Raw genomic sequence first — 123,011 nt, 5'->3', positions numbered from 1 at the left:
ATTTATATATTATTATTTTTAATCCTAGAAATAATGAGCTTATTTAAAATCTCATTAATAAAAAAATTTATTTTTATTTAGAAAAATATAGTAACTTATATAGAAATACGTTATTACATTAACATCATTGACTTCGATTAAAAACTAAGGACAAATAAAGTTTCAATCAAAGAATATTGATAGTTAAATAACGTATCTTAAGTCTCCTCTAATTTTATTAACCGAGAATAAATTGGTCAAGATACCTTCCTATAATATAAATATATAAGTACATGCGTAATATTTAACAGAAATAAATATGCCAATTTATGTACCTGACAGTTTTAACATATAGAAAACGATGTTTAATCATTGTACCAAATTGCCAAATAATGGCAACTCTCGTGCCAAATGGGGAAGAAAAAAAAATTGTCAATAATTGCTCTGGGGTGCCCTAAATCGGCATTACCAACGTAAACGAATGATAATGAAATATGCCTTCATTGCTCAAGAATACCAATTATGATTAGGACATAGATAAAAATAAAGAGAAAATCATAACAATAGTTCTTTATTTTTAATCTAATTGGAACAATGATCATTCAATTAAAAATTCGTGATCATTGATCTCTTAACTCGTAAAAATGTGCAACTATGGTTCTTTTTGCTAATTACGTTAGAACTTCCATCAAAATGAGTTATGTTAGAAGAATTATTGCTACAATTAGATTAAAGTTGAAAGATCATTACTTCAATTGGATTACAGTTGAAAGGCTATTGCTACAATTTTCTCATTTGGTTTTTCATGTTTGCCCCTTGATTTAGCATCACGCGTGGCACATGACTTATTTTGACAGAAGTTCTAACAAAATTGATGAAAATGATCATAGCTGCATGGACAGGCAGAGCCAAGTATAAGGCTCCCTAGGTTATAGAAGGGAGAGTTTTGATTCTTTAACCTTTAAAATATTAATTTTTGGATTTTTTTATGATTTTTAATTGTCAAATTTCACTTGGTGAATAATTTTTTTGAATCTTAAAGCTGTTTTAAGGAAAATAAAAGTTAATAAATGTTAAATAAACTTATCACGTTAACCAATATTATAATTTAATAGTAATAAGTTAAAACTTCTATACCATAAATAGTTCCTTAGTTTATTCACTTGAGAGTTTTGAATGCTAGAGCCTAGAAGCTCATAAAACATAGTATAAATTTATCGCTTCAAATTATTACTTTCAAGTTTGCCATTTAGTACTCCGGTCTAATGATATTCATCTTCACTGGTGAGTGAGAGGTTTTAGGTTCGATTCTTGCTAAAGATGAATTTGAACTACATTGTTATTAGCCCATGGTGAGGCTTAGCCCACTTCTGCACCCTCTTAGTGTAAACAATATCGTTTGTTTAAAAAAAAAATTATTACTTTTAGGTTTACAATTATATAACTTTATATAGGCAAAAATAGATTAAAAATTATTTGGTAGTAATAATTTTAGCTTAACCCACCCACTGAATAATTGATGGCTACGTCATTAGCTACACAGTTTGACAGCTTAAGGGACCAATAGTCCAAAATTTTAGTTGAAAAACCATTGCTGATTTACTTATTAAATTAAAGTTGAGGGACCATTAATTTAATTTTCTCAAACTAATGTTGTAGAGAGAAGTTTTATCTAATTAATATTTATGGTTGGTTTTATTGCGTTAATGATATACTTTCCAAAACAAGTGCTTCTTACATATGTAATTTCAAATAAGCTAATATTTCTTAGGAAAATTATCAGAAATGACTCATTTTCTTAATTTTGAGATCAAAATATGATTTTTCGCTTATGCACACAATATACACACCGCGTGCACCACAATATGACTAAAATAGAATTTTTCCTATAATTAAAAATAACCTAATTGTTCTCGTAGATCGGAGATTTATTTTGTTCTCGTATATAAATGAGTTATTTTGCCCAGCCCAATCATCATTTTCTGCTTGTTCGAAAACCCTTCTCTGGAACCTATACCCCCAAATCTACAATTTCACAACCGTGAGGGGAACCAAATGGGGTCCCTTCGAATTAGAGGATTGCAAATGGGGTCCCTTCGAACAATAGTTGTTGTAGGTTCGTCAAGAAGGAATCTGTGCGGGTCGTGATGGACACACGAATCTGGGCCAGGACTTCAAACTGGCAAGACGCAATCGGTGCGATGTGTTGTAGAATTTTGGGTTTTGTCAGGCAGCAGCAGGTACAGTTTGATACGGTTTTTGGGTTCGTGTGCACGTGATGCAGCAGCGGATCTTGGTGGGCGGATGATGGGATCGTTGGTGAATTCAGGTTAGCAAGCTGTTCGGTGAGGGCGCTGCACAACTGGCTGCGCGGTTGGTGATTGTCGGTGGATTCTGAGTCAGCAACGATAGTGTCGTTGGCTGGTTCGACGATGTGGGGCACAACTGGCAGCACAGTTGGTGATTCCCGATTCTGCCAATAGCATGGTTCTGTTTATTTATTTATTTATTTTTCTAACCTAGGCCTTGATACCAAAAAGATAATACTTTGAATGATATATTTATTTTTCTGAGGAAGAGGTATAATATATAATTTTAATCCTAACTAAATTTAGAAGAACGATTACAGAAGATTACAAAGAAATTTATTCCAAATTACATGAAATCTATCATAAACTAGGAAATCCTAAATTATAGGAAACTATACAAGTCCACATGCGCAACCCCATTTGGGTCTTACTGGTGCGTAGCATCTCGAATCATCATTCCGAGCGTAGTTCATTACTGTGCCTCTACTAGCCGCCGGCACTTTTCTGCTCTCCTCCGCTTTATGGATGGCAATTCCTAGTTTTGAATGGTGAGCTTCTCATCTTCATTTTCTCCCCTCAATTGATTCACTTCATCATCCAAGTCCAGGCAACCCTATTTGAAGACTGAGGGTGGTGGGGGTGGGGTTTTATTTTTTATTTTTATTTTTTGTCATATTAATTGTGTTAGTTCAATGGCCATCTATTTGACAAAATCACATTGTTTGATTTTGTTAATTCTGGTTTTTTTTTATTTGTTTTTTTTTTATGTGGGTTTTTATTTCTTGTGTCTTCTTCCTCTTTCTGCTCCCTCTCTTGATCTAAATATACAAATACTAAAATAGGATTTGGGTTTGGCTGCAATTAAAAGAAAAAAAACGTATTAAAGTTTAGTTGGCTTTTGGAAAAAAAGAGAAATTTGAGGGAAAAGATAGAAATCAGAATGGAAAGAAGAAGAGAGAAGGATATGGACGAAATTGTTTCGCGAACTCGTGTGCTCTCTTCTTATTAAGCTTGCTTATACTCTATATGTACACGACATGCACATGGTATGCTCATGGATCTGAGCTCAACTTAGAAACCCAAAGCTCACCGCTCTCTCTCGATGTCCCTCTCTTCCAAATTAGAAAAACGATATAATATTCTGTGAGTCTTTACAATTTATATGTGGGGTTTTAGTCATTTCGGTTTTAAGTATGCATGGAGTGTGTATTGCCGGTTTGTCCTATTTTGATCCAAAAAATAAGAAAATAGGTCATTTCTGATAATTTCCCTATTTCTTATTGGAATGTCTTATAAGCCGGAAAATAAAGAGCTTTTAATAGTAGAGTTATCTTACAAATTGCCTTTTCTGGTATAAGTAATAACAGGCGTTTCATAGGCAAAGCATTATGAATGTTTAAAAAGAAACAAAGAAAAAAAAAGAGAGATCAACATGTGGTTTTGTCACGGCAGCCTATTATTTTGAGGAATGAGAAGATTCATAGAGGTATTTCAACCTTTCTTTGTCACTTGTGTAATTCACGAGCGTTAGGAATCAAAATTAGGACATGTTGTGTATAGTATGAGTCTGAAATTTGTTCCCAACTACTGAATCATCATGTGCTGGTTGAACTATTGAGTGTTGGATTTACAGCTCTGGTTCGTCTAATTTGTCAATGTAATCTCATTTATAGCTAACTAATACTTAGTGGTAGGTAGCTAACAAAAAACAAAATAAGTGGTGGTCCAAAAGCCTAATCAACTCAAGTGAAGTGAAGTAGGACGGTTTGTAAGATAGTGCCCAAATTAATTTCTTCCTCTAAACTTGTGTTCTTGAAAAATATATGTCAAGCCATAATCTCGAAGTACGTCTAGGATCGACAAGTGACGTTAGAAAGTACCTATTTAACAACGTAATAACTTTTCTTTTAATTCATGCTTGCATCTAACATCTTTGTTAGACTGCCTACGTGTCCTAAGACAAAATCAAGTTATTCGTAGTTCAATATTTAGTTTTATTTTGTCTTTCTAGAAATAATTATGCGCTTACCAATATTCACCAACTAACTATATTTATTCATGACTTTTACTTGAACTTGGACTAACTTGAATACCTTTTTTTTTTCTTCCTAAGAAGGTGAACGATTTTTGTGGAAGAAGAAACAACGTACAACTTAGGAGAATAGGATGTATAATGGTTCTTGATAAACTTTGTCGAGGATTTCAACCCAAACGAAGAGAAAAATAGTGTCCCGCCTGAAATCGAAGACCCAAACGATCCTCCAAAAGTACAATCAAGTAAGGACAACATATTACTATCTTCCATGAGCGCATCCAAGATTGAGTCCGGTGGTTCCTCGAACCAAGTCTTCTCCATGGCACACCCCAATCCCGCACGAGCAAGGCGATGCGCGACGTGATTAGCTTCGCAACGAACGTGAGATAATTTGGACTGAGGAAAATACTGCAAAAAGTTACGAATGTCATTGATAACGTGTCACATGTCAGAGCAATCCTCCTCATGTCTTTGTAAAGCAGCCACAGCTAGCTGTGCAAGCATCCCCTCCAAAAATGAACTTTGCACCTCCTGGAAACTTATCTCGACAGAGAGTTACATCCCTTCTTGCTGCTAACAGTTCAACGAGCAACGGAGAGGCTACCAGCTCGAGTTGTCCCGCCAGGCCTGCAATGAAAATCCCATCGTTATCCCTGATGACCACACCAACTCCTCGTTTTGATCTTTCATCCCACGCGCCGTCAAAATTACTTTGAGCCATCCGTCACAAGGAGCAACCCATCGCGTCCGTTGAGCCCAACCAACCAATAGAATAAAATATTCCTTATGGGGTCCCATTGAGCCTAAACAACCAATAGAATTCTCCGGCAATAGATATAATTTTACGAAAATACCCTTACGTTAGCGACCTGTACAAGTTTCATTTTAAGTCCAACTTATTTTCGTTTGGGCCTAGTCGTTCGTAATAGCGAATACTATAATTCTATATTTAAAGTCATCTCCAACCGATGGTGTTATGTTTAGCCCCCGTCTAGATTACAGCCCTTCAAGAAATTATTTTGTAATGAATAGTGTCAGACCATATTTACATACGATCTCCAACCGAATGAGGCTATTTTTTAACCCCCTCAATAATTTATTATTTTAAGTTTGTTCTTTAATTTTATTCGTTAATGCTAAATGTTGTTTTAAGTTTTATGTTGTTTAAGTTTCATATTATTAAATATTTTAATTTTACTTGTATGTTAACAACTTAGACATTAAAATGAGGTAAGATAGTATGAAAGGGTGAAAAGGATGTTGAAATGACTTAGGTATTTATAGGAAAAAATTATAATTTTTAAATTTTTTTTCTTACATTTCGTCTTAAAATTAAAAAAAAAAAAAAAAAAGCTGCACGACATTAGCTAGCAGCACAGCTGGCCCCAACTTTCATGGCTAGTTGGCTATGTTTGGCTAGGCCTCTGGCCATTTCGCTATATTATGGTCTGGCGGGTCCCAAAATTTTTTGGCCCAACCTTACATTGAAGATGAGTTTCGCATCAAAATGAGATATATTTTAACTTTAACCAGCTTGGTTGGAGATAGCCTAATAAATATATCAAATATGTCATGACTACTAAGTCAACATATCCCACCAGGGGCATTTTTCTCATTTTAGATTTCAGGAGTAAAATTAGGTGCGGGATGTAACAGTATATGTGATGTATATCAAATTTCTTTTCATTTAATGCTATGCTTTACCCTATCTCCCCATGTCGGTTTTGTGTTGTTTGTTGTACAAACAAATATTAATAAGAAGGATTCAACTTGAGACCTCAAGTACAGTGATAAATTTCTTTTAACCAACTGAGGCCTACGTCAAATAAGAAAAAGCCTACGAAGGGCCTATATCAAGAAAGAAAAAACCAATAGTAAAAACAAAACAAGAAAAATTATTATAAATTTATCCTATCATTTATAAAAAATAAAAATAGTAAAAACAAACCTAAGAAAAAGCATTTATCTATCATGGAAAATGCATTGGTACAAAATCATTTTACCACACTATTTATATATGTTGTTTGAGCACAATGATAACGTTAGTGTGTGAAATAATTAGTTGTTAAAAGGAGAGGAATCAATGAAAATTGAACTCACATCATAATGTATCAACATAATTATTTTCCGTCACTACGATAAAATGTCATATGTACTATATGTATGTGTTAATATATGATGAACTGAAAATGTCCCAAGTACACTAATTAAAAGTGAGGGTTTTCATGAACTCTTTGTTATCTCACAATTTAACATTAATTATCGTGCTAACATTGTGCAAAAAATGAGATGGCAGAGAGTACGAAAAGTCCCACTTTTGAGAAAGTCATGTCAGCCGTTTATATTGTTATGTTATAAAATGAATTTAAGCATGGAATTTTATATTATGAACTTTTGCATGTAATTTGTTTTTGGTAATAATTAACTAAGAACAGTACTATCCGCATACTCTTTTTTATATTCTACACAATCTTGTCCTTGATATTTTTTAATTTATTCGATCTGACATTAAAAATCGAGAAAATTTTGTAAAAGATAAAAATGGTATGTGAATAGCACCGTCAATTAGATAAAATTTTTCCGTTATTATGTATTCGAAGTATGGATGCATTTTTGCTCACCTACATTAACTTTGGTGTATGCTCACCATACATCTTATTAGTTGCCATGTGTCCCATCTTCTAACCCTAGTAAACTTGTTAATTAATATATTTTTTTTTTAATTTTTAAAACTAAATTAAACGTGATTAAATATATAAACTCAACCCCATAAGCTTTTCAACTTCCCCAACCAGCCAACCCCCACCCACCCTTTCAATCTTCTTGTTCAGAAGCCATTGCGAATTAGCCATCTCTGTCGTCCGCCCTCCGCCCTCCGCCCTCCACCCTCCGCCCTCCGCCATCCCTCTTATTCCACTGTAACTCTAATTTATTTTATAAAGAAAACTCAACAATGTCCTCGCCAAGAAAATATATCCCAAATCGCAAAAAAATTCAAATTTGTATGTGCACAGAAATGTCCTCGCCAAGAAAGAGAAAGGGATGGTTCTTTAGGTGAGGCTGCTATCGAATTTCATGGCTGCAATGGTGCAGCCGTCGTAGTTGTCTCCGACTGTTGTTGTATGGGCTTCGATTATTGAGTCGACGATCATATAGTCACAGTGGAAGAAAAGGTAAAAACAATGTTCTCATCATCATCATCGAATCTTTGGCCGTGGGTGGGTGTTCATGGGGTTGCTGGGTGGAGAAGTTGAAACGCTGGAGGGGTTTGGATTTTTTATTTTTAATGCTTAAAATTAGTTTCAAAAATTGAAAAAGATAGATTTAATTAACAAGTTTACTAGGATTAAAAACAGGACACATGACAGCTAATAAGGTGTGTGGTAAGCATACACTAAAATTAATGTGAGTGGGCAAAAATGCACACGCCATCATCAAGGCTTTCATGGCCTTAATTGTCATGTATTAACTATTAATTAAATAAATCACACTTTATGAACACGTGATCTTGTGGAGGCTAATCACTAGTATTTTTATTGATAGAAAATGAAATAATCAACTAGTAATCGCTCCAATTAGTAACACACGATCTAATAAAAAAATGTTTGATCAAACAAGTAACGTTATTAGTCTAATAATCTTTGATCAAATAGCATTAAGAAAAGTTCCTATATCAAGTGGGAATTTAGCTAAGCAGGTTGAGATTGATACTTAATTCCGGCCCGACAAGATTTTATCGAGCCTGTAGTAAATGCATCATATCATCATACACACCTATTCATTTTGCTATTTTAACGAATATCCTACCTTCTTCTATTAAAATATATGATTTGTTTTGAATGTTAGTCTACTTGCATGTTATACGTTTGTGAAATCTTTTGTTAAAAGACATTTTTCCGCTAAATTTTCTCTTACTTTGTTTCTTGACTTGGTTGTTAAGTTTACTTGAGAATCTTTCATTTATAAATGAAAATTGTTATTGGCACTCAAAATTCCTCATTCTACACTCCCAACTTTCTATATTTAGAAACAAAAATACACTTGTGAGGAGTGTAGAATGACATTTTTGAAGTGTCAATAACACTTCCCTTATAAATTTAGGTCTTTTAATGTTGCAACTTGCGATGCTTTCCTAAAATAGTTTGTTTGAAGCCCCAACTCATTTCATGCCGAAACTATAATTCAAGCCAAAACAAGCATATATTTATTTATATATCTATTGAATCAAGAGTTGCTCCTTGGGTCCTAGGCAATCTATTTGTTTTAAGCTACCAAATTGGGTATATAGTTTTAGGAATTGAGATCCATTCTAGACAACTGTGTCTGGAGTCGATGAATTCAGAGACTCAGTTCTCATTGGTTTATTCCATTGTCCTACCTCACTTAAATCGAAAGTCTGGACCTCTCCTTCGATCTCTTTAACGGTCCGGATCTCTAGATTCTTGAACTCTGAATATAGAGATCTGAAGAGGATCCTATCTCTAGTTTTGGTAGCCAAGGGTGAATTGGTCAAGATACATATATATAATACATCATTTTATAGGGATAAATTTGCCAATTTTTGCATGAACTGTTGTAAGAGTTGGAAAACAATATGTAATCATTGTATCCAATTTGCCAAATGGGGAGTAAAAAATTGTCAATAATTGCTCTTGTAGTGGCCTAAGTCAGCAATACCAACGTAAAGGGATGATAATAAAATATGCTCTCATTGCTCAGATTACCACTTATGTTGTTGTTGTTTTTTTTTTTTTTTTTGGACAAGTGATATTATATACGCTAAGAAGAGGGGATGAGTTTAACCTCACAATGAGTTAATAATAATGCGGTTCAAACTCGCCTTTGGCGAGAATCGAACATAAGACCTCTCACTTACAAGTGAAGAGTATTGCCACTAGACTGTAGTACTAAGTAGCGATTGTCACTTATGTTTAAAACTTGAGAAAAGTAAATTTTCGATATAAAAATGTTTTTTTTTTCAATTAATATTTATGACTATTTTTATTGCTTCTCTCGTGAAGAATACTTTGGAACATAATTGTTTCTTTCATTAGTAATCTCAAATGAGCTCGCATTTCTCGTTGGATGTCTTATAAGGAGTTGCATAGGCAACTCTGTTTGAGCTATTGTATTGACTGTTGGATTAACAGTTTTGCTAATTACTCCAATTTTTTCTTGCCCTTTTATATCTCACTGAAAGCACAAAAACCCTAACTCTCCTTGCCGTCGACTCCTACTACTTTGGGTGGAGATCCGTGGCAAAACCCCCTTCCAGTCTTCCTTACCAACCCCAACTTCTCCTCCTTCTCTGTTACCCTTTTAGTTTATGCCCGACTTTTTTACTTTGGCCTTTATTTATTTATTTTTTTGTTGTTAGAAAAATATGGTCTAATTGTTATACTAAATTGCATAAAAAATCAAGAAATAATTCATGCAGTTGTATATATATATCACAATAATACATGGAGTAACCAATGTTAAATGAACATGATATAATGGATTAGAAAAACCTAGAAAATATTGTCGAGGCACATGTTGGACACTTTGTCCTTAAGACAAGTTTACGTCCCACTACGGTGCTCATGGTTGATCGTCGCATATCTCCCAAGATACAATGATCGCATCCTTGTAATAGTAGCACTCCAAATCACAAGCTCCATGAACCACAATTGTGTTGAAAACTCTCTCATATGGACTCAATGTGACTCTAATATTTAGTAATTATGTAAAACAATGAAAAGTTCTTTTGGTGATTATAGGGGGCTTCCATATTCATAGAATGTGAGATATATCTTTAGAAAGCATGTGACTATTCATGACGAGTCAAAAGTCGCAACACTTCATTTAAGCAGACATATCTTTATACCAAAATGCTCCGCTTCTAATTTTCATTCAATTTATAAATTTAATATAATAATAATATTATTAAATTTTCCAACATTTTTTAGCTTTGTCTAAATTCTCTTGAGCTTGTCTCAAATTTGGACTTTCATGCCTCTCCCATGCTCTTGTTGCTTTCCGTCGCAAGTCTTCAACTTCAACCACCAACCTCTGTTACCCGGCTCTCATGTTGCTTCTCCTCAGCGGTGTGCTTGGTGTTTGGTGGTTGTTAAATACTATTAGCACTATTTTAGTAAGATTAAGGAATGCCTTTTGCATGAGTGACCCGCTCATCACCATCTTTCATTCATCCAGTTGTTTCGTAGGTTCTTCTTCTTAGTGGTGGTGGCATCTTTGCGATGGAGGCACAATTGGTTGAGGCAAAATAGTACTCCAGATCTAGATTGTTCTTGCTATGGGCCGGCTACTTGTGAGACTTTCCCTAAATTTTCTTTATTTTAGGTTTGCTTGTACTTAGTTACTTTGAACTGCCTTTTAGGCCTTCTGTATCTTGTACTATCTTTATGGGAATAAATTTTATTTATTTCGACAAATAAAAAAAGGACTAACAGTGTTGCTTCGTCTAATTGGTCATGTAATCTTATTTAGTAAGGGAAATGTTATTGGCACTTCAAAAATCTCATTCTACACTTCTCACAAGTGTATTTTTCTTTCCAAATATAGGAAGTTTGGAGTGTAGAATGAGATTTTTAGAGTACCAATAACAATTCCCACTTGTAATACCCCGTATAAATATATATGTGTGTGTGTGTGTGTGTGTGTGTGTGTGTGTGTGTGTGTGTGTGTGGGTGATTATTTCTACGTAATGATTTAATTTGATTTATTTTTGTGCAAAAACCTACTTTCGATATGTGAAATAGTTTCAATGTAAAATCTTTTTTTTGATACAAATTATTTCAAAAACTAGCTAGTAGTATTTCATGTTCATATGTAATTAGAGATATTTTTAGTTTGAGTTGGAGAAGGGGATTATGATGAGTTTGGCTAGATTTTTCTCACAAAGGCTAAGTGGCATTTGGCAACCATTAGATAATAAAGAGGAGTTAATCCCTACTCTAGATAGGTTAAGGTGGAAGTTGGTAATTAATAGAAGCTAATAATTAGGGTGTGGAGGTGGGAAGCCTTTGGCTTATACGTGTGGCTAGGTGTTGAGTTTGGTTTGATATTTTTACCAAGTAGGAGTGAGTTAGCAAGTTGAGTTAATGTAGAGAGATCACTCACCCCTAAACATTGGAGAGGTGTGAGTCTATATAGAGCCATAGCTAGGTATGTGTATGTATTGGCATGCATGTGGCAATATGTTGTTGTTTTAAAGTGCTTACTCACTAGCCTAGGGGAATTTCAATTAATTGTTTATATTCTCTCTTCAATGCTTCAATCTATCATTCCAAATTTTCCAATGAGGTGAGAACGGGTGGGATGCATATTCCTTAGAGATGAACGTGGCCTTGGATGCTTGTATCCACCTTGCATAATATTGATTAACTTCACACATACCACTTTGCCATTTGAACACATATTAGAGCTAAGGTTTTGCTTAACATTTGTTGTCTGTCTATTGGACCACATTTCATTGTTAATGATGAGAACAACACTTGATGACTTGGTATTGGAACACATATCATGGAACTACATTTGATGACTTGCTATCGGAACACATGTGCCATGAATCATGATGAAAAGAAGCAAAACAAGGTCAATCTATACGTATAGAGCTTCAAAGAGAGGGAATTCAAGGGAAGGAACACAAACGCTCATTATATAAAGGAGGAGGAGAGAGCACGGAGAGAAGGAAGAAAAAGAGAGCAACAATTGTCCTTCTCATATCATTGTTTTTTTAATATTTTGTCAAGGCTTCTTAGCCATTGTCATGTATTCATAAATCCTCATTACCTAGTACAATACAAATACAAACACAACCCTAGTGGACGTAGCCAAATTGGTGAACCACTTAAATCTTGTGTGTTTATGTGTTTACATTTTGAGATCAACTCCATAAGAAGCACTTCCACCAAACTATCAAAAATCTCCATTTATTTTCACTTGAGAATGATGTACAAGAGTGTGAGACAAATCCCAGAGAAATACATGAAACCTTACCCAACAAATCTCCACCAAACTCCATCTATCAAAAAAAGATATCCAAAACTAGAAATTCGTCCAGCCTATTTAACAGATCAAAACACCATCATTCATAGATTATATTATAATACTTTCTTCATGAGAGTTGTTCATCTGTCTCTCTACCATGATATATCCAAATTTCAAAAAAATCCAACAGTGTGATCGTTGAATATGTTTGAAATACCAACTCAGTCTCTAATCTCGCAGAAAACTGGACAGCCATGTTATGAGTACCAAAACCCCATTTTTTGTCGCTCCGATCAAAACATTTCCTTCACAAAAGCTGTTCTTTATCATCTGATCTATAACATATCCAAAAACCACGACAATCCAATCTATGTGCTGATTTGTATCCCAGTTTGAACAACTGATGTTTGGTTGAGAATTTCAGCTATATTAAAGAAGAGGAAGGGGAAGTGGTAAAGGAAGGAAGAAAACGAGAAGGAGGAAATGAAATTGAAACAATAAAATGAGGAAATGGTAACATATTGCTTATCATTTACATTAAAGATTATTCTTTTGTTAATATTATGATTATATTACTCTTGTTACTAATCAATTTGATTTATGTGGAAGCTTGTAGGTTTGTTAGATCACATGTGAGTATTGATATCTATGTGAACATGACATATACATATGCATTGCAAAGCAAGAAAAAGAGTTGTGTTGAGTTTGTAAAGTGTTTGCGTTGTGAGGATATTCAAGGACTGAAGTTTGCCTTGAATATAAAATAATGAAATCTTGTATATGTCAGGCATAGGGTGCAGGGCTTGAGTATACAAATTGGTTGATTATAAAAATAATGAAATCTTGTATATGTCAGGCGTAGGGTGCAGGGCTTGAATATACAATTGGGTGTAGGGGGAAGTGCCTATTTAATAAAGTGGAAATTGAGAGTTTAATTACAAAAATTGGGTTTAAGGGATGAACAGGAGTTAACTCATATTCTAACGTACTCAGAGTCAAGTGGTATAAGCATGGTATGAGACGTGCAGGTTTGGGTGCCTTAGATAGGCATTGACGGGATTAGAAGGGAGTGAGTACATTCATCCATTTTATTTGCATATGTTCCATGCATCTCATGGCATACATTTTATGTATTTGCTAGAGCTACTCATTTCAAATATTATTTTAGTTGGTAGTTTTGTTATGAATTAATTTGTGCACTATAGTTATTCCGCTACATATTTTAAAAATTTATATGCAAGATTTTGTTGATGTATGGTGTAATTGTTATAATTTTATTTTATTTTCCACTATATATTGGTTGTAAAATATATTTCTATAGCCAAGATATGGCTCACATCATCTCGTGAATAGTCTTTATTCATTGGTCGGGGCGTGACATAACTAATACTTAGTGGTAGGTAGCTAACAAATAAAAAAAAAAAAAACTAATGAAAATGGTTTGAAAACTTTGAGTTTTAATGATAAAGATAAAATAAATGGTAAAGTGAATAGTATCAGGATTGACTTTTTAGTGGAAAAATGTGGGTTTTCGTTAAAATAAACAGTACCGGGAGCATTTCGTTAAAGTTTCCATAAAAAAATGCCTACTAAGGCCCACATCAAGAAAGAAAAAACCAATAGAAAAATATTAAAACTAACAGAAATTGTCACATCCGGACCCGGGTTCCACCAAATCCCGGGCTCACTTCACCGTAACACGATATTGTCCGCTTTGGGTCCCCAAGCACACCTTCACGGTTTTGTTTCTGGGAACTCACACAAGAACTTCACAGTGGATCACCCATCATGGGAGTGCTCCCGTGCGAACTCGCTTAACTTCAGAGTTCCAATGAAACCCGAAGCCAGTGAGCTCCCAAAAGGCCTCGTGTTAGGTAACGATGAAAATATACATATAAGGCTTATAGAATCCACTCCCCTTAGGGGTCCGACGTTCTCGTCGGCACACTTCCGGGCAGGGATTGATTCTGATACCAAATTGACACATCCCAGCCTAGGATGTGGTGGGGGCCTGGGCCGGGATGTGTCAGAAATCAAACTTCAAACCTCAAGTTCGGTGAAATTATTTTACCAATGGAGGCTTACATCAAATAAGAAGGAAAGGGATCCTCTGGATCCCTTCCACCAAATTCACCAAGTCTGGGGATTCGGGCCGTTGAAATTTGATCCAACGACTACAGTTATTATAACTTTTAAATAGGCCCCCTGTTTGTAGCCGTTGGATCAAATTTCAACAGTTTGGATATCCAGACTTGATGGATTTGGTGGAAGGGATCCGGAGTGAATTCCTTTCCAAATAAGAAAATGCCTACTAAGGCCCACATCAAGAAAGAAACCAATAGTAAAATCAAACAAACAAAAAACAATTTGGCTACACTATTATATATGTTTTTAGTCCGTTGACAATGTTGGTAGGTTAAATAATTAGTTATCAAGGGAAGGAAAATCAAAGGGAAATATAATTGAATTTGCACCAGAATGCATAAACATGATTATTTTTGTTTGCTGTAATAAAACGTCATCTGCATCATATATATATTTGTTAATTGAGTATGAAAAATACAATAAGTACAGTAATTGAGTAGATAAAGTAAGCAAATTTTCTATTATAATTGTTCACACGTGCATAGATAATTGTGACCTCCATTAGTCATTCCATATATTCATAATTTCGTACCAATGAATTGTTGTGAGTTTTAACGCACATTACAACATGTGAATATATGTTGTTGACAAAATTCAATGCATGAATTAATTGTCATTTATATTGAATTGAGGTTGTACAACAGAAAGCAGAATATTCAAAATCATTTGAAATTCTCATATGTTTTACTATAGACTCCATAAAAAGCATTTTACTAGCTTAAGTTATCCACTCACACCCGGACAACTATGATACAATAATTTTTCATGAGATTCACATCATTCAACCTTCGTGAGTTAAAACGGATAACGTAATAAGTTGTTAAGATAATTCAACCCCTTAACTAGTAAGTCGTTTATATCAAATCTAGAATGCACAAGAAAAACATAAACATAAAAATTCAAGAATATCATAAAAAATTCTAATATCTAGAATTAGGGCTACGGACCCTACCTCTACAAGTAAATCTCCCACATTAAACTGGGTCTATTTTCCTCACTACCTCTCCCAAAGCTTCAAGAAAATTTTCAAAATACTGAAAACACAAATTAATAAATTACGTGTAATAATATAATCAATGAAATTTTTTTTCAACCAATTATATTATTAAAATTAATGAATCGTATGGCATTTCCGCACGCTGAAATCTCTACAAAATCCCAATGACAACTCAATCCTTAGTCAAAAAGTAAACGCGCACACACATGTCTCTTACTCTCTCATCCAGTCATGCCCTTTCTTTCCTGTCACTTTCTCTCTCTATGTTCTTACCCTTTTTGCCCTTTTCCTTTCTTTCCCAGCAAAACAACACACAAATCCAAATCCGTATCTCCCAAGGTTCTCCTTGTACAAGCCGAAGCCCCACAATAAATTTCCCAAGTCCTTCCCACACCAATATATTTTTTATTTTCGATTTTATTATAAGTACCTCCTCCTCCTCCTATCATTTGAGCTGCCTCTCTCTCTTCTCTCACACCAAACCAAAGTCTCTCTCTCAATACACCAAAATACACCCAATAAAACACTCTCTTTCTCTCTCTCTCCCCTCTCTCTCCTCTCTCTCTCTCTCGGCTAAACAGAACATGAGCGGCGGTGGGGAGACTAGGGTTTCAATCCCAGACAATGTAAAGCTCACGATCCAGAACATAAGGGATATGACCGGGAAGCAGCATAGCGACGATGAAATCTACGCCGTGCTCAGGGAGTGCTCTATGGATCCCAACGAGACCGCGCAAAAGCTCCTGTATTTAGGTAAAGGAGGCTATTTTTCGGCATGGGTTTTGTGTTTACATTAGATTTTATGCCGATGGGTTTCTGGGTTCTGTGTTTTTGGCGCTGATTTTTATTGGGTTTGTTTTGTTTTTTGTCCTGTGATCGATGGGTTCTTTTGGGTTTTGATTTTTCTTTTATGGGTTCGTCTCTGTTTTCGGAGAACATCGAAGATACAAATAGAAAATTAAAAAATAATTTCTTCAAATTTATGAAGGGGAAGAGCGTTTACAAAGTCGAAAAGAAGCTTCCTTTGTTGTTTTTGTTGTTTGGTTCTGTTTGGCTGCTGAGGAACTGGGTGGGGTGGGAGTGTGTTTAAAGTTTGTGTTTTTATGCTAGTTTGTGCACTGAAGATTTGAAATTGACCCTAGAAATGTAAAAACATGAAATTTAGCTTTCCCCTTTACAAGGATTGGTAAAATTTAATGAGAATCGTACTAGCTATGTTATTTTGTTTGCAGAATGTTTATTTGTCAAGAAAATTGTTGTCAAGGTGCAAGATAACTTCTTGTTATGTCTATGTTTTTACATTGATCATCTGGAATGTTCTCATAATGCTGGTGCTTTTTTTTGGCTCATCTGAATGCTCCTGTCATTCTGGTTCTCATGGGTTTGAATTCATTAATTGGTTTATTTTATATCTTAATCTTGCATAGTAGTTGTGTGAAGTATAGATTTTCGAGTAAGATGTGGTATTATTTGTCACATAATTCACCTCGATTTTGATAGGACATTTATATTGGTGAACTCATATCTGTGATAGTAAATTGGTTACTTATGTCGATATTACACGTGTTTCCTGAAATAATTTTGTGGTGACAAGTTACTACATAACTGAGACCTTTGTTATATGATTACTAGTTTGCATTTAAATCATCCTTGTGTTTGGTGTAAGCGATTGAAATGTTTGGGATTCATGATTAGCTTGGGCCACATAAATCTTTAGGGAATTTGACATGGTATCTACATGTATGAGTTGATTGCTCCTTTAGTTATCTTACGGCATATTGTCCGAGTCGGATTGCTCCTTTAGTTGTCTTACTGCATATTTATATCTTTAGGGAATTTGACTTGGTATCTACATGTATGAGTTGGGTTGCTCCTTTAGTTGTCTTACTGCATATTGTGTGAGTTGGATTGCTCCTTTAGTTGTCTTACTGCAGATTGCCTGAGTAGGATCATTCCTTTAGTTGTCTTACTGTCTACAGATTGCCTTGTCGATCTCTACTTGTGTCCTTCCTCATCATTGTTTTGTAGACATTGTCATGCGTAACACTCGTGCTTCACACACAAGACACCTACCGAATGTTACTTAACTCCTGAACTAATTAGCATATTGTTTGTGTTGGCAGATACCTTTCATGAGGTCAAAAGCAGAAAAGATCGGAGAAAGGAGGTAAATATCTTGTGTTCTTCTATGAGGATATATACATCCAGTTATGCATGCTTATTTGTTAATGCTGTTTTAGCATGGTAAAGGTTATTATGTTTCTATCGTCTTTTCATTTGTGCGCACATGCACCATCTTAAGCTAGCTAGGCTGGTTTATAGTAAGAGCTGTTACTGTTACAGAACTCGAAGGGCAGAGCATCTGAAGATTCTAAAATGCCACCAGGCACACAGAAGCGAGTGTCTAGGGGTGGTGGCCAAGGGAATTATTCTTCAAACTTTTCTTCTGGTAAACTTTTGCTCTGTTTAACATGTATATATTTTCTGTGTAATATCTTGCTATCTAGATTTTGTGATGATATTGTTGTTGATTTGGATTTCTGCTTTATCTTTGATGTAACTTCTTGTTTTACAAATGAACTTTCAGATGCCTCTGGTGGGAGGAATTATTCTGCTCGGAGGGAAAATGGGGCCAATAACTTTGCAGATAGAGGTCCCATGTCCTCTCCTGTTAAGCCAGTTCAGAAAACAAAAAATACTGCTGCAGCTCCAGGCACAAAGTAAGCTTTTCTCAATTTTGTATACCATGCTTTTTTAATCTTTGAGGAATTCTTTTGTGTCCTAACCATAACCTTAATCCTACTGCATGCTTGAGAAGAATATTAGGTCTTATTTTTCCTCTTAATTTATGATTTATATTTCTCCATACAGAGCTTCAACTGGCGCACCGAATGGGCTAAAGAACCTACCAAATGGGAGCTCTACTCATGGTGGCTCCCCCAAATCCCCTATGGGTGTTGACAACAATGTTCGTGAAGGATTTGCAGCTATAGTTGCAAAGAAGTCAGGGGCTGCAGCACCTTTTCCTGCTGTGGGAGCATCTACACCGACCTTTGGTTCACTGGATGATGAAAAGTTTGTGTCAATACCTAACCAGCTTCCAGTTTCTGCCCCACTAGACTCTGCTTCAACCGTTCCCTCTGCTTCAGATCCTGCTATGTCAAATCATACTCAAGGATCCAAAAATGGTTCTGGTAATGCTGTTGGTTTGGAGTTGTCCAAGAGTGAAAAAACCACTCCAAGCTCTGTTAATTCTGTGCAAAATGGAAAGACTTCAATTGATTCCAAGGTGGCTGAAAACAATGGGGATATTAAGCCTTCACAACCCAATTTACCATCAAATCAAGGTCTTTCCATGGCCCTGATGCCTTATAATAGTGATACGCAGTCGCAAATGCCTTCTAATGGTGATAAACAGTCGCAAAATCCTTCTTTTCCTGCCAAAGGTATTTTAACATGTTAGTCAGCTGATTTTGTCTTGATGCTCTCACATGTGCTGCATTCATTGAAAGTCATTCATCATGTATGCCCTACCAATGCTTGCATAAGGCCCCAGACACTCTCGATTGGTTTTTTGGCCCCCTCTATCTATAGCATCAATTTACCTTGGACAGAAGGAAATTTTTTTCAGACTTGAGAGTTTCAATCATAATTAGTATCCTTGCATGTGCTGTATCGGCAAGGTTTAACATGTGTTATTGCTATCCTTGTGTGTGTGCTCAGTAAATGTTGTCACAATTATTGCTATGCTCGTTATGTTTATTATCTGTTTGGTATCCTTATTGGAATTTGGTGCTTAGCATCTTTCATTACTTTTGTTAGCAGGTTTGTTCACGTATCTTATGTTTCTTAAACAGTGGACTTACCGGAGGTTGCAACAAATGCCGTTGAAGCTACTCCTCAACTGCCTCGTGACTTGAGAATCTCAGTTGCAAAACATGTTACTTTTCCAAATCATATCCAAGTGCCTGAAGCTTTGAAAAATGTATTGACCTTTGGAAGTATCGATGCTCCTTTTGGAGTGAGAGTAGACTCTGATAAGGGTACTGGTGGTGATAATTTCTCAATGGGTGCTGTTGAGTCTTCCCAGGATACTGATGATACTGCTAAAGAACCTTCTCTTAGGTTGGTGATTTTTGCTTCTGTATATGTCTGTTTTGGCTTGTTTGATATATGATTTATGTGCTTTTCTCTTCTGCTTAATGATAATTGATAAGAGAACATAAGTTCTACTTTTTATCTAAATATATTGATCATGGTTTATCTTCCATAGCATAAATTATTTATATTTACCTATAACAGGACCCTTTCTAAACTGTGGAATTATTTTCTTAAAAATTTTTACTCATCTGGCTTTTTTTTTTGGATGCAGCAATGATATTGTATCCTCTCGTGTTCAAGGAGATTACTCTGAAAATCCAGTGTCTTTAGCTAATGTGCTTGAAAAATTACCACCGTTGGATAATGTATCTTCAAGTACAAACTCAAAAGTTGATCTGCCGAAGCAGGAATTGCAGTTGCCACCAGAAGGTTACCAGAAGCCAACCGCTTTAAATGCCCCGAGCTATAATCTGGGTATCTTTCCGTCGATGCTGGGGAGCCAGCTTTTACAAGTGGAAGGACACAATAATCCGGCACATGAAACACCCCGCCTTCCGAGCTTTGTTGTAAGTAACGACTAAGAGTAAATTTGTACTTGAAGTGCAACTTTCCAGTTCCTTTTGTTGTTGTTATTGTATGTTTCTGATCTGTGTAATTCATATTGTAGGGTGGCAATCCTACCACTGTGCCTAGCCCGAACTCAACTCCACCACTGCCAAGCGCGGCAGCTGTCTCTCAGCAGTCCATTCCTATGTACAGGCAGACTTATCCCCCTAATTTCTACCCATATGGCCACTATCTCCCTCCATATTATATGCCACATATGCAGCAGTTCTTAAGTCACAACGGCGGCTTTGCTCAGCCTTCAACTGGGAATGTATTTCTACCACAGCCGTCACCACCAGGGGCAGCTGCTTCTGGGGTTAAGTATTCTCTTTCGCATCTCAAGCCTGGTACCAATGCTGGACATCCGACTCAATACAGTTTTCAATCTGGTGGTCCATTTATCACCACCGCTGGCGGTTATGCTTCAGGCCCAACAGTTACATCTGGAAACTCGGTTGGTAATGAGGATCGTGGAGCATCTCAACTGAAGGAAAATCATGTCTACACAACTGGACAGCCGGTTGGTCTCTGATTCCATATCTTTATTTGAAGTTTTTAATTTCCTTGCATGCTAACAAAGCTTGAATGAATCTAGGTGGGGTGTTGTCTGTATGAATTATATTGGACCAATCATCATATTACTTATTCCCCCGTCCTCTCTTAATGTTTTCGCAGACAGAAGGCTCAGCTGTTTGGATACCTGCTCCAGGACAAGATATGTCCGGCTTGCAGATGAGTTCCATGTACAACCTTACTCAGGGGCCTCGCCTCACTTTCTCACCTATGCAGGCTGGTCACGGTGGCATGCCTGGGATGTATCCACCGGGGCAAACAATTACTTCTCCGACATTTCTGCAACAACAGTCTCCAGCTGTTGCGGGAGCTGCTGAAACGATAGGGCCCCAGTCCGCTCCTTATCACCAGGCTCAGCATACGCAGACAAACTGGAATTAGGTACCTTTACATTTGGCAAACAATTCATCTTCCGAGGATCAAGTTAAACTGGGTATATCTGACAAGTGGCATGTTTTGAGTGTATATATGAAATGCTGCCCAGAAGTTTTTGGAATATCATCATGACCATCTGAAGTTGAAAGAAGATAGGTTTCATCGTCTTTTTCGTCTTTCTCGTCTTTTTCTTAGCCTTTTTTTGTTTTTTTGTTTTCAATTTTAATTCAAAAAGTAAAATTTGATGGGAAAATTCGAGTCTTTAGCTTGTGGAACTTAGTAAATGTTGTAGGGAAAACTGAGGAGGATGATAGAGTTTAGAGTTGGGTGGGATGTACCCATTTTTCCTTTCTGATTGTCTCACCTGTATATTATTATGATAGCGAGAAAATGTCGAATTATACGATTGTAATTGGTATATTGAGAATTGGCTTCTCTGTTTACTTTCATCTTACAATCGTCTTTCGCTTTACAACGTCGAATTTTCGTGAGTGAATACCTAAGTAACTCTGAAAGGTGTGATTAGTTTCTTGTAACTCAATTAGCAATGGTTATGTGTGGAATGTGATTCCGGACCTTTGATTCCACCGGTTTTGGTAAACACAAGAGTGACGTGAAATATGAATGACTCCCATCCCCTTGTGTAAATGTGCCCTCTGAAACTAGAGAATGTCCCTTTTCTCCGGGGAGTCCGATTCTCTTCCTCTCAAATTCTCTCCCCTTGAGTTCCCTCCCTCCTCTCTTTTGTTTATTCTTTATAAAGAAGTTAACACAAGATGTTAAATCGTAACCGTATAATTAGGAAGAGATTGAAAGGGATAAAATCTTACTCCCTTCACCATTCCCCAACCCTGGCGGGTCCATCTCTTTCATAATTATACAGTCTATTGTATTTTCTTTAACCTGGTTAGAAAAAATGTTTCAACAACGTTTGAAGTGGTTCTTGCAAGAAGCATTTCATGTACTTTTTCTAAGGTTAACTTGCATTTTTACTTAGGATTGGTTTAAAATGTATTTTCTTTAAAAGCGTTTTAAGTCATTTAAAAACACGTTTACGAACGAGTTATTGTTCAATGATCCACCAAGTCCAACCACATGACGCCCTTATTGAAAGTCTCTCATTCCTTGTGCAAAAATTTCAATCCTCCACACACACTAACCATCTAAATGTCCTTCCATTTAAGTCTTGTGACCGGAAAAGTCTGCACATTACACAGCCGTGGCGGCCGCTTTGCTGTGGAGGCGCTGAAAAAGTACCAAGGAAGCAGATGAGGTGTAAGCCTCTGTTAACCTCATTTCTTTTGGCACATTAACGACGTATCGTTTGGAATGCATTTCTCCCCTACACATTTTATTATTAGAACCGTTCAATTTTTCTATCTTTGTTTAAATCATATTTACGAAAGTTCATTAGAACTGAAATCGTTTAACCATCAAAATGCATCAAATGAATGAAGGTTTATCATCGATGACTAAATGATCTTAGATTCTAATGACGTTTTTTTTTTTCTTTTTTTTGTTAAGGATGATCTTCAAATGAAAATAAGGAAATAAACAATTCCAATTATAAAATTTGTACAACAAAGATACGTTATTTAAAGGAAAGAATATAAATATTAAGAAGTGGATGCAAATATTATCATTAAAAAAATGAGTAAGAGAGAGAGAGAGAGAGACAAGAATACAAAAATGGCTTTGAAACGTCACCAATGAACGTCACAAGAGGCTTTTTTTAACGGAAAAACTAACGAAACTTAACAAAGGAGACATATTAACCACGAGCTGGTGGTCCAATAGTGAATGGCAGATTGCGAGGCTTCCTTCAAACTAAAAATTGGAGGTCTTGGGTTCGAAACCTACTGCTAGTGTGGAAGCCAAGCTTATGGCCAGAGGAAGGCTGAAATGCCTTTGTGAATCTTCCCGGCCATCGGAAATGATGGATAACCGTGACTTACCTTCAGTTGTCATTTAAAAAAAAAAAAAAGAAAAAAAAAAGAAAAACAGAGGAGGCACATTAGCACCAAAGTTTGGTTGATAAATTGAACTTTTTTAAGCACCAAATGTACACATGATCTTTTATCATGTGGTATTTGAGCGAATTTCACTTGGGCACAATAGTGAAAAGGATAACACTTGTGTTCCACTTTGGAGGAACTTGTCTCGTCACTTATAAACGTATGTTAACTATACAAACTTTAAAATCACAATCATTCATATTGTTTAGTATCATTTAAAGATCATACATAAAAAAAATAAAAAAAAAAAGCATTCAATTTGAATATCGTTTAACTATCTGTGCATGTCAAATCAATTAACATTTTTAGTAACAAGTAGTATCCTCACGACAAGTCGGTCATTTGTTTTATGCATATGAATTGTTACAGATCTTTAAATTGAATGATTTTTGCAGATATGATTTTTAGATGATGATTAAAATTATTAACTATTTCTAAGTTGATACGGTAAATATATGTTAATTATAAATGGAGAAATAAGCAAGTTCCCCATGGAGGACACGAGCATTATCCTAGCGAAAATAGATGCCTAAATATTGATAAAATTTTATAAGATCTTAGAACACAAAAAGTAAAAATTTCACTAGAACTTTCAATCTAATTATACAAAACTTAAGTTTGCAATTCAATTGAAAAAATAAAAATAAAATTAACGTCTCAACTAATAGTGGTCTCTTCTCTTATGTCTTAACCTATGATGGTGTTTATTGTTCCACGGCTTCACCTTGACAATGTAAATCAACGCAATCAGCAGCAACAGCATAATCGTAACGCAATCCACTTGCGGATGTTTTCCCGGTAAGACTCGACGCCTCTCAGCTTCTTCTTCCCGTTGTTCACACCTCTCAGCTCCGTTGCAGGTGTCTTTCTCTGTTTGAGTTCATCGCTCTCGTTTCGTAGCTGCTCGTCCTGGGATTCAACCAACAAAGCCATGTCCAAATACACCTGGTGCAGCTCCTGCAAGTTCTTCTCTATGTGTTTTACGGCGTCGTGCCGCTCTTGGAACTCTTTAAACGTGTCCAGGTCCTGAACCGTGGCCAGGACTTGGCTCCTCATCTCTCTTGCTCCTGGGTCGCCTTCTGCAGAAAGGTTTCCCCTTCTCCTGCATGAATGCATGAAAAATCATTAATTAAGCCACAAATAATAGTTGTGAGTGTGAGTGACAAATTTGAATAATGCTAATTGGACAACAAAATTGACCACTTTCTCTTATAGAGTTAGAGGTGATTCATATCAAAATACAGAAAAATATCATTCGAAAACTCTCTTAAAACATATGTTGAAAATTCAGCCATTATTTGAATTTAGCACACACATATTAAACAGTTAACGCTAGCGAGACCGTGATTTTGAACCACATGATGTGGTTCTTTAAATCATAGTCTTATTTTATTACCACATCATGTAGTTTACAAAACGTAATTTAAAAGATGAACTCCCTAGCATTTTTCATTTAAACGTCTAATTTATTATTTATTATTATAAGCACTACTACTAAAAGGCCAAATTTTATTCATGATGCTTGTGGGGAGACTTTAATTTAAGTCGAAAATTTTAGTTGCTAGACTAGCATTACTCGAAAAATTTCTAGTTTTACGTAATTATAATGGGGTTTTAAAATAAAGGATTTGCCCTTACCGGTAGAGATGAGGCTGTCTAGGGTTTTCTCGTCGGGGTTTTCAGCCGAGACAATGTAGTACATACACTGTACGGCCTCGCGATACTCGGATGATATCTTCTGCCTCATAGCATTGTAGCTGTTCATGGAGGCCACGAGCTTCTCTCGGAGGCAGTTGATAGCAGAGTTCCGAGTCTGGTCCATTACCGAACCGAGTCTGGTCCATTACCGAACCGAGTCTGCAATCTGGCAAGCTGGTCCATTACCGAACCGAGTCTGCAATCTGGCAAGCTATGGTTAGAGCGGTGGAGGGCATCGAGTTGGAGCTTGAGGACTTTAGCCGTCTCCAAAGCGATATAGAAGTATTCATCCATGCGAGATCGGAGGGCCTTGCCGACGTTGGAATTTAGGAGCACCATCTTGCTCTGCTCGTGAGAGGCTTTAAGGTTGACTTGGAGCCGCCGTTGAGCATGTAGTTAGGCTATCTCCAACGGAACGAGGGTCACAGAGCTTCTTTTAGCCCTATAACCTTGCAATAAATTATATTTTAATGAACAGTGATAGACGATAATTTATACCATCATCAACCAAAAGGGTTAAAGGATCATAGGCCAAACATAGGGGAAAATTTTCATTATGATTGAAACACAGGTGGTACACCACATGATTTTATGTAAGTGGTGGGAAATTTTATTTTTTAAGTTATTACCTTTTTAATACACAAATTCCACTGTTTGTATAGTGACACGTAGTGTACCACCTTATTTGCCCGTCACACTGAAAAATATCTCCAAACATAGCCCTTTAACAAAAAACCATCTCCAATTGAGGGGGCTAAAGAGCCATAGGCCAAACATAATTTATTATTTTAATTGAATTAATATGGTTAATTAAATTAAACTACCATATTAAAATAAGGTTTTCAGACATATTTTGAGTGTCACTTGTCGCCAAATAAATAAGCCTCCGGATTTCTTATCTTTATATAATCTCAATAATTTTTTGATAGGATTTCGAGTGACATGTGTCGCTAAATATTAGAATTTCGGACAATATGATTTCGATTTAGGTATTTATAGGAAAAAAAAAAAATTTAGAATTGTTTTTTAAAATTTCCAAAAAATAAAAATATTCAAATTCCAATGGTAACCTGACGGCAGCTAATCGTTGCTAGTTGGCGTCATACTGACGCCATTCAAATGGGCTGAGCTGGAGGGTTGGCAAAATGTCAAGCTTGACATTATGACGTTGGAGGGCTGGCTGGCCTGATTTGGGGGTTTTGGTCTGATGAGGCCCATAAGCCTTTTGACCTAGTCCTCGGTTGGAGACGGTTTCGTGTCCTTCCGAATTATTTTTAGCCCTAGGGGCCTTCGACCGGTCCATTAGAGATGGCCTTAACGGACTGTACATTGGCAAAGAACTTGTTGAGGCTAACTCTATCACCGCGGGTGGTGGACTCGGCAGACGCCATCTCGATCATGTGGTCGTCGTTTGGCTGATGCATGCTTGCTTGCTCAAGACAGAGAAGAACGAGAGAGAGGGACGTGGAATTTGGTTTGAGAAAAGGAGTGGTGGTTAATATATATAGAGAGATGTAACAAAATAGTTTCTTGGAAGTGAAGGCAAAGGACATGTTGCTTATTTCCTCTTCTCAAAACAATTATATGCATGTTTCCTCCTCTCAAAATATAGGTAAGTGTTTACTAGGCATTTCTTATTCTCTCGTACATTTATGTTTGATTCTGATTTTCGATATTGAAATTTCTACCGAATTTGAAGGAATTTGGACTAAGTCATAATTTGTTATAGCGAGTCAACTATAATTTGATATCAAATTAATCATTCATGAAGGTCAAATTTAAGAGCTTTTACTGACAAGTGAGTGAAAAAATTTACTAGCATGGTGGTTACTATTTATATATATGTTACCATACAGGAGAAGAGAATCACGAACCAAAGCAAATTGATATTTATGTACCATGGTTGTGTTTAAAATGCAAATTGGAAGGATTATATCCATGGTTGCTCGAAGGATCTCAAAAGCAAATTGAAGAATGCGAGATGCAAGAAAAAAACGAAGATAACACATTTAAAAGCAAAACCAGTCGCACATAATTAAGAAATGAGTTTTACATGGTTGATAAATCGATGAGCAGAAGAAGAAGAATTACCAGTAAATGTTGTACATCAACTCCTTCGGGTTTTCAATGACCAAAGTTTAATGGATATTTTTTAAATGAGGTCAATGAGGCAGAATAGTGATGGATATTACAAACATCTGTTTCTTGCTACTATATATATAATCTTTGAGCTTCTGAAACTCTGAAACCTGAAGGTTTTTTTATTTCATACATAGTTGCATTTTCTAGGGGGCCATTTTTGAAAAATGGGTACCTAAGAAAGTCAAGGAAGGACGCGATGGCGCTTCAGGTTGGAGGGGGGTGTCGCGGACACTGCGTTCTGAGACTTGGTCTCCATGGTGAGCATCTTGAGAGAAATTTTCCGCAGGTAATCCGACTGGAAAAAAGAGATTTCACACACAACTTTGATTACAACGCTATCGAGTATCCACAATACGTACCAATGAAGTTGAAAAATAAACATAGACATATGCAATATTGGAATGCAACACAATGGAGATTTGAACTCCACAAATTCTGGAAGTACCTGGCTTGAGGCAGCAGCATATATCTTTTCCTCAAACCTTACAGCAATCTTCTCGAGTTCACGTAATCCCTCCTCCCCCTCGAAGGGAAGGTGCCTCTTCAACGTTTCCGTTCTTTGTATGCAATTGATACACTAAGTTAGCGACCATGAATAAGGAATGCAGGCAGATTACTCAGGTAAAATCACAGCGAACAAAGGACCGACCACATTGTCCAAAACGAAAAATATAGGGAAATAAGCACAAATGGAACTCGCTACAAATTTCTAATAGAAAACAGAACTGGGCTACTCTAATTAAACAGACAATAAGCAATATATATACGGAACATGGTTTAGTATTTATGATGCATGGACACGGACTCGGGATACGACACGACATGGGGATGTGTCTAATTAACAAGAAGAATTGTCATTTGAACACAAGGAAATACAATACGACACCTAACAAGACACGACAGGACACGGGGATACGAGGGGATTGTCCATGCATCCTACTTTTATTCTATTTCCTGCGTCTCTTAAAGTTCTATTTCTGCATATTTTCAATGTGTAAGAGGGTTAAATATTTCAGCTAAAAAGAATTAAAAAGATATTCCAGCAGTAAATATTTTTCTCCCCTCAATGAAGTCCATGATTTCTAGACTTTATTTTTCTCATACGTCTTGGGAATAATTCCGTGTGATACAGATCTGGCTGTAATTGACAATTAAATAAGCTACCGACCATGATTAACAAAAAAAAAAAAAAAGTTAAATCACAGTGAACAAAGGACTCGACTAAAGAAACATGTACAAATGTAAATTACAAATTTCTAATAAAAATAGAAGGAGAGGACACAAAGCAGACAATAAACCGTAAAATACAATATATAACAAGCTTTGGAACCCCTTGTATTGTATTTGAAATACTCCAGTGTCTCTCCAAGTTTCTTTTTCGATTAAAACCTCATAACCGATTTTGTTTATATATACTTCCAAAAACCTACTTAAGGATTCAATTCAGCTAAAAAGCAGTACACAGATGATCAATATTCACTCTCTTTTTCAAACAATACTTACATCCTGTGAACAATTCTGCGTCGTGAATCTTGCTGCAATTGGCTTCTCCAATCACCTGCCTCCATTGAAGGTTCTCCACCTTGAGCAGGTCTCTGGTTATTGAGATCCATCAAAACTGACCAACCACACACACCAGCAGACTTGGAAACAAAATTGAACTGGAAAACCCAGATCTAAGAAAATAACAAGTCAACTTATTAATCAACCTGAGGAGTGGATTGATTGGATATTAAGAAAATAATCTAATACACATAAATATGAAAGGGAAGTTGGTTTTCTTACCTTGATCAAGAGACGATGTGATGAAGATTACTTAGAGGATAAGAGTTGCAGACTGATGCAAAGAAAGCTTTAAGGACCAAAGGGCACAAAAAGGTGCACAAAAAAGAAAGTGGGGTGCGAATCAATCTTTTTTTTTTTTTTTTTTTTTTTGGGTTGGTGGATGGTGACTCACATTTTTATTTTATTTTTCGCAGTGCTCTGTGGATCACACATTTGTGGGATGGACAATTCAAATTTCCTTCTCTATCTTTTAATTATATTGGAAGGTTTCGAAGCTGAATATAACAGTCATATTCGTCATGCAACCCATCCATAAAACCGGACTAACTCTAGTGGCTAAATTTCAATATTCTCAATTTCAAATTGTATGAAGTTGTTTAAACTACACTTGTATATATACCAATATTGAAAACTACATTTGGCAGAAGCTTACAGCTCATTCATTCGCGTATCATTTGTTGAAGTTGAAAATTTTGAGTATTCAAATTCTCTACCAGCAATTAATCTTGAACATGTTGAGAAGTTTTAGACACTATCTTTCGCTTGCCATCAACAAGGAAGGGAGGCACCTACAATAAAACACTATCACGCTCAAATTAGTGTTTGTTCAGGATGCTTATTGTAAAATATAGAGTGATGTAATAACTCTCTATCTGACAAGCTCCAAGGCTCTAAACATCCCCTTGATACATTAAATTTTGTTCCTACCACTTACTTACAAGCCTCTAAACATGATCACTGAAAGCAATGGCTAAGGAGTTTCAAGCGTTGTAATCCACAGGAACTTGGTATCTTGTTCCATCTTCACCAAATCAGAATCTGGTAGGATGTAAATGGATCTTTCCTATTAAAAGGAAACCAGATGGCGTGGATAGATACTAAGCTCGATTAGTAGCAAAATGATTTCATCAACAAGAGGGTATTGACTATCAAGAGACTTTCAATCCAGTTGCAATACTTGTAACTATCAGAATACTTTTAACTGTGGCAGTGCAGTTTGATTGGTTTTTGAATTAGTTGGACATTAGTAATGCATTCTTGCATGATACACCCAAGGATGAGGTTTTCATGCAACAAACCCCTGGTTTTATTGGGAAATCGAAGCCCTCTAATGTGTGCAAGCTAAACAAATCTCTGTTTAGCCTAAAGCATGCCCCCAGGGTTTGGTATGATAAGTTGTTTCAAACTTTGATCTCTCTGGGTTTTCACAATTCTCAATTTGATTGTTCTTTGTTTGTTACCTTTGAGCCTACTTTTGTCATTGTACTAGTATATGTTGATGACATACTAGTCACTAGACCTAGTGCTCAAGTCTGCAAGTCTTTCATTCAAAAGCTCAATCCACTTTTTCCAGTCTTACATTATTTCCTGGGTTTGGAGATACACAGAAATTTAGAAGGCATTTTTCTATCTCAACACAAGTATGCAATGGATCTACTTCTCAAGACAAGCATGGATGGAAGTAAACCCTGCACTACACCTCTTGGTACTCAAAAGCTCGATCATAGTGGAACACTACTGTCAAATCCACATGATATAGATCAATTGTTAGGGCATTGCAATATTTGACTTGGACTCGACATGACCTTTCATTTGTTGTTAATCAACTCTGTCAGTTTCTTCACTGTCCTAGAGATACTCATTTTCAATCTGTTAAGAGAGTTTAAGGTTTCTCAAAGGGACTGTTGTGGAAGGACTTTGGTTCAAGAAAAGTTCACTCAATCTCACTGCCTTCTCGGATGCTAATTGGGCAGGATGTGTGTTTGATCGACACTCCACTAGTGGCTACTGTGTTTATCTTGGTAGTAATTTGATTAGCTAGAGTGCAAAGAAGCAAAACATTGTTGTTTGTTCCTCCATTGAAGTTGAATATTGCTCTTTAGCTCACACATCTGCTGAGGTCACCTGGATTTGTAAGATTTTCAAGGATATATGTTTTCCATTATCCAAAGTTTCAGTTCTTTGGTGTGACAATGTGTCTGCAATTTCCCTTGCATCCAATCGAGTATTCCATGCTCGCACTTAGCACGTGGAAATTGACTATCACTATATCAGGGAACTTGTCTTAGCCTATCTTCTCCAAGTTTAGTTTGTTCCCAGTCACCATCAAATTGCAAATATTCACACCAAGTCTTTGTCAAAAGCTTGATTTCAGTTTCTCAGGTCCAACCTTTCACTTGGCTCTCCTCCATTCAACTTGAGGAGGTGTAAAGACACATCATCCTTAGTACAGTCAACAGTGCCAACTAGACTACAAGTCACCAACACAGTCAACAGTTACTTAGCGAAGAAGTTTGTTTGTTGTGACTGTTTTGTAACTAATCATAGATTAAGATTAATTAGTTACATTAGTTGGTAACTAATCTTTATTAACTTTTGTGTATAAATACCCCAATGTAATCAGTTTTTAATCAAATAGAAATACTTTTCTATTAAGGCCCACTTTCCTTCTATTTTCCATGTTTCATATTCCATGAAAGTGTTTGATCAAGCTCCGTTATTCTAACTTCACTCCCTCAAATTAAGAAGCGACTCATTACTTGGGCCATAAATTTTTGCACCCACCACACTGATTTATAATATAATCTTTTGGTTAATTAAATCTAAAGCTGTACTTAATTAGTCTCTTCTGCCTGATCTCCCTCTTCCCTCAAACACAAAAAAAGGGCTAAAAAAGCTTCTTCTTTCGGTTGAGTTTAGACAACGGTTGTGGTATCCTCTCTCTCTCTCGAACACACAAAAATGGTTTTGTAAGCCTGCTGCTTGGTGCTCAGTCTATAGACAACAGTTGTACTACCCTCTACTTCTGATTCTACACTTTATTCGTCGGTAGCTATGGATTTTGATGTCGGTAAGCTTTGCTTCCGCCGATGCTTGCTCAAACTGTCTTGTGACTTTTGCAGGTTAGCAATGTGTAAACAAACTGGTTTGAAAGTGATTTTAAAATGACTGAATGCACATTGATGAGAGCGTTTTTGAAAATCAATCCTTAATAAAAATGCAAGAGAATCCTGAAAACGCTCTAGAAGTGCTATGTGATTCTTGCAAGAAGCACATAAATTCCTTGCAAATGCTCATAAAACCCAGATCCAAATTAAACAAACATAAGGTAGCCCCTTAGCAGTATCACACAAGACTTGAGCAATGATTTGTTCTTCTCAATTATTAGAATCAAATACTTGTTTTTCTCAAATATTAATCAGAAATACACATACGGTAACGGTTTCACAAAAAGGACACTAAACAGACAAGAAAAAGGCATTAAAACACACCAAAAATTTGATTTTAGACTACAGTAGATAGACATCGGGGAAATAAAAATACGATGTTACTTGATGAATTAGGCATCGATTTGTATATATCTAAGTCTCCTTACTTAAAGGCATCAAATATTGAAGGTTTTTGAAACTCGGAAATGTGAAGTTTTATTCATTTATTTCATACATAGTTGCAATTTCTAGGGACTATTTCTTTCAAAATGGGTACCTACGGAAGTCAGGCAAAGACACGACGCCGTTTCAGGTTCAAGTTGGGTGTTGGGGACGCTGCGGTCTGAGACTTGTTCACTATGGTGTGCAACTTGAGAGAAATTTTCTGTAGATAATCCGACTGGAAAAAGCGATCCATACACAACTTAAGTTACGACGCTATCCAGTATCCACATTACAAATAAAGTTGATAAATAAGCATCTATGTAAGTAATAACATTTGCAGTATTGCAAGGCAACACAAATAGGTTTGGATTCCAAGAGTTCTGGAAGTACCTGGCTGAGGGCAACAGTATAGATTTTTTCCTCAAACCTTACAGCAATCCTCTCGAGTTCATGTAGTCCCTCCTCACCAGTAAAGGGAAGGTGCCTCCTCAACACTTCCGTTCTTCATATGCAATACATTCAATACGTTAATGATCATGATCAAGGAATGGAGGCAGAGTTCTCAACAAACAAAAGTTAAAATCACATGAATAAAGGAGAGGACACAAAGCAGACAATAAACCGTAAAATACAATATATAACAAGCTTTGGAACCCCTTGTATTGTATTTGCAATACTCCAGTGTCTCTCCAAGTTTCTTTTTCGATTAAAACCTTATAACCGATTTTGTTTATATATACTTCCAAAAACCTACTTAAGGATTCAATTCAGCTAAAAAGCAGTACACAGATGATCAATATTCACTCTCTTTTTCAAACAATACTTACATCTTGTGAACAATTCTGCGTCGTGAATCTTGCTGCAATTGGCTTCTCCAATCACCTGCCTCCATTGAAGGTTCTCCACCTTGAGCAGGTCTCGGGTTATTGAGATCCATCAAAACTGACCAACCACACACACCAGCAGACTTGGAAACAAAATTGAACTGGAAAACCCAGATCTAAGAAAATAACAAGTCAACTTATTAATCAACCTGAGAAGTGGATCGATTGGATATTAAGAAAATAATCTAATACACATAAATATGAAAGGGAAGTTGGTTTTCTTACCTTGATCAAGAGATGATGTGATCAAGATTACTTAGAGGATAAGAGTTGCAGACTGACGCAAAGAAAGCTTTAAGGACCAAAGGGGACAAAAAGGTGCACAAAAAAGAAAGTGGGGTGCGAATCAATCTTTTTTTTTTTTTTTTTTTTTGGGTTGGTGGATGGTGACTCACATTTTTATTTTATTTTTCGCAGTGCTCTGTGGATCACACATTTGTGGGATGGACAATTCAAATTTCCTTCTCTATCTTTTAATTATATTGGAAGGTTTCGAAGCTGAATATAACAGTCATATTCGTCATGCAACCCATCCATAAAACCGGACTAACTCTAGTGGCTAAATTTCAATATTCTCAATTCAAATTGTATGAAGTTGTTTAAACTACACTTGTATATATACCAATATTGAAAACTACATTTGGCAGAAGCTTACAGCTCATTCATTCGCGTATATTTTGTTGGAGTTGAAAATTTTGAGTATTCAAATTCTCTACCAGCAATTAATCTTGAACATGTTGAGAAGTTTTAGACACTATCTTTCGCTTGCCATCAACAAGGAAGGGAGGCACCTACAATAAAACACTATCACGCTCAAATTAGTGTTTGTTCAGGATGTTTATTGTAAAATATAGAGTGATGTAATAACTCTCTATCTAACAAGCTCCAAGGCTCTAAACATCCGCTTGATACATTAAATTTTGTTCCTACCACTTACTTACAAGCCTCTAAACATGATCACTGAAAGCAATGGCTAAGGAGTTTCAAGTGTTGCAATCCACAGGAACTTGGTATCTTGTTCCATCTTCACCAAATCAGAATCTGGTAGGATGTAAATGGATCTTTCGTATTAAAAGGAAACCAGATGGCGTGGATAGATACTAAGCTCGATTAGTAGCAAAATGATTTCATCAACAAGAGGGTATTGACTGTCAAGAGACTTTCAATCCAGTTGCAAAACTTGTAACTATCAGAATACTTTTAACTTTGGCAGTGCAGTTTGATTGGTTTTTGAATTAGTTGGACATTAGTAATGCATTCTTGCATGATACACCCAAGGATGAGGTTTTCATGCAACAAACCCCTGGTTTTATTGAGAAATCGAAGCCCTCTAATGTGTGCAAGCTAAACAAATCTCTGTATAGCCTAAAGCATGCCCCCAGGGTTTGGTATGATAAGTTGTTTCAAACTTTGATCTCTCTGGGTTTTCACAATTCTCAATTTGATTGCTCTTTGTTTGTTACCTTTGAGCCTACTTTTGTCATTGTACTAGTTTATGTTGATGACATACTAGTCACTGGACCTAGTGCTTAAGTCTGCAAGGCTTTCATTCAAAAGCTCAGTCAACTTTTTCCAGTCTTGCATTATTTCCTGGGTTTGGAGATACACAGAAATTTAGAAGGCATTTTTCTATCTCAACACAAGTATGCAATGGATCTACTTCTCAAGACAAACATGGATGGAAGTAAACCCTGCACTACACCTCTTGGTACTCAAAAGCTCGATCATAGTGGAACACTACTGTCAAATCCACATGATATAGATCAATTGTTAGGGCATTGCAATATTTGACTTGGACTCGACATGACCTTTCATTTGTTGTTAATCAACTCTGTCAGTTTCTTCACTGTCCTAGAGATACTCATTTTCAATCTGTTAAGAGAGTTTAAGGTTTCTCAAAGGGACTGTTGTTGAAGGACTTTGGTTCAAGAAAAGTTCACTCAATCTCACTGCCTTCTCGGATGCTAATTGGGCAGGATGTGTGTTTGATCGACACTCCACTAGTGGCTACTGTGTTTATCTTGGTAGTAATTTGATTAGCTAGAGTGCAAAGAAGCAAAACATTGTTGTTTGTTCCTCCATTGAAGTTGAATATTGCTCTTTAGCTCACACATCTGCTGAGGTCACCTGGATTTGTAAGATTTTCAAGGATATATGTTTTCCATTATCCAAAGTTTCAGTTCTTTGGTGTGACAATGTGTCTGCAATTTCCCTTGCATCCAATCGAGTATTCCATGCTCGCACTTAGCACGTGGAAATTGACTATCACTATATCAGGGAACTTGTCTTAGCCTATCTTCTCCAAGTTTAGTTTGTTCCCAGTCACCATCAAATTGCAAATATTCACACCAAGTCTTTGTCAAAAGCTTGATTTCAGTTTCTCAGGTCCAACCTTTCACTTGGCTCTCCTCCATTCAACTTGAGGAGGTGTAAAGACACATCATCCTTAGTACAGTCAACAGTGCCAACTAGACTACAAGTCACCAACACAGTCAACAGTTACTTAGTGAAGAAGTTTGTTTGTTGTGACTGTTTTGTAACTAATCATAGATTAAGATTAATTAGTTACATTAGTTGGTAACTAATCTTTATTAACTTTTGTGTATAAATACCCCAATGTAATCAGTTTTTAATCAAATAGAAATACTTTTCTATTAAGGCCCACTTTCCTTCTATTTTCCATGTTTCATATTCCATGAAAGTGTTTGATCAAGCTCCGTTATTCTAACTCCACTCCCTCAAATTAAGAAGCGACTCATTACTTGGGCCATAAATTTTTGCACCCACCACACTGATTTATAATATAATCTTTTGGTTAATTAAATCTAAAGCTGTACTTAATTAGTCACTTCTGCCTGATCTCCCTCTTCCCTCAAACACAAAAAAAGGGCTAAAAAAGCTTCTTCTTTCGGTTGAGTTTAGACAACGGTTGTGGTATCCTCTCTCTCTCTCGAACACACAAAAATGGTTTTGTAAGCCTGCTGCTTGGTGCTCAGTCTATAGACAACAGTTGTACTACCCTCTACTTCTGATTCTACACTTTATTCGTTGGTAGCTATGGATTTTGATGTCGGTAAGCTTTGCTTCCGCCGATGCTTGCTCAAACTGTCTTGTGACTTTTGCAGGTTTAGCAATGTGTAAACAAACTGGTTTGAAAGTGCTTTTAAAATGACTGAAAGCACATTGATGAGAGCGTTTTTGGAAATCAATCCTTAGTAAAAATGCAAGAGAATCCTGAAAAAGCTCTAGAAGTGCTATGTGATTCTTGCAGGAAGCACATAACTTCCTTGCAAATGCTCATAAAACCCGGATCCAAATTAAACAAACATAAGGTAGCCCCTTAGCAGTATCACACAAGACTTGAGCAATGATTTGTTCTTCTCAATTATTAGAATCAAATACTTGATTTTCTCAAATATTAATCAGAAATACACATACGGTAACGGTTTCACAAAAAGGACACTAAACAGACAAGAAAAAGGCATTAAGACACACCAAAAATTTGATTTTGGACTACAGTAGATAGACATCGGGAAATAAAATTACGTTGTTACTTGATGAATTAGGCATCGATTTGTATACATCGAAGTCTCCTTACTTAAAGGCATCAAATATTGAAGGTTTTTGAAACTCGGAAATGTGAAGTTTTATTCATTTATTTCATACATAGTTGCAATTTCTAGGGACTATTTCTTTTAAAATGGGTACCTACGGAAGTCAGGCAAAGACACGACGCCGTTTCAGGTTCAAGTTGGGTGTTGGGGACGCTGCGGTCTGAGACTTGTTCTCCATGGTGTGCAACTTGAGAGAAATTTTCCGTAGATAATCCGACTGGAAAAAGCGATTTATACACAACTTAAGTTACGACGCTATCCAGTATCCACATTACAAATAAAGTTGATAAATAAGCATCTATGTAAGTAATAACATTTGCAGTATTGCAAGGCAACACAAATAGGTTTGGATTCCAAGAGTTCTGGAAGTACCAGGCTGACGGCAACAGTATAGATTTTTTCCTCAAACCTTACAGCAATCCTCTCGAGTTCATGTAGTCCCTCCTCACCAGTAAAGGGAAGGTGCCTCCTCAACACTTCCTTTCTTCATATGCAATACAATCAATACGTTAATGATCATGATCAAGGAATGGAGGCAGAGTTCTCAACAAACAAAAGTTAAAATCACATGAATAAAGGACTAAACCTAATTAAGGAATGGAACTCGTTACAAATTTCTAATAAATACAGAACTGGGGTACTCTAAACAGACAAGAAGCAATATACATAACGAGTTTTAGTACCAGTTTTATTTTATTTTACTTCCAGTACGTGTCTCTCGAAGTTTTAGATTTATTAAAACGGTTAAACCAGTTCTGTTTCAGCATGATTTCTGGACTTTCCTTTTCCAACTTACATCTTGGCAATAATTCTGTGTCGTGAATCTGGCTGTAATTGGCTTCTCCAATTGCTTGTGACCATTGAAGTTTCTCCACCTTGAGGCTTGTTTTCCATGGCGAGCATCTTCATAGAAATTTTCCGAAGATAATCCGACTGATAAAAAAGATCCACACAACTTGGATTAGAATCCATCCCCGTACGTATATATCCACAATACAAAAAACTTGGAAAATTAACATTTATGTAAGAAAAACTACATAGGCAATATGTAATGCACCATGAAAAATCATATTTAACCCCAAGAGTTAGGGAAGAACCTGGCTTGAGGCAGCAACATATATCTTTTCCTCGAACCTTGCAGCAATCTTCTCGAGTTCACGTAATCCCTCCTCCCCATTGAAGGGAAGGTGCCTCTTCAATGTTTCCAGTCTGTATATGCAAATGAGCAATATATTCAATAAGTTACTGACCATGATGAACAAACAAAGTTAAATCACGCTGAACAAAGGACTCGACCTAAATTATTCCAAACGAAAATACTGGAAAATATGTACAAATATAACTAGTTACATATTTGCAGTAAAAAATAAAACTCGGGAAGACGATGTATCTGACAATAAGCAGCATATATAACACGATTTGGTACCTCTTGTATCATACTTTCATTACCCAAACAAAAGACTATTGTATTTTCAGTATCTCTCCAAGGAGTACAAAGAATTAACATTCGAAGATTTCCAGATTCTCTTTCTTCTTCTAATGATACTTACATCTTGGCAACAATTCTGTGTCGTGAATCTAGCTGCAATTGGCTCCTCCAATCACCTGTCTCCATTGAAGGTTCTCCACCTTCAGGAGGTCTGGTCTGAATATTGGTATCCATCAAAACTGACCAACCAGACACATTCATCAGACTTATATAAATAAATAAAATTGAATTGGTGAAACCAAATCTAAGAAAAGAAGTGAACTATAAATTAACCTTAGATTTGAATTAACTGAATATTTAGAAAAGAATGTAATGCACATAAACTTGGAACAAAAGTTGGCGTTCATACATGGACCAAGAGATGCGTGGGAGACTGCGGTCTGAGATTTGGTCTCCATGGTGAGCATCTTGAGAGAAATTTTCCGTATATAATCCGACTGGAAAAAGAGATCCCCACATAATCTAGATTACAACTCTATCGAGCATCCACAATACAAATAAACTTGAAAATAAAACATCTATGTCAGTAATGACAACATAAAAAGATTTGAACTCCAAGGGTTCTTGAAGTACCTGACTTGAGGCACCAACATACATATTTTCCTCAAACGTTACAGCAATCCTCTCGATTTCACGTAATCCCTCCGGACCATCAAAGGGAACGTGCCTTTTCATCGTTTCAATTCTTTGTATGCAAAATATTCAATAAGTCACAAACTAAAAGTGTAGGTAAATACGCACGAATGCAACTCGTTACAAATTTCTAATACAAAACAGAATTGGGGTACTCTAGAACAACAAGCAGTATACACAACACGGTTTAGTACCACTTTTTGTTCTCTTTCCAGACTCCCTGAACGAGAGTTAAATATTTCAGCTAAGAAGGAGTAATAAGGATAGTCTGTCCGTAATTTCTAGACGCTTTATTTCTAACATACTGCGTCCCAGCTTTAAACCGTGGGGGTGTATTCAATTGAGATTTGGAGGGATTTTAATTCTTTTAATGAATCTAGCGGTCTTCAATTAGGAATTTAAGTGATTCTCTGAAATTCAATGTGTATTCAATCAGAATTTTACGATAATTTATTAAAATCCTTAGAAATCCGGTGTATTCAATTAGAATTTAAAAAGGTTTATAACATTCCAATTGTATACATTTAGAATTTGATTTTAAAGAATTTGAAAAAGTTGAGGAATTAAAGGGAATTTGAGAGATTTTGTAGCGTATTTTAAGCATCTATAAATATTACCTATCTCTAAGAGATTTTGAGGGAATTGAATCAAAATTTTACATGGAATCTCTACAAATCAATTGAACTCTGTAAAAATCCATTAAAATCACTTTAATTCCCAATTGAATACACTGTATAGTTTGGATTAGTAATATCACTTGTAATAAAAACATACATCTTTGCGACAATTCTATGTCGTGACTCTGACTGTAATTGCGTCCTCCAATCATCACCTGCCTCCATTGGAGGTGCCCCAGCTTGAGCAGGTCTGGTCTGAATATTGGTATTCATCAAAACTGAACAACCAGACACAACCACCAGAATTAAAAAAATAAAATTGAATATGTATTAAGAAGATAAAAAAATGGGAAATTATCACGATTGTTAAGAAAAGAAGTCAACCATAAATCTACTTGAGAACTGGATTAGTTGGGAAGTAAGCAAAAAGTCAATATAAACATGTTCTTACCTTGATCCAGATGATCGAGAGCGATTACTTTGAGGATAAGAGTTGCAGACCAGAAGGAAAGGAAGTTGCGAATAACAAAATTAAGCCGAAGGGGACGAAAATGGCTGACTCAACTTTCCAAGTGTGCTTAACCTTTTTCTCGTGATTACATAATTTACATTTCTGTCCTTTAATTTCTTGACTACCTTTTTTTTTTTTTTTTCCTTTTTTTTTTAATTTAAATGATATTATCTAGGGAGGAAAAGATGAGCTTACTCTCACAACAGGTTAAGCAATAATGTGGTTATGGTTCAAATTCGTTTTTGGCAAAAGTTGAACTTAAGATCTTGCACTTACAAGTAAAGAGGAGGAATATTACTAGACCACAATAATAAATGGCTATTTTCTTAACTCTACTTGAATTCCAATTATTATTTTTATGTCATTCACTTCAAGGCGATTTGTTACAAAAAATTTAGAAAAATATTTAAAATTTGTAACCAACATAAAATTATAGTTACCATTTTAATTTATAATAATTATAAACAAAAATTAATGTGAAATGACTAATATATCCTTAAAATGAGGTTTTCAATTAAAATGAAAATGAGGATAATCTCCCCAACACCACCAAGCCCGTCTCCTTCACCAAAAATAGAGATTAATTCAACTTCTCTTCCCCGGCATTGTCATCTTTCTGCTCTTTTTGATCAGTCATGTCTACATCACCACACTCTGGCACTTGATCCTCGTGGTCTCTATGCTCGAGCTCGTCTACGGGATCGCCGCCATGAAGAAGAGCTATGTGCTGCTCAAGGGGAGGGTTGGGGATGGTGTTCATGCTCGTTTTCGGGTACTTAACTATGTGTGGGGTTATCGCCGATGACACGATAATCCTCGCATCGTGGCACGTTAAAACATTATTGTTAGTCATGACATGACAAGCATCGTAAATTTTTGGTAGAATGCATGTCATGACATGCCATGCATTTTGTCGACAATTCACGAGGCATGTTATGGCATGCCACGATGCGAGGGTTAGCATGTCAAGACGAGTCATTACACGCCACGCATTTTTCTAACACTTTGTCTACTATTTCGGAATAATTTAAAAAAAATCTAGGAAATATATGAAGCGTTCTTACTGGTAATAACCTTTGTAAATATTCAACTAAGACACGTGTTCTTACCGATAAGAACCTCTGTAAATATTTAGCTCAGATAATGTATGTGTTCTTACCAGTAAGAAGCTGTGATAATCAACTCAGATATTGAACGTGTTCTTATCGGTATGAACACGTGCAAAAGTAATGTAACTGGAAGAAAATAACAAAAACAGACTAACCTAAATGTTAAAGCTCCAAACCATTGGAGGACTACAAATATAAGAATGGCGGTTGAGTTATTGAAATCTCACATTGATGGGTGAAAATAAAACAATGGGGTTTAAACATGGTTACCCCGCTCTAACTAATATTAAGGTCTTTTATGGTGAAACCTCACGCCTGATGAATTGGGCAGGTGGTAAAGTTGGAGACAGTATCAGTGTCATTAGAGTGGGCCCCCAGGCTTGTCGATCTAAAAAATTTCAACATGGTATCAGAGTCAAGGTTCGGGCCCGTGCAAGCCAACAACTTGTCACCAAGAAAGAAATAAGCCATGACTCTTAACAGAGAGCCGACCTCTGAGTTCCATTAAAAACAAGTATGGACTCTTAACATAGAGCCGACATCTGAGTTTCAATTACCGATGTGTGAATCTCCACGTGTGAACCACTAAATGGGGTTACACATGAGGGGGAATGTTGGAATTTCACATCAGTGGGTGAAAAGAAAACAATAGGGTTTAAATATGATTACTCCACTCTAACTAATACCGAGGCCTTTTGTGGTAAAACCTCACACCTAACGGATTGGGCAGGTGATGAAGTTGGAGACAGTATCGGTGTCGTCAGAGTGGGCCCCCCGACCTTGAAGTTAGAGACAGTATCTGTGTTGTTAGAGTGGGCTCCCTGGCCTTGTCGATCTAAAAATTTTCAACATGATATCAGAACCCACAATTATTGGCCCGTGCAAGCTAAGGGCTTGTCACCTGGAAGTGTGGGCTTGGAAACAAACTTGGACTCTTAACATAGAGCCGCTATCTGAGTTCTTAAGAGTCACTTCTTGAAACGATTGAAAACAAGTCTGGACTTCTTGGAGCCGACCTCTAAGTTTCAATTGCCAATGTGTGGATCTCCACATGTGAACCACTAAATGGGTTCAATTCCACCACTGCATATTGGATATACTCCACTTTCATTCTCTTATCAATTGCGGTCCAATGACTCAGCCTTCCCAGCCTGGTAAATAAGTTGGGAATCTGATATCTGGCGTAATCTGAGTGTAAATATAAAATGCAGCTAGTGGGAAATGAGTAATTAGCTTTCAAACTCGGTAATTCCTTTAGATGTTGTACTAAAACTAAGAAGATTTACCAATTTTTCCTTTCTGATGTCACACTATTATGATTAGGAAAGAATATTGAACCATAACATGTAACTGTCTACGTAAGAGAATTAGCTTCTCTATTTTATTTTCATTCGACAACTGCAGATCTATGCTGGTGAACTCATGTTCAAAGTGATATCACAAACTTCTGTTGTTCAAGAGTGTAAAAACTCACGTCGAAAACTTGACAGAATAAAATACTACGTACTTATAAATGAATGTTTCCACTACTAATAACCATTGTTGGATTGCCCAAAGTAGTTAAATTTGAGACAATATGAGTGTGACTAGACAACATAAAATATTTGGACTTCCAAGTTCCACTTTTCTTCTATTTCTTCATGTTCTATATGCCATGAAAGTGTTTGATCATGCTCCTTTATTCTAGTTCACTCCCCCAAATTTAGGAAGTGGCTCATTGCTTGAGCCTTAATTTTTGCACCCACATCATTGATTTATAAAATGATCTTTAGTTAATTAAATTAAAACTGTACTTAATTAGTCTCTTCTGCCTGATCTCTCTCTTCCCTCAAACACAGAAAAAAAAAAAAGGGATAAAAAAGCTGATTCTGTCCGTTTTGAGTGTAGACAACTATTGTGGTATTGATGCAGTGTACGGGGAACAAATATATTTAAAGCTTTAGTGATTTCTTATTTCTCAAAACCTTTAATTGTCACCTTCTCTTTTAATTGAGTTGCCTAGTAACTATCCTACTATTACATATTTACCCTACCAATGCTTTGTAATCTCCCTATTTAAAGGGCTCCAAATGTATCCTTGAAGTGGCCAAAATTAAAGTTAATCGAAGAAGAGAGTGACTTTTCCTTTTAAATCAAGTATTAGGCTTGGTGTTAAGCAATCCACGATTAGCAAATGTTGAGCAAATCTATTGCCCCTTATTGAGTGATTCCCAGTTATTTATATAGTCTCCTCGAGGATCCCTTGGCTCTCCTGCGTCAAGTATTCTCTCTCTCAAACACACAAAAATGGTTTTGTAACTTGCCCGCAAATGTGTAAACAGACATTCTGCAGAGGGCTGCAACTTGCCCGTAAATGCTCACAAACCCCGGATCCAAATTAAACAAACATAAGGGAGTCCCTTGGTAGCATAACACAAGAGGCCAAGTCCCGTGGAGAAAATTTTAGTTGTGATGGGAACACAAGTGGTACATCACGCGTTTTAATAGGAGTAATGAGAAATTTTATTTTTTAAGTTATTAACTTTTTAGCACACATAACCCACCATTTATATAGTTACACATGGTGTACCACCCCATGTACCGGTTACAATGAAAAATCTCTCCCGCGACAGGGGCAAAAGTGTTCAAAAATTTATGGAGAGTGATACCAAGGAGAAGCAAAGGTGATAAACAAAATAAATATACAGGAAAGTGTTTACGACAAGTTACTTTTCCTCTCGTACATTCATGTTTGATTCTGATGTCTGAATTAAATAGATAAAAGGAGAAGCAAAAGTAAAAATTGAACGTTTTGATATTGAAATCTACGGGAGTTTGGGTCATAATTTGGTAAGATGAAATTATAATTTAACATTTCTTTTACAAGAACATTGCTAATTGCCCCGGGGGGTTTTGTTTCGGTATTTATACGGAGAAGAATATGTAGCCTGCTATAGAGGCGCGATGATATACGAAGTTAAAAGTTCGATTTTTCAACACACAAACACATGGAGATGTTTAGTTACATTACTAACTTAAGCAGCAGCATTGTAGACGGAAATGATCACATCTCCATGCCTGATGTAGGGTGTGAGGAGGAGGTCTTCGTTGATTTAACATAACGCGGTATACTTTTTTAGACAGCTACTGAAGGAGGAAGCGTTCCCTTTGTGCTTTTATTCCCAGTTTGAAGACGAGTTTTCTAGGCTATGTTGTTCTATCGAAACCACCACCAACCTGCATATGCAACCACTCGGGTGAATTGCCGCGGCTATATTCCCTTCGAGGCTGTGTACTGAAAGCCATTGCAGCATTATCGAATGTTTGTTGACCGAACTGAAATGATAACATTGATCTGTTATGAGAATGGCAGTCCATAAAATAGAGGAATGAATCAACTCCCACCAACACATCAGTATTTTTCGGCTTTTGTTTCTTAACCCAACATAAGATTCACATTCACCAATAACTTGAACTCTTAACTCATGGATTCCTATTGTGATCGATATGGTAGCTTCATCTAGGAGAAATGCGTGCGTGAATGTGAACAGAGTTCTGATGAAAGAGAACGAAACTGTGGTCCAAAATGTTGACAGACATTTTCAAAACACAGAAATCTGGTTTTCCGTCATTAAAATGGACAACGATGGATAACAACACAGACGGGCAACTTCACATAGTCATATTGCTTCGGTTTTACTTTACCGACTTTCAAATAAGACGACTGACATGTACATGTTTAGACTGATGAATTTGATGTGTGCAATAATACACGGCATATGGAAAAAAAGTTGGAAAAAGAAAACAAGAAGGTATTACGACGAAGCACTCAGAGAGAAAAAAAGCGAGGTGAAAGCGATTTTAAACGCTTAACAACTGCATATAACCTATAGACTTACATCTTTAGCAGGAAACGCCTCAATTCCACGGTTCATTCTTGTATTAACTGTAAGATGTGAGTGTCAAGGAGAATGACTTCTAGTTCTCGTTAAACTTGTACCTTAGTTTAAGTTATCAAGTTGAGAAGATTTCGGACTTAATTGGCTGGGATTGAGAGTCCTAACAAACATGCAATTAATCAGATAACCTTATCATGCTTTGACAAGAGTTTATAATGGAATAGGACTGTATTGAACCCTAATCCGTGTAGCAATCCGGGTATCAGTTGATAGGCCTGATACCTAGGATAGTTGGCTATATATTGGGACGTCCCTGCACTCACAGCATCATCTTTTTCCTGAGCAAACCCTATTCTAGCTGGATATAGCTGCTGAGTGTAGAAGACTCTCGATATCCCTTGCGTTGATGTCGAGCACTTCTCCAGGTAAGTCATTCATTGTATTTACGTATGCATGTCATCGTGTATATGTGGTTCTATGCATGCAGTGTTTTAAACTCCAACATTAACTGCTTCAAGCTTCATCGACAGGAACTGCAACATCCCGAACATGGACAGTGCTCGAGCCTAAGTTGCATGTTGAAAAATTCATAGTAAAAATGAAGAACGACTGCAAATTATAAACATATTCATACCTCAACCTGCCGCTGTAGCGATTGGATGTAATTAATTATCTCATCAAGCACAAGTGCTTTTCCGATAACCTGAATCGGATAACTTACCATATCAGCAGTTTTCTACATGTTAATCCAAGGCGGAAACCAACTCGGTAAAAATAAAAACCGAAAAAAATTCCATGAGCGCTATTTCGAACATGCAATTGGTTGTTGACTAGTAGATGAATTTATTAAGAGGATGGCCATACCCTACCTTGTTACAACCAGGGACCAGATCTTGGAGGATTTTCATCCTCTCGCTTATCTTCTCTCTTCTAGCCTGTCCACCACATATTTCCAAATTTTCAGTCAGTATCTATCATTTAATAGCTCAAAAAGATTGTTCGAAAATTCAACCAAAATCGACGACGGTGTTATGTGAACAAAAGAGAATGTTATGGATCATAAGTGCTTGATTCGTGTCCCGTTTCTCAAATTTTAGCCCTTAGTATAAAGTAGCTGACATTAGCAACCTAGAGTTCAATTTCAGGTCTCGTAAATTAGAGTAGTTCATAATATCGCTCGAAAATATTGGACTTGGACAAATGAAGTGAATTACTCTTTCTGCAAGACTGTGGCTATCAGTAGCTTGACCCCTTCTAGCTCGGACATGTATGTAGTCCTGCTTAGGCGGATCAGGCGGCTGAGCGTTTTGCTCCGCCGGCTTGCCTGAACTGGTTTCCACTTCGGCTTTCAGCTCGCGAGTACTCTCATATCTGCAGCGAGATGATGTTTTAAGCCGTTTCGCATCACAATCACTCTGCCAAGACAAAATTTGGAACAAAAATATGCAGATTTAGAAATTGTTCAATTAAAGAAGAGGACTAATTCCAATTACACGTGTAGATATAGAAATTAGAAATTTCAAAGAAAATCACTAATCACAAAGTAAACAGAAATAGTCTGCTATAATTAGCAAAAAGCTAATCAGAGTTTTAAGTAAATAAACAATTGAATTATATATTGAATGAAGAATTATATATTGAATGAAGAAACAATAGAAATACCGCGCCAATATTGCCACTGCTTTTTGGAGACTCGTCGTCGGCCTCGCGCCTTTTTCTCGTGGCACCGCCATGCTTTCTCATCGGATTCGGATCACTACCGGCCAAGACGTCCCGAATCGCACCCGAGACGTCCCCAAACTGCGCGAAACTCTGCGAAAAGTTCGGCCTGCGCAGCCCCAAAGCTCCGCCGGAGTCACCGGCGCTCGCGCCGGTTCCATTCATCGGGAACTCCCACATCTCAGAGAAATTAAACGGCGTCGCATTGGCGTTGGAGAACGAGCACTCGCTTACGAGCGTCGGCGGATCCATGTTCACACTCCGATCCGGTTCAAGTTCGGGTTTGGATTCGGATTAACGTTCGCATTCGCCGGATTCAAATAGTAAGTTCAAATAAATCTCAAAGTCGACGGATGTAGAGAGAGAAAGTGTTTGGTGCTGTGCGTGATCTCCTTGGACAGTGGAGGTTGGTGCGCACTGTGCCTACTGCGTACTGGAGAGTTTTTACTCTTACTTTTCTCTTCCGCCTGCGCCTCTTCCTCCTCACAATTTCACAACACGCAAAGCACTTGGTTTTTTCATCGACAGCGACCTCGGAAGCTGTGAAGCGAAGTCACTTACAAAGAGAGCTTTTCTCGGAGCCTCCAGCGTTTCTCTGTCCCTTTCTTTTCATGCCCTCCGTCCCCCTCCCTTCTCTCTCACTCTTCTTTATGTAAACCTCCTCCTCGCTTCTCCACCGTCCGATCAAAGTACGATCCCAGTCAATCACATTGACGGTGGGGAGACACTTTGGAGCATTAGTCATACGATCACGTGAGATAAGAATTTTTAGGATACAAATACATTGTTTGAGACGGAATACTACTATGACGGTGTACCCAAAGTTGTCCCATCATATGTGATGTTATTCACGTATTAAAATATAAATGGATTACAAGATTATATGTCACTAGCCTATGTCTACTTATTAACATACTTATTAACACGACTATATCAAACGTGAGCCATTGCAATAAAAAAAACTACAAGTACCAACGTAAACGCTCTCGACTACTTGAGTGACAACACTTTTACAACCTATTTATGGTATTACTAAAGAAGATATGTGTTATAACATGAATTAATCGTTAGTATCTTTAACCAAATATTTACATTAGGAATATCCAAATATCGTTAGTGGATGTATGTTTTTAGAGTTTTTATTAATGATAGAGTTCGTAAAATTTGAACATAAAAATTTTCTATAAATATCATAAAGATTTTGGATCACTGGATCTAACGTTCATTTATGAATTTATGTCGTATATTTTAACTAAATGACATCATGTATTTTCCAATTATATACTATAAAACACTCATTATTAATGAGCTTATGAAAAAACTAAAGGTGCATTACGACGACTAAAAACTTTTACGATCACATTTGACAAAAAGAATTAAAAGCTTTTTGATTAAAATTTATAGTAAAATGACTTATGAGCAAATAAAAAAGATCTTAAATTATCTTTTTTTTTTTTTTTTTACAAACAGTAGCTTTAGTGAGTTTAATTGTTGGTTGTCAGACGGAAGAAATTTACAGAGATCAAACTTGCACTAAGATGCATAAACATCATTACTTTTCGTTATTGCAATAAAGAATCATCTAGTCTGCAACCTTAAATTATCAGTTAAGTTGAAAGAAAGTAGGGAGCTTTCCATTCCAATTTATCTCAATCCGTTTGGAATTCTATTCCAAACCAACTTTGACAGAGAATCATTACCCCTGTAGAGGAAAAGAATCAGTGACAGCAATTCTAGCACTCACCAAAAAAAGCTTCGAATTTGGTATACTCCACGTGCAAATATATATACATAGAGATATATAGAGGTGTGCATGAAATATTGGGCAGATGCTTTTTGGGTAAAATAAGATTCCCATTACATGCACATTTCTACTGAGTAAGTGTGCTTGTCTGTTGCTCGAGTATAGGATATAACCTAGGACCACTTCTCAGCAATACTTTCCTTTCCGTGACTAAAATGTATTTCTCACGTGTTAGAAAAAATATCAACAATATCCATTGCATATATGCATGAGAGCATGACTAAGGTAAATCATACATGCGAATGTTGATTATGATCGTTGATGTATGCAGAATTCGTTAAGTATTGACGATGAGGATCACCATTCGAATGCATGGACGACAATCAGGATCAGTTTCTTGCATGCAGTGACGGATGCGTGTTGGGATAAGGTGGTTCTAGGATCACCTAGAGTCCGAGAAATACATTTGAAAGTCTTTTGAAGACCTTTCAAATGTTTGGTACATGTCTTTTTTGTGCCCACCAAGTGTTTGACGAAATGCCTCTTGTATATTGCTTCGACAACACTTGACAAAGTTCTCTCAATAGCACTCATCATATTGCTTCGGCATAGGTCAATATCTTTTAACATGTGCACAACTTGGTTAAGCTGACGATAACAAACACACCAAGTGTTCAACGAAATGCTAATGAATAAATTGAATTTTTTTTTGAAAGTTTCGCGCTCTGTTTCTATCTAAACAACTTGGAACTATAACATTGGGACCTCCCAAAGTTTGAATCCTAGATTTGCCATTGCTTGCATGCATGCATAGAGATTTATTTTTATTTTTATTTTTAATTCCTAAATAAATGTGAGATTTTGAAATAAAATTAGAGGCTTCGAAAAGGCTCTTGTACTCATTAGTACCCCCAAAGAACAATCATAAGGTCGGTCTTGCATGTGCGCAGGTTGCAGGTTGATAATGACGATTTATGCATTTGTAGCTCACAATGCATCCACAATCAAAATCACCGCATAACGAATGAAGCGTAACATAAATAAATAAACGTGTGAATTTGAAATCAGTTATTGGATATCGTACTCATACTTACAGACTTTAACAACTCTTTGATATAGCAAATTGAAGTGGAAAGGCTGTGTCATTGGCCTGACCTAGTTTGGTATACATGCTACACGCATTTGTCAAAACTCATAAGATAGTAATTGATGGATATGATGAACGCTTCGAGTACAAGTCGTGCCAAACCTTTGCCTCTTTCTACTATCAATTGTGGTTAGGCACGCGCAGTTGCCAGAAAGGATATGCTGCCCTTGCTCCAAATAACTACCACACCTTAAATCGAGAAATTCAACTCGTGCAGTTAATCTATTTTATCACGTGCGTTGATTGCGACACTGGTCCTTTTTTGTCGTCTGTGTTCAATCCGATGCAATGGATATGGCTAACAGCTACCAGCACAGCAAAGGGAAATAAGTTTGGTAGCCTTGCCTTTTCAAAGATTAACAACACTATGTCCTCTTCATCCATCATCATCGATATTGATATTTTAACGCGCTAAGTTAATATTTATAACTTTGTATTTGGATTTATTACGAATGTAATGTTGAGATTAATTGATCGGAAATATTTTACTCTCATCATATTCCGTTTTATGTTACTCTTCATATCGATGTCTCTTGATAGACTCTTTTCATGTTGTATTGCATAACATCGTAAATTTTTTTACTTTTAGAATTCAGTAGTATATCGCTTCTTCTTTAAAACCAAAGTTTACTGTTACATGGAGGAATTAGTTCAATTAGGCATGCCATGTGGGAGAATAGTAAAGATGGTCTCGAAATCACCATGCGATTTTGTGCCAGATGCTTGTACTACGAAATTTCTGTCGACCATTTTCTCTTTTGGGTGGATGTAGCAGTTTTATATAGTAAGTAGACAGATGGGATGTCACCATATGTGCGATACTATTCTCAAATCGTGAGCAAAATGAGTCATATTGGGGTAAGAGCGCGTTTGGTCGACATTTCATTTGAATTATTTAACGAAATGATACTCAATCTCTGCTTTGTTAGTGAAATTCTAAATTTAAATTTCATAAACAAACAAAAATAAAAAAAAAATAAAAATTTGATGCTATTGATAAGATCCGCAACGATTATCAATTTCTGCATAACTAGATGATCATTTAAAGTTACCAGTTAACGACTCGTATATGATGGTTTAGATCGACAAAAAATTGGACCACTGACCAAAAAAGGGGCTTAATGTTAAGGATACTTAAATGGGACCTAACTGGCCGTGGATGATAAAGTGTTTGATAGCTGTAGATGTCAGAACAATTTTATGGAATTAATATGCACCCATAGATTGTCAAATTTCAATCCTATTTCTTCAATTATGATTAATGATGGATATTTCAATGCTGAGGAAAAAGTAGTTGTATGGGGATATTATCACTCGCGGGTTTTCTTAATTGGGGAGTGATCATAAATTAGGAAAAAGGAAAAATTGATGAGATTTGACAAGTTGCATGCATAAAGCGTGTGTTTTTTACATCTTACAATTTTAGCGTCTGTTTGGAATTTGATTTTGTAAGACGTATGTTTACAACAAAGTCTTTTATGTTTGGGATTGTTTTCGTAAGATGATAATTTTTGGTGTATGTTTTTTCGTAGATGATAATTATGATATAGTGCTCTTAGATGAAACACATGTTTAATCTTTGATGGAAAGTGTTAGAATCTAAATGTATTCGCTTAAGTAGGTCAAGGACAGAATATATAAAGTAAAAGCCAGTGATAATGAAAGTCCAAATAAAATAAGAATAAGGATAAAAGATCAGAAAGGACTAAAGAATTGTGGCACATATAGAGTGCAAGTTCAGTGCAATCCTAACACATCCTTGCATCATATCGGTAATCGATTCTTTCGGGTTATCGGAAAAAGGAATTGTTATTAATACTTTAAAAATCTCATTTGACGCTCTAATTTTTCTATAATTAAAAAAAATACACTTATAAGAAGTGCAGAATAAAATTTTTAAAATGTTAATTACAATCATTTTTTTCTTTTGACGTTAAGAAAAAGGAGGAAGAAAACAGCTTGCGCTTAGCTGCACCACATTAATAATTTGGACTTTTAGCTAGCTGGGGCATATATCAGTATATCACAGTTGCAGTGTACGTCTGGAATGAAAGAACGTCCTGGGTCCTGATTTCGACCATATTTTTCAGCCCAACGAAATGACATGTGGCCCAGGAGACACCTGGCTAATCATAATAAGTCGAAGACTAGATATGGGGATTGGGATCCAAAACATCTCATCCAAGGATCTATTTCACCAAAATCATCGAATCAAATTTCATCTAACGGTCGATTTGTTTTGACATTTTAAAAGCTATGATAATTTTTGGCTGTTAGATAAAATTTGGAAAGTCTGAATCACTTGATCCAGTGGCCTTGGTGGAAGAGACCTGAAAAGAATCTCTTTCCCTTTTTACCTACCAATTAAAAAAAAACACGCACATCTCTTTGTCAAACGATAGATTTTGTAAAGTTTGTTGTTGCTGGTAATGAATGTTACATTTGATTAAAAAAAAAAAACAATACATTTTGTTAGAATATTATATTAGTTACCTATTGACACAACCCGATCTAAAATCAACACATGCTGGCTGTCATTCCTTGATTTTAGATCGGGGTGTGTCACATATAGAGTTTGAACTCATATCGTCATATAAGGACTCAACATATTTCTATTACTGTGATAAATGATTACTTATATTTTTTATATTCTTTTGAATTATTATTTTTGTGTTTGAAATGAAAACTGTTAATCCTGATTATTTGGAAGATAAAAGCAAATGGTGCCAGACAGCCCAAGTGGAGAGTGGACAACCAGATGGGGAACATATGTGATAAGTTTTTGAATTCTTTCTCAACATGCTTTCATCATCTTTGCGACCCTGTTTGAAGCTAAATTTAGACACAGTTAATTGGCCGGAATGATCAAGCGTTGAGAGTGTAAACTCTTCCGCCGGATCCATCAAGTGATATCACCGGCGCATCCACGATTCCAACTTTAGAAGTCACAATTACAAAAATCTAGTATTTAGAAAGAAACAATATGCTGTGTGTTGTCAAGACTTTGTGCTGCTTGATTTACCAAGGTACATCGAGCATATATTATTTCAAACACTTGGTGGGCTTCATTGGCGTGCTTTTCGGCCTCCAATGGGTCCCAATACAACACCTTGGTTCATACGTGGATCCAACTTTGTTGGTGATGATTGATGCATTGTGGACCTAAGGTGTAATTTTGATAATAAACATATATGTTATCACTTGTTCATTAAATAATATCATTATATGACGGTGTGACTATCACATTAAAAAATTTGTCATCCGAACTTTTTCTATTAAGTATAATTGATGGCCTAGAATGGACGTCCACCATGCATACTTGGCATACCTTTTGTTCCAAACGAGAGATCTGATCGTTGTGATATACGTCATCAAATTAATTTCAGTAATTACTTACACAAAGGTTGCCCACGCTTCCATAATAATAGAGACTATTTGATGTTGAGGTAAAAATAATTATAATAATAAAAAACTGGTTTATAGTTTCGAATTAATACGTATAAAGATCTTGTTGACCAATTTTTTCTTATTATTTTCACTTTATTTTTTGTTGTGATATTAATTTGGGCCTAAATTTATTCAAAATTTTATCAATCGAAACATTCTGATTTATACACATGATTCGATTTCTATACAAGATTTAATTTCTTGGAATAAAAAAAAAGTAACGTTATTTATACACTTATTTTTACTTCTCACATACCATTTTCAATTTCGTCTGTCAAATTGAATAAATTGAAGAAGATTAATGATAAAAAATTATTAAATATGTGTAAAAGGTAAAAATATGTATGTAAATAGCATTTTTTTTAAAATCGTTGTCACTTTCACACTCGATTAGAAATTAATATTAATTAACAACATTATTTAATTGTGGCAGCTTGCACAATCAATGATTGACCTGTTACTCTAGTGAGGTAAACTCTAAAGTAAGGGGCATTACTTATAATTGGCTAGTCTTGAGGGAAAACACTATTCTATGCACTCAAATTAAAGAAAAAAAAATGCACCCATATAAGTTTAAAAATGGATTAGAAAAAAAAAATGAATAGATTTTATATAATTTTACATATAACAAATTGGTATATTTAAGAATGATTACATTTTAAGATTAAAAATTTGAAAAAAATTACATGAATGCGTACATATGACACACCCCGACCCGGAATATCCACTAAGACCCCAAAATCGAGCTGTGTTGGCCGACACCTGGAAGGTGACGAAGCCATAAAGTGTGATAGTGTATAAAATGTGAATAAATTTGAACCTAAAAGTGTCTAAATACCAGAGTGCGCTATGAGTAGGAGCGAACCCATTTCACACGCGATGTTAGAGCATAAGTAAAGTGCAGTGGTGTGAGTAAGAATCATACCCTTAAAAGTAGACATTAATACTAAGATTAGCCATAGATCCTCGTCAATATGGACTTAGCAGTTATAACTTGGAGGGGTACAAAACAGAAAGTGTGAGTATGCAGTAAAACCAAGCTTCCCAAAACTATTACCTTTCTAACAGTAATAACCCTTCACTGTAAATCCCTTATCGTTTTCTATATAATAGTATTACATATATATATATATATATATATATATATATATCCACCCATGCTAAAAAAAATGGCCAAAACCATGGGTATGCCATGTCCATAGACTCTACAATGCATTAACAAGTAGGCCAAATGAACTTAATCGATATAAAATGATACATCAGCCGGAATCACCTAACGTGACCCGTACGACTGTACTCATATCATATCAATCAATGCTAGCATATAAGTCGGGAGTCACTTCTAGTGACCTGTACGACTTATCCATATCTCATCAATCATCCATGCACACGAGTCGGAACCACATCTAGTGGTCTGTACGACATAACTGAGTGTAAATAAGTACGCTCAAGTGTTATGATCACGTGAAGACTGGACGAATGATCCCGGATCACCTACGAGTCGGAACCATCTATAGTGGTCTGTACGACAGGCATGTGCACCTACCTCGAGTCCAAGGTGAGCATAAGGTTCGGAAAGTGAACATCACGTGAAGGATTGTGCCCTGACCACGGGCAGGAGCACTAATACTGGGGTGCAGGTATTTATATCTCATCAATCAATGCTAGTATACAAGTCAGGAGTCACCTATAGTGACCTATACGACTTAATCTATAGCTCATCAAACATCCATGCACAGGAGTCGGAACCACCTTTAGTGGTTTGTATGACAGGACTGAGTGTAATAAGTACGCTCAAGTGCTACGATCATGTGAAAACTGGGCGAATAATCACGGGTCACCTACAAGTCGGAACCACCTATAGTGGTCTGTACGACAGACATGTGCACCTACCTTGAGTCCAAGGTGAGTGTAAGGTACGGGAGGTGAACATCACGTGAAGGACTGTGCCCTGGCCATGGGCGGGAGCACTAATACCGGGGTGCAGGTTTATGAGCTCTCAATGCATCTCAATATAACATGTACAACTCATGGGCAAACAGTACGATAATATCGGAGTTGCTTAACACATAAATGTAGTCATGCTATAACTCCATCGATTCAACTAATACCATAAACTCACCTGAACTTACCTGGGTGTCATGCGTTCACCTTTGCACTTCAAAGCATTCACAATAATTATGTGCAAGTAATATACATATGGATATACTATGATGCAATCAAATACTCAACCATGTCGTAGCATTTTAAATTATATACAATACGGTGTAAAATGTACAATCAATAACGCCATACTCCCGAACTACTTATTTTCAGGGATAATTATCCGTGACAAGTTCAATTAACATTAATTTAACTAACTAATTCACAAAACTAAAACTTGCCTTTACCAATTTCCTTCACATTACTCAATTTCCTAAATCAGGCTTTTGTGTCAAATATATTATGGCTGCATCTAATGTCTCGTTAGACTGCCTACGTACCCTAAATAGGGATCAAGCCATTCATAGTTCATATAGTACTTCAAGCATTCACAATAATTATATGAAGGTAATATACGTAAATCAATTTAAAAGTGTCGATGTAACAATCAATAATATGTACGATAAAAGGAAAAGATCCATTCACCTGAAGTCCACGTTATGATTCTCTAGCGCACGCATCAAGGCATCTTGAATGATTGGCGCCTGCCACGAAGTCCAAAAGTGGATGAAAGATGGTCAATTTTGCTCACAAAGCCGGCGGGTGCCTAAAGCTTCCCGGTGTCGATTCAACTTCTACAGTGGTCCAACGGGGTCAAGGTTGGTTGGGTTTTGCTCCTGGGATGATGGGCTACAGAGCCTAAGTGGTGGCATCGGCCATTGCTTTACCGATTTGTCGGAAAATAAAAAAGAGTGGCCGGAGCACCGTTGATTTTCGTCGACTTTCATGACCTCCAACCGCCATATACCATGGTTAATCAAGGTGGTTCTTGGGTGAGTTTTGTAGAGGGGAATGAGAGCTTCAAGATGGTGGTGGTGGCGTCGAAAAACTCCACTGGAGTTGGCCGAAATCGGTCTTGGAAAATAGGAGCTTGCGGTGGGTGTGGGTCGATGGGAAGGCTACTTTCCTTTTTTTTTTTTTCTTTCTTTCCTCATTTCTGATTTGGCTTCACCCCACAAAGTGAGGATTTAATTTAATTAAAACTAAACCTTGAATAACCAATTTCGAACGTCCGTAACTATATCGTTATAATCCGGACTCGCAAACGGTTTTTGCCTATACGTTCGTACCAACGAGTACTACGAGAATATGCTAAAAGAATAAGTCCCACATCTGTCAAGCCGATGGTCAATGGAAGTCAAAGTCCTTGCCTATAGGGCAATTTCGTAAATTCACGCTTTTCAAATAAAATAAAAACGTAAAATTTAGAACGGGTTGTCACAACATATAAGATTAAAAAATTGAAAACATTTTTTCTTAAAAGCTAATGGGTACAAACTTATTCTAATTTTTCTTATTTATTTTGGAAATGTTTTGAATTGAAAATTAGTTAGGAGTTTAATAAAGGTGTGAGTATTAAAATTCTAAATTAATTATTAACTTTTATTTAAAAAAATTATGTAATTGAAATGTAAATTCATTATTACATTAATGTTAGGAACTTGGATCAAAATATGAAAATTAATAAAATTTTAGTCAATGAACATTAATAAATAGGGACCGGATACTAATTTTTTCTAAAATAAAAGTTCGTCACAAGCATGTACAACTTCATGTAATTGTTTAGGCACGAAAATACAGTTTGCTCGTTTACACGACCAACAGTGTTAAGTCCACCGAAGCTCCAACATGTTAATCAACCCTAGATAGTAGATTTCCTAATACAAATTTTTAATTCCTTTCGCCTCTCCTTAATAATTAGGGTTCTCTTTACTTTCCCACTTGGAATTAGGTTTTCCTTTTCGCAGAATAACCCGGAGAAGGTAATATGTAATAATTAATAACCTAATAAAAGCCCTAAGTTATGAAGGAATCCTACTACTTACAGGAAACTTCCAATTCCGAATATAATTAGGGTTTGTTTCCCAATGGGAGCCAATGGAAACCACTAGTAAAGGAAGCGAACACTTAGATTAAACATGTAAAATTTACTTGCCTCTGACAGGTACGAGTCGAACTTATTGTTCCATCTCTTGTAACTTGTTCTGATCAGCTGCCTTGCACTTTTGCGATAGAGGTGAAGCTGCCTGCATTTTTGAAATATCGAATTAAGTAGAGTACGTAGTAAGATGGTCATCCCTTGGAAATGAGTTTGATTGCATTAAGCATGTATTTAAAGTTAAAATAAGACAATTTCTTCGTCCCAGTGAATGCATCATTTGCTAATACCACAACGTAACTATCTCATGACGGTATAAGATCACAACATAAAAGCATGTACTTAAAGATCACATATAACATTATTTACTAGATTGACCAAAATGTCTCGTTCAATACAACTTCAAGTGACAAGATATGGAACCATCATACTTTGAAATGTTCTTCTATCCATCACTTAAAAGGCATGGGGGCATAGATGTTTTAAGTCCAGGTATATGTACCATCAGTACCGTATCTGTTCATAGCTGAACTTGATTGCGGTGTCGGGTGGTGTAATTGGTGTTGGGTTTGAAAGGTTTCAAACTTATCTACCTCTTCGTTCGTTCATACTTGTAACATTGTCTTGAATCTTCCTTACGATGATCCCAAGCTCCCAACTTCGAAATGCAATGCCTGATCATGGGGAATGTCAAGTAGAGTTTAGAACTCAACAGAAAAAAGCTGGTTAACAATTCGAAAATTCAACATTTGTTAAGTTACCAGAGCTTTGTAATCGTGAAAGAATATGTTTAGATTTTTACTAACCCATTCACACATCATCTATCAAGCTTTGACTCTTAAATCATAAATTCGGTTGGCTAAAAGGGGTGGTTTTGAGGTTTTATAGCTCCATAGATGACATTCAATTTATTTCTCAACACCATCACTTAAAGCTAGTGACGTTATCGATCACATATATCTAGTTTTCTGTCTCGAGACATTTTTAGGATAAACTTTTATTCCAAAATGCTAATTAACCCTAGATAGTAGATTTCCTAATACAGATGTTAATTCCTTTCCCCTCTCCTTAATAATTAGGGTTCTCTTTACTTTCCCACTTGGAATTAGGTTTTCCTTTTCACAGAATAACCCGGAGAAGGTAATATGTAATAATTAATAACCTAATATAAACCCTAAGTTATAAAGGAATCCTACTACTTACAGGAAACTATTTTAGATTCCAATTCCGAGTATAATTAGGGTTTGTTTCCCAGTGGGAGCCAATGGAAACTATATATAGAGGAGTTGATCAACTTTTCTTAGAAACAAGAGAAGCCAATGGAGTCGTCACTTGGAAAGTTGATTTCTAAATCTCTAAAGAGACCTGGCGATTTATTTTTCCCCACCCATGGCAGTGAACTGGCCCCTCCTGACCTGCAGACTAAAAAAATTCGCATGACTTACAAGGCAAGCATGGAGTACGGTGGACTTAAACTGACGGCTGATCGACAAAACCCCGCTGCCGACCACGATGAATCGTCCAATGCTCTTCCCCTTGATCCAAATCCTACTACTGCTAGGAGTCATTCAAGCACCCAAGGAGATCAAAACGCTGATTTGTTTTTGAGTCCATCTGCAACCCCCAATGCCAAGGCGCCGATTAATATTGCTGATGCCACTCCGGTTTTTTCTGCTCCTGGTTCGTCCCGTTCCCACGATCAGAGGTGTTTAACAACAACGCTGGATTTAGCCCGAAATTGGCCACGTCCCGTTTGGCATAGCCCATGGAAGATTTACAGGGTCATCAGTGGTCACCTAGGATGGGTTCGCTCTGTTGCTTTTGATCCAAGCAACAGATGGTTCTGTACAGGATCCGCAGACCGGACAATCAAAATATGGGACGTAGCAAGTGGGACGCTACAACTTTCTCTTACCGGACACATTGGGCAAATACGAAGCCTTGCCGTTAGCTCCAGGCAACCCTATTTGTTCTCGGCTGGCGATGACAAACAAGTCAAATGTTGGGACCTTGAACAGAACAAGGTTATCCGTTCGTATCACGGTCATCTTAGTGGCGTCTACAGCATGGCTCTCCATCCGACTCTTGACGTTTTAGTCACCGGGGGTCGGGATAGCGTATGCCGTGTTTGGGATGTTCGTCTCAAGAATGTGCAAGTTCATGCATTGACTGGACACGAAGATACAGTTTGCTCCCTTCTCACCCGCCCAACGGATCCACAAGTTATTAGCGGGTCTCACGATACAACTGTCAAGCTGTGGGACCTTAGAAAGGGAAAAACCTTTTCAACTTTAACGCATCATAAGAAATCGGTGCGAGCACTGACACATCATCCTAAGCTAGATCGGGGTAATTGCTTCGCATCGGCTTCAACAAACACCATCAAAAAGTTCAACCTTCCGAGGGGTGAGTTTTTGCACAACATGCTCTCCCAACAGAAGTCCATTATCAACGCGATGGCCGTCAATGAAGATGGAGTTATGGCTACAGGAGGCGACAACGGTAGCTTGTGGTTTTGGGATTGGAAGAGCGGCCACAACTTCCAGCAATCCCATACAATCGCACAACCAGGCTCGCTGGAGGGTGAAGCTGGGATTTATGCTCTTTGCTACGATGTCACTGGCACAAGGCTGGTTACTTGTGAAGCTGACAAGACAATCAAGATGTGGAAACAAGACGAAAAGGCCACCCTGGAAACTCATCCTCTAAATTTTAGGCCTCCTAATCTTAGAGACGTTGGGCGGTTCTAGCTCACGGTGTGCTTACTTTGTTACTACGATATTGAAGTTTACAACTTTTTTATAATGTTTATTTTGATTCTGCTTCATAATGTATGCGTTACTATCATGGCTTGAATTTTATATGCGTAATTCAATTGCTTAATTGTAGTTCAAAACTTGGTTTGTTCTCGTTGAAAAAGTAGCTCAAGATTGAGGTTTGAGGAAGCCGAAGGAAAGGAAGCGAACACTTAGATTAAACATGTAAAATTTACTTGCCTCTGACAGGTACGAGTCGAAATTGTTGTTCCATCTCTTGTAACTTGTTCTGATCAGCTGCCTTGCACTTTTGCGATAGAGGTGAAGCTGCCTGCATTTTTGAAATATCGAAGATCTTACGTAGTAAGATGATTTCCTTGGAAATGAGTTTGATTGCATTAAGCATGTATTTAAAGTTAAACTGAGACAATATCTTCATCCCAGTGAATGTATCATTTGCTAATACCACAACTAAAAGCCGCGATTAATATTATCTCATGGCGGTATAAGACCACAGCATAAAAGCATGTATTTAAAGATCACATATAACATTATTTACTACATTGACCAAATGTCTCGTTCAATACAACTTCATACACGAATTAGTCAAGTGACAAGATATGGAACCATCATACTTTGAAATGTTCTTCTATCCATCACTTAAAAAGGCATGGGGGCATAGCTGTTTTAAGTCCAGGTATATGTGCCATCAGTACCGTATCTGTTCATTGATTGCGGTGTCGAGCGGTGTCGGGTGGTGTAATTGGTGTTGGGTTTGAAAGGTTTCAAACTTCTCTACCTCTTCGTTCGTTCATACTTGTAATATTGTCTTGAATCTTCCTTATGATGATCCCCAAGCTCCCAACTTCAAAATGCAATGCTTGATCATGGGGAATGTCAAGTAGAGTTTAGAACTCAACAGAAAAAAGCTGGTTAACAATTCGAAAATTCCACATTTGTTAATCGTGAAAGAATATGTTTAGATTTTTACTAACCCATTCACACATCATCTATCAAGCATTGACTCTTAAATCCTAAATTCGGTTGGCTAAAAGGGAAATTAGTCATTCATAAAAGTCAAATTTAAAAACTCTTATTTATAAGTGAGCGAAAAAAGTTACTAGCACTGCCGTTAATATTTATATATATTAACATAAAAGAGAAGAAAATGACGACCTAAAGCAAATTCGACTATTTGGGTACAATGGTTTAATTAGTTTTAAATGCAAATTGGAAGGAGTACATCCATGGTTGCTCGATCTCAAAAGCAAATTGAAAAAAAGGCGGATGCAAGAAAAAACGAAGATAACAAATTTAAAAGCAAAACTAGTTACATATGTAAGACATGATCAATTTTACATGGTTGATATATAGATGAGCAGAACAAGAAGAATTACCATTAAATTTTGCACATCAAGTACTCCTTAGGGTTTTCAATGACCATCGTAATCATTTGAGCTTCCGTTGAGTTTCTGAAACTCTCAAATCTGCAGTTTTTTATTTATTTAATACATAGCTGCATTTTCTAGGGAACCATTTTTGAAAAATGGGTACCTACGAAAGTCAAGCACGGACGCGATGGCGTTTCAGGTTGGAGGGGGGTGTTGGGGACACTCCGGACTTGATCTCCATGGTGAGCATCTTGAGAGAAATTTTCCGCAGATAATCGGACTGGAAAAAAGATATTCACACACAACTCTGATTACAGCGCTATCGATCACAATACGTACCAATGAAGTTGAAAAATAAACATCTAGACATGCAATATTGGAATGCAACACAAAGAGATTTGAACTCCACAAATTCTGGAAGTACCTGGCTTGACGCAGCAACATATGTCTTTTCCTCAAACATTACAGCAAGATTCTCGAGTTCACGTAATCCCTCCTCGCCCTCGGAGAGAAGGTGCCTCTTCAACGTTTCAGTTCTTTGTATGCAATAGATTCAATAAGTTATTGACCATGAGTAAGGAATGCAGGTAGGTTACTCAACATAGAAATGTAAAATCATAGTGAATAAAGGACTGACCACATTGTCCAAAACGAAAAATATAGGGAAAATAAGCACGGATGGAACCCGTTACAAATTCCTAACAGAAAACAGAACTGGACTACTCTAGTTAAACAGACAATAAACAGTATATACACACACACACACATAAAATGTTTTAGTACCACTTTTATTCTATTTCCTGCGTCTCTCAAAGTTCAATTTCTGCATATGTTCGATACGTAAGAGGCTTAAATTTTTCTCCCCTTAATGCAGTCCATGATTTCTAGACTTTATTTTTCTCACATATGAAAGTTACTGATCTCGGGAACAATTCTGCGTGTTACAAATCTGGCAGTAATTGACAATTAAATAAGTTACTGACCATGATTAACAAGCAAAAGTTAAATCACAGTGAACAAAGGAGTCGACTAAAGGAAAACATGTACAAACATAAATTATCAAATTTCTAATAAAAATACATGTATTTTATTTGCAGTACTCCAGTGTCTCCTCGAGTTCCTTTTTCGATTAAATGTTTTTAACGGATTTTTTTATTGTGTATATTTCCAAAAATCTACACAAGGTTTCAATTCAGCCAAAAGGCAGTACACAGATGATCAATATTCCCTTTCTTCTTCAAACAATACTTACATCTTGCGGACAATTCTACGTCGTGAATCTGGATGCACTTGGCTTCTCCAATCACCTGCCTCCATTGAAGGTTCTCCACCTTGAGCAGGTCTCTGGTTATTGATGTCCATCAAAACTGACCAACCACACACACCATCAGACTTGGAAACAAAATTGAACTGGAAAACCCAAGTCTAAGAACATAACAAGTCAACTATTAATCAACCTGAAAAGTGGATTAATTGGATACAAAGAAAAGAATCTAATACATACATATGAGAGGGAAGTTGGTGTTCTTACCTTGATCAAGAGATGCTGTGATAAAGACTGCTTAGAGGAGAAGAGTTGCAGACTGATGCAAAGAAATTAAGCTAAATGACCAAAGGGAACACAAGGGTTGCTTTAGGTGAAGAAAAAAGAAAGTGGGGTGTGAATCAATCTTGTTTTTTCTTTTTCTTTTTTTTTTTTCAGTTGGTGGACGGTGACTCATAGTTTTATTTTATTTTTCACAGTTGGTGGATCACTCATTTGTGGAATGGGTAATTCAAATTTCTACTTTCTCTATTTTTCAGTTATATTGGAAGGTTTCGAAGCTGGATATAGCATAGTCATATCCGTCAGTCAACCCATCCATACAACTGGAAGAAAGCCACGTGCAAAAGTAATGTAACTGGAAGAAAATGACAAAAACAGACTTACCCGAGTGCCAAAGCTCCTGACCAATGCAGGAGAAAGCCAAGGAATGGCGGTTGAGTTATTGAAATCCACTTGAAAAGTATGACTCCTGGTGGATCCAACCATGCCATGAGAGCCAGCAAGAAGAATATCGCGACGGGGGTTGCCTTCCACATCAGCCTACACTTCCACATCAGAAATTGTAATTTTCATAGGGTGTATTATTTGACTGATTCTCTTCGTTGATCATGTTTAAGGAGGAAGTAATTTGGGGGAGAATTCTTAAGCGAGCGCAGTCCAATTGCCTTGCTGCTGAAGAGTAGACCATAAGATTATGTATATGGCACTTGGAACTAAATCTGTTATACAGTGTATAAATTCAAAACTGAGAACCAAAACCAAAAATAATGTAAATCGATGATCGAAAGAATGAATAATAGTTACAAAGAGTTCACTTATTGATCCTGGAGACATTTCTCTAGGTACTGATTTTCCCTCCTGATGGCATCAAGATCGGCTTGTAGTTTGTCTACATTTAAGCTTCGCGAGGCCATGGCCGCTAGCTTCTTTTCATGTTCACCTACTTCTCGTCGTATTCTATCAGTTGCCAAGATTTTCTCACGAATCTGTTCGAAGCACTTGTGGATGCTAGTGAGAAGCCTATAAGCCTGCTTCCCAACTGCATCTTTCTTTGCTTCCCTTCAAATTAATAAGTACCGTGATGGACTTGTCGTAACTACGTATTTTTAAGTCACGGACAGTTTATGGTAAATGAATTTCGTACCTGAACACCATTTCATCTACAACAGCATACGTCCGATGAAGACGTTCTTGAATAGAGTTACTCTCTAACTGAAGCTCCCTGGTGTCTTTAAGATCTGCTCTATGTCAGCTTCTTGTTTCCGACTGTTCTTTGTGATCTCCTTGACCCTTTCAATGTAGGACTTTCTTGATGCCAGCTTGGGCTGCTTCTCTAGATCCGTTGACAGTTTAGAAAGCTCCTCCTCCCTACAGAATCATAAATGCGTCACCAATAAGCAAGCAACCGAAGTTGTGAAATTGAATATTAGTAAGATAATGAAACAGACAATGGGCAATCTTTGATCACAATTTATACAAGAAAGTATTCTATATCCCCTCCATCGTGTACCTTTAATAACAAAATATGTTACTTTCTAAAAACTGAAGATTCCCAAACTATATCACCAACCAAAGAAGTTTCGAAGACAGCAGGAGCATAGACAATATGACCTAGAAATTGCATTTATTTAATTTTAAGAAACGTACCTTTTTCGAATTTCAAATAAGATGGATTCTCTTTCCAGTTCATAATCTTTCAGCTCACGGAGCTTTTCCTGAGTATATGGGTTATTTGCATATACAGACACCTGAAGACTTTCCTTTTTTGCTTCCGAGGGCTTTCTGACTGCTTCCCTGAGAAAAATCATTGGTAACAGATGAAACAATACATACATATATGCTGGCAAAGGTAGCACCGTTTGCAATATTTATATCTAGCGCATGAAGACACGAGTCGTTAAAGTTTGTTATTATAAAGGTATATATTAGTCCGATATACAACTAACTTAATCGTCATGAACAATTAAATAAAGATTTACATCTCACCACTGTGACGTCAATTCCCCAAGGTGATGCTTTCGAACATCTACTAGCTCATTAAGTTTGTCAAGGTGAAATTCAATAGAATGATGGACGTCAAATGCCATATCTGCTGCTTCTTTTACTAATTCCAACTCTTCTTCAAGTTCTGAAGTTTTTGCTTTAACCTCCTCCATGAGCAGTTGCTCCTGATTTTGCACTTTTTCAGTCGAATGATTCCCGCTAAATACATTAGTTTGTCTGTCCTTGTTGAATCTTCCTGTGCTAGAGGTGCGCACATCATTAACGCTTATTTCAGGTACTTCACTCTTCAATGTGAGTTTGTCCAACTTGACTCGAACTTTGTCACGACTAAGATCTGGTTCCTTGTCACCAGTTGTTTGGTCCTCCAAATTGCTTCCAGAGCTACCTTCTTTCTCTTTCCTTTCATCATTGACACCCTCTGGACCAGCTTTTCCGCCAACTTCAGAAGAATCTGAAAGCCTCTCCACCAAGAACCTTATCAACTTGTACGAGCCCTCTTCAGATGGATACAAGAACTGCCGTAAGCAACACATATAGTCTGTTTCTAAGCACAATTTCAGAACAATAAGAATGACAAGAACTACACTCAGAAGCAAAAGAAACGCGCACAGAGAGAAATTTTAAATCAAATTATAAGCAATCTCATACAATTCAAAGATTCAATTGAATACACTGGAAGTTTGTCCGTCACCATACAAATAAACCCAGACAGTTTGAAACCGCATGTTCAATCCAGACTTCACACAATCAAAACGGTCCTAAATGACAGTCTGGCGACATTATAGTTTATATACACATCAAAGATAGTACAAGGTGAGCAAACATCCCGCGCCAGACCCTGGTATACATATATAGTTCAGTGTCACGCAATTTGTAATTTTTTCAGGACTCTTAACAAATAAACCCCTCAAAACACCAAATTATAGTCACTAACACATCAAACGCCATTTCGAAGAAAACAAAATCTCCCATGGACCTAACTATTCTTAATTTACCGACTATTATTGCACGCAACAGTCGCAGTTGACAGGTCAGGGGCTTTTTCTCCCTAAAGTTTGATTCCCGAATTGTTTCTCACTAACATTAATAGCCAGGGACTACACTAATCAAGCTTAACTTTGATTTAGTAAGAAAAGCTTTCTCCTTGAAACAAAAAGAAACTAAATTTCATAGTTATTTTGCAACAGGACGTAAATTATATACTTCTAGTTCCATAAACCCAATTCAATTTAGTATCAGAAAAACTGAAAGGCGTTGCCTTTTCTTATTTTCTATTAGTTTTTCTCTCACATTCTCGCATTTTCTCGGGAAACAAACACCAAACACGTAATCCAGAAATCGTAACTTGGAAAGCAAACGTTACGATTCTTACCTGATGGAAGCTCAGGTCGGCGAGGTAACCGAGGCTTTTGATCCCGGAGGCAATGTCCGTACAGAGCTTGAACTGGTCGGCGACGGAGGAGTCGGGGAGGGAAGTGGGAAACGGCGTCGTTTGGCCGATGAGGTTGAGAGACTGGCCGCAGATCGAGACCAAGGCCGCCAGCGTCATGTCCTTAACAGACGACACGTCGTCCGGGACACATACGCCGGAGCTCTCCAACGACTTCAGCAGTATTTCCCGCGAATCTTGCATTGCCGATTGATGGAATTGAAGAGATTTTCTGCGAGTTTTGGATTTTCAGTGTAGAGTGGCGGTTGTTTGACTTCTTTGTTCTGTTCGTTTTGCCGGAAAGAGTTTGATTCGACGTCGTTGCTTGAGCAACTTTTTTTTTTATGATATTTAGTCCAAATTACATCTCATTCCAGTAAAACGATAACATTAGTTGATTAAATAGTTAGTTGTTAGAAGAAGAGAGTAGATCAAACTCGTATTATGGTGCATAGACATAATTGTTTTCTGTCACTGTGATATAACGCCAAAATATATCACCAGCATGCCTCATGCACGGGGGTTCGAATTTTCGTTTTTGCAATATAGATGAGTTAGTGTAGAATATCACTTGCATAAGATGGGGGTTCGAATTTCCATTCTTGTAATATAGATGAGTCAGTGTAGAATATCACTTGCATAAGACGAGCAAGAAACCGGCCAAAATATTTGAACCAGCTGAGCGGTTTGATTTGGTTTTAACACAAAAAAGAGGGTAATCTTAGACCGAATTGAACCAAACCGTACCTTGTTTCGTCGAAGCAATTAAGTAAACATAACAGATATATAAACAATCGCATTTCCAAATCCGAAACATTCATAAACAGGTAACATTCAATCTCAAGATCCAGCTTACATCTTTACTGCATTCAATTCCAACATTACAGTAGATACAACTGTTAAAGACGAAAAGTTTCTTTGGTCTTCGATGATGAAAAGTTTCTTTGGTCTTCGATACTTCAGGGTCACGTCTCATGAGAGCGATTTATGTTAAGATGTTACTTCATGTATTTCTGGAGGAATTTGCGGTGAAAGTCGCTCCTGACTGTGTCATTGATGAAGCGCTTAGGAGTCTTGGTTTCACCACGGGCCTGATTCTTGAACACCACATCGTCATCCCATCTGAGCCATAAGATCCACAAAGACGAGAGCTATTAGAAAAAGTGACCCAAGGGAGCCATTGGAAAATCGTAACTTGATCACAGAACAAGCTAGGAGTAAAATCGCGACTAACCTTCTTTTCACACTAAACGATGTGGGTGCTGCACCATTAAGCAATGGGTTTCCTCGGAGAAGCTCTGCTTCCTTGACTTTAAGCTCTTCCTCCCTCTCTAGTCTTTCCTGTGGAAAGCATAAAGTACATTTTTGTTATACTCAGCGATATCTAAGCAATTGATAATCTTAAATATTCTGTCACATCACTTCGTTGAAAGCTCACCTTCCGTAACTTTTCCTCTGCTTTTTCCTTCTTTATTTGTTCAAGCTCGGCCAATAGAGCTTCCATGTCATCCTCCTCGTCATCGTCATCTTCACCACTATAATCAAAGTAAATGTTCCAAATATATGAGGAAAACACGTAGTAATATCATTACACCGCAAGAAATGGATTGAACCATGCAAGCAAAGAAAACATTACTATCGACAAATGAAAGGCTAATTAATAGTCTGTCATAGCTATTTTTGATTTGCAGATATTGTTACAGTTTCAAATGGAAAGCCGGGAAACAAGAAGTTCATAACTACGCAAACCAATCCCCACCATAAATGTTTATATTATCTACTGAGAAATATCCAAAATAAACTGTAAGCAGACAAGTCACGAGTGATTGTAAACAAAGAAATTATGTGCATTTGTTTACATGTTGAAAGTTAAGCAAATAAAGCCCACAGCAACCATGAAAAGAACTAGAACACATAAATGTTCATCTAGTCAATACATAAGCAATTCTTCTTGGTCACAAAACCATATATCCAAGCATGTCTTGCATCAAAATATTTGATAGAACTTTAATACTTCAACATCAAAGCTATGCTGGGAATTCACTGGAACTATTTATAGTTATACATTTGGATTCAAGTGTATATGCAAAGAATACCAACCTTTCATCATCACTTTGGGCTTCCACGTCAGAATCATCAGCATCTATATTACGTGGCACAATTTCAGTGTCCCTTCTGCCCCCTATGAGCACAAATATTTTATGTAGTTAGTAAATTTAGCGATTACTTATTTATGAACTTGCTGCCTTAAAAATGTAAAATATAAGAGCTAGAATATACACCTTCCAATAACAGCTGGTTACCCCTCCTGCGATCTCTGTCATCTGCACAATGCACATATCAATTAGAAACAATGAAGAGATAACATCACATCCCCTATAGAGTCAAGATATCAAAAAAAATACAATAAAAACTAGTCAACTCGCCCCCAAGTGCTTGTAAAAAATGTGAGGAAGATATCATACAACTATAAGATTTATCCTTTGATGAATAATGCTTCCTTTCGCTCTCTTCCAGTTCCTCCCGGAGGTTCTTCTTCTGCAACTCATCCTGGGTGTCCTGCCCTGGCTTTCTGTTAGACACGCATGCCAAGAAAGGCAAAGTCCAAAATTAGAATCCCGGGAAAACGCACTCACATATTACCAGAACCAGAAAGATACACAGAATACTGGAAATTTGGAGGGGAAAAAGAAGTATTAACATATGCAGAGTTGCATTTGTTAATCATGGATTTTAGACTTGTACGTCATGCACTCTAAAAAGTTTAACAAGCATCAAAATCAGTAACTGACAAAGATCTACCTCGGTTTTAAAGATGTATGGGCAGCCATGTCCCTTGATGAGTATTTCTGTGACGGGCCAAAAATCCGAGTACCACCTTGTTCATTACCACCTTTAGCAGGTGCCCACGTGGGTCTAGCTGCTGTCGTCATGTCTTCTAACTGTCTTTACAACACCTGACAACCAAACAATAAGCACAATATCCATAAATCATCCACAAGCCTGCAATGACTACATATATTTGCAAAATGCTCATCATATACATCTGAGTGCAATGAGCACATCAAAATACAATGACGATGTACGTATACATAAATGGGAAAGAGTGTTGAAATTCAAGTTTATTTCCTATCAAATGAAAAACACACACCAATCCGACAGTAGTGTTCTTTTCCTAGTGGTGGCACGACAAACACGAAGCCGAGGAGGCGGAAAGATTCTAGCAAAACACCCAATAAAAATCAAGCCCAATTTCAAGTTAATGCAACCCAAAATTTCAATTTCTCTTCGTATCCATGCGTTTTCCAGCAACCAATCAAACAAATTCATGAAAGATTATATAAAGTAAACAGATGAGTAACAATCCTCTCTTAATTTCCCCAATTCTTCTAACAAAATTTTGAATTTCTATCGGTTTTTTCTCAGCATCCAAACGTAAACCTAAACAATATTGGGATTTGTTCCTAGAAATCAATAACTATAAAAGTACAAAAACTGGCACGAACAAAAGATTGAATATATGGGTAAATAATTGAATTCGAGTTCCTATTGATTGGAAATTAGGGTTTTACCTGGTTCAAAATTGTTCTTCGATTGACTCAGACCAGAGAGAAGCGAGCCGCTTCCGAACAAAAGAGGAAGGAAGAAGAGATAGGAAACGAACCGTTTTGTAGTTTGTAAACATATCTATATATACAAGGGGAGAAAGCAAAAATGGTGAAACATTCATAACCCCAAAATTGCCCTCTCCCATTAAAATTTCAAATAAAATAAGAAATATTCAAAAAAAAAAAAAAAAAAAAAAAAACCAACTCCAGTAACTAACTTTATTTAAAAAAATATATATATATATTATTATTTTGTTTTTTCAGCCAATTGTCATATACGTACGCGTATGGTAAGAGATTAGTAAGAAAGAATGGCAGCGCTGTCGGGTTAGGGCCCCGACTTGGTTTTATTTGGGTTGGACCATATCGGTTTTCTCTATTTTTTGAAACACTGTCTAAAAGTTGGTGAAGCAATTTTTCAATAAGTTAGAAACGTAGCTCAACAAATCAAGTTTAATAATACAATTGATTGAAAAATAAATTTCTTCAAAATTTCAATAAATTGTATTATCACATTTATTGTATTGATCGTGTTTCCGGCACTAAAAAATTTTCTCAATCAAGTAGAGTTCTAAGTGAAATTAAGAATAGGAGAGCCTCGAGTACAAGTGAAGAGGGTCGATGCATCGTTTTACAGTCGCATGCAATAAGTTTTTAGTAGAAACCCCAGTCCGCTTTTCTTTTTGCATTTATTTTTCTTTTGTGAGCACCAAGCCAAGAAGAAAATAAAGAAGAAGCTAAGACCATGCCAAACCAAATAAAAGTAGTTAACTCTTATGAGGAGTATTCTACCAGTATATAGAAAGACTTGAAATCAACCGTATGGACGGTTTATCATGAAATATGTTATTTAGTACCTACATTATTGATCTATTTGTTATATTTGCAGAAGTGATCTTCAAATGAAGATTAAGAAATTGAACGATTCCGACTACTTTTTGGATAATGATTGCATTCTCTCCTTAGGATGAGCTCACTCCACCACCTTCAAATAACGTATCTTTCTTGTACATATTTCATAATCAGAACTGTCCACTTTCTTCATCTACATTAAAAGATCATTCTTACAAAAATAATCTTCCAAATTGGAGTTCATTTAGTCATGCACGATGTATCATATACGTCATAGGTGTAAGTACTAAGTAATGAAATTTCTTCAGGTGTTCTCGGGCCTTTGATCATACAAGTCTTTTTGTACACTGTTAATGTGACATCTTTCAATCTCTCTGTCGTTCTCCTTCTGCTCTCCCCAGTGAGAAAAAACAAAAAGACTCCGACCTGCATGAGATATGGAGATAATGCTCTAAATCCAAGCAAGAGCCTGCAAGGAGGATTGTTGCTTCGAAATTCGATCATCTCTGCGTAAGTTTTGATCCCCTACATAGACTTATACGACCCTGTCTGAATGTTCTCTCATATCTTCTTCTTTTCACTTACATACATATACATGTGTGTGTGTGTATTTACATATATATATATATATATATATATATATATATATATGATGTTTATCAGAAGCAGTGTGAAGAAGTGTTGCATAAACAAAGCACAGTAAAATTAGTGGTGACCTCGAATTCTCGTGTTTGGTTGTAAAAGTTTCCGTGGTTGCTACATGAAAAGCAGATGAACTGACCTAAGATGGCAGCAAATAATGGGAGGAGGAATTAATATGAAGCGCTAGCATCCTCCTCAAGGGAGACTTCAGCAGCAATCTCCGTTGCGAGCTCAGCATTCTATATTTAGAGTTCCTGATGTGTTGCGTAATGGCAACAACAAAGTTTATGTTCCAGAATTACTTTCAATTGGACCATTACACCGTGGATTGAACTTACAAACGCTGGAAAGAATTAAATCATGGTACTTGCTTTGCCTGCTGGAGCGCAATCCAACTCCGAATACTGGTTTACACCACTTTGTTAAAGCCATCAAAGACATAGAACAAAACTGCCGCGATTGCTACGAAGAACAAATTGATCTGAGCACAATTAGGCCAGCTTCCGGTCTGCATTTGCATTTTTCTCGTCGTCTTGTTTACGTTTGTAATAAATCCAATTGTTGGCATGTATGCATGCAGTAAGTTTGCAGCAGTTGTGCTTTTCTCAGTGTCTTTGGGTTTGAAATAAAGCCAGTTGATGGCATGTATTGCATTTGTGCTTTTTCTGACTGTCTTGTTTGTGTAAACTTCTCCAAACTCACAAACAGATCAATGTCGGAAAACATTGCATTCATTGCGTGGCATTTTCAAGCCAACGAAAACATACAGACGATCACAGATGATTTACAGTATTCAAAGTATAACCCATGGAACTAACCTATGGAGAAGTTAAAACCTATCCCAATATTATTTACTTCTGGTAAGTTTATCCCATACATGCTTACCCACTTACCATCCAAAAACTGCTTCAATCATCACAGCGAAACAGCGGAAGAAAATTTTGCATAACGGTTCTCATAACAAGATAACTACCCTTAAGATAGATTTGTTTGGGTCTGCAGAAATAATCAAACGGAGCTCAAGCAGTTCTCCCATGTTCCATACTTTGAGGTGAAACTTCCACCACCTCTCTGCTTCGCATGCTCCGAAATAACTGCATAAGCACAAGCATCCCAAGTCTTTGCTATCTCCCCAAGCGACATGGGTTGTGAAATGCTTCGTAGAGATGTGCCAAGCCTTGACTTTGCCTTCACAGAAAGATCTTCATACTCTTTGCTGTCAAAGTAAATTATAGTCAAATCATAAGAAAAACATTTTGATTAAACACATGAAAGTAAAATAAGTTTACAAACTCAAAACTGAAACGAAAAACATTAATCGATTCTTTGCTTGACCGTTGAGGCATCTCATAACTTTTACTGACAAACTATGAATTGAACTGGGGAATAAAGCATGCGTTTAATGGGTATTGTCTTTTTGAAACGAAAAGATTTCACCAGAATAAATAAAAAAGACACAAGCCCATGTGGCTAAGAATTCACAATTGGAAATACAACATCTCTTAGTTTATGTAACAGCTGCAACATGTAAAGCCAGAGTCCTCATTTACTCACCTAACTTCGACTGGAACCTTGTCCAAGAGTATCGGAGAGGACTCGGGATAATTGGTGGGAACAAACAGTTTTAGTGGTTGAATTTTTGACTGCACAATGCACAATGTTAAAGGCATGTAAATATGAAGTTAAAATATTTTGAAGAAAGGTAATGAGTCATTGCATTAACGTTTGAGAGCCCACCATATTCCCTGAATCATACTGTGATTTCAAGTTTGGACTGAGAGTCACAGCTCCAAAAGAGCACTTGAAAATGGTTCCCTCATCCCCTTCAGCAGTGGCTGCTGCACTAGGATCAACATCTTCATCATTGCTAACAACTGTGTTGATAAGCAACTGATTTATTTCTCTTATTTCTTTCAAAAGAGCGTGATTAGCCTGCAAGACAAGCCACATTATGTCCAATGACAAACATAAGCCTATTGACCAGAAATTGAAATACACCAAGATGGGAAATTCTTCAAAAAGAAAAACAACATTAAGTTAAGACCACCGATGTAGGATATATGTTAAGGTTGATTCGGCAAATTCTTGATCGAATAATGAATCTCTTTCTCTGTCTTTTCTCCGTCTCTCTCCCCTCACAGGAAAAAGAAACATTATGCCCTCAAATGCTGTTTTATTTTTCTTAAGCACAATAACTTCATTCAACAATATTTCTTTTCTTCCCCAATCCAAAAACAAGGAAACATCTTGAACAGCCGACTCACGCAGAAACAAATGCCTCATCCTAGAATGCGCCAAAGCCCTCCAGGCACTCAAAAGTGTATGCATAGGTGCGTGGAAAAGCAAGTAGCTAGCTTAACACTTAACTGCGTTACTAGAAATTTCATTTTCTTCATGCAAGTTACCTATTTAATAGGGCCCAATCACAGCCTTACCACTGCAACAGCAGTCAATTTTAGAAGTATATACCAAACAAAATATTAGTACCTCAGTCCTAGGCCTCTTGATACGAGATGTTGCATCTGACACTAGGTCAGATGTCTCTGAACTGGTCAACTGCTTGAAACTATCATCCGTACTGTCAGCTGATGACACAACATTTAAGGGCACATCACTATAAGAGCACCTCATTCTCTTAGTCCCATTTCTTCCATCACGAGTCATAACATTGCTTTCTTGCAGACTACAATTTGTCATCGCAGCCAGATCCTCACCAACTGAAGCTCTAGATCCATTACCTGGTGCTGACCCTGGTATTATATCAATCATATTGACCACTGAGCTAATGTCATTGATAGCAGAAATCCATGCATCTTGTGTCATCAATTTCACCTGAAAATTATCCAGAAATTTTATGTCACACACCACTGCAGGAAAACTTTGAGGAAAACGAGAGCTTAGTGTTTACTAAAACATCATTATAACCACTCCAATGAAGTGAGAAGCAAAAAGACAGCTTTACTAACCGCTTTAATTAAGCACTCAAGAGGCTCCTCTGTAACACTCGAATTGCTAGAGACAGTTGACAAAGCATTAACATGAGGACTATCTGGTTTGCTAGTTTCAGAAAGTGAAGGAGAGGCTGATACCCTAGGGGTGCCAATGGCAACAGACTTGACCAGTGCTCCGACACCAGTTGCTTGTTGATGTCCAACATTCTCAGCATTTGAGAGTGAGGAAGGTTTCTCAGAATCCCCTGGCGTCGGGGATGGAGTCATGGGAGTTGAAGGAGATGGGATGACAATTGGTGAACTTGCAGAATGACCAGGGATTCCAGCTTTTGGGCGAGTCACTAGATTCTGCTGGTCAGCTTGTCGAGAAGAACGTTGTGAAATTTGAGGAGATGCAACCTGAGGAAGTTGGGTGGTTGAGGAAGTAGGAACTGGAGATCCTGCTTTCAACTGCTGAGGGGAATCTGTGAAGGTATGTTGATGAAGAACCACTCTTGGCGTAACATCCATCCCCGCTCTCATCTCCAAGTTTGCATCATGGATTTGATGAACCTTTGGTGTTTGTTCTTCATGCACCTGCAGCTGTACCAGAAGCTTCTGCTTTTCTTGCGGCTCTAACTGCTTCTGTAGCTGCTGCTGCATGACTTGGTGCTGTGACTGCAACAGCTTCGCTTGCTGTTGTGATCGCTGCTGATACTGCTGCCATTCCAGCATCTGCTGCTTCTGCATCTGTTGCTGCTTAAATTGTATGCTGAGTAGATTCTGATGCATTTGCTCTTCTTGATCTTGTCTTATATGCTGGTATTGAAGCACACCAGAACTCGAATGAAGGGAATCAATTGCCTGTGTCGTATTAACCCCACTCTGTAATGACAAGGTACTCTTGTTCGCTTGTTGGGGACCCCTGAGAACTGACTGTGGATGCTGCTGAAGCATAGGTTGTGTTGAGTGATGAATGGAAGATTGTTGATTCTGTTGAAGACTAGATAGATATGATTTCACTACGGAAGGTTTGATAGGATTTAATATGTGCTTAACAGATTTCTGAGAGGACTGCGACTGAGTTGGTTGCTGTTGCTGCTGTTCTAGTGGAGATTGCACAAGTTTTGGGATATATCCTTGCTCCTGCCACTGCTGTTGTGGAACTATCTGTTGCATTTGGCTTTGAGAATTAGAAATCATATCAAGGGTCTGTGAAGTTCCAGACATATTTTGCATGTTTGAAATTTGTCCAATTATTTTTGGAATAGAAGCCTGGGTTAAACCGGAAGAAGTAGGTACTGCAGATGAAAAGCCAGCAGAGTTTTGAACTCCAGCAGGTGGAACTTCATTCTCAATGTTCTGTGCCAACACTTGTTGGTGTGATTGAGATTGATTTGCTAACAACGGCATAAAGAGTGATTGCCCTTGATTCGGCACTTGGGGTTGCATACCAAAAGACGCTACTCAAATAAAACAGAAAGAACACCAAATAAACATTTCCCCATAAATAACCAAGTGTCAAACCAAGATCATAAACACCATCACACACACTCAACATTTGATCCGTTGCTTTAAAGGAATGAAAATTGTTAACAAAAAATGTACATAGCAACTAGATTCGAGTCTTGAATTTACACGATACAAGCAGATACACATATCAACAATGAATCTCATCTCAGGTAAGAAATGTCATGATCAAGGAAATGGCAGAACTTCCCTCTCATTATGTCGAATACAAAAAACTATTCATCCATTTCATAAAGCACGCATACCAGGAGACAAAAGAGGTAGTTGACAGAGTAACTCAAATCTATGGAGGTGCATGAAATAGGGGCACAGTTTTCATAGTTGTTTACCTGGATCACGGGGCCTGTCACTATTACTACCAGAGTTCAATTGCAAATATTTGGCCATTGTATTCTGCGAATTGGTCTCCAATGTGTGCAAATACAGATTAATTTTGCTCAGATAATCCAACTGCACAGAAAATCCAGTCCATGGCACTCTAAACTTAGAATGCATTACATATGTAAGTACCCTTACATGAAGAATTAAATTTACGGCCAAAGAGAGTTGTGGAAGTACCTTACTAGTGGCAGAAGTGTAAACTGTTTCCTCAAAGCTTATAGCAATTTTCTTGACTTCTTGTAATGCCGCTTGACCAGCGTCAGGAAGATGGTTCCTCAACAATTCAATTCTTTACATGTTCATAACAAATAAAAGTGAGTTCATGATAAATAATTCAACGCGGCAAGCTATCTAAAAAACAAAAACACATACGTCCTGTTGACAACTCTTTGCCTTGCATTTGGCCATAGCCGGCTCCTCCAATCCATGGAGGGCTCTCCAGCTTGAGGCGTCCTCCGATTGCTGGTATCCATCGAATGCAAGAAACCCGACCTACTGTCAAACAAAGAAAACACAAGATTGGGCAACTTTCAAATGAAACACACTTAAGAGGGCTCATACATTGTACAAAATTCGATAAATTTGAAGGATGATAGAGTTTGTAAATATGAAGGCATTCTTGTTCCATAAAATATATCCGTTTAAACTGATTTTAAACATGATTTTGGTTTAGAACTTACAATTTTCACATACAATCAGAGGACAGGAAAAAAGAAATTAACAAACAATGACAGAACCCTAATCGATTAATGTTCAAAAGAATATAAAATCAACCCCAAAGAAAAACCCTTTTTCTTGAGAAGACTTGAAGATTGGGGAAGTTCAATTGAGACCTACGTAAAGGGCACACAATTTGTAGAAAATTTGATAAAATTATTCGATGGATGATATAATTTCACATTTTTTAATGCATTTTATTATTTTAATGTCAGAAAATGTATCAATTTTAGATGGTTTTTAACATGATTCTGTCATGAAAAATCCCCAATATAAAATCCATAAATTCATAGATGAAAACCAAAAACCCAAACTTTCGATTCGTATGCAATTGAAACGAAATTACGATTTACAAGAATCAGAGGACATAAAAATGCACAACAATGGTGTTTTCGGTTACAATTCAAAAGAAAAAAAAATATTTGACCAAAAAATAAAAATAATAATTACCGTTTTCTTTGAGAAGAGTTGGAAATTGAAAATTGCAGGCAGCTTGAACTGGAGCGATATGAAAATTCAAAGGAAAACCGCAGAAAGGGAGGGATCCGGATCAAAGACTCGAATTCAAATTGATGCGTGCGGAACAAGTATTTTTTTTCTTCAGTTTGTTTTTTGTTTTTCTCTATTGGAAATGCCAATATTCTATCTATTTATTATTTGGGTAATGCTAGGCTGACTTGGCTCATTTTGGAGGGGTTCTTCGGCCGATCGGATCATGTGGCTGTCCGGTCAAATACCCATCGGATGAAACTCCGTCCAAAATATAATTAGTTCGGTCTAACTCCGATAATTTTTCCGACTAAAATTTTGTCCATGACCTAAATTCATTAAGTTACAATTTTTCTAAGCATTAAAATTAATCAAGCAATATTAATGTGATAAACTTTAAGTTCAGCATGACCCATTACCAAAAAGCTGATATTGTTTTGCACTTAACGACCTAATACGAGGTGTGGGGTTATATCATAAAAGTTTTCGATATATTATTCCAAACTTAATGACACACCCCGTCCCGAAGGAGGGCATGCTGGCCGTCACGTGAGAGTGACATAACCATTTACACAGTTCGGAAGCTTTAAAATATACAACTTCTAAGATGAACCACCCGAAGGTGAGTCCTCATTTGGTCCATTCTGTTAGAACACCGTTGAATTTCCTCGTAGTCACCACACCTTTGCAATACTTGAACCTGGAGGGGCGCAAAACCAAAATTGAGTGGGTCAGTAAAACAAATCTTTTCCAAGTCCAAATACTTCTCAAAACTTTGTAACCCCTCTCCGTAAAACTTGTATACTTTCCCAGAAAATAAACATATATACGTATGTATAAATATGTCAATCAAGCTCAAGTATGCCAATCCTACTCAAAGGTATGTCAATCATGCTCACAGGTATGCCAATCCTACTCAAAGGTATGTCAATCATGCCTCATAATGATATGCAAATGTTCAGGTATAAACCATATCAATAACAGATTACTGGCAGCCGGAGTCACCTAAAGTGACCTGTACGGCTGAATCTAGAGCTCAAATCTCAATCTCAATAACTAAACAACTGAACCTGACCACGATGTCGGAACCACCTAAAGTGGTCTGTACGACAAGGACTGGGTGTGACGTATATATATACGCTCAAGTGCTACGATCACGTGAAGGCTGGGCGAATAATCGCGGGTCACCTACGAGTCGGAACCACCTAATGTGGTCTGTACGACAGGGCTGGGCACCTAGCTTGGATCCAAGCTGAGCATAAGGTGCGGTGAGGTGAACATCACGTGAAGGACTGGGCCCTGCTCAGGGCGGGAGCACTCACACGGAGGGTGCAGGTTATGAGCTCGCTAATCATCTCAAACTACTGCTGAATGTAAAATACGAATAACCTTTACCTGGCACTTACCTGTGCATCCACAGCACCCAATACACATATATATATGTATGCCACTACTAATACATGTGATGATGCATAAATGACAAACATATGGTGCATGGCATGAAACAAATAACCTTTTCTAACCACTTTCTGGAAATATAAACGTATATAGGTATATATGTATTTCCATCGTAATTCAATCGTATTCCAAACGTATTTCATACGTATATCAGATGTATATCAAATGTAGCTTACCTGGGCCTCCTCAGCACCATGCAACAGTATGCATAATTATGGTAATGCACATATTAAAACATGATGCATATATGACAGGATATTTAATTCGTATTTCTTTTAAAATACGTTTTCTGGGAAATACGTCAAGTATATATATATGGAAAACAAAACTGCCCACTCACATATCACATCGACGTCTCGTAGGTTCCTGAGCCTCCCCTAGATTTGGTTACATTCTTCTTCTGTATAATTTTCACCTATACAAAAAGTAACCAAATTGACGTTATTTAACGCGCATACACCAAACATTCGTCAATAACTTTCTCATACGCGTGACAATTTTCAGAACTCAATTTGGAGCTCTCACGCGCCCCCACGCGCCCCATCTAAGCGCTGCCCACGCGCGCGTCTTCTTCCTCGCGTCGCCGGACTGGTTTCGCCGGAGTTGGTGTTTTGCCGGAATTTCTGGGTAAATTTCAAAGTGTCATAACTTCTTCATTTCTTAACCATTTTCGACGTTCTTTATATCAAAATGAAGGTATTGACGAGACGAACACATCCATACCTGCCTTGACCCCTAACTCGCCGTGGATTCGCCGGAAAAAGCCTCGAAAGCTCCGGCCAAACTTTGAACTTGTCATTCTCCTTGTTCTTACGTCCATTTTTCACGTAATCTATACCAAAATGAAGCCCTAATCATAATCTACCATGTTGGACTAGTTTTAGGGCCTAAAAACAACGGAATCAAACTTTTCCAAAAATACCAAAATTCGGCCAAACTTACAGTTCGTGATCCCGACGTCCAAATCCTTCAAACGAAGCACTCCGAGCTTCCTTAGGACCTCACCAAGCTTCCTACAAGCTTCAAAATCCCAAAAACATCAAGTTTTTACGGGTGCATGAACAGTGCACACGCACAGTGAAATTGAAATCCATGTTTTCCGAAGTGAAACTCACCTGAAATTGGTACCATCGTGCTTGTGTGGTCCTCAGGAGTACGATGGTGGTCTTAGATCCTTCGTTGGTATAGTTTTAGGGTGGTTTGTGGGTGGTCTGTGTGAGTTCGAAGGAGAGAGAGAGAGAGCTCTGAGAGAAAGAGAGATTTGTGAGGGAGGAGAGAGAGAGAGACAAGGTACGGGAATGAGGGAGAGATTTGAGGGATGTGGGATCCTACACAATCCCCAAATCATCAAGTTACAACATATTTTACGCCCCTTAGTCCCGTTTAAGGGCATTTTCATAACTTCACGTCTTCGGAATTAAAATTCCGGGACGGATTGTGACACTTAACCTCGTAATACAATCTGTTGGGTTATATAAAAAATGTTATCAGTGATATCTTTTTTTTATCAAACGATATATTAGGAGTATTAGAGCCAACGGAGTCCGAACCCACGCCGTGATGCAAGGACGACAATCCTCTCCCTCACTGTGTATTATTTTGTTCTATCTCCAATGTGAGACTCTGCCAAATGTGATTGCATAAGGAGTATTAGTATTGATGGGAAATTCTAAGGTTTGATTTCCAGACCACCTCACCCCTACAGATCCAGACACAAAAAATCATTCTCTACCCCCACACCCCCCTAATTTGTCATGCTATCCTGACCAATTTTCATCGCCCTCCCCTCACACCATATGGATGAGAAATTTTTCATTGTGACTGGATCAGGTACATCACGTATTTTTATATAAATGATGAAAAATTATATTTTAAGTTATTAATTTTTTAACACCACCCCATCTTTCGATCACATTGAAAAATCTCTCCACCCGGATTGGAGGTGCCGTACCCAAGAACCTCTCGTATCTGATGTGTTATGAGAGGTAGATGAGTGTGGGATCCATTGAGAGACCCACATTGATCAAGGTGTCAAAATGCGTTGAGTGTTTAACATGCATTACTACTGCTAGCTCTTCTCATCACTTGAGTTCGACCACATCATTCATAGAGGGTTTTTAACAAAAACATATGACTCCATGTATTTTGATCTCACCAGACTCCGCCAAGTTCAATTACTGTTTACTTGGATATCCCCATCTTATAAACAACCCAAGGAAAATATTGACACAGTACTCTTTACAAACAGACGTCACAAAGCGGCTTGAGGCCGCATTTTCAACAAAAACCAACAAGAAGTTAAATAAATCCCCCAAGATTATTTCCCACAACAGACTAAGGTAAGTTCCTCCTACACATGTCTGCCTATAGACAATCAAAAAACTGCTTCAAACATCACAGCGAAATATCATCGCCGTTATCACAACAATCCTCGGAATACCTTTGTTCAGGGATAAATACAGGATGGATCAAGCAGCGCTCAAGCAGTTCTCCCATGTCCCGTACTTTGAGCTGAAACTTCCTCCACCGCTTTGCTGCGCATGCTCAGAAATAACTGCACGTGCACAAACATCCCAAGTCCTTGCTATCTCCCCAAGGGACATGGGCTGTGAAATGCTTCGTAGAGATATGCTAAACATCGATTTGGCCTTCACAGAAAGATCTTCATACTCTTTACTGTAAAACATTTACAGTCAAATTTAGGCTTTTAAATTTAACACGTGAAACCAAAATGAGTACATAAAACTCTTAAGAGAATGAAAAAATAATTGAGACATTCTGTCTCATCGTCATGGCACCACATACTTCTAGCGAGACAAGATATAAATTGAATTGGGAAACAGAGCATGCATCTAATGAGCTTTTTTTTCATCGAGAAAAGATAACATTTGAAATAGGATTTCACCAGGATGCACAGTAGGAAATGCCAGGTCTCTTAGGCCTAGTTTGGTAATGAGGTGATTCTGAAAAAAGTTGGTATCAAGAAAAGTTGGGAACAGTTTTTGTATTTGGTAAACATTCAGCTTCAACTTTTTTTCACAATTTTGGATAAAAAAAAGCCAAAAACAAGAAGCTGCAAAACCCAGCTTTGAAAAACCGGCTTTTTTTCGCATCTGCTTTACATAAAAGTTTACCAAACACTATAATACTGCCCCTTTTTTTTTTTTTTTTTTTTCCCAAAGCACTTTTACAAAAATGTTTACCAAACACTCTGCTGCTTTATTTCACAGTTGCTTATTCTCACAGCACAGCAGAAACATCTTTTTTTCAAAGCACAGCAATACCAAATCAGCACTTAGTTTATGTAACAGCAGCAACATCTAAAGTCAGAATCCTTATTTTCTCACCTGACTTCAACTGGAAACTTGTCCAAGAGTATTGGAGAGCAGTTGGGGTAATTTGTGGGAACAAGCAGTCTTAATGGCTGAATTGGTGACTGCAAAATATTAAAAGCCAAGTAAATACAATACATTTAATATTTTGAAGAAATGTAAAAATTCATGGCATTAACATTTGAGAGCCCACCATTTGTGCTGAAGCATACTGCGATTTCAAGCTTGGACTGAGAGCCACAGCATCAAAAGAGCACTTGACAAGAGTCCCCTCACCCCCTTCAGCAGCGGCTGCACTAGGGTCAACATCTTCATCACTGATATCAACAACTGTGTCGATAAGCAGCCGATTTATTTCTCTTATTTCTTCCAGAAGAGCATGATTAGCCTGCAAGATAAGCCTCACACTTATGTCCAATGAAGAAGCAGGAAAAGCCCATTTTTTGTCAGACATTGAAAAGCTCCGAGAAAGGAATTCTTTAAATAAGCAACATTCAGTCCAAATCAGCAATGGACAGACAGTGACATGCACACACCCCAAAAAAATAATCATTCAACAAAAGTTAGCATCTTGAACAGTTAACTCGCAGCCAAATGCCCCTCAGAATGTACCAATTGCCAAAGCACTCCAGTCACATCAAGTGTATGCATGGGTGCACAGCAAAACAACTAGCTTTGAAGTCTTGCTGGAAATATACATTTTTAATGTGAAACTTTAATTATTTTAAGTTTGCCTAAAGTTAGAGCAGCTGTAATTTCTAGTGAGTATAAAAAAAAATGATTAATACCTCAACCCTAGGCCTCTTGATACGAGATGTTGCAGTTGACTCCAGGTCAGATGTCTCTGAATTGATCAACTGCTTGAAACTTTCATTCATACTGCCAGCTGAAGACACAACATTTAAGGGCATGGCACTAGCGTAGCGCCTCATCTTCCTAGTCCCATTTGATCCATCATGAGTCATAACGTTTCTTGCTTGCAGACGACACTTTGTCATCGCAACCAAATCCTCACCGACTGCAGCTCTAGATCCATTACCTGGGGCTGACCCTGCTATCCTATCAACCATACTAACAACTGAGCCAATGTCACTGACAGATGCACTCAATGCATTAGGCGACATCGATTTCACCTGCAAGTTCAAAATACAGAAATTTAATTTAAGCACAAGTGAGGGAAGGAAAAGACTAACTTAGATGGCAAGCACTAAAACATCATTACAGTACTCAAAAAGAGAAATATGTAATAAGAACCACTTTACTAACCGCCTTAATCAAGCGTTCAAGGGGCTGCTCGGTAACACTCGACTTGCCAGAAATAGTTGACAAAGCATTAACATGACTACCATCTGGTACACTAAATTCAGCAAGCAAAGGAGATGCCGATATCCCAGGGGTGCCAATTGCAAGGGACTGGACTGGTGCTCCCACCCCAGCTGCTTGTTGATGTCCGATATTCCCAGCATTTGGTAGTGAGGAAGGTTTCTCAGAATCCCCTGGCATGGGCGATGGAGCCATGGGAGTTGAAGGAGATGGGATGACAAAAGGTGAACCGGCAGTTTGCAATGGCGTTCCAGCTTTCGGGTGAGTCAGTAGATTCTGCTGGTCAACTTGGGGAGAAGAATGTTGCGAAATTTGAGGAGATGCGGCCTGAAGGAGTTGGTTTGATGAAGGAATAGGAAATGGAGATCCTGATTTCAACTGCTGATGAGGATAAGCACGCTGGCCTGAGGACATATGTTGCTGAAAAACCCCTGGCTTAACACCCATCCCCTGTCTCATCTTCAAGTCATTTGCATCATTCATTTGATGAAGCTGTGGCATTTGGTGTTGGTTCGCCTGCATCTGCGCCGGAAGCTGCTGCTTTGCTTGCTGCAACTGTTGCTGCGGTTGCTGCTGCTGCTGTTGCTGTTGCAGCTGCTTCTGTATCAGTTGCTGCTGCATTCGCTGTTGATACTGCTGCTTCAGTTGATTCTGAAGCATTTGCTGTTCCTGCTGTTTTAATTGCTGGTGTTGAAGCATACCAGAATTTGACTGAAGGGAGTTAATATTTGGCTGAAGCATACTAACCCCATTCTGTGATGACAAACCATTCATGTTAGCTAGCTGGGGAGCACTGACAGGAGTTTGTTGGATAGATCCCACCGGAACTTGCTGCAAAGAGTTCAGTGCATTTCCCTGTCCTGAATCCAAATTTGTACTCGGCTGCAATGAATTCATCATGTTCTGCTGTGCTGTTGAAACCCCAGATATCGAAGACATTGAATTTTGCTGCAAACTTGTCATATTGTTCTGCTGCATTGTTGGCACAGAACCTTGTAAATTCATTGTTTGCAACTGCGGGTTCATTTGGTTTTCATGAGACTGCACTTGAGGAATTTGAGACTGCGGCTGCTGCATGGAGTGCAAATGAGGTGGGGGCAGCTGCCCTTGTTGCAGAGGAGGACCTTGCTTCCTCGGTCTATTTGTATTAATAAAATTTACTATCTGCTTCTCATATAAACCCAACTTGTCTTTCAAACCAGGTGAAATGTTACTCTTGGAAACCTGTAAGATTGATATGAGGCGCTCTAACATGGTTTTGAACATTTTTAGCTTCTCAAGCTGCTCTGACTTTGGTTGTTGTGGAAGAGAATCGTGCTGGCAAACAGAAAGAACAGACGTCAGTAAGCAAAAGAATGGCAATATAAGGAGTAACAACTTTGTTGCAAAATCTTATTAGCATTATTGGTGAGGTAACAATCCCATGTAGACGGTCTACATGGGTACAATAATTAAAAGGGAGATCAAGGTAGAATCTATCAAAGAGCAGCACCACAATAACCTAGCAGGGAAAGCCCTGCTTATTGCTAAAAGTTCAAGCAACAAATTATGAGAGAAGAAAAAATTGAATTGATTACATACCTGCTGAAGTTTAGTAGCAATTTTGTGATACATTTCACTTAGTTCGGGTAAGTACTTTTCCTTCATGACTTTGATCTGCAAATGAAAGTTATAAATACAAAGATGATTAGAAAGAACTCTGCCGCAGCTACATGCTTGCCGACACCATCATGACATTAATGCCAATGGAAATGAGCCCGTGCATGCAACCATGAATTCAGACAGCATGAATTCATGTATGCTTGTATCTAATGAAGCAAGTTTTAATTAACTCCCAACCGATGGTTGCTTAACAAAGCTGCCCCACAAGGAATCTTAACTAGCATGTAATTCTTCAAAATCCCCATTCAAGGCAATTTTGGCATTAGTATAATTATTTTCCAGTAGCTCTATTCCCAACCCTCACGCCAAATAATTTGTATTTTTATATTTAGATGTTGTATGTGAAAGCCATCAAATGGACAAGAAGTAAGGACATTTTACTTTTTGATAGACCTCCTCTTGCCAATCACCCCCATTTGCATGTCCAGTCTGAGCTGAGGAATCTAGAGAAGCTACAAAACATAAAGAGATATATGTCAATGTTTGCACATAAAATGAAATTTGAACACGAGGGATAAAAATGAGAAAGAAACAAAATAAGCATTGCATGCAGAACATTGATATGGAAAATTATCCTTCCCAAACAGTTGAAATGTATTTTTTGTAAAACAAATATAAATATCATTCCATACATCATAAGCAATCTAAGAACAGACAAGAAGCTTCATGGGCCAGTGGAACAGGACCATGCATGCACTAGATTGGGGAAAATATATCCATGGGCAGTGACATTTAGTAAACACAGTAGTCCACCGAAAGCTCTTTATCTATAAACCAATAGAAGCAAAACTGAAGAATAAAAAGTAAAAACCCAAAGGTATGAAAGGCACTTCAGGTGCAATTTTGCTCCAACTTTCTGCTTATGAGGGCAATTACTTTTTTATGGGAAGACTTCAAAGGTTTCTATTTCTTTGTTTAAAAGTAATTGTGGAGTTATCAAGAGGAAATGGGTTAACATTATGTCAGAACAGCGTCTCTATCACCACAGCTCATGAAAAAGACAAAGATACAAAAACTAAAATCAAAGGCGACAGAAGCTTCAGCCTTCACCAGTAAACCACTCGAAAGAACTCTGATTGTAAACATTAAGCACAAGAGGTGAAAGGTAAACTTATAGTAACTAAGGTGGTCCGTATACGGTATACCTAATTTGAGGCGTAGGCGCAAAACTCGTAACTAGGCTATTTATATATAAATATATATATCTATTCTCTTATATATATATATATATATAAGACTAACTATTTCTCTTGGTCGGGTTTAATAACAATTTCCTTATCCTTGTGGATTATTATTTGCTATAATTATTTCATTTCCTTGTGGGATTTTACTTTTAGATTATATAACCACGTCAATCTCTATTACTCAACCCTAGTTCAGCCTATGGATATTCAGAATACAAGACTAACTTTGAATTTATTTTTCTTTCAGTTTGGGATTTAGCTTTTTAACTCCCCTCCCCTGTGCTGCACCATACAAGACTAACTCTGTTCCTTTTATATAAATCCAATTACCAAATATAAATCACAAAATTTTATGCCCACTACCACTACACATATCAACCTCTAAAAAGAAAAGCAAGAAATCAAGAAAGACCAAGGCTTGCTTTAGCTCTATAGTTTAATGTGACCAGATATTTGCATAGGACTCTGGTTCTCCATTCCGTGATGGTTAGATGCTGAAGTACTGACAAAGAACAGAAATCCTCATGTTTGACAAAGAGGTATGATGCATCTGTTTAAAATTGATGGTGACAACGAACATGTGGTGGGAAGATGGAACACACGTAATTCGCAAGATAGCCAGGCATAAAAATTTATATTGACCAAGTACAATGCACATCCATGTTACATTTTAATACAAGAAGTCATATATGTAAAGATAAAATTCCAAAATTAGACTACTTCCATAGAGAGTCTAGACACCTACATCTGGCAACCACAACAAAATAATATATTTACCAAAGTCATCCAAAAAAAAAGTGTGCTCCCATAAAAACATATAATAAAGTCCATTTTCATAACAAAATCAGATTAATGACATAAAAATGACAGTGTTACCTATAATACAATATGATAAACAGACCCAAATCACATAATACAAAAGTAAAATAAGATTCCATCCAAAACGTGCACCTATGATAATCCAGATATCATGAAAGCACATGCATAAAATCAGGAAAGTACATAAGTGCAAAAATCTTACTCGATGATGTCTCAGGGAGGGGTCTCTGAGATTGATATAACTGCTTTTGCTGATCCATTACGTTTTGAGCTTGAAGCATGGTTCCTGATATCTGACCTGATGCTTGAAGCCTTTGCTGCATATCTCGTTGCAGTGGATTTGACTGCTGTTGCAAACCCATTTGTTGCATCTGTGCAGGCTGTGGTTGAATCTGTGACATCATTTGTTGCTGTGATGCTTGCGGTTGTGACTGCTGTCCTTGAGTCGGTAACATGTTAGATGCATTCTGATGTTGTTGCTGCTGCACCTGAACCTTGGATTGTTGCAACAAGTGTACAGAGTGCTGATTTGGTTGCATACTAGAATTACCACTTTGAGTTCCAAGGTGCTGCTGTTGCTGTAATCCGGTAACATTACTCTGAGAGCCCAACTGCTGCTGATGTATATTTGAAAGGTTGTTTTGCTGCTGTTGCTGTAACCCAGTAACATTACTCTGCGGGCCCAATTGTTGCTGATGGATATTAGAAAGGTTGCTTTGCTGAGCCATTAACTGCTGCTGCTGCTGCTGCTGCTGCTGTTGCTGTTGCTGTTGCTGTTGCTGTTGTTGAAGGTTTAAAAGATTATTCTGCTGGTTTAGTAACCTCTGTTGTTGCTGCTGCTGCATATCCCCGACATTATTTTGTTGTCCAATCATCTGATTCTGGGACAAGTTTGAAGCAGTTGGCTGTTGCACCATAAGCGGTGGCTGCTGCTGCTGCTGCGGGGGTAATATTGGCTGTTGTGCCATTGGTGTTTGCTGTTGATGAACAACAGCCTGTTGAGGCTGCTGTTGCTGTCTGAGAACTGGCTGTGAATGCTGCTGAAGCATGGGTTGTGATGACTGTTGCATAGCAGATTGTTGATTCTGCTGAAGACTCGAGAGAGATGGTTGCACCGATGTCTGCATAACAGATGATGCTGGCATAACAGATTGCTGGGAAGATTGCAACGGAGTCGATTGTAAAAGGTTCTGCTGCTGTTGCTGTTGCACAAGTTGTGGCATATTTCCCTGCTGATATTTTGGCTTCAAAAGCGAATGTTGCATCTGTTGATGGTACATATACTGCTGGGAATTCTGGGAATTCTGGGATTGCTGCGGCTGCTGCTGTTGGGGAACTACCTGTTGCCTTCCTGGCATTTGCCTTTGAGAATTAGTAAAGACATTGGAGGGTACCCCCTGGCCCATGGAATTCCCTAATGAATTCTGTGAACTTCCGGACATATTTTGCATGTTTGGGTTTTGTCCAACAATACTTGGGATAGGAGTCTGGGTTAAACTGGAAGAAGGAGGTAGTGCGGATGATAAGCCAGACGAACTTTGAACTCCAGAAGGCGGAATGTTATTCTGAATGTTCTGTGATAAAAGTGGTTGGCGTCCTTGAGATTGATTAGCTGGCAACGGCATAGAAAGTGATTGCCCATGATTGGGGACTTGGGGTTGCATACCTTGATTGGGGACTTGGGGTTGCATACCAAAAGACCCTATTCAAGTAAAATAGCAAGAATAAACACCACATAAACAAGCATCAAAACAAGAATACAATAAATGTCATTTGTACTGATCATTTGACCCATTAAATACGAGCGAATAAAGATATCAAGAACGAATCATCTCAGTTAAGAAATGCAGGAATAATTACGAAAAAGAAAGAACGTTTCTCGCAATAAATTAACCATCAAGAAGAAAGCTAGCCAGGAGAGAAAAGGGCAGTTTTCAATAGTTGTTTTTACCTTGATCAGGGGGCCTGTTGCTGTTACCAGCAGAGTTAGATTGTAAAGGATTGCCCGTTGAATTCTGAGACTTGGTCTCCATTGTGAGCATCTTCAGAGAAATTTTCCGTAGATAATCCGACTACAAAAATAAAGATAAAATCCAAGCTAAACTTAGAATACAGTTCTATCCAAAATATGAAGAAAGTTCAAACATAGACAACATTATTTTAAGAAGTCATATATGTAATAGATAGGTAAGTATTTCAGTACGCAAACATTTCATGCACCATAAGAAATAAGAACTCTGGTATTATGGAAGCACCTGGCTTGTGGCTGCAGTATAAATCTTTTCCTCAAACCTTACAGCAATTTTGCTGAGTTCCTGCAATCCATCTTGTCCGGAGAAGGGAAGATGCCTCTTCAATGTATCCATTCTATACATGCAATAAAACCAACATCAGTTACTGACTACCAAAACGGGGGTAGCATTCATAATAGCAAAACTGGATTCGTATACAATCCACTAAAATATGTTTTAAGTTTGAACCCCTCTTGCCATAGTTTAGATTAGATTACGCTAAATTAGACTACCGCTTGAAACAAAAAAAAATCGACAAAGAAAAACACTTACATCTTGTTGACAATTCTTTGCCTTGAATCAGCCTGCAGCTGACTCCTCCAATCGCCGGCATCCATGGCGGCCTCTCCAACTTGAGAAGGCCTCCACTTATTGGTATCCATCGAATCCAATCAACCCAACAAAACTGCCAAAAACAAAAGCACAGGACTGAGCTATTTCAACGAAAACCTACGAAAGGGGCACAAAAATTCGTACAGGAGCTAGCTATTCGGACAACGATACAGTTTATAATTACGCAGGCATTTTTTTGCATCAGAATTGCATTCATTCAAGCTGATTCTAAACACGATTTAGGCGCCATGAAAAATCAAAACTTGCAATTCACATACAACCGAAAACCCGATACGATTTACACAATCAGATCACCCCAACAATAACTAATTTTCCACAAAACCCACGATCGATCAACATCTAAAACCAAAACCCACAAATAATTGACCAAAAAGTTACCTCTTTTCTTTCAGAACAGGAGAGTTGAAGATTGAAAGGTTCAGGTAGCCTGGAGTGAACCAATGGAGAAATTGCAGAACTGGGAAATCGGGGGATTGGGAAAGGACGGAGGGTTCTTGCTCAAAAGCTTCAAACTTCGAGAAGATTGAATGGATTTATGCGTCCGAATGTGGTCTTTTTAGTTTTTAGCAGGAAGGGAGAGGCAACGAAATATCCTATTTTAACCAATGTCTGATTTTTTTAGGTTTTTTTTTTTTTTTTTGAATTTTGAATTTTGAATTTTTTTTGGGGACAAAAGGACAATAAAACCATTGTCCTTAGGATTTTGTACGTTGCCACTTGCCACTTTATCCTAATCCTTCCAGGCTTTCTTGTCAAATCCCAATAGGATAGGAATATTTCCGATTAAGTCAAAAGAACAAAGTAATCTTCTTTATAACTAGTTTCTTGGTACGCGCTCAAATACGCGAATTGATTTTTAAACGCCAATTAATATGTCGGCATTTCATTAGTTTTATGTCTTATATCATCACTTTGAAACTTATTTATTTGTACTAAATAAGAAATTGCTATATATAGTTGGTCTAATAAGTTTGTCTCTAACATTATTGAGGTAAAAAGACTGATTTTCTTATATATTTTTCAATTTTAAATTTATTAGTTATATAACTTTACACTTTATTGCTTTTCAAAGAAGACAAAACAAGGAGGAGATCAATTATTCCTTAATTAATCTACACTTCATTATTCCTCAATTAATCTACTTCTTAACCTTTTTGGTATTAAATTGCATATAGTAAGCTTCGCGTAACTTTTATTTTCATGTGTTAATAAATGGAAGAATCCAAATGATTTCGCATGTGAGTAAATACATGTGGTTGGCATGAAATCTAAATGTCTCTTTAGTTCAATATAACAACCTCTTGTCCTACGAGATTTTGAAACCATTACCTCCTCCATCGAAATGGAGATCAAAAAACCATTAGTACAAAGGTAGAATACGACCAAACTCTAGGTATAGCAATTTTTTCTCTCTGACAAAAGCCAATACATGCATATGACCCTATATCACAGTGACGAAAATCAATTATGTCTATGCACCCCTACCAACATCCTTACCCCTAACAATAGCCAATACATTGATTATTGATATCCTCTACCCTTTTAAAGTCATCACATTTTTATTCAGAGAATGGAGGAGAGAAGCTGAAGGGCTGGTTTGGTATTGTTGTGCTTTGAAAAAAAGCTGATTCTGCTGTGTTGTGAGAATAAGCAATTGTGAAATAAAACAGCAGATTGTTTGGTAAACTTTTTTGTAAAAGTGCTTTTGAAAAAAAAAAAAAAACAGTATTATAGTGTTTGGTAAACTTTTATGTAAAACAAATGTGAAAAAAATCGGTTTTTCAAAGTTGGGTTTTGCAGCTTATTGTTTTTGGCTTTTTTTCACTCAAAACTATGAAAAAAAGCTAAAGCTAAATGTTTACCAAACATAAAAATAGTTCCCAGCTTTTTTCAGAATCATCTCAGTACTAAACCAGGCCGAAGTAGCATACGAGGCCGTGAGAACATGGAAATTCAGACCAAAGAAGCATAAAAACCATATGGAAAAGATGATGATGCATCTTGAACAATTGACAAACTTGATAGAAAAGACGTGATGCGCAAACACGACGTCCTTTCAGGTTGGAGGGGTCCTTGTGGTCTGAGACTTGGTCTCCATTGGGAAGTCACGGCCCAGGATTATGGAAGTACCTGGGTTGGGGCTGCAGTATACTAATACGAACGAGAGAGAGAGAGAGAGAGCTCCCCTATTTCAACCATATAAAACTGATGATAAATCATTCCCAGTCATACAATAAATACAAACAAACATTGCTACTGTTCCAAACACACAAATAACTATTGACAAATAGCTAGAAATCTTTCAAAATGCGGTCCATTCATTTTGCGGTTGCGGTTGTGATTTCTTCGTTTTGTTGAAGCTCGCCAGCCTTTCAACAACGGTGCAATCCACTTTACATATGAGGTGGGGGGAGCTGCCCTTGTTGCAGAGGAGGACCTTGCTTCCTCGGTCTATTTGTATTAATAAAATTTACTATCTGCTTCTCATATAAACTCAACTTGTCTTTCAAACCAGGTGAAATGTTACTCTTGGAAACCTGTAAGATTGATATGAGGCGCTCTAACATGGTTTTGAACATTTTTAGCTTCTCAACCTGCTCTGACTTTGGTTCTTGTGGAAGAGAATCGTGCTGGCAAACAGAAAGAACAGACGTCAGTAAGCAAAAGAATGGCAATTTAAGGAGTAACAACATTGTTGCAGAATCTTATTAGCATTATTGGTGAGGTAACAATCCCATGTAGGCGGTCTACATGGGTACAATAATTACAAGGGAGATCAAGGTAGAATCTATCAAAGAGCAGCACCACAATAACCTAGCAGGGAAAGCCCTGCTTATTGCTAAAAGTTCAAGCAACAAATTATGAGAGAAGAAAAAAATGATTACCTACCTGCTGAAGTTTAGTAGCAATTTTCTGATACATTTCACTTAGTTCAGGTAAGTACTTTTCCTTCATGACTTTGATCTGCAAATGAAAGTTATAAATACAAAGATGATTAGAAAGAACTTTGCTGCAGCTACATGCTTGCCGATACCATCATAACATCAATGCCAATGGAAAAGAGCCCATGCATGCAACCATGAATTCAGAATTCAGACAGCATGAATTCATGTATGCTTGTATCTAATGAAGCAAGTTTTAATTAACTCGCAACCATCGATGGTTGCTTAACAAAGCTGCCCCACAAGGAATCTTAACTAGCATCTAATTCTTCAAAATCCCCATTCAAGGCAATTTTGGCATTAGTATAATTATTTTCCAGTAGCTCTATTCCCACCGCCACGCCAAATAATTTGTATTTTTATATTTAGATGTTGTATGTGAAAGCCATCAAATGGACAAGAAGTCAGGACATCTTACTCTTTGATAGACCTCCTCTCGCCAATCACCCCCATTTGCATATCCAGTCTGAGATGAGGAATATCCAGTCTGAGATGAGGAATATCCCGTCTGAGATGAGGAATCTAGAGAATCTACAAAATATAGAGAGATATATATGCCAATGTTTGCACATAAAATGAAATTTGAACACAAGGGTTAAAAATGAGAAAGAAAAAAAAAAAAAAAAAAAAGCATTACCAGCAGAGTTAGATTGTAAAGAATTGCCCATTGAATTCTGAGACTCGGTCTCCATGGTGAGCATCTTCCGAGAAAGTTCCCGTAGATAATCCGACTACAAAAAGAAAAAAAAATCCATGCTAGACAACATTATTTTAAGAAGTCATATATGTAATAGATAGGTAAGTATTTCAGTACGCAAACATTTCATGCACCATAAGAAATAAGAACTCTGGTATTATGGAAGCACCTGGCTTGTGGCTGCAGCATAAATCTTTTCCTCAATCCTTACAGCAATTTTGCTGAGTTCCTGCAATCCATCTTGTCCGGAGAAGGGAAGATGCCTCTTCAATGTATCCATTCTATACATGCAATAAAACCAACATCAGTAACTGACTACCAAAACGGGGGTAGCATTCATAATAGCAAAACTGTATTCGTATACAATCCACTAAAATATGTTTTAAGTTTGAACCCCTCTCGCCATAGTTTAAGATTAGATTACGCTAAATTAGACTACCGCTTGAAACAAAAAAAAATCGACAAAGAAAAACACTTACATCTTGTTGACAATTCTTTGCCTTGAATCAGCCTGCAGCTGACTTCTCCAATCGCCGGCATCCATGGCGGCCTCTCCAACTTGAGAAGGCGTCCACTTATTGGTATCCATCGAATCCAATCAACCCAACAAAACTGCCAAAAACAAAAGCACAGGACTGAGCTATTTCAACGAAAACCTACGAAAAGGGCACAAAAATTCGTACAAGAGCTAGCTATTCGGACGACGATACAGTTTATAATTACGCAGGCATTTTTTTGCATCAGAAATTGCATTCATTCAAGCTGATTCTAAACACGATTTAGGCGCCATGAAAAATCAAAACTTGCAATTCACATACAACCGAAAACCGGATACGATTTACACAATCAGATCACCAAAACACCAACAATAACTAATTTTCCACAAAACCCACGACCGATCAACATCTAAAACCAAAAACCCACAAATAATTGACCAAAAAGTCACCTCGTTTCTTTCAGAACAGGAGAGTTGAAGATTGAAAGGTTCAGGTAGCCTGGAGTGAAACAATGGAGAAATTGCAGAACTGGGAAATCGGGGGATTGGGAAAGGAAGGAGGGTTCTTGCTCGAAAGCTTCAAACTTTGAGAAGATTGACTGGATTGATGCGTCCGAATGTGGTCTTTTTAGTTTTTAGTAGGAAGGGAGAGGCAACGAAATTTCCTATTTTAACCAATGTCTGGTTTTTTTTTTTTTTTTTTTTTTTTTTACTTTGAATTTTTTTGAGGAGAAAAGGACAATAAAACCATCGTCCTTAGGATTTTGCACGTTGCCACTTGCCACTTTATCCTAGTCCTTCTAGGCTTTCGTGTCAAATCTCAATAGGATAGGAATATTTCCGATTACGTCAAAAAGTACAAAGTAATCTTTTTTATAATTAGCTTCTTGGTACGTGCTCAATTGAGCGAATTGACTTTTAAACGTCAATTAATGTGTTAGTATTTCATTAGTTTTATGTCTTTTATCATCGCTTTGAAACTTATTTATTTGTACTAAATAAGAAATTGCTATATATAGTTGGTCTAATAAGTTTGTCTCTAACATTATTGATGCAAAAAGACTGATTTTCTTATATATTTTTTAATTTTAAATTTATTAGTTATATAACTTTACACTTTATTGCTTTTCAAAAAAGACAGAACAAGGAGGAAATCAATTATTCCTCAGTTAATCTACACTTCATTATTCCTCAATTAATCTACTTTTTGATTTTTTGGGTATTAAACTACATATAGTAAGCGTTGCATAACTTTCATTTTCATGTATTAATAAATGGAAGAATCCAAATGATTTCGCATGTGAGTAAATACATGTGGTTAGCATGAAATCTAAATGTCTCTTTAATTCAACATAACAACCTCTTGTCCCACAAGATTTTGAAACCATTACCTCCTCCAACGAAATGGAGATCAAAAAACCATTAGTACAAAGGTAGAATACAACCAAACTCTAGGTATAGCAATTTTTTTTCTCTCTAACAAAAGCCAATACATGCAGATGACGCTTTATCACAGTGACGAAAATCAATTATGTCTATGCACCCTAACCAACCTCCTCACCCCTAACAAAAGCCAATACATTGATATCCTCTACCCTTCTAAAGTCATCACATTTTTATTCCGAGAATGGAGGAGAGAAGCTGAAGTAGCATATGAGAACATGGAAATTCAGACCAAAGGAGAATAAAAACCGTACGGAAAAGATGATGATGCATCAGGAACAATTGAGAAACTTGATTGAAAAGATCATTCCAAAAAGATCGAATTTGCAGCGAATGTGGACCACGACGCCTTTTCAGGTTGGAGGGGACCCTTGTGGTCTGAGACTTGGTCTCCATTGTGAGTTCACGGCCCAGGATTATAGAATTACCTGGGCTGTGGCTGCAGTATAATAATACAAGGGCTCCCCTAATTCAAGAGAAATTTTTAATTGTGACGAAAACACAGATAACAAATTATGTGTTTTTTTTTATGTAAATAGTGGAAATTTTTAATTTTTAAGTTATTAACTTTTTAACACACATATTCTACCATTTATATAAAAACACATAGTGTACTACCTCGCGTGACGGTCACACTGAAAAATCTCTCCTAATTCAACCATATAAAAGTAAAACTGATGATAAATCATTCCCATAGTCATACAATAAAAGTAAATAAACATTTGTACTGTTCCAAGCACACAAACAACATTATAAAAATGCAGTCTTTTTAATTAATTATTGGCAAATAGCTCGAAATCTTTCAAAATGCACTGTGCAGTGCCCATTGCACTTCCTTTCCCACTGCCCTGGCATTATCAGCAGAATCCGCATACGTTTGACAATAATTTTCCGCGTAGCACGTTGCAAATGACAAATTCTTCCAGCGTCACATGCTTCTTGCCCTTGTTTCTTCTTCTAGCAGCAGCAGCGGCGGGAGTAGCAGCACCACAACGATGACAACGCCCACCCTTCCACCTCACAGCAGCAAACAGATGCACTCAATGGATCTGAGCCAATGTCACTGACAGATGCACTCAAAGCATTAGGTGACATCGATTTCTCCTGCAAGTTCAAAATACAGAAATTTAATTTAAGCACAAGTGAGGGAAGGAAAAGACTAACTTAGATGGTAAGTACTGAAACATCATTACAGCACTCAAAAAGAGAAATATGTAATGAGAACCACTTTACTAACCGCCTTAATCAAGCATTCAAGAGGCTGCTCAGTAACACTCGACTTGCCAGAAATAGTTGACAAAGCATTAACATGACTACCATCTGGTACACTAAATTCAGCAAGCAAAGGAGATGCCGATATCCCAGGGCTGCCAATTGCAAAAGACTGGACTGGTGCTCCCACCCCAGCCGCTTGTTGATGTCCGATATTCCCAGCATTTGGTAGTGAGGAAGGTTTCTCAGAATCCCATGGCATGGGGGATGGAGCCATGGGAGTTGAAGGAGATGGAATGACAAAAGGTGAACCGGCAGTTTGCAATGGTGTTCCAGCTTTCGGGTGAGTCAGTAGATTCTTGTGGTCAACTTGGGGAGGAGAATGTTGCGAAATTTGAGGAGATGCAGCCTGAAGGAGTTGGTTTAATGAAGGAATAGGAAATGGAGATCCTGATTTCAACTGCTGATGAGGATAAGCACGCTGGCCTGAGGACATATGTTGCTGAAAAACCCCTGGCTTAACACCCATCCCCTGTCTCATCTTCAAGTCATTTGCATCATTCATTTGATGAAGCTGTGGCATTTGGTGTTGGTTCGCCTGCATCTGCGCCGGAAGCTGCTGCTTTGCCTGCTGTAACTGTTGCTGAGGTTGCTGCTGCCGCTGTTGCTGTTGCAGCTGCTTCTGTATCATTTGCTGCTGCATTCGCTGTTGATACAGCTGCTTCAGTTGATTCTGAAGCATTTGCTGTTCCTGCTGTTTTAATTGCTGGTGTTGAAGCATACCAGAATTTGACTGAAGGGAGTTAATATTTGGCTGAAGCATACTAACCCCACTCTGTGATGACAAACCATTCATGTTAGCTAGCTGGGGAGCACTGACAGGAGTTTGTTGGATAGATCCCACCGGAACTTGCTGCAAAGAGTTCAGTGCATTTCCCCGTCCTGAATCCAAATTTGTACTCAGCTGCAATGAATTCATCATGTTCTGCTGTGCTGTTGAAACCCCAGTTATCGAAGACATTGAATTTTGCTGCAAACTTGTCATATTGTTCTGCTGCATTGTTGGCACAGAACCTTGTAAATTCATTGTTTGCAACTGCGGGTTCATTTGATTTTCATGAGACTGCACTTGAGGAATTTGAGACTCCGGCTGCTGCATGGAGTGCAAATGAGGTGGGGTGAGCTGCCCTTGTTGCAGAGGAGGACCTTGCTTCCTCGGTTTATTTGTATTAATAAAATTTACTATCTGCTTCTCATATAAACCCAACTTGTCTTTCAAACCAGGTGAAATGTTACTCTTGGAAACCTGTAAGATTGATATGAGGCGCTCTAACATGGTTTTGAACATTTTTAGCTTCTCAAGCTGCTCTGACTTTGGTTCTTGTGGAAGAGAATCGTGCTGGCAAACAGAAAGAACAGACGTCAGTAAGCAAAAGAATGGCAATTTAAGGAGTAACAACATTGTTGCAAAAATCTTATTAGCATTATTGGTGAGGTAACAATCCCATGTAGGCGGTCTACATGGGTACAATAATTAAAAGGGAGATCAAGGTAGAATCTATCAAAGAGCAGCACCACAATAACCTAGCAGGGAAAGCCCTGCTTATTGCTAAAAGTTCAAGCAACAAATTATGAGAGAAGAAAAAATTGAATTGATTACATACCTGCTGAAGTTTAGTAGCAATTTTGTGATACATTTCACTTAGTTCGGGTAAGTACTTTTCCTTCATGACTTTGATCTACAAATGAAAGTTATAAATACAAAGATGATTAGAAAGACCTTTGCCGCAGCTACATGCTTGCCGACACCATCATGACATTAATGCCAATGGAAATGAGCCCGTGCATGCAACCATGAATTCAGACAGCATGAATTCATGTATGCTTGTATCTAATGAAGCAAGTTTTAATTAACTTCCAACAGATGGTAGCTTAACAAAGCTGCCCCACAAGGAATCTTAACTAGCAGGTAATTCTTCAAAATCCCCATTCAAGGCAATTTTGGCATTATTATAATTATTTTCCAGTAGCTCTATTCCCACCCCCACGCCAAATAATTTGTATTTTTATATTTAGATGCTGTATGTGAAAGCCATCAAATGGACAAGAAGTCAGGACATTTTACTTTTTGATAGACCTCCTCTTGCCAATCACCCCCATTTGCATGTCCAGTCTGAGCTGAGGAATCTAGAGAAGCTACAAAATATAGAGAGATATATGTCAATGTTTGCACATAAAATGAAATTTGAACACGAGGGTTAAAAATGAGAAAGAAAAAAAAACCATTGCATGCAGAACATTGATTTGGAAAATTATCCTTCCCAAACAGTTGAAATGTATTTTTTGTAAAACAAAATATAAATATGATTCCATACATCATAAGCAATCTAAGAACAAACAAGAAGCTTCATGAGCCAGTGGAAAAGGACCATGCATGCACTAGATTGGGGAAAATAAATACATGGGCAACGACATTTAGTAAACAGGACCAAAAGCTCTTTATCTATAAACCAATAGAAGCAAAACTGAAGAATAAAAAGTAAAAACCCAAAGGTATGAAACACTTCAGGTGCAATTTTGCTTCCACTTTCTGCTTATGAGGGCAATTACTTTTTTATGGGAAGACTTCAAAGGTTTCTATTTCTTTGTTTAAAAGTAATTGTGGAGTTATCGAGAGGAAATGGGATAACATTAGATCAGAACAGCGTCTCTATCACCATAGCTCATGAAAAGACAGATACAAAAACTAAAATCAAAGGCAACAGAAGCTTCAGCTTTCACCAGTAAATCACTCGAAAGAACTCTGATTGTAAACATGAAGCACAAGAGGTGAAAGGTAAACTTATGGTAACTAAGGTGGTCCGTATACCTAATTTGAGGCGTAGGCGCAAAACTCGTAACTAGGCTATTTATTCTCTTAGTCGGGTTTAATAACTATTTCCTTATCCTTGTGGATTATTATTTGCTATAATTATTTCATTTCCTTGTGGGATTTTATTTTAAGATTATATAACCACGTCAATCTCTATTACTCAACCCTAGTTCAGCCTATGGATATTCAGAATACAAGACTAACTTTGAATTTATTTTTCTTTCAGTTTGGGATTTAGCTTTTTATCTTCCCTCCCCTGTGCTGCAACATACAAGACTAACTCTGTTCCTTTTATATAAATCCAATTACCAAATATAAATCACAAAATTTTATGTCCACTACCACTAGACATATCAACCTCTAAAAAGAAAAGCAAGAAATCAAGAAAGACCGAGGCTTGCTTTAGCACTATAGTTTAATGTGACCAGATATTTGCATAGGACTCTGGTTCTCCATTCCATGATGGTTAGATGCTGAAGTAATGGAAAACAACAGAAATCCGCATGCTTGACAGAGAGGTATGATGCATCTGTTTAAAAGTGATGGTGACAATGAACATGTGGTGGGAAGATGGGACACGCCTAATTGGCAAGATAGCCAGGCATAAAAATTTCTATTGACGAAGTCCAATGCACAGCCATGTTACATTTTACTACAAGAAGTCATATATGGTAAAGACAAATTTCCAAAATTAGACTACTTCCATAGAGAGTCTAGACACCTACATCGGGCAACCACAACAAAATAATATATTTACCAAAGTCATCCAAAAAATGTGTGCCCCCATAAAAACATATAATAAAGACCATTTTCATAACAAAATCAGATTAATGACATAAAAATGACAGTATTACCTATGATACATTGTGATAAACGGACCCAAATGACACATAATGCAAAAGTAAAATAAGAATAAAATAAGATTCCGCCCAAAATGTGCACCTATGATAATCCAGATATCATGAAAGCACATGCATAAAATCAGGAAAGTGCATAAGTGCAAAAATCGTACTCCATGATGTCTCAGGAACAGGTCTCTGAGATTGATATAACTGCTTTTGCTGATCCATTACGTTTTGAGCTTGAAGCATGGTTCCTGATATCTGACCTGCTGCTTGAAGCCTTTGCTGCATATCTCGTTGCAGTGGATTTGACAGCTGTTGCAAACCCATTTGTTGCATCTGTGCAGGCTGTGGTTGAATCTGTGACATCATTTGTTGCTGCGATGCTTGCGGTTGTGACTGCTGTCCTTGAGTCGGTAACATGTTAGAAGCATTCTGATGTTGTTGCTGCTGCACCTGAACCTTGGATTGTTGCAACAAGTGTACAGAGTGCTGATTTGGTTGCATACTAGAATTACCACTTTGAGTTCCAAGGTGCTGCTGTTGCTGTAATCCGGTAACATTACTCTGAGAGCCCAATTGTTGCTGATGGATATTAGAAAGGCTGCTTTGCTGAGCCATTAACTGCTGCTGCTGCTGCTGCTGTTGCTGTTGCTGTTGTTGAAGGTTTAAAAGATTATTCTGCTGGTTTAGTAACCTCTGTTGTTGCTGCTGCTGCATATTCCCAACATTATTTTGTTGTCCAATCATCTGATTCTGGGACAAGTTTGAAGCAGTTGGCTGTTGCACCATAAGCGGCGGCTGCTGCTGCTGCTGCGGGGGTAATATTGGCTGTTGTGCCATTGGTGTTTGCTGTTGATGAACAGCTGCCTGTTGAGGCTGCTGTTGCTGCCTGAGAACTGGCTGTGAATGCTGCTGAAGCATGGGTTGTGATGACTGTTGCATAGCAGATTGTTGATTCTGCGGAAGACTCGAGAGAGATGGTTGCACCGAAGTCTGCATAACAGATGATGCTGGCATAACAGATTGCTGCGAAGACTGCAACGGAGTCGATTGTAAAAGGTTCTGCTGCTGCTGCTGTTGCTGTTGCACAAGTTGTGGCATATTTCCCTGCTGATATTTTGGCTTCAAAAGCGAATGTTGCATCTGTTGATGGTACATATACTGCTGGGAATTCTGGGAATTCTGGGATTGCTGCGGCTGCTGCTGTTGGGGAACTACCTGTTGCCTTCCTGGCATTTGCCTTTGAGAATTAGTAAAGACATTGGAGGGTACCCCCTGGCCCATGGAATTCCCTAATGAATTCTGTGAACTTCCGGACATATTTTGCATGTTTGGGTTTTGTCCAACAATACTTGGGATAGGAGTCTGGGTTAAACTTGAAGAAGGAGGTAGTGCGGATGATAAGCCAGATGAACTTTGAACTCCAGAAGGCGGAATGTTATTCTGAATGTTCTGTGATAAAAGTGGTTGGCGTCCTTGAGATTGATTAGCTGGCAACGGCATAGAGAGTGATTGCCCATGATTGGGGACTTGGGGTTGCATACCAAAAGACCCTATTCAAGTAAAATAGCAAGAATAAACACCACATAAACAAGCGTCAAAACAAGAATACAATAAATGTCATTTGTACTCATCATTTGACCCATTAAATACGAGCAAATAAAGATATCAAGAACGAATCATCTCAGTTAAGAAATGCAGGAATAATTAAGAAAAAGAAAGAACGTTTCTCACAATAAATTAACCACCAAGACGAAAGCTAGCCGGGAGAGAAAAGGGCAGTTTTCAATAGTTGTTTTTACCTGGATCAGGGGGCCTGTTGCTGTTACCAGCAGAGAAATTTTGAGACTTGGTCTCCATTGTGAGCATCTTCAGAGAAATTTTCCGTAGATAATCCGACTACAAAAATAAAAATAAAATCCAAGCTAAACTTAGAATACAGTTCTATCCAAAATATGAAGAAAGTTCAAACATAGACAACATTATTTTAAGACGTCATATATGTAATAGATAGGTAAGTATTTAAGTACGCAAACATTTCATGCACCATAAGAAATAAGAACTCCGGAATTATGGAAGCACCTGGCTTGTGGCTGCAGTATAAATCTTTTCCTCAAACCTTACAGCAATTCTGCTGAGTTCCTGCAATCCATCTTGTCCGGAGAAGGGAAGATGCCTCTTCAATGTATCCATTCTATACATGCAATAAAACCAACATCAGTTACTCACTACCAAAACGGGGGTAGCATTCATAATAGCAAAACTGTATTCGTATACAATCCACTAAAATACGTTTTAAGTTTGATCCCCTCTCGCCATAGTTTAGATTAGATTACGCTAAATTAGACTACCGCTTGAAACAAAACAAAAATCGACAAAGAAAAACACTTACATCTTGTTGACAATTCTTTGCCTTGAATCAGCCTGCAGCTGACTCCTCCAATCGCCGGCATCCATGGCGGCCTCTCCAACCTGAGAAGGCCTCCACTTATTGGTATCCATCAAATCCAATCAACCCAACAAAACTGCTAAAAACAAAAGCACAGGACTGAGCTATTTCAACGAAAACCTACGAAAAGGGCACAAAAAATTCGTACAAGAGCTAGCTATTCGGACGACGATACAGCTTATAATTAGGGAGTTTTAACGAAAATACTGTTCACTCTAACGAAAAACCACATTTTAACGCTAAAAAGTCAATCTGGTATTATGAAAAATCAAAACTTGCAATTCATATACAACCGAAAACCCGATACGATTTACACAATCAGATCACAAAAACACCAACAATAACGAATTTCCCACAAAACCCACGATCGATCAACATCTAAAACAAAAATTGACCAAAAAGTTACCTCTTTTCTTTCAGATCGGGAGAGTTGAAGATTGAAAGGTTCAGGCTGCCCGGAGTGAAACAATGGAGAAATTGCAGATCTGGGAAATCGGGGGATTAGGAAAGGGAGGAGGGTTCTTGCTCAAAAGCTTCGAACTTTGAGAAGATTGAATGGATTGATGCGTCCGAATGTGGCCTCTTTAGTAATAAGTAGGAAAGGAGTGACAACAAATATCCTATTTTAACCAATGTCTGATTTTTTAGGTTTTTTTTTTTTTTTTTTTTGAAATTTGAATTTTTTAGGGACAAAATGACGATAAAACCATTGTCCTTAGAACTACATAAGTTGCCACTTGCCACTTCATCCTAATCCTTCTGGGCTTTCTAGTCAAATCCCCATAGAATAGGAATATTTCCAACTGAGTCAAAAGAACAAAGTAATCTTTTTTATAACTAGCTTCTCAACATGCGCTTAAATGTGCAAATTGATTTTAAATGCTAATTAATGTGGTGACGTTTCATTAGTTTTATGTCTTATGTCATCACTTTGAAACTTATTTATTTGTACCAAATAAGAAACTGCTATATATAGTTGTAATAAGTTTGTATCTCTAAGATCATATCCAATGGTTGAGCCACAAGTCAAATTTTTTAGTCCGGAAAATTTAGCTTTTAACCCAGAAATAGTTTTTTTGCTCCAACCGTTCTAGCTTAAAATTTTAGTCCGAGATTATTAAAGAATGAACTTAGGCTATTTTTTTTGTTAAATTAAATTTTAAAAAAATAAATAAATATGTAAACCATCGTAAATTAATTTTATAAACATTTTAATCTAAAAAAAATTAAATTCCGATAAATATTGGGGAGAGTCCACTCCGATTTCTGAGCTAAATTTTGGGGGGAATTTGGCATTGGTTTAGCATTTAGCCTAAAATTTCCTCTTGGTTGGAGTGGGTTTGGGGGAAAATTTTGGGGCGGCTTTTAGCCCACCATTAGAGTTGGTCTAACATTATTGATGTAAATAGACTGATTTTCTTATATATATTTTTTTAATTTTAATTTTAAATTTATTAATTATATAACTTTACACTTTATTGCTTTTCAAAGAAGACAGAGCAAGGAGGAGATCAATTATTCCTCAATTAATCTACTGCTTGACCTTTTGGTATCAAATTTTATATAGTAAGTGTCACGTAATTTTCATTTTCATCTGTTAATAAATGTAATCCAAATGATTTTGCATGTGAGTAAATACATGTGGTTGGCATGAAATCCAAGTGTCTCTTTAGTTCAATATAACCTCCCCGTGTCCCATGAGATTTTGAAACCATTACCTCATTAATGAAATGGAGATCAAAAAACCATTAGTAGAACGGTAGAATACAACCAAACTCTAGGTATAGCAATTTTTTTTCTCTCTAACAAAAGCCAATACATGCAGATGACGCTTTATGACAGTGACGAAAAACAATTATGTATATGCACCCCTACCAACCTCTTACCCCTAACAAAAGCCAATACATTGATATCGTCTACCCTTCCAAAGTCACCACATTTTTATTCAGATAATGGAGGAGAGAAGCTGAGGTAGCATATGAGGCCATGAGAACCTGGAAATTCAGACCAAAGAAGCATAAAAACCATATGGAAAAGATGATGAAGCATGAACAATTGACAAACTTGATAGAAAAGATGTGATGCGCAAACACGACGCCTTTTCAGGTTGGAGGGGGCCTTTGTGGTCTGAGATCGACTTGGTCTCCATTGTGAATTCACGGCCCAGGATTATGGAAGTACCTGGGTTGTGGCTGCAGTATACTAATACAAGGATGGAGGGAGAGACAGAGAGAGTAAAACTGTTGATAAATCATTCCCATAGCATACCATAAAAGTAATTAAACATTTCTACCGTTCCAAACACACAAACAACGTTATAAAAATGCAGTCCGTTAATTATTGGCAAATAGCTAGAAATCTTTCAAACTGCTGTCCATTCATTTTGCGGTTGCGGTTTCTTCATTTTGTTGAAGCTCGCCAGCCTCTCTACAATGGTGCAATCCACTTTACAATGCACCCACTGCCCATCGCACTTCCTGTTCCACTGCCCTGGCATTATCAGCAGGATCCGCATATGTTTGACAATATTTTTCTGCGTAGTACGTTGCAAATGATATAAGTTCTTCCAGCGTCACATCCTCCTTGCCCTTGTTTCTTCTTCTAGCAGCAGCAGTGGCAGGAGTAGCAGCACCACACCGATGACAACGCCCAGCCTTCCACCTTGCAGCAGCAAATAGTATCGGCAATCCCATTTTCTTACGGTAAACTTCTTCCCATTTCAGTGTACTACATTTGGGGCAACCCTGAACACATAAGAAGACACATACAGAGACTCGTGGTTAATTGCGTAGATTTGGTGCCCTAATATGGCAGAAGAACACAGTTCATTAAATAAAATCTGAACAGGAAATGTGGATAATCAAACTGCTAACAGTTACAAACTTAGCCAAATTTTTGCCTGAATAATCCTTAATGTAGAAATCCTGATTATATAATTAATGAGAAATGATATTCTTACTTCGTAGGGGACGCCATGGGTAAAGAGACCTTCTCTAGGTAGAGTGCGTCCGTGGTGATAGCCAACTCGGCGGGCACATGGTCTGAGACCAAACCGTTTATCAGACGGTTCACGTCCATACCTCGTTTCCTTCTTGCGTCCAGGATTGAGAATGCGTTGCCTCCCTTTTCCGAGTATACGATCGGCCCCAGGGCCAGTGCGGTAACCAGTTCGGGAAACTGTGCCTGTCGTAGGCTCACGAGGCAGTGAATTAAACAGAACGTCTGCTTGTGCTTGGACATTATTGTGGTCTTTGTTGTCGCTAGAAGTTGCATCAACATTAGTAGCAGCGATGCTTCCAAAAGTTCTGTTGATACCCTGAATACTTTTCTCATTAATATTCCCAGTCTTTCGAAGCATACAACGAATGGAAGCAGCCATTGCCATTGCCCTGCCTCCATTTAAGAAAAAGGAGTTGTGAGTCCCAGAAAAATAATACAATCAAACGATCAGAGAAAGAAATATAATCCCAAAATGCATCATCCTATTGATCCAACCCATACTGATTACAAGCAAAGAAAATAATAGCAGAGGAATTCGCAAGTAAACCGATGGTGGGAAATTTACCTGGTTGGTTGAGGCTCAGGCAAAGAGGGGCTCAGCGTAGGGTTTCTGGTGAAGCTCAGCTAGGGTAAAGAGAAATTTAATTCAATCCATCTTTTGTTATTCTACCCCCCAACTTTTTTTATTTTTTTAATTTAATGTGAATTATCTTTTCTATTAATTTATAGAAGTTTTTTTATATGGGTCCAAAGTAACTAAAAATTGGACCTATTTCAAAAATCAAAAGTCATTAAAAATTGGAGCTATTTCAAATTTTTCCTAATTTTTTTTTATACAATTAACGTTAAAGACAAAATATATTTAAAATTAGGCCAATTTTTTTTGCGATCCTTGTGATAACACTCCACTTTCAATGTCACCCTCGTGGTGAAAAAGTTGTTAATTAAATCATCGTGGTGAGGGCTATTGGCAATTGGGGTCCAAACTCAAACTTCCATTTTAGTCTTCGTTAAACAAACTCGTGTGACTATCACGTGGAGGTTCAAATTTGTTATTTCAATATAAATTATATCTTATGCCATGGACATCTAGTACGACTTATGTTTTATCTAAAATTGGACTTCACGAAAAAGAAGCTTGAATGCCGTTCTTGGGTGAAACTAAACCTATAAATCCACGTCAATGGCCAGGAGTAGAGGAGAAGGTGAAGTTGTGCCTAATTTCTTAGGTATGGTTTCGTTTGGAAATCATGATGAAGTGTTCTCTCAAATTCAAAGCAACACTAAAGTGCAAGATGAAGTTCCCAATAGCCTATGATAAATTGAAATTCATAACCCTGATGCAAATAATGACGTGGATTTACATGTTTAGTTTCACCCTACAATGGCGTTCAAACTTCATTTTTGTGAAATTCAATTTCTGTTAGATCCTAGCTAAGTTGTACCATTTACTTGGCATATTATGTAATTTAAAATGAAATGACGAATTTGACCCCTTCACGTGATAATCGCGGGAGTTTGTTTAATAATAGACTAACGGAAGTTTGGATTTGGACCTCAATTGCTAACAAGTCTCACCACACGAGGATTTAGTTGACAACTTTTCCACCACAAGCATGACATTGAAAGTTGCACGTGACCATAGGGACCATGAACAAAATTTAGCCTTAAAATTAAATAAAAATTTATCAAGGTCGGAATCAAGGAAAACTTCCTTTTAGACGTATCTTTACACATACTTTTAGCCGTTAGATTAACCCAATTTTAACGGATAAGATGACATTGAACTATTGACTTTTTCTTTTTCCTTTTTTTGTTGAGAAAAACTGACTAATGTGAACTCATATATGAAATTAATTTTGCTTCCCGTGATTGTCAAAATTATTAACAATGTTTTAATTTCTTCACTTTTCTAGCTATTGAAGAAAAATAAAAGCTATCCTTTGGTTGCTGCTCACCCTGGTCTTACTGGTGTGGTGCCACCTTGCCAACGCCGCTCGCCATATACAATGGTGACATGCAATTAGCAGAATTTTTTTCCCAACACTAGTGTAGATTCAACATCAGAATCGCCACTAACATTACTACTTAATGAAATTTTACCACGTTTAGAAATTGGGTGAAATGGGGACATGGGGGCACCGACATGAATCAGATAATTGAATACATACAACCTTTCTTTCTAATAAAATTACCATGAACTTAACCTAGATTAACAAGGTTTTGTGTTGGAGTTTATGATATGGAGAAATTAGGTTCTCATCCTTCCTTTTGCTACTCCTTTGATTAAAACCTTATTCATTTTCATTTTTTAATCAAGATCATTGGTATTAATAACATCATTAATTATTTCAATAATAAAATATTTTTTATTTCTAAATATATTCATTTAATGTTAAAAATGTTACAATTAGTATATTTATATTTATGGCTAAATTTTTTATCGTATATTTTTATTTTTAGTTTGTACCCATTTTTAATTTGCAACCCTTTTTAATTTGTTCCAATTTTCTTTTCAGTTTTAATTTGTACCCATATATTAATTTCTTTTTGTGCCCATATTTTATAAAGTTTTATTTGTATTTGTACCCATATTTTTTTTATTAATTTGTACCCATTTTTAATTTTGCTAAATGTACCCATGCTAATTATATGTACCATTCATGTAATTTTTTTCAAATTTTTAATCTTAAAATGTACTCATTCTTAAATATACCAATTTGTTATAGGTAAAATATAAAATCTATTCAATTTTTTTCTAATCCATTTTTTAAACTTATATGGGTACTTTTTTTTTTTTTTGGGTTGATTTGAGAATGTCACATCCCGACCTGGGTGGGACCACTTCCCAGGCCCGCTCCACCGCCGTAGCACGATATTGTCCGCCTTGGGCTTACCATTCCCTCCACTACAAGAAAAATGAGCTTTGGGTACAAAACAAAGGGCACAATTGAGAATTTTGTGTCAGTTTGACCACCAAAAAGCTTAAACAATTCTCATTCCATAGAGGGCACCATCTATTGTGCCCAATGTTAAAAAAAACAGACACAAAACACTAATGGGCACGGAAATCGTGTCGAGTGGGGTCACATGACAACTTTTTTACTGAAAATGGGCACAAAAAATATTTTGTGTCTATAAAAATTATTTGTTAGTGGCACTATATGTTCTCTCTCGTTTGTCTTTACCTCCTCTAGCACACCAATAATTAAAATTTATAAAATTGTGGTAAATAATGGTATAAAGCTGTTTATTACCGTGCAATATTTTAGCCTCAAAATAAGTTAGCAATAATGTTGTTCAAATTTGTTTTTCCCGAAAGCTGAACCTCATATATCTCACTTACAAGTAAAGAAGAATATCACTACACCGTAGTACTAAGTGGCATGTTTTAGATTTACAAAAGATCATTTCCAGGTGCAATGAATGTTTGTTAGATTCGTATCTTTTTGAACTACTTTTTAGATTGTTATCTTCTTGCAGGTTTGTTTTTTATACTTGGTGACATGGTTTTTGGTTTTAAAGTCTTACCTGCAGTGACACATAACCAACAATTGTGCCCTTAGGGTTGGTCTATGTGCAAAAGTTAGTTGGGCTTCAGATAGACAAATGAGTTAATAATTGTAGATTCCTTTTTATGACACTAATGATAGAAATTGTGTCCACTAAATATTAATAAATAATAAATCACTCTACTTCTCATTGGGTCTTCAAATAGAGAATATATTTTAATAATTATAAATTCCTCTTTTCTGACACAAATGTTAGAAATTGTGTCCAGTAAATATTAATAAATAATAAATACTCTATAGCAAAAGAATATGTTGGCACAATTATGGATTTGTGCCTTTATTCTACTATAAAACGTCCACACACTCCCTTACTATTTTGTATATGGAAATTAAGAAGGTTGCTTCATACACTTGTGTTTCTTTTGAAATTGATCAAGTTCTACATCATTGAGAATGGCGGACAGGCAACGTCGTGGAGTTAGAATTGGAACTGAATCTCTAGCATCACATTCGTATATTGCTTCCAACATTACAACAGCAAATTCCACAACGAATCCTCCAGTTCAACGTCCACGACAACCTGTTAATGTCGGGCGCATACCTCGTTCTTTTGATAATCAATACATTCTTACTACTTTTGCTGATGGTCGCCTTGGCTACGCATTACCCTTCAATAACGGATGCGTACGCGCACCTCAAGGACGTGTATTGCCAGCATGGGCAAACACAGGTAGGACAGAACAATATCCTGTCAATTTGGTTTCTGCTGAAACAACAACTGAAGAGTCTACCAGTTCTGTCGTTATTATTGAAGAACCACGCACTTATCAAGCACAAATTCGTCCTAGAGGTCTGTCTCTCCCACAGTTGAGCTCACGAAATATGCAGAATGTTACCGTTGAGATTTTAAGCAGCGATAACAAGGACAATTAATATATTTTGTATTATGTTATATTTCACTGGTGTACTGTGAAAATATAACTATCTTATGCTATGCTGGACTCTTCTTGGGTCCTTTTATCAACTTATGTAGTATTACAATATAATAATATTTTCTTTCTAATTGGCCCATGATATAGATACTCCCAACATTATATATTTTTTGGTTTATAATTATGTTTCCCTGTTCATACAAAAAAAGAAAGAACAAAAAAAAGAAAAAACAAAAGAAAAACAAAAAGAAAAAAACAAAAAAAATAATAAAAGAACAACGCAAGCCTTTTATCATGCTAAACACAATTAAGCTTCAATAGAGCTTCAAAATTAAAACAAAATTGGACTATAACTAATAATGGCTTTGTGAAATCCCATCCTCGGAATTTCACTATTAATTACATATCTCATTATTTAAATTCGTATTTCACGTTTACATTATTTTCATTAGTTAATTTTAATTCCATTGATTTTTGGAATTAAATCGAATAACTATCGGATTTGAATTTTCGTAATCAATCTTTAAAATTCGTTGACCTTTCAAGTTCACAATTGATGTTTTCAAATAGATCTCGAGACCACGAACGCACAGATGAAAACCGTTTGCGAATCTGGATTATAACGGCATAGTTACAAACATTTGAAGTCGTTTCACTAAACTATAGATTTAAATGAATATAAACTCCCACCTTGTGGGAAAGAGGCCATTCAGGCCAAAGGGAAGGAACCAATAAGTTAAATGGTGGAGGACCAATCAGAATTTTTGGGGTTGGGGGGGGGGGGGTGGGGTTAGAGGTTGAGCAACCAATCAAAAATTAGGAAGAAAAAAAAATACTATGCAAATCAATGCTCGAGTTATGTTTTGCCATATTCCGAAGGCAGAGTATGATAGACGTACAGATACTTGATGACGTCACGAGTCAATCCAGGACGTATGTCGAGATCAGAAGTGACAAGCTTATAAAATTGGATTTATAATAAGTTTCCCTTCTCCAAATTAGACTTCTCCCTCTCTTTTATGGTGCAAGTTTGGGTTTCCCACTACTAAATTCAAAAACTTAGGTTTCCACCACCGCATTACACAATTGTGCCCACTAACTTTTATAATAATAATTAAAATTCTACCCTAATTCTATTCCCTTCTATCTCTTTCCCTTTAGTTTCCCCTTTCGCCCTGCTTCCCCTCAGATTCTTTTTCTTACCTTTGTCTCTCTCTCTCCAACCCCTCTTTCTCTCTCTACCTTCTCCAGACAAATCGTGGAGGCTCTTGAGCCCCATAATCGCCAGAATCCCCTAGCAGAAATCCCATGCACGTGATGGAGGAAGGTTTGGGAAGATCGGGGTCTGGTAGGGAGAGATCAAGGGAGGGGGTGGGTCGGGTTTGGGATGACCGGTGGATGTAGAGCCTGAATCGGAAATCGTGTTGGGATCCGAGTCCGATAGGAAGGGATCATGGGAGGGAGGTGCGTCAGGTTATGAGGTGTTGGTGAGGGAAGGGCAGGTGCGAGTCGAAGAGGGAGTGAGGAGTCGTGGTCGTCATCAATATTTCATCGCCGTTGTGGAAACCTTCAAATTCGGAAAAATGGTTTGTCTTCTTCCCATTTTCTGGAAAAATGGTTTATGGGTTTTCAATGTTATTGCATGTTCCATTCAAATTATGATTTGGGTGTCTCGGATTTTAAATTTTAAATCTTAGCATGGCTTCTGACTCCATATTGTTAGTTGCTTGTGGGTTATGTCCCAGACTCCAAATTTTACGAAGTTGAAGCGATTCTGAGGTGCAGAAACGATTTACTCATCTGTTTGGTTCTTAATTTTGTTTACGTTGATTGTTTATAGCTCTGCTGCATGTCTGCTGTGCTTTTTTCTTCTATTACTGTTGTGTGTGGAATACATGAGGTTATGGGTTTTACTTTCATCTAATTATTTCTTAATCTTTGCTATGATTATTGGACGAGCTAGGCCCTGGCGAGTTTTGCATGTTTCTTTGGTAAGAACTGTTGAACCTTAAACACAGCATACTGCATATTAATTAGCATTGCATTTTACATTGGCATAATAAAATTAGGAAAGCAACAAATTGATGTTTCAAATTTTGTTGATTGGATAGTAGGAAGAATAGCTCTCTGTTTCTAAGCATGTGTAGTTATCTAAGCACCATCCCATCTTCTTCTGCAGTTGCCTTTAATCCTTTTTAAACACTCAAATCGATTTGCATATATCGAACACATAGTCACGACTGATTTGGATTGGAGTTCAAACACGATAAACATTGAAGGTTAATGAAATTCTAATCTAGAGTGTCATTGATGTCACTGGACCTAAATTTTGATTGCGGTGTGGCCTGTTGCGACATGTCAAAAGAACAATTAGTAGTTGTTAGTCGTACCACTATACAATTCATTTCTGGAATTTAATGAAAATTGTTTGTGATTATTGCTTGGAATTATAGATAAGATTTTGAAAAGTTAATTCCTTTTATTGCTTCTTCTTGTTCGTCATTGCGGTTGCTCATAAAGGATATAAGGTGATGGGTACAATGTTAGTAATAAAGGGTTAGTTTGTTGACAGACTGCTTGAACTATTGAATAATGTTGCAACTCTCCCCCATATTCCTAATGTTCTTTCCTCTTGTTTTTTCGTCATGCCATACTTCGTTTTTGGGTTCATCTGTAAGTTTTTGCTGAATCTTTGAACCAGTTTTGGCAGTTGGTTGTTGATCCTGCCACCAAAGAACTATTGCATTATACTGAGAATCCAGTGACTTTTGTATGTACACGATGCAATTACTGTCCCAAAATTGTTCATTTAGTTGGTGCTTCATGATCAATTGTGGTCTATATGTATTTGTTCCCACATATTTTACTGCCATTCAAGAAGTCTCCAGTCATCGAGAAGGCAGAGGTTGGTCTTTTTCTTCACTGGCATTATAGTTGTGGATTGGTTTGCACTTGGGATCAAATTCTGGCTCTAAAAATATTATATCACTTGATTTGTAATTATTGAGAACATATTTGATCTCATGGCCAAATGAATTTTGTAGATTATGGATGCAATTATTTCTCATGGTTGCTTCTTGCAGAATGTAGCGTTCAACACTCCATTGTGGGTGCGCACTCACGTCTAGAGTCTGGGGTCGAACTTAAGGTGAGCTACCCTTTCTACGCATTGGTTACAACAAGCTACCAGATTCCAATATATTAATCATATAATATTTCAAGCAGCACTTAGAATGCGCTTGAAAACATAAGCATGCTGGTGTTACGAGCTCTGATCATATTTGGTTATTTTAAATCGATTTTCAGGATACTATGAATTCTCAATGTTGATTGGATGTTTGGGTAGTTAAACATCACTGAAAATATGTGATCCTTTCCCTTTTTCATTTTTCCTTTGGTTTGGATTTCAGGAAGGTGATTGCATAATCCACTGAGCTGGGAAAAAGGGTAAAATCAGTTGCGGGTGGCAATTATGTAGGAATGCATGGATACATTGATAGGAAAATCTCATTATTTTGTTGGTCTTTTATCTTTAACACTTGTAAACGTGTTCTTTATGAGGAATATTTCTGTAGTTTCATTATAGACATTCCATTTCTACTATTGGATTGCTTGCCATCTTTGATTTTATGAAAATTTTAAATTTTTGGTTTTATTTCAAAATTTTGCATTTCTATTTTTTTTTTAAATGGAACCTACTGGGCACAATAACAAAAATAGTGCAAACATGGATGGAGAAGGTCATCTGACAAGTTTGTCAGAACAGACACAAAAAGGCCTTTATTTGTGCCTGTGTCTTTGAGCACCAAACAGTATATTGTGCTCTTTTAGTAATGGTGACGCCCATAGAGGGCACAGATACAAACTTAGTTGCTGCATGGTTGCCATTGGTCTATGGACACATATGTTGGTGCTCTTTGACCTCAAAGGGCACAAATAATTTATAGTGTGCAGTGCCCATATTTTTTGTAGTGCTCACGGTTTTGTTTTTGGGAACTCACGAGCAACTTCCTAGTGGGTCACCCATCCTGGGAGTGCTCTAGCCCCCTTCTCGGTTAACATTGGAGTTCCTACGGAACCCGAAACCAGTGAGCTCCCAAAAGGCCTCGTGTTATGTAGAGATGGAAATATACATTTAAGGATCACTCCCCTGGGCAATGTGGGATGTCACAATCCATCCCCCCTTAGGGACTCGACGTCCTCGTCGGCACACACGCAGCCAGGGTTAGGCTCTGATACCAAATTGTCACATCCCAGCCCGGGACAGATCACTTCCCGGGCCCGCTCCACCACCGTAGCATGATATTGTCCACTTTGGGCTTACTATTCCCTCACGGTTTTGTTTTTGGGAACTCACGAGCAACTTCCCAGTGGGTCACCCATCTTGGGAGTGCTCTAGCCCCCTTCTCGCTTAACTTTGGAGTTCCTACGGAACCTGAAACCAATGAGCTCTCAAAAGACCTCGTGCTAGGTAGAGATGTGAATATACATTTAAGAATCACTCTCCTGGGCAATGTGGGATGTCACAGAGAATGTATCTATGTTAAGTTTAATCAAAGAAATTTACTAATATTATTAAGCCTAATATTTTATTTTTTTTGTGATTTTGAAGAATGTACCCATGTTTTGGTACAATAATTTTTTGGTTAATTTTGATGAATGTACCCATGTTTACACACACACACACACACACACACAATAATATATTTATATTTTAATATTTTTAATCCCACAAATTATGGTTTTTTATTTAAAATCTCATTAATATAAACAACTATAAATTTCAATTTTTAATTTAAAAAAAATATAGTAACGTACATAGAAATAAATTATCACATTAATTTCAGGGACTTGGATAAAAAATTGAAAGCCAACAAGGTTTTAGTCAAAGAATTTTCATAGCTAGGGACCGCATCTAAAATCTTCCTTATGATATTTGGCAGCCATGGTTATTTTTTTCTCTCTTTGACAGAGGCTGACATTTTTTTTTTCTTCCATTAGCTGCAAGAAGACAGCCATGACCTAGTACGCTAACAGCAGAAAGCTCACGTTGGTTTAGAAAATTAAAAATAAAATAATGTGTCATGTCTCAACTCATTAGATTATTCTAACAGTCTAGATGTAACAAAATACGAATAAATGCACAACTTCTAAATGTAGAGACTCAAGATCCAACTACTTTTGCAAAGAAACAACAAACGTTTGGCCCGCTTAATGTATGTTTCTTCCCTACACATACCTCAACAGAACTCCCACACTATAATCAGGTAAACATCTTTGTCCACGAAATTTTCCTTCATACAATTACAAGATCTGATACGCACGGCTATGTGTCTCTCCCACGTTACATGATTTGTTCGGTTTGCTTGTGATTGATTTAGGGTTCCAATTACCATGAAGAAGCGATTTGTAATTCTCATATGATTGTAGTCAGATTTTTCCTTTTGTCAAATTCATCCTTTTGTTGTTTGCATATGGATAGTTTTTTTTTTTGTTTTTCACTTTATCTTTTACATAAGCGATATTAGCGAGGGGGTTTCGAACTTTGGGACTTTAGGCACAAAAGGGGAGGATGTTTTAAATCGATTGAGCCACATGCCCCGCCCTTGAGACTTTTGTTAATTTTTGGGTTCAAAACTCTTTTTGATTTTTTTAACTAGAAGACATGGCAATGTTATGGGCTGTTTCAAATGTTTGTTGTATACTTGGAAAGCTGGGGAACGATATGTTACTAATGCTTGGAAAGCTGGGATAATCAAAGTAGAAGTTTTGGGAGCATAGCTGGTGCTAATGCTTGGAGATCCAGGCAACGCATTCACAAACCTCGCTTAAACAATCGTAAAAGGGTAATGCTAGAGAGACCAAACATTTTAAATCAAATTTTGCAAACTAAATGATATAGTTGTAGATGATAGGATCATTAACTAATTGTCTATTAACGTGTTTATTTCCTTATTGGTGACCTATCATTTAGTTTACAAATTTGATTGAACCCATCGTAAAAACAAGGAGAAGAAGGGAAAAATAGAAGAAAGAGATCAAGCACATACGTGGATTAGATCAAATACCAGATATTCCTATACAGGATATTCCTACTGGAATCCCTTTTGGCTAATTTCTTCAAAGGACCAGGCTATCATCCACAAGGATAGGGTTACCCGTAAGAGTAAGCAAGAATATCACATATTATATTCAAGTTCTTCTTTGACTCTACATAAATACTACATATATATAGGCACACAAATCTGACATAATTGCTAAATAGACATTTCAACATCCTTCAAACCATCATCATGTGATTCACCCCAAGTTACCTTAATTTCTAGACAATTATAATTAAATAGTTCGTTGTGCGGTTGTGCTCTATTGGTCAATCGCTGTAAATATATGGTAAAAAGTTCTCAAACAACATTATCACTATAGCAAATTAACAACTCCACCGCTCGATAAAAAATGAGTATAAGGTATTAAGTTCGACTTTAGGATTGACGAATTCGATATTTATTTGTTGCTTGTAGCCTTGTATATAAAAATAAAAGAGGTTTGAAAAAAATAGTGCACGACAAGTAAAGGGAAGCAATTGAAAATTCATCTTCGATTAATTAAGGTGCATGCAATTAACATCATTTGTCTTCAAAGCTTGTTTCTAGTTTTTGCTTCTATCCATGGAGAGTTATGTAATAACATAAGTTTAAGAGTAAACTATTAACGTCGTGATTAAGGTGTGTAATGATCCAGTCTTGAACGTGATACTTTTCAAAATTTAATGGCTATACCTCACCTGCATGTGAGTGAATGACAATCGAATTATAACTTCACCTTCCCCAATTTACTCCTCAAGTCAGGTTACAACTATGACGAGCAGAAAATGTGGCAGATTTTTTAACTCTATTCCTTGCACAAAGTTGAGCAGGTGATGACTCTCTTTCGAAATGTAGCCAAAACATGTAGAAATAGAGTTGCATATAAAATTTTCACCTCTTAATTCTTATATGTTTTGAATTTTGATGTATAGTATTCTCTTGTGATTGTTATCTTAGTAAAGTTTGTCCGTTCAGTAGAAACACGTGTGTAAAGCACATAGTATACTGTTACAAAAAGATTCCATGCGTGTTTGTAAACCCAAGTAAGGTTCGTTCGCAGTGAGCTGCACTGCAAAGAGGATCTACATGAGTTGATGCCTGTTTTTATATATAAGACAGCAACATAAAACTTTCAACATAAAACTTTCAGCAACATAAAATTTGAGTATTGCAGTGAAAAAAAAGGGGTCAAATAGAACCAAACAATAAATTTAAGGTAATTTCACTTTACAATCTAGAAATATCGTAATTTTCAAACTTTTATGTATCAAATGTTTTTCATCGTAGTTAATATAAGGAATAGAACAAAAATATCAAAAACAATTAGATATGCACTCCATAAGCAGTCATTTGCAAATTTCTCATTTCATACATGCCTTCGTAACATAAACAGCTCTATTTCTCACTAACATTTCATCTATCCCTTGAAGTTTGAAAATCCCCCTCACTCAAACATAATCTAAAAGAACTTTAAAAAACCCACATCAAGAAAGGGAAAACGAATAGTGAAAAAAAAATATCTATCATTGAAAAACAATTGTAGAACAAACTGTTTTGCCATGTATACTATATTCGTTAATTGAGGATCAATTGAAAATACCTTAATTAAATATTCCAATTGAGTACATACGTCAAATACTTTATTTTAATTATTGTTTCTCATACACGCATGGATAGCTATGAGCTTCATTAGTTATTTTAATAATATTCATATTGATCAATGATTGTAAAATTTTAAGCACATTGTATAATGTCATGGTAAATTCAAATTCATTTGAAACACTCATATGTTTGTGTAGTCATATTGAAGAATTTTTATATGCACACACGTGAGCAACTAAGAATTACATCAATCATAAACTTAGGATATTCACATCTATTAACAGTTGTGAGTTAAAACGCACAATACAATGCTCGAATATTGGCGTAGTTAGAAAAATTCAACCTCTTAACCAAGTCATTTGCATCATATGTAGAAGGTACAAACAGAAAAATAAAAAATTCCAAGAACTTCATAGCAAATTTTGCTAAGAATCAATTAGGGTACCTACCGCTACATGTAACTTTCCCACGTGGAACGCGGTTTAACTAAGTAAAGAAAGTGAAACATGTCATCCGGCGAAGAAGATTGTAGCAGCCTTTGTGTGAAACCCCACCCCCAAATGTCCTGGTAATTTTAATTGTTCTCCTAAAGTTTTTATAAAAATGTGCACTTTGGTCCTCTAACGACTAAGGGCTGGTTTGGTATTGTTGTGCTTTGAAAAAAAGCTGCTTTTACTGTGCTGTGAGAATAAGTAGCTGTGAAATAAAGCAGCAGAATGTTTGGTAAACTCTTTTGTAAAAGTGTTTTTGAAAAAAACAAAGCAGTATTATAGTGTTTGGTAAACTTTTATGTAAAACAGATGTGAAAAAAAGCCGGTTTTTCAAAGCTGGGTTTTGCAGCTTCTTGTTTTTGGTTTTTTTTCACCCAAAACTGTGAAAAAAAGCTGAAGCTAAATGTTTATCAAACACAAAAACAGCTCCCAGCTTTTTTTGATAGCAGCTTTTTTCAGAATCACCTCAGTACCAAACCAGGTCTAAACCTCACCCAATCCGGATCTCAATTGGAGATTCCTTCTCCACTCACACGCTGCCACATGGCAGCACCCCCCAACTCTCCCCTATCTCACTTTCTCTCTTTCCCCGAGACCTTCTCAGATCATTCTTTTCTCTCTCACTCTCTCTTCCCCTCACATCTGTGTCCTTCCTCTCTACAAACCCTCATCTCCCTCACCATCAAACCACAAAACAACAAGAAGACACCATCACCATCACCCTTGTGTTCTAAAAAACATAGGAAGAACACCCTAAACCCTTCTCTCTATTTCGGCCGGTACTGTTCATCGTCTTCCCCAACGAGTTTCGTGATTTTCCAACGTTGGTAAGCTTCTAAAATCCTTGGGATGTGTTTTAGGGTTAGATCGAAGCTTGTTTTAAATTGTGTATACGTTTGAATCGCAAAAAATAGCTCGGAGTAGCTTTTCCAAATTTTCCTCGCGAGCACCGCCCTTTTCGAGGCATTTTCCGGCCAACCACGACGAGTTAGCCGTCGTGTGCAAGGTACCATTATCTTCCTCTCTCGTCGACTACTAGAACTTTAATTTTTGAATTACTTGATTTGGTTGAGTAACAAATAAGTTATGGGCGTTTGAAGTTTGCCTAGAAACTGGACAAAACCTTGGTCTGAAAATGAATCAACTCGACCCATTAACCCAAGCTCAAACTTTAAGACCCAACCCAGTTTTCAAACCGGGCTTTCAAGCCCAAATCCTTAAAACCCAAAGCCCAAAACCTTTTTTATTTATTTAAATTTTGTTTTTATTTTATTGTTTTGAAACCCAAAACATTTGGGCTAGGCTTCAATGCCCATCCCATTTAGAAACCCTAAAACCCTAAAGGCCCAATCCGGTCCAACCCAAATCCTTTGACCCAATTTGACTGATCATTGGTCAACGTTGACTTTTGTTGACCTTTTTTTTAGGGTTTCGTCTGGGATCCCTTTTAGGCTAATTTCGACATCCTAAACCCGTTTATGACGTCCGATTCCTTAAATTCATTCGTTTGAGTATAGTTTTGTTAATTGTATTCTTTATGTGCTTAGGTGCAATTAATGACGACGATTCTGTTATTTCTTATTTATTAAGGTTTTGCAGCAACGGTGTACACTGAGTGGACCCGTTCTAAAATGCATGTTTTATAATAGAAATACATACATGAAAAACATGATTTAATGATTATGTTTTATGAGAAAGTGATTATCATGCTATACTGAGCTTACTTTAAAATACCATATTTTCTATCAAAATCATGTTCTTGTAGGGTATCTGAGTTGATGCCTGTTTTTATATATAAGACAGCAACATAAAACTTTCAACATAAAACTTTCAGCAACATAAAATTTGAGTATTGCAGTGAAAAAAAAGGGGTCAAATAGAACCAAATAAATTTAAGGTAATTTCACTTTACAATCTAGAAATATCGTAATTTTCAAACTTTTATGTATCAAATGTTTTTCATCGTAGTTAATATAAGGAATAGAACAAAAATATCAAAAACAATTAGATATGCACTCCATAAGCAGTCATTTGCAAATTTCTCATTTCATACATGCCTTCGTAACATAAACAACTCTATTTCTCACTAACATTTCATCTATCCCTTGAAGTTTGAAAATCCCCCTCACTCAAACATAATCTAAAAGAACTTTAAAAAACCCACATCAAGAATGGGAAAACGAATAGTGAAAAAAAAATATATCTATCATTGAAAAACAATTGTAGAACAAACTGTTTTGCCATGTATACTATATTCGTTAATTGAGGATCAATTGAAAATACCTTAATTAAATATTCCAATTGAGTACATACGTCAAATACTTTATTTGATAGCTATGAGCTTCATTAGTTATTTTAATAATATTCATATTGACCCATGATTGTAAAAGTTTAAGCACATTGTATAATGTCATGGTAAATTCAAATTCATTTGAAACACTCATATGTTTGTGTAGTCATATTGAAGAATTTTTATATGCACACACGTGAGCAACTAAGAATTACATCAATCATAAACTTAGGATATTCACATCTATTAACAGTCGTGAGTTAAAACGCACAATACAATGCTCGAATATTGGCGTAGTTAGAAAAATTCAACCTCTTAACCAAGTCATTTGCATCATATGTAGAAGGTACAAACAGAAAAATAAAAAATTCCAAGAACTTCATAGCAAATTTTGCTAAGAATCAATTAGGGTACCTACCGCTACATGTAACTTTCCCACGTGGAACGCGGTTTAACTAAGTAAAGAAAGTGAAACATGTCATCCGGCGAAGAAGATTGTAGCAGCCTTTGTGTGAAACCCCACCCCCAAATGTCCTGGTAATTTTAATTGTTCTCCTAAAGTTTTTATAAAAATGTGCACTTTGGTCCTCTAACGACTAAACCTCACCCAATCCGGATCTCAATGGGAGATTCCCTCTTCACTCACACGCTGCCACGTGGCAGCACCCCCCAACTTTCCCCTATCTCTCTCTCTCTTTCCCCGAGACCTTCTCAGATCATTCTTTTCTCTCTCACTCTCTCTTCCCCTCACATCCGTGTCCTTCCTCTCTACAAACCCTCATCTCCCTCACCATCAAACCACAAAACAACAAGAAGACACCATCACCATCACCCTTGTGTTCTAAAAAACATAGGAAGAACACCCTAAACCCTTCTCTCTATTTCGGCCGGTACTGTTCATCGTCTTCCCCAACGAGTTTCGTGATTTTCCAACGTTGGTAAGCTTCTAAAATCCTTGGGATGTGTTTTAGGGTTAGATCGAAGCTTGTTTTAAGTTGTGTATACGCTTGAATCGCAAAAAATAGCTTGGAGTAGCTTTTCCAAAATTTCCTCGCGAGCACCGCCCTTTTCGAGGCATTTTCCGGCCAACCACGACGAGTTAGCCGTGATGCAAGGTACCATTATCTTCCTCTCTCGTCGACTATTAGAACTTTAATTTTTGAATTACTCGATTTGGTTGAGTAACAAATAAGTTATGAACGTTTGAACTTTGCCTAAAAACTGGACAAAACCTTGGTCTGAAAATGAATCAACTCGACCCATTAACCCAAGCTCAAACTTTAAGACCCAACCCAGTTTTCAAACCGGGCTTTCAAGCCCAAATCCTTAAAACCCAAAGCCCAAAACCCTTTTTATTTATTTAAATTTTGTTTTTATTTTATTGTTTTGAAACCCAAAACATTTGGGCCAGGCTTCAATGCCCAGCCCATTTAGAAACCCTAAAACCCTATAGGCCTAATCTGGTCCAACCCAAATCCTTTGACCCAGTTTGACCGATCATTGGTCAACGTTGACTTTTGTTGACCTTTTTTTTAGGGTTTCGTTCGGGATCCCTTCTAGGCTAATTTCGACATCCTAACCCCGTTTATGACGTCCGATTCCTTAAATTCATTCGTTTGAGTATAGTTTTGTTAATTGTATTCTTTATGTGCTTAGGTGCAATTAATGACGACGATTCTGTTATTTCTTATTTAGTAAGGTTTTGCAGCAACAGTGTACACTGAGTGGACCTGTTCTAAAATGCATGTTTTATAATAGAAATACATACATGAAAAACATGATTTAATGATTATGTTTTATGAGAAAGTGATTATCATGCTATACTGAGCTTACTTTAAAATACCATATTTTCTATCAAAATCATGTTCTTGTAGGGTATCTGATGGATGACGATACACTATTTAGAACATGTTTTTATAACACTTCTTTATAGTATAGATGATGGATGACTTTATGCTATGAAGATGCATTTGAGATATATGTACCTATGTTTTGGAAATACTATGTTCAATGGTTTTGTGGGTATATAGTGGTCACTATATATATTACCTTCGGAGGGGGCATGTGTAGGGCACTATTCTATGCATGTGGAAGATGATACTTATATTGCCTTTGGGCGGGTGTGTGTAGGCTACTGTTTTGTGCATAATAGATACTGATACTAATACTAGTAGTTAGCACAATATATACGAGATACGTGTTGTAATGTTTTATGGTATGCTAGGGTTTTCGGAAAAACCTATTATATATTATGCTATTGAGATTTCATAAAACTTTGGGGGTTAGTATGTCGATAACTGTTTTATTATATATCTATGTATATCAACTTGGTCTACTCATATTTGTTTTGCACCCCCTTCAAGACTTAAAATCAAGGCGTACAATTCTGGCGTCAAGACACTTCTGCATCAACATCTTCAAGTTCTTTCGGTGTAGGATCCATCCCTT

At 37.1% G+C, this 123,011-nt stretch overlaps 12 protein-coding genes and 1 long non-coding RNA gene across 18 annotated transcripts; 2 read left to right on the top strand and 11 right to left on the bottom strand.

Annotated features, from left to right (window-relative positions):
* The first annotated feature begins 15,904 nt into the window (after positions 1–15,904).
* On the top strand, positions 15,905–21,561 carry LOC103927468 (GBF-interacting protein 1-like). The gene is made up of 9 exons (XM_009336394.3): positions 15,905–16,210; positions 17,581–17,624; positions 17,801–17,906; positions 18,045–18,177; positions 18,329–18,903; positions 19,315–19,582; positions 19,830–20,124; positions 20,226–20,684; positions 20,840–21,561. The coding sequence occupies exons 1-9, from the start codon at positions 16,042–16,044 to the stop codon at positions 21,116–21,118; spliced, it is 2,328 nt and encodes a 775-aa protein (XP_009334669.2). The 5' UTR covers positions 15,905–16,041; the 3' UTR covers positions 21,119–21,561.
* Positions 21,562–23,795: 2,234 nt separating this feature from the next.
* LOC125470228 (syntaxin-125-like) lies at positions 23,796–24,191 on the bottom strand. Its single transcript, XM_048568998.1, has one exon. It carries the CDS (start codon positions 24,181–24,183, stop codon positions 23,875–23,877), a length of 309 nt encoding a protein of 102 aa, XP_048424955.1. The 5' UTR covers positions 24,184–24,191; the 3' UTR covers positions 23,796–23,874.
* Positions 24,192–26,945: 2,754 nt separating this feature from the next.
* LOC103940355 lies at positions 26,946–39,969 on the bottom strand. 2 transcript variants are annotated; one of them, XR_007252579.1, is made up of 12 exons: positions 39,815–39,969; positions 39,521–39,641; positions 38,687–38,798; positions 38,463–38,550; positions 38,175–38,292; positions 37,722–37,833; positions 37,421–37,557; positions 32,517–32,628; positions 28,753–32,361; positions 28,471–28,643; positions 27,413–27,524; positions 26,946–27,262 (listed from the first exon to the last, which is right to left on the bottom strand). XR_007252579.1 is itself a non-coding variant. In XM_048569175.1 (9 exons), exons 2-9 carry the CDS (start codon positions 39,634–39,636, stop codon positions 36,728–36,730), a joined length of 909 nt encoding a protein of 302 aa, XP_048425132.1. In that variant the 5' UTR covers positions 39,637–39,641; positions 39,815–39,969; the 3' UTR covers positions 36,543–36,727. The 2 variants fall into 2 exon arrangements, 1 of the variants encoding a protein (XP_048425132.1); XM_048569175.1 differs by lacking the exons at positions 26,946–27,262; positions 27,413–27,524; positions 28,471–28,643; positions 28,753–32,361; positions 32,517–32,628 and adding exons at positions 36,543–36,841; positions 36,997–37,108.
* Positions 39,970–43,840: 3,871 nt separating this feature from the next.
* LOC125470242 (transcription factor BHLH089-like) lies at positions 43,841–47,275 on the bottom strand. Its single transcript, XM_048569019.1, has 7 exons — positions 46,524–47,275; positions 46,076–46,276; positions 45,731–45,796; positions 45,496–45,564; positions 45,370–45,394; positions 44,862–44,908; positions 43,841–44,298 (listed from the first exon to the last, which is right to left on the bottom strand). The coding sequence occupies exons 1-7, from the start codon at positions 46,830–46,832 to the stop codon at positions 44,170–44,172; spliced, it is 846 nt and encodes a 281-aa protein (XP_048424976.1). The 5' UTR covers positions 46,833–47,275; the 3' UTR covers positions 43,841–44,169.
* Positions 47,276–58,119: 10,844 nt separating this feature from the next.
* LOC125470473 (protein pleiotropic regulatory locus 1-like) lies at positions 58,120–59,883 on the top strand. Its single transcript, XM_048569593.1, has one exon. It carries the CDS (start codon positions 58,319–58,321, stop codon positions 59,747–59,749), a length of 1,431 nt encoding a protein of 476 aa, XP_048425550.1. The 5' UTR covers positions 58,120–58,318; the 3' UTR covers positions 59,750–59,883.
* A 1,160-nt stretch (positions 59,884–61,043) lies between these two features.
* On the bottom strand, positions 61,044–66,456 carry LOC103940358 (coiled-coil domain-containing protein 22). Its single transcript, XM_018645762.2, is given in 9 exon segments — positions 61,044–61,426; positions 61,571–61,682; positions 62,399–62,513; positions 62,678–63,751; positions 63,837–63,927; positions 63,930–64,060; positions 64,340–64,486; positions 64,679–65,211; positions 66,069–66,456. Coding segments are annotated over 6 exon segments (1,407 nt in total). The 5' UTR covers positions 66,330–66,456; the 3' UTR covers positions 61,044–61,426; positions 61,571–61,682; positions 62,399–62,513; positions 62,678–63,507.
* A 434-nt stretch (positions 66,457–66,890) lies between these two features.
* On the bottom strand, positions 66,891–69,854 carry LOC103940353 (protein CWC15 homolog). Of its 2 annotated transcripts, none has more exons than XM_009350455.3 (8): positions 69,698–69,854; positions 68,928–69,082; positions 68,591–68,697; positions 68,408–68,449; positions 68,226–68,307; positions 67,564–67,660; positions 67,360–67,466; positions 66,891–67,247 (listed from the first exon to the last, which is right to left on the bottom strand). In XM_009350455.3, the coding sequence occupies exons 2-8, from the start codon at positions 69,056–69,058 to the stop codon at positions 67,124–67,126; spliced, it is 690 nt and encodes a 229-aa protein (XP_009348730.2). In that variant the 5' UTR covers positions 69,059–69,082; positions 69,698–69,854; the 3' UTR covers positions 66,891–67,123. The 2 variants fall into 2 exon arrangements, with proteins under 2 accessions (XP_009348730.2, XP_048424915.1); XM_048568958.1 differs by having other exon boundaries at positions 68,928–69,071; positions 69,698–69,844.
* Positions 69,855–71,940: 2,086 nt separating this feature from the next.
* LOC103940352 (mediator of RNA polymerase II transcription subunit 15a) lies at positions 71,941–77,687 on the bottom strand. Of its 2 annotated transcripts, none has more exons than XM_009350453.2 (9): positions 77,236–77,687; positions 76,441–76,563; positions 76,246–76,357; positions 76,017–76,137; positions 74,194–75,620; positions 73,715–74,059; positions 72,965–73,159; positions 72,782–72,870; positions 71,941–72,443 (listed from the first exon to the last, which is right to left on the bottom strand). In XM_009350453.2, the coding sequence occupies exons 2-9, from the start codon at positions 76,539–76,541 to the stop codon at positions 72,236–72,238; spliced, it is 2,598 nt and encodes an 865-aa protein (XP_009348728.2). In that variant the 5' UTR covers positions 76,542–76,563; positions 77,236–77,687; the 3' UTR covers positions 71,941–72,235. The 2 variants fall into 2 exon arrangements, with proteins under 2 accessions (XP_009348728.2, XP_048424996.1); XM_048569039.1 differs by having other exon boundaries at positions 76,441–76,560.
* A 1,609-nt stretch (positions 77,688–79,296) lies between these two features.
* LOC125470229 lies at positions 79,297–79,733 on the bottom strand. Its single transcript, XR_007252491.1, has 3 exons — positions 79,675–79,733; positions 79,456–79,564; positions 79,297–79,355 (listed from the first exon to the last, which is right to left on the bottom strand). It is a non-coding gene; the product is annotated as an uncharacterized LOC125470229 (long non-coding RNA).
* A 1,164-nt stretch (positions 79,734–80,897) lies between these two features.
* On the bottom strand, positions 80,898–90,236 carry LOC125470435 (mediator of RNA polymerase II transcription subunit 15a-like). Of its 2 annotated transcripts, XM_048569452.1 has the most exons (12): positions 90,076–90,236; positions 89,617–89,749; positions 89,308–89,419; positions 89,004–89,124; positions 87,255–88,754; positions 85,431–85,501; positions 84,969–85,043; positions 83,331–84,704; positions 82,853–83,197; positions 82,258–82,452; positions 82,080–82,168; positions 80,898–81,408 (listed from the first exon to the last, which is right to left on the bottom strand). In XM_048569452.1, the coding sequence occupies exons 2-12, from the start codon at positions 89,724–89,726 to the stop codon at positions 81,201–81,203; spliced, it is 4,200 nt and encodes a 1,399-aa protein (XP_048425409.1). In that variant the 5' UTR covers positions 89,727–89,749; positions 90,076–90,236; the 3' UTR covers positions 80,898–81,200. The 2 variants fall into 2 exon arrangements, with proteins under 2 accessions (XP_048425409.1, XP_048425410.1); XM_048569453.1 differs by lacking the exons at positions 89,308–89,419; positions 89,617–89,749 and having other exon boundaries at positions 90,076–90,233.
* Positions 90,237–91,884: 1,648 nt separating this feature from the next.
* Positions 91,885–94,443, bottom strand: LOC103940349 (mediator of RNA polymerase II transcription subunit 15a). The gene is made up of 7 exons (XM_048569456.1): positions 94,283–94,443; positions 93,816–93,948; positions 93,506–93,617; positions 93,277–93,370; positions 93,058–93,170; positions 92,587–92,661; positions 91,885–92,327 (listed from the first exon to the last, which is right to left on the bottom strand). The coding sequence occupies exons 2-7, from the start codon at positions 93,923–93,925 to the stop codon at positions 92,091–92,093; spliced, it is 741 nt and encodes a 246-aa protein (XP_048425413.1). The 5' UTR covers positions 93,926–93,948; positions 94,283–94,443; the 3' UTR covers positions 91,885–92,090.
* Positions 94,444–95,938: 1,495 nt separating this feature from the next.
* LOC103940351 (mediator of RNA polymerase II transcription subunit 15a) lies at positions 95,939–103,235 on the bottom strand. 2 transcript variants are annotated; one of them, XM_048569455.1, is made up of 9 exons: positions 103,060–103,235; positions 102,597–102,729; positions 102,287–102,398; positions 102,007–102,103; positions 100,372–101,757; positions 98,613–98,674; positions 98,152–98,226; positions 96,513–97,886; positions 95,939–96,379 (listed from the first exon to the last, which is right to left on the bottom strand). In XM_048569455.1, the coding sequence occupies exons 2-9, from the start codon at positions 102,704–102,706 to the stop codon at positions 96,233–96,235; spliced, it is 3,363 nt and encodes a 1,120-aa protein (XP_048425412.1). In that variant the 5' UTR covers positions 102,707–102,729; positions 103,060–103,235; the 3' UTR covers positions 95,939–96,232. The 2 variants fall into 2 exon arrangements, with proteins under 2 accessions (XP_048425412.1, XP_048425411.1); XM_048569454.1 differs by having other exon boundaries at positions 98,613–98,683; positions 103,060–103,234.
* A 1,662-nt stretch (positions 103,236–104,897) lies between these two features.
* LOC103940357 lies at positions 104,898–106,331 on the bottom strand. The gene is made up of 3 exons (XM_048569457.1): positions 106,219–106,331; positions 105,613–106,046; positions 104,898–105,397 (listed from the first exon to the last, which is right to left on the bottom strand). Exons 2-3 carry the CDS (start codon positions 106,036–106,038, stop codon positions 105,101–105,103), a joined length of 723 nt encoding a protein of 240 aa, XP_048425414.1. The 5' UTR covers positions 106,039–106,046; positions 106,219–106,331; the 3' UTR covers positions 104,898–105,100.
* Between the last annotated feature and the right edge of the window lie 16,680 nt (positions 106,332–123,011).

This window comes from the organism of the source record quoted next, unplaced genomic scaffold (assembly GCF_019419815.1).
Source record: "Pyrus x bretschneideri cultivar Hongxiangsu unplaced genomic scaffold, Pyrus_bretschneideri_v1 Contig5, whole genome shotgun sequence".
In the NCBI taxonomy this organism is placed as follows: Eukaryota; Viridiplantae; Streptophyta; class Magnoliopsida; order Rosales; family Rosaceae; genus Pyrus; species Pyrus x bretschneideri.
Note: the sequence above shows the minus strand (reverse complement) of the source record. Positions and strands in the feature narration are given on the sequence as shown.

Coding starts and splice junctions, on each gene's coding strand:
- LOC103940355 (XM_048569175.1), bottom strand. CDS start 39,636: ATGAATACCAATATTCAGACCAGACCTGCTCAAGCTGGGGCACCTCCA. Junction 38,551..38,686: donor ATGTTGGTGCCTCAAGTCAG/GTACTTCAAGAA, acceptor CTCTTTTTCCAG/TCGGATTATATACGGAAAAT. Junction 37,834..38,174: donor CACAGAATTGTTGCCAAGAT/GTAAGTATCATT, acceptor TTGCATATACAG/ACTGGAAACATTGAAGAGGC.
- LOC125470242 (XM_048569019.1), bottom strand. CDS start 46,832: ATGGATCCGCCGACGCTCGTAAGCGAGTGCTCGTTCTCCAACGCCAAT. Junction 45,395..45,495: donor CGCTACAGCGGCAGGTTGAG/GTATGAATATGT, acceptor GGGATGTTGCAG/TTCCTGTCGATGAAGCTTGA. Junction 44,299..44,861: donor AGGCGTTTCCTGCTAAAGAT/GTAAGTCTATAG, acceptor TTATCATTTCAG/TTCGGTCAACAAACATTCGA.
- LOC125470228 (XM_048568998.1), bottom strand. CDS start 24,183: ATGAGGAGCCAAGTCCTGGCCACGGTTCAGGACCTGGACACGTTTAAA.
- LOC103940352 (XM_009350453.2), bottom strand. CDS start 76,541: ATGGATACCAGCAATCGGAGGACGCCTCAAGCTGGAGAGCCCTCCATG. Junction 74,060..74,193: donor TTGAGTGCTTAATTAAAGCG/GTTAGTAAAGCT, acceptor GATAATTTTCAG/GTGAAATTGATGACACAAGA. Junction 72,444..72,781: donor AAGGTTCCAGTCGAAGTTAG/GTGAGTAAATGA, acceptor TTACTTTGACAG/CAAAGAGTATGAAGATCTTT.
- LOC103927468 (XM_009336394.3), top strand. CDS start 16,042: ATGAGCGGCGGTGGGGAGACTAGGGTTTCAATCCCAGACAATGTAAAG. Junction 17,625..17,800: donor GAAAAGATCGGAGAAAGGAG/GTAAATATCTTG, acceptor TTACTGTTACAG/AACTCGAAGGGCAGAGCATC. Junction 20,685..20,839: donor TCTACACAACTGGACAGCCG/GTTGGTCTCTGA, acceptor ATGTTTTCGCAG/ACAGAAGGCTCAGCTGTTTG.
- LOC125470473 (XM_048569593.1), top strand. CDS start 58,319: ATGGAGTCGTCACTTGGAAAGTTGATTTCTAAATCTCTAAAGAGACCT.
- LOC125470435 (XM_048569452.1), bottom strand. CDS start 89,726: ATGGATACCAATAAGTGGAGGCCTTCTCAAGTTGGAGAGGCCGCCATG. Junction 85,502..87,254: donor CCTCCCTGAGACATCATCGA/GTAAGATTTTTG, acceptor TATGTTTTGTAG/CTTCTCTAGATTCCTCAGCT. Junction 84,705..84,968: donor TTGCTACTAAACTTCAGCAG/GTATGTAATCAA, acceptor TCTGTTTGCCAG/CACGATTCTCTTCCACAACA.
- LOC103940353 (XM_009350455.3), bottom strand. CDS start 69,058: ATGACGACAGCAGCTAGACCCACGTGGGCACCTGCTAAAGGTGGTAAT. Junction 68,308..68,407: donor TAACCAGCTGTTATTGGAAG/GTGTATATTCTA, acceptor TTGTGCTCATAG/GGGGCAGAAGGGACACTGAA. Junction 67,248..67,359: donor TCGTTTAGTGTGAAAAGAAG/GTTAGTCGCGAT, acceptor CTTATGGCTCAG/ATGGGATGACGATGTGGTGT.
- LOC103940349 (XM_048569456.1), bottom strand. CDS start 93,925: ATGGATACCAATAAGTGGACGCCTTCTCAAGTTGGAGAGGCCGCCATG. Junction 93,171..93,276: donor TTTACAATCTAACTCTGCTG/GTAATGCTTTTT, acceptor TATATTTTGTAG/ATTCTCTAGATTCCTCATCT. Junction 92,662..93,057: donor GAGAGGAGGTCTATCAAAGA/GTAAGATGTCCT, acceptor TTTCATTTGCAG/ATCAAAGTCATGAAGGAAAA.
- LOC103940351 (XM_048569454.1), bottom strand. CDS start 102,706: ATGGATACCAATAAGTGGAGGCCTTCTCAGGTTGGAGAGGCCGCCATG. Junction 102,399..102,596: donor CAAAGAATTGTCAACAAGAT/GTAAGTGTTTTT, acceptor TTGCATGTATAG/AATGGATACATTGAAGAGGC. Junction 98,684..100,371: donor TGTTCCTGAGACATCATGGA/GTACGATTTTTG, acceptor TATATTTTGTAG/CTTCTCTAGATTCCTCAGCT.
- LOC103940357 (XM_048569457.1), bottom strand. CDS start 106,038: ATGGCAATGGCTGCTTCCATTCGTTGTATGCTTCGAAAGACTGGGAAT. Junction 105,398..105,612: donor CCCATGGCGTCCCCTACGAA/GTAAGAATATCA, acceptor TTATGTGTTCAG/GGTTGCCCCAAATGTAGTAC.